Consider the following 124,447-nt stretch of genomic DNA (forward strand, 5'->3'; position numbering starts at 1 on the left):
CATGGGAGAACAAGAGTAACACGTCTTTCGCACTCAGTATTTGGCTGTCAACCGCTAGCAAAAGATACTGTGCCGATAAAATCGATAAAGTAGCATTTTCTAGCTTTCATATGCAAGGCCCATTAGCCATTTTATCTTTTTATATGCAGTAAGGAACTTTGCTTTCACTTCACTTCATATGACAACTTTGAAACCCCACCCCCCCCCCCCTCCCCCCTCGTAGCTTATTTTACTATACTTAGTACATGATCGCCCCTTTCTTCATTTTCTCCATAAGTCCGCATGGGCAGTGATACCGAGTAAAAAATCCAAAATAAAATGTTTACAGGTATATTAGAAATTTCGTTTCTACATTTAAATTAAATTATTACAGAACATGTTTATTAATTTATGTTTTATGTTTGTCTGTTTGCCATCGTGCACGCGTTGTTTTTGTATACTATTTCCACTTGCTTGCACTTGTATTCTATTGTTTCAATTTGTCTTAAATTTTTACGAGTGATCGATCAGGATAAATTAAACAAGATTTAAAAGAAGACTTCTTCATTCAATAAAAAATACAACGAAAATCGAAAATACTTGCAGCTGTTCGCAGTATGTGAATATACCTTTTCATTGAAATATCTTGACCTGGTTGACTTTACGAATGGGTGTGTGTGTGTAAACGTGTATTTTTTTTTTATTAAATTCATTCAATGATTTTTTTTCAATACGGTTTAAGTGTTTGCTTTTACTTTTAACTCATTCGACTTCAGCTTTGACTCTTATAAGGCTTGAGCTCAATTGAACCGGCAGCTGATTGTCGCGTTTGCCGCCACTAGGTCACTATCGCTCCAATTGTGCTAAGGTCTTCAAGTAGATCTTTTTTCGCTTATTTTCCTGAAATACTCCATCTTCTCTTTTCCTCTCTCTGTTTCGAAATCCAATCCCTCAACTCACCGAGAGCATTCCCCACGTACGGATTCTTCTTGCATCTCTGTCTCCTTATTGGGCAGCCTTGAAAAAACGTCTTCCAAACGTCTATGTATGTGTGTGTGTGATAGATCTATATGAATGAATGTTCGAATGTACCTGCTATTGTTTTTATTCTGCGTCCGGATTTTTGTTTTTAGCTTACTACAAATCGCTTCAATTACATTACACGAGCTTTATAGTATTATGTTTAAATGTAGACATGTATTTTAGTTCTGCCCAGTCCAATAAGTAGACGGTGAATAGCCTTGCTTAGTTGCAGTCTTGCCCTGGCTGTTCGATTGTGGTCTTTGACCACTGCTGTTGGAATCCTGAAATGTTGTAAAAAATATCTCAGTACATGGTAACATTTTCGCATGCAATAAAAGCAAAAGCTATCATAGAAATAAAATAATCAAGCATCCATAAACTGGCTACATACAGCGACCGATGTCAGAGAAATTAGTGCTAAATCTTTACGAGCTAAATGTGTAGGTAACTACTTACCCTCATCACACCACTACCACTATTATAAGTTCTATTGTCCATCTTCATCATGCGGGTGCCGACCGAAGAAAAACAAAGTTCCAGCACCAGCGCCAGTCATCGCGCGTTTCGATCGTTTGCACGCATTTTACACGACAATAGGGGGCGTATCGTGCGGCGTATGTGTGTGTGTGTGTTAGGTGGCGTTGATGAGCGAGTAGTTTTATATGCATTTCAGTCAAATCAAGGCAAGTATTTGTTTTTTTATTTGTGTTTATATGGTTTGTATTTGAATAAAAAAAGAAAGAAAAAGAAAAATAAACCGAATAGAAAAATAGAAAAACAAAAGGCACTGAACAACATGCAAACATAATCTACAGCAATAATATACAGTATCCGTTCGATTTTGGCAACTCAACGTCTTTAACATGGTTGTGATCTGCAGCTTAAAATCTATGTTTAATTTATTTTTTCTTAGATTGCCAGTATAATTGTGAAGCTTCGGACGTCATCAGATAAAAAGATTAGCATTTTAAAAATTGCGTGTTGCCAAAATCGAACGGGAACTGTAACTGTACACGAATAATGGGGATAAGGGGATTTAATATAAGTTTAACATATGTAGCAAATACTATACAATCAGATTCAATGTGCCTCACGGGACGGAAGACGCCGTTTGGCATAAAATAACTTGGCATACTGGTCGTTTGGCATAACTAGTTAAATCTCTTCCAGATACAAAAATACATGAATATACTAAGCACACCATTCCACTACAGCATTTTTTAAATAGCTACCCCGGCACTTCCACCCAACTACCGCTCTCGTCTCACTGGCACCTACTTTCAATAGAGATTTTCTGTTCTTTCGAACTTTCGAGCTGTTTTTTTCGTGTTTTACTGTCGCAGTAATTAGGTATTAAGACCTTCGCAATGCTCCTTATATACCGCGCAGCCATTGAAACAAAAGTTCATTATTTTTAATTTGATACCTTGCTAAATCAAGACCAACAATTGAAATGGCCTCATTTTGTAAACAAACCTTGTAAGGCCATTTTCTCGCGAACCGAAGTCCGCAAATGCAAACCAACATAATGAACAGGTAGGGGAAATTCTCCGCTACCCGATTGTGGTTTAGGTTTGCGAATGAAGGTTTCGGTTCGCGAGAAAATGGCCTTACAAGGTTTGTTTACAAAATGGAGTTAAGACCATTTCAATTGTTGGCCTTGCAATATCCGATATTTCCTATTTACCATGTTTATAAGCTTGCGATATTATGCGAATTTAAGTTTTATACGTTTCCATTGATTTATGCCAAACGAGGTAGCCCCCCCTCATATTGAAACACGCATATTATCGAACTTGCATAAACCTTGGACAATAGAGGATTAGAAACAATATGCAGTGTTTTTAATATGTTACCCCTTTTTCACCTACAACAAATTGAAAGCCTCAGTTTCAGATTAACGAATTACATCATGTATGCACTAATTTGGACAATTTTAGCGTCAAACTTAAGATACATTCTTTTTTACATAAATCAGTTTACCTCGTGTATGTCCTACGGTTCTGAAATGTGGAAGGAAAATCTCCAGGATGCGCGTGGTCGTTTTCACAGAATGGCAAAAATGAAATCACACCAGAATTAGAATATACGATCAATGGTGATCAAACCAAGTTTCCAGGAGCACATTGACCACATTCGGACATGTTCCGGGTACCTCCAGCGAAATGGCCAGTTTCTGACTTTGGCTAAAACCCATGCGATATATTAAAATAATCCAAAATGAAGTTCATTGTCAGTCACATGGAGTTCCCAGGACGACATTGGCCAATTCTGGACATGTTTCAGGTGCCCCGTGGAAGTGGCCAAAAAGACACATCAAATCACATGATAACTTAAAACTAAGATGATCGTCATTCGGTTCAAATTGCACCAGCAGGCAAAGGCTGACGTTGAGAAAGCGACATTCATCAATCGAGCAGATCCACAAATAGATTTTAAGATCATCAGCACGCGATAGTCGTGAACCTTCGATAACCAAATTCACGTCATTGATGTAAAGTAAGAAGGTCATTGGTCTCAAATGACTTCCTTGAGGTATTCCTAACATTGCTAGAAAAATAAAAGACCGGCAGTCACCAATGGCCACCACCAACTGTCGATCATCAGTGAGATAAGAGCGAAACTATTTCAAGAGGTTACCGCTAACCCCAAGTCTGTGCAACTTGACAATCGCGATGGCATGATTTACCTTATGGAAGGCTGCTGACAAAAGTCGATGTAAATGACGTCTGTTTGAGCCCCTTCAATCATGCTAACCGTGACATACGATGTCCGACACTGCAGATTAGTGGTAGTAGAACGTCCGGAAATGAAACCGCTTAGGTACTGCTTACAATGTCAATTGCAACCAGAGCTAGACCGGAGAGTGGTACATTGCATGATGCTGGGTAACGTGCATAAGAACGTCTATCAATGGTTGTTGGGCTCTGCCCTGATAGACGATTTGCGACCTCTGTGCACCTGAACTCCGACTCTTACCTCCGCGCGGTGCCCGGTGGGATTGCTGGCGGTGATATTTGCCGTCAGTAATGTGAACAAGAACGGGGTATCATCGTCGTCACTAATGCACTATTGTTTATAATTCGCTAGTGGCAGTGATGATGATGACAGGTTATAGCCAACTCTAAGTAGCCCGTTATTATCGCTACCTGCACACTATTTTTATATCGCTGGAAACCAGCAAAATTTTGCTGGATTTTGCCGAGCTGTAAAACCAGCAATTCTTCCAGCAAAATATTTTTGCTGAACGACCAGCAAATTTACCTTACATAAAAGTGACAGCTGTTTACTGGATATCCAGCAAATTAGAGTGGCAATGATATTGCTGAAAGACCAGTTATTTTATACAAAACAATTGAATTGGAATTGGTTTTCAAACTGATATAAAACTCAATTGTATTTGGTAATTTATTACTTGCATGAACATTTCACATTTCAATCACATTGATTATTCACTTTGTGACGTTGAATTACTTTCAAAGTTATTCATAATTTCGTTGGATTTATCGACGGTTTTTAAATTCATTTGATGTTCAATCCGGCAATCTTTGCAGCGAGCTTTGCAGCTACAGATATACAGAGAATCGGTGTAATCCATATAAATGTTGAGTTCTCTATACATTTGCGAATATTCTAATTATATTTTACCGGTAATTCATGATTAGTTGCTCTCTTCAATAGAAAAACAGAATACGCGGGAGAGTAAGCGGTCATGATTTTGACGTTTCATACAAGTTACTGAGCATCCAGCAAAATATCTCAAATTACTGAACATGCAGCAAGATATAGTTTTGCTGGAAGCCATTCAACAATTTGTTTTGCTGGAACTCAATTCCAAAATTTGGTGTGTGGGGATGCTAATCGGCTTGGTGCTGGTTGCGATTAGGCCGTCTTGAATGAACTATATCCACCTCTTTAAGGTTGTTTGTTTAAAGAGACGTTAATAGATGCAGGGCTGTTACAACAGGCGTGGATTTCGCGATTTGTCGCGGATTTGAATTTTCAGTCGCGAAAATCGCGGAAACATTAAATAATGTCTCGAAAATCGCGAAGGGACTGATGTGCTGTCCCAAAAATTGTGGAATTCATTATAACCTTTCCGTCCCGGATTATTTTGCTGTCATCAATTTTGTTGCTCATTTGGCTCTCAATTTTTTACCGGTTCAAACCAAACACCGTATAAATAAAGGGTGTCCACGATGAAATTGCCACACTATGAAATTGCTCTAACTTTTTAACCGTTGGGTAGAATTTAATGAAAATTTGGGTGGATTTAGTTCATAGTGCATTATTTACATCCTGTGATCAAAACTCGCGGAAATGGAGTCGAAAGAACAGCTCGTGCGTGATAAAATCTTGCGCATTCATTACAAGAACAAGGATCTCTCGCATCGTTCCATCGCTAAAACGTTGGGAATCGCGAATTCCACGGTGTCGCGAGTGATTAAGCGGTTCGAGGAACGGTTGACCACCGATCGGAAGCCCAGAAGTGAAGGAAAAAGTATTCCGTACAACACCAAAAATCACAACCACGTAGTTGGGGCCTTCAACCGAAATCCGAACGCCTCCGTTAGGGATGTAACTAAGAAGCTGCACCTAAGCCGAAGTTTTGTCCAGAAGGCCAAAACTAAGGCTGGGCTTCGAACGTTCAAGGTACAAAGGGCCCCTAATCGCGACGAGAAGCAGAACAAGTTCGCCAAAACCCGTGCCAGGAAGTTGTACCTCAACATGCTGACGAAAGTTGAATGCTGTATCATGGACGACGAAACATATGTGAAGGCCGACTTCAAACAGATCCCCGGCAACCTGTTTTTCACGGCCAAGGATAAGTTCAGCGTTCCGGAGCATGCCCGCACTCAGAAGATGTCCAAATTTGCGAAGAAATTCCTGGTTTGGCAAGCCATCTGCACGTGCGGGAAGCGGAGTGCACCTTTCGTGACCCAGGACACGATGAACGGACAGGTGTACATAAAAGAGTGCCTCCAGAAGCGGCTGCTTCCTCTCCTGAAGGCCCACAACGTCCCAACAATCTTCTGGCCGGATTTGGCCTCATGCCACTACTCCAAGGACGTGCTGAAGTGGTATGCGGACAATAAGGTCAATTTCGTGCCGAAAATGTTCAACCCTCCCAACACTCCGGAGCTCCGCCCCATCGAGAAGTACTGGGCGATTATGAAGCAGCACCTTCTTAAACGACCTAAGGTAGTGAAGACAGTCGAGGAACTGAAGAAAGTATGGGTTTACATGCAAAAAACGGTTGATTCACAGGTTGTGCAGAATCTTATGGCCGGGGTTAGGGCCAAGGTGCGGGCATTTGCGTATGGACTGTAAATAAAATACGAGTAAAATGGTAAAATGAAGTTTAATAGTTATTTCTCAATCCCTGGAAATTTGATGGCAATCGGATGAAAACTCGAATTTTGCGAATCAATTTTGTGTGTGGCAATTTCATCGTGGACACCCTTTAATAGAGAAATGATCTCAATTCAATAGGTCACACCTGATTTACACGGAAATACCCTGAGGTCTGTCCAATGTAAGTCATTTTCCTTTTTTTTTTCAATGTGAACATAGCGTTTTTCGTTGTCAAATCATAAACGAATCGTATATATGCGAGTAAATGCCATGATATTCTAAGTTCTCCAAATCGTCCTGGAGTTCAGTTGATTTTTTCTACTATATAAACCAAGACTCCAATAATGTCTGTAGTATCGAAATATGTCCAAACAGATTCAAAGTGTCAATCTGGATTGTACCCGACCTATTGCTACGTATACAAGATGTTATAGGTTCTGAAATCAATCTGGAGATCAGATTATTTTTCTACTACATCACCCAAGACTAATTCAAGATCTGTAGTATCGAAATATGCCCACACAAAATTGCAGTGTCTATGTGGATCATGCCAACCTATTTCCGTGTATGCCAAATGTTCTAGGATTTCCAAATCGGTATTTCGATATTACAGATATTATCCTAGTCTTTGTTGACCTAGTAAAACAAATCATCTGAACTGCAGGACGATTTGGAGAACCTAGATCATCTGGTATTCGTGGAAATAATTAAACATTATCCATATAGACACTATGAATCTAAGTAGAATAAATCATCTGAACTCCAGAACGATTTGGAGAACTTAAAACATATGGTATACATGGCAATAGTTCATGCATGATCCACATAGACTTTGTGCATCTATCTGGAAATATTTCGATTCTAAAGACATTGTCCCAATCTCGGTTGATGTAGTAGATCAAATTATCTGAACTCCAGGATGATTTGAAGAACCTTGAACATCTGGATTACTCGGAAATAGATCGTGCACCTTATTGGACATTTTCCGATACTACAGACATAATTGCAGTCTTGTTTGATCTAGTAGAGCAAATCAACTGATGTCCTGGACGATTTGAAAAACCTATAATTTTCGGTTTACATACTAATAAGTCGTGCATGATCCACAATGTCACATATATACGCTTCGGTTATGATTTGACAGCGAAAAGTGCTAGGTTAATATTAGAAAAATAAAAAAAAAATAATGAAAATGTCTCACCATTGGAAAGAACCCAAGGAATATCCGTGTAAATACACAACCGCGACGTGACCAACAAGTGTGACTTATGAAGCTCTGGTAATTTCTCGATTATGTGCAGGGTGTTTGGTTTGAATCGGTAAAACATTGAGAAAACTAGAGCCAAATTAACTACAACATTTAGGACAGCAAAATACGTCAAGAAAATTTCCATTTCAAATGAAAATGCATTTTTTTAAATAATGTTTCATCATAACTGGGCCGGTATTATTCAATAGAATTTCATAATGTAAGGGTGTTTTATTATGTTCACTAATTACTCAGAATTTATACTATACATAAATAACTGAAGATGATACAATGTAATTTAAAAAAAATAAAGGTTACAAACGATACTCCTTTAGCTCAGTCGGTAAAGGCGCAGCTACAAAGCAAGTCTGGAGGCAAGTGCTGGAGGCGACTGAGTTCAATTCACGTCCGGTCTTTTAGTTTTTCGGCTTGGAAAATTCCTCTATTTTCTTGGGCATAGAAAGCTCTCAATTAAAATGTGAAAGTACTTCAAAGAACACTAAGTTGAGAGCAGGCAAAAATCTAATATGCTAATAAGCTTGAAATGCCATGTAGTAGTATACAAATGCTATTTTTAGGCAATGAAAATTTTTTTTTTGGCGCTGTTTAGTATTTGAAATTGCGGATTTCTTTTCAAAAATCGCGGATCAAATTTAGAAAATCTTGTAACAGCCCTGTAGATGGAAGCTCGTAAATATGTTAGAGAACAAGCGGCAGACCTCCTGAGGGAAGCGACTTCGCCGTACAACATTATTGATATTATCGGACCTACCGACTCTCTGCTCATTTACGTACTTCCAGAAAAACTTCGATTGCGACTTGAATTTGCTCTGAATCCCTCGTTGATAACGCAAGTAGCAACGACGACGAATAAGTCAGTCGCTTGAACTATATCCCGCGTATTTTTACTGAAAAGTACCAACACGTCAATTGCGTGAAAATATATTTTACAGACGGGTCCCGTCTCAATGGATCCACTGGCTTCGATGTCTTCAATGATAACTCTAGCGCCCTTCAGAAACCTTGTTCCGTTTTTGTTGCTGAGCTGGCAGCAATCAACTTCGCATTGGGGTTGATTTCCAACCAGCCCGCAGACCATTACTTCATCTTCTCAGATAGTCTCAGTTTGATTGATGGTATTCGGTCGATGATACCAGGTAGGCACTCATCTTATTTCCTATCAAAGGTAAGGGAGCAGATGAGTGTGCTGGTCGAAATCCCAGTCACAGGAAGGCGAATTTTATGACAGGCAAATTTCACACGATGAATTTTATCATTTAGTGCGTCAGAGTACCCTTTCGAGTTGGGAATTGGGACGATAGAAATCTTGGACGGTGGTTACATTCAATTATTCCTAATGTTTCTTCGAGAGCGTGGTTTAAAGGCTTGGGCTTAAGTCGTGACTTCATTCATCGCTAGATGCGCATCTCAATAGAATAAGCCTCGTGGACAGCATCATCTGTCGGTGTGGAAACGGTTACGATGACATCGATCACGCAGTTTGGCAATGTACGGATGCTGACGCCGCCAGAAAGCGACTTTTGAATTCCCTCGAGGACCAAGGAAGACAACCCTATATCCCTATCAGAGACGTGTTGGAAACCCGCGATCTCTGCAATATGCAGTCGATTGGTGTGTTTCTGCAAATGTCTAGTATAAGAATTTAATTCCTTTGTCTTTTGTCTCTCTTGTCCTCGATTAGTCTCATCGTCGTCGCCCACTGGTCACCATAGCCGGTCGAACTCTAGACGAATCTAGAACCGCACTACCGTTCATACTGGCGACAACGCTCTGATGAGACAATTAAACCCCACCCAAGCTCCTCCTCTGATCCTATCTTTCGACAATGTACCCTTCTAACCTAGGGTAAGCCACTAGTATTCGGCGCAACTCCTACTAAACTTAGAAATAAGTGAATTCTGTTAAAATCATTGAACAAGAATTATCGGCTCCGTAAAGCTAACGCAATTGAGCCTTCCAAATAAACGAACTAGATAAAAAAGACGCTCAGTTGAGCCTAACGTACACTGAGGCAAAGGAACGTTAGTATTCCATAAGAAGCACTCGGCTTTCCGTAACAACATGCTTGCTTTTGAATTTATATTTTTTGTATTCAATGTTACTCGGTTCCGTTGCATTGTTTTTACGACATTTGAGCAAATAAGCGGATTGAAAAAATAATGCCGAAATATTAAAAAAAGCGTAATTTCCAATCATGAAATATTTTCCAACCTTCTGCATCCTGTTTCTTATTCTATTGCCCAACTTTCGACGAATAAAAATCCGATGTTCATGCAAGTTCGATGAGATTCACGTTTCAACTTTCAATACCCCGAGCGTATAATCTTTCTTTATAAATAGTGGGGTTGTGTCATTTTAGTAATCCGCATTAAAAAGGAATCAAAATTAAAAAAAATCATATTTTAACTTTTTTCAACAAGTACGATTACATCTTTAACAAATCTCCCACTAAGCACCACTCAGGCGTTCGTTTTGTAAGAGGCGAACAGTTTTCGGTAGATGTAATTTCCAAACATTCTTTTGGAGCATAGATTGTTTGCTACATATGCTACATATATTTGACGTTTTTAGTGTAGTACTATCACTCTACTTGAAACTACAACTAGTAAACACAATTTGACTGCCGCACTTCTAAAGCAAGACTAACAATCCTACAACAACGTTTCTCATACATTCAGCGTGTGTGAGCGCGAAAACAAGAATAATGCTCTCATACCTGATGCATCGCTTGATGCATATTGATGTTGTGGTGCGTCGGAATCTGCGGAATATAGAGATGCTGTCCGTAGGGCTGACCGGACGTCGCACCAGCAGTCTGTGTTCCGGCTATGTTGTAAGGTGGCGGAGTGCCAGAGTGAAACGATTGTTTCTCGTACGACTACAAAAAAGAAAATAAACAGAGGGCAAACCAAAACAGTATAGCAAGTGTGCAACGAATGGTGGAAAATACAATCTATTACGTGAATGGGTGGAATCTAAAACCTTACATTGACTTTATTTAGCGCGACATGGCTTTTGCCATACATTGAAGGCGCAATGTCCGAACCGCTTCCTCCTGCCGACTGTTGGTTCGACACAGTCTGTCCCTTGGACTGCTGTCCAACGCCGGACGATGGGTACGGATTCTTGTTGTAATCCTGCCCCGTCTGACTCAGCGCATCGTAGCCACTAGTTCCATAACCACTGTTGTATGCCGGCTTTTGGAACTGCCCTCCAGACGTCGCATTCGTCGCCATTGGTTGCTATAGAGGTTGTTGAAGATTTTGTGTTGTTATTGTGGCATTGATGATTGTGGTTTTTGAGGTTTGAGTGAGAAGAAGTACATGCAAAAAAGACAACAAGTCAAAAATCTACGATCGAATACTAAATAATCAAACTAACTACTAACAGGAGGATAAACTGCTGGGGTGCCATATTGGAAGCCGCCGGGCATCACATTGCCGCCGTAAAAATAAGCGTATGGCAGGTTCAACATAGGACCACCAGACCCTGTTTGTTGTGACATGGTACTTGGAACATTACTAACAGGAGACGAGTTGTTGTCGGTACGTGTGAACCGACCATCGGACATGGTTGAGTACGCGACGGAACCGAGGTTAGCGTCGCGCACACCGGCCGCACCGAGACTCGTCGGCGTCTGGTAGTTCATATCGTAGTATCCAGGCACATGTGACATACGCTGTTGAAGCATTTGCAGGTCCTCGTACGAGTAAAGTGGCTGCTGGTAGTACGGCACTCCGGGCTGGATGAACGGGCTGACCATCGGTATGTTGGGCACCACGCCGGTTCCGCTGCTACTGCTGCTTTTAGCTGTGGAATTGGTCTCTTTAGTATTCGTTAAACCAAGCGATGGTGAACTCATACTTGTCGTGGATACCACGGAGCTATTGGGCAGCGAGGACGATGAACTCGACACACTGTTGTTGTTCGCACTGTTGTTGTTGGCCACCGTACTGGACGAAACACTGGAATGAAAACTTTCATCAATGAGGTTCACACGGGACAGTCGATCGGGGATATTGGAGGAAACGAAAAAAAAAGCTAATATTTTGGTAAACATAAAGCTAACAAATCAATCGCAAATCAAACTATTGCTCACCTGTCGAACTGCGTAGAAACGGGAGTGTCCTTTAGCTTGGAACTGCTAAAGTTACTATACTGTCCGGAGGAGGTGCTGGTGCTGCCAGAATACCTGATTACGTTCCAATTGGGTCCGAGAAGCATCGAGGACGCAGACACACAATACATAGGATTTTTTTTTGGTTTGTAAGCAGGATTATATGGTGATTTGATCAATGATAGATTGTGTTGGTAAGGCATTTGGTTCGATCACATACAAGGTTAGCGAAAAACAAACATGAAATGTAGAGAGAAAATAACACATTGTTAGATTTTATTCCGTTCAGTAGGCACTCAAATCATGTAGTAGATAAATATTGAAAACTGAAAAAATAAGAAAACATAACATGCAAAATGTACCTTTAACGTCGGAGGAAGCTCTTTTCCAATAACAGTTTCAAATAAACTGTTCAAAATTCCAAACCAATTACAAGATACTATGGTATACGCGTCCTTCCTTCATGGCAGAATCAAAAATATCTATTCTGCATTCTGCTCTACTCAGCTCAGTAGATTTAATTACATCAACAGGCTTAATCAAATCCTGATCATTCTCCCAAAAATGTGAGCTCACATTTAGATGGCCCTTTGAAGTTTATATGCAAATTACTACGGGAAAAGTGAACTTTTTTTTCTCGTCGTCCTAACCTTTTGCCATAATGATTTGCGGGTAAACTTGCTATCTGTAGGTAGGGGAAATGTTGGCTTCGGCAATACCTTTACCTATTATCGACCTTAAGAGCTCAATTTTGGTATGTGGATACATTGTGTCTCAGAACATCTATTGGCCAAATTTGAGTGCTCTAGGACTTTGTTTACCCCCCTGACGATAATAGGTTAAGGTATTGCCGAAGCCAACATTTCCCCTACTTAAGTGAGCTTTTGTCAGCTACAGCTTTGCTGACGACCACATTTTAATTGAACGTCAATAAATATTAATTATTAATCGAAGACACCATATCTTGAGAGAAATGCTGTAGCGTTGAACTTGACCAAAGATGCACTGCCTATAATCCCATATCAGTCCCATATGGAAAAAGTAGGCATTGAGAAAATTGCAGTCGAAGTTACGAAGTGCAATTTCGATGCAAATATTTGATAAATAATAGTAAATTAATTGATAATTTCTTCAAGTTAAAATCTGTTGCAATGAAGCTTGCATGTTTTGTTATATCAGCGAAAAATATGGCAATTCAAAAAGCAGATCGTTAACTTGAACTTTGGGCGATTGAATTTCAGGATAGGATTGATATGCGATTATTTTGCTTGATGGGACAAACTGACCTGATTTTTCATGATCAAAGTCCATAGTTTTATCACATAATATGAAAGCAGATGCCAATTGATAGTGGATAGCGTTGTTATCTCAAAATTGACGAAAATCCATATGGGACTGATATGCGATTATAGGCAGTGCAAGCAGTATATAGGAAAACATATTAAACCCCTCTTCTCAGGTTGGAATCTATGCTATCTAATAAGATCCAGAGCCTTTACCTTTGAGAGGTAGATGACGCCTTTGCGTCTGTCTCGTAGTGGTCATATGAGAAAACGGAAGAGTTGCCAGTCTTCTTGAACGAAATTTGGTTGCGGTCTGGATGTGTAGGAGACAAATTTGTATGGGAAAGTGCATGGTAAACGAAAAGAAAATATTCATTTGCTTGTCAAAAACCCACGCATTACTCAATATTGGCCATGGCTGAGGCAAAAATTTGACAAACTATGCATTGTGAGATTTTGGTTTTGCAAACTATATCTTGTGTAAAAAGATACTAACTATTCAGCACTCAGCGTTTAGCAAAGTCGGTTAACAAAATGAAAGCTAATCGATATTAAAGTTTGATGTTGCTATCATAATGAACTCATTGTTCCGTACCGGAAGAAGTCGTGCGAGGTTTGAACATGTGTTTGTGTATTCCTTTGCCTGGCTACCTGCACACCATATACTGCCTTAATGTGATTTAGCTCCACCCTTTTAGTGCGCATAAATCATGTAAATAATAAATCGAAACTGCCAGCTATGCGCCACTGCGTGAAAGTAAACAGGATATGCCAACTTACAGTCCGCAAAAAGGACATAATAAAATCAGATTCCGATGCGATCGGAGGAAAAGTTATCGTTCCAAATAAATTAGTTGTTGAGTGATTAAATTCCGCCTTATTCTAAAGTATCGCAGTCCCAAATATTACGAAGTGTTAAGAAACGTCTAGCAAAACTCGTAACGTGTCTCGGATTCAAGAAGACGAAGTGTCCACAGAAGACAAAGCACCCAGCGACAGCGAGGGATCCTTACCCTCTAGCTTTGGCTTTCTCCCATCGAAGTGTTACAGTCCACTTAGCTCGTTCCCGCGGATGGAACACTCATTTTGATTTTAAATGTTGCAACATAAGTCTGATATGTAATCTTTCATTATGAAGTCAAGCGTTTTTTAATAGAAGCAACTTAGCTTCGTTAATGTCTTGTTTACAACGATTATTGTTTATTTGTATGGTTTAACACATAATTTAAGGTCATTCGTGACTTGTCCGGGGACTCTATCTGCAGTCAATCTGCGTTGATTTCAATGAAAGCAGAATTAGTTTTCCGTTTGATTCAACATTGTACAATTTTGCTCTCGTTTTTTCTGTGTTAACCGTTAATCCATACAAAACAAGGGGGCGACCCCGGCGTAGTGCTTAAAATCTATATCTCTCACGGCAAAGTCACGAGTTCTTACAGCCCGGAGAAGTCACGGAATCGCCCATCGCGCAGAAATCCACTTTGGTCTACTTTAGGATGAGAAAGTTTTGCAACTTTCACTTACTTTAAACTTACTTTAGGGAATCAGTTCAATTCATGATTAACAGTGATGTGTGAAGGAAACTGCAACCACCGACAAACCGACATGAAACTTAAACTTAACTTTCGCTCGAAAATCTATAACGGCCGATTCAAATGTGCAGCGATCCCATCTGTCAAAATCATAGAAACTTTTCATCTAGATACAAATAACTTGTAGAATAGATCACACGTGTTTGTGGCTTAGATAAATGTTTTCCGCGGACACGGAGACCGATGTCGGTAGTGTGCTTTGAGCAGAAATTTCATGGTAATTGCTATGGTCATTCATGTCGGTTTGTCGGTGCTGCAACCATCTCGATATCAATTTACAAACAAGACTTCCTCAATCGCTTAAAGTTTGCAGCAAATTTGAGCTTGAGCTTGATTGACCGCCCACGGTTGCTACTCTGTTACTGCCAGATCAGCTGTAATTACACAGAGAACCAATAGACGATGCTTGGGACTAGCAATCATCCTCAATGTGTAAAAACTGGTGATCTTAAATTAGGCAATACCAGCGCCGGCCGCGCCCGAACACAGGTCAAGAAAGGAATGGGAAGGATTGTGTTGACATGACACTCGCTTTGATGGAAGCCGAGAACACCTCTGCACTTCCACGAGGAATCACTGGGATGTTGGATAAGAGGGTTGGGTTTGCAGCAGGGTTCGTTTTGGTAAACGATAAGCTGAATTGATGTCCTAACGATCATATAACGCGAAGGAGCTTGGGACTAAACCCACGGTCTTCTGCTCAGTAAGCAAAAACGTTTGCCACTAGGCAGACGAGCACCTTTTTAATCACCGAGTTGCTGTTATTACCATGTAGTCATATTAACAAATAAAACGATTGACGAATCTTGAATGGGGATGGGCCTGAGATTAGACTCATGATGTTCTGCTCAGTAAGCAAAAACGGTTGCTCTAAGGCCACCGAGCCCCTCATATCACATAATACAGTTGCTCTAATTTTTGTATCCATTCAAACCCGGAACCAACGACAACAACGAGTTTCGCAAAATACACGATACACAAGCGATTTTACCATAAATCTCTTTGATATGTAAGGACTTGGGAACGCGTTTTTCTGCTCAGTAAGCAGGCCACTGTAACCGACGATCTTTCAAATCCGAAAACTAAAAACTACGAAAAAGTACTTAGGCCTTCCACTTTCACGCGACGTTCAATGACAGGGTCCTATCCAGGATTACATCTGAAAAATCCAAATCTGGCCAACGCCCACCCTAAACCTAAACCTGTTCTAATCCACCTGAAATGACTAACGAATGGAAGACTTTGACTACCCAGCCATGTAATAGTCTCATTCCGTGCCTTATGGCAACTTGATGATTCTATTGCGCTCATCTTCTGGCACCACCCAGGGGAGACTTGGTCCTGTACCCAATGCTTAACTTATCTCCATTCCACTCAGCTACTCGCAATTTCTTGTGATATAGTGGGCGGAATATTATTATATGAGACAATTCAATGCAGACGTCTTTCCAAATTTGGCAGATCGACAGGTAATCGGTGAGTTACCACGATAGTTGCTATTCAACAACTCGACAACGTCCCATCGTCAACGCCTGCTATGAGAATTTCCCATTGCAGACGCCAACGAAACGACGTCATCGAGCTATCGATCAACTACCCTGGTTATCGCCTGGTACCTTATAGCACGATGCTAGGAGGCGAACCGGAAGAATCGATGAGCTACCTCTCCCCCACTTAAAGTTTGCAGCAAATTTGCTCGATTAACTTCATGAAATGAGAAGAGGTTTTTGGCATGGCTCACCCTTAGAAGCAGTTCTCCTACATCTTTCATATGAAACACTTGTCTTTAATCCCTTTATAATTTTTCCCCTTGAGTACAATTTGAGACCCAGCTCCACAAAAAAATATTCCGGATAGTACGCTTAACAAAACACTACTTCAGGGCCAGATTCCTAGGGTGAGAAATCGTAAAAACAACGCTTTGACCTCCAAAATTCAGTAGCTTAATTTCATCGCAATTGCAATACTAAAACTTCATTGAGAAGATAATTTTCCAAGCTAACCAGATTTACAATGAAGAACTAGAATACTGAATATCGCCACTCTATGCTGTCGAGGCAATGTTAGTCTACGTTTCTTGAACCATTATTCAATCATAAAAGTGCTATTCCAAGGCCATTATCGTAAATACTCATTAAGTTTATTCTCTGAGCTAGTCAGAATGTTAAGAACACAATAAGGAACAAGAACTACAAGTGATCAGAAAAAAATCATTTTCTTCTCTCTTAACTCTTTACCAGTCTTGAATTTGTTATAAAGCGCTCCAATGCGCCCAAAGGATCTACGTCAGACGCAATTAAGTGTAACATCTATTAAGAGACGCACATACCCATTTGCAGGTTATATTTTGCAACAAATAACAACGGCTAGTGTCTACGGATATTTTTTTTATCAACCCTCACGATCTCAGTTTAACGCAGGAATGTGTCAACATCATTAATATACCGTTTTATTTTAGTAATTCTTGCTCAACTTGCAATGCCACATTGAGCAATCACAAATTCGCAACTCTATTTACAATTTTAAATCATCCTCAAACTACACCGAATAATTAAGTTGTTTGAAACTAGCGAAGTTTGTCATACTTCTGTGATTAAGAAATATTTCCCGGAATTTCAAGTAAATTCCCTGATTTCCCAGGTCCAAAAATGAATTCCCTGATTTTCCAGGTTTTTACAGGTAGACGACACCCTGAAAGTAGCTCCAGGGAGGTTACGATAAATTTGAAATAAAATCCGCGCGAACTTTAAATCAAAATCGCGCCAAATCCGCCAAAAGTTTATAAAAAAATCGACTGAAATTTGAGCTGAGGCCAATATTATCTTTTTGAAGCAAGAGAGCTTACAGGAATGATTTTTCTGGATGTTTGGATGTCATTGTTCTGATTTATTTTTCCATCAAATTAAATCACCCTGGCACCCCTAATTTGAGCTGCGTTGAGAACCATGCTAGTTCCATTGGTGCTGTATTGTCCCGATTACATCACAACGATCTAGCTCTGCTATTCTGTACCAAACAGAAACTCTCGGCTGTTTATTCTTGTGCTGGCGAACGGAGCCGCTGCACTAGAGTACAGTGTCGCCGAGGCATCCGAGCCTCTGATACATCTAGACGCCGATCATCCAGCGTTGGAAGCATTCATCAATCGATCAGTACCTGTTCTCTATGAAGACACAGTTGATGTACAAAGCCTGGACTTTCGTAGAACTGACTACGTTGCATTGAATCACTCACTGGCCCAGGGGAGGGAGAGGTAGCTCATCGATTCTTCCGGTTCGCCTCCTAGCATCGTGCTATAAGGTACCAGGCGATAACCAGGGTAGTTGATCGATAGCTCGATGACGTCATTTCGTTGGCGTCTGCAATGGGAAATTCTCATAGCAGGCGTTGACGATGGGACGTTGTCGAGTTGTTGAATATCAACTATCGTGGCAACTCACCGATTACCTGTCGATCTGCCAAATTTGGAAAGACGTCTGCATTGAATTGTCTCATATAATAATATTCCGCCCACTATATCACAAGAAATTGCGAGTAGCTGAGTGGAATGGAGATAAGTTAAGCATTGGGTACAGGACCAAGTCTCCCCTGGGTGGTGCCAGAAGATGAGCGCAATAGAATCATCAAGTTGCCATAAGGCACGGAATGAGACTATTGCATGGCTGGGTAGTCAAAGTCTTCCATTCGTTAGTCATTTCAGGTGGATTAGAACAGGTTTAGGTTTAGGGTGGACGTTGGCCAGATTTCGATTTTTCAGATGTAATCCTGGATAGGATCTGTCATTGAACGTCGCGTGAAAGTGGAACTAAATGAAGGCCTAAGTACTTTTTCATAGTTTTTAGTTTTCGGATTTGAAAGATCGTCGGTTACAGTGGCCTGCTTACTGAGCAGAAAAACGCGGTCCCAGGTCCTTACATATCAAAGAGATTTCGCTTGTGTATCGTGTATTTTGCGAAATTCGTTGTTGTTGGTTCCGGGTTTGAATGGATACAAAAATTTGAGCAACGGTATTAGGGTCAGGTGGGGCAAGTGTGCCACGTTAAGAAAATCTTTCAATAAACATAGGTTAATCTAACTTCTTTTTTAAACAAATGATGTACATAGAATCTTAAATATCCTCTACTTAAACCTGTTGTATCTGAAACTGAATATGTAAACGTTAAATATTTTTTTTTAATTGTTTTCATATGCCTTATCAACAAAGGCTAAAAAACAGTGTGGGGCAAAAGTGCCACCCCCATGGGGCAAGACGGCCATATAACTCAATAACAAGAAAATCATCAAAATTTCGCAATCAAACGGTTCATATTCTTCTTAAACTACTTTTTAATTAGTCAACAAGGTGAAAGATTTAACCAACAGTGTCAAGTACTCCTTTAAACATGTATTAAAAAAAAAATAAGCCTTAAAAAAAGCATTGTGCAATTTTATTGTTCGTTGTAATAAAAATTACAGTTCATTTATAAAAATAGGGTATACAATCAATATAAATCAAATACAAGTTGGGCAAGCAAGGTTAACACACTTGTGGAACCATGAAGCACAACGACCACATTTCGTCCATCCTTCTCCGTTGTTGGATAATTTGAAACATGAACCACATGCATCGCATAGTGGACTGCGCATATCGTGGCAGCTTATTCTGTACAGCCGACTTTCCAGTTTGATAACATGCTCAACTAATTCCTGTTCCTGTTGCACAGAAAAAACTTGCTCGAAGCGCCCCAAATGTTGCGATCCAGGTTCCAACGCCAGCAGCACATATTTCGATAGCGTTTTGCGAGGGACACCGTGTTCCACTGCTGCTCTTCGCACAGAAATCCCATATTTAGTCACGGATCGTATGGTCGCGACCATATTCTGTTCCGACCACGATTTACGCAACGATTTTCGCTTGTAGACACGCACCATCACTTCGAAACTTCACTCTGAGGCGACAACTTTTTGAGGTTATATGTCTTGTTTACTATGGCGCTCTTGCCCCCGCCGAGAAGACGAATTTCAAATACGTTTTTTGAGGATCTACATGCAACAATAAGTATTTATATATTGAGGGTCGCAAAATGTATTACCGTACAATAAAATCTACTTCGTGTTATTAAATTTTCTTAGAAAAATGATGAGAAAAAGCTTATTTTATGTCATCGATTTCTTATAACATTTTGAAGTTTTCGACAACGTATAAGTTTTTTAGATTTTTTGATAATATTTACATCATAATGTATAACCAAATTTGATGCAGTATATCTGAAGGGCTTTTTATAGCATCCCATTAATAAGAAATATCAAAAATGTATTTCAGGCTTCGATACAAGCAGGTGGCACTTTTGCCCCATATGACACTCTTGCCCCACCTGACCCTATGTGATATGAGGAGCAGGGTGGCCTTAGAGCAACCGTTTTTGCTTACTGAGCAGAACATCATGAGTCTAATCTCAGGCCCTTCCACATTCAAGATTCGTCAATCGTTTTATTTGTTAATATGATAATAACAGCAACTCGGTGATTAAAAAGGTGCTCATCAGCCTAGTGGCAAACGTTTTTGCTTACTGAGCAGAAGACCGTGGGTTTAGTTCCAAGCTCTTTCGCGTTATATGATCGGTAGGACATCAATTCAGCTTATCGTTTACCAAAACGAACCCTGCTGCAAACCCAACCCTCTTATCCAACATCCCAGTGATTCCTCGTGGAAGTGCAGAGGTGTTCTCGGCTTCCATCAAAGCGAGTGTCATGTCAACACAATCCTTCCCATTCCTTTCTTGACCTGTGTTCGGGTGCGGCCGGCGCTGGTATTGCCTAATTTAAGATCACCAGTTTTTACACATTGAGGATGACTGCTAGTCCCAAGCATCGTCTATTGGTTCTCTGTGTAATTACAGCTGATCTGGCAGTAACAGAGTAGCAACCGTGGGCGGTCAATCAAGCTCAAGCTCAAGCTTCACTCACTGGCCTAGGTAGATTGGCAGTCTCTTGACTTGTGTTCGTTCATTGATGAGGCCGTTAACTACTTCGACGAAGTTATGTGCCTCTGAGGAGACTTGCTCCAAAACCTGCATGGTCTAATGCTTAATTGCGACACTTCAAGCGTATGAGATCGAAGGCTCTCACAAATACAGCCAGTCCCGTAATCCATTCACCAAGCGGTTATTTTCGTTAGCAAGTAATGACTATCGAATGTACAACCGTTTTCTACACTAGAAGTACTCAAGGAGTATGCAGACCAATCTCCGGCGTAATCGTAACATATTCTAAACGTTTGTGAAGACAAAAAGGAAAGAGGGTGGGCTACCGGTTGAGTTTCATCTAAGCGATAAAAAAGCCAACACTTCTTTTAAAAAAAATTAACCTCCTGGCAGAGGTGCCGTTGAGTCATCGTTACGCCAAGTTTCTGAAGTAATCACAGATACTCCCCAGAGACGCGTTGAGCTTTGATATTTCCACGGTTACATTGGACCTCGTCGACTCTGCCATTCAGGAGCTGAAATTCTCGAACGGTGTTGGGCCTGACGGCATTCCATCATGCATACTCAAAATAAGCTCAACAGAGTTTTACTCTTCGCTTTCAAAGCTCAAGATTTTATTACAAATAGGTGTATTTTCTTCTCCTTAGAAATCTTCGTTCATGTTCCTGATTTTCAAGAAAAGAGACAAGTGAAATGTGGAGAATTACCAAGCAATTACATCACTTTATGCCTGCTCGGATGTATTCGAGATAATAATCAACGACGCTTTATTTGCCAGCTGTAGAAACTACATTTCTCCTGACCAACATGGTTTCCACCCCAAACGTTCGGTCTCAACAAACCTCGCTCCTTTCATTTCCCTATGCATACGGAATATGGAGGCAGGAGCACAGGTGGACGTCGTATACACGGATCTCAAGGTTGCTTTCGACCGGGTTGATCATGGCATTCTACGGTATCTCTCAAGAACTAACTCGTTGGTTTGAATCGTAGCTTACCAATCGAGAGCTTTGTGTGAGAATCGGCTTTGATCAATCGGAATATTTTTCAAACAACTTAGGCGTGCCTCAAAGCAACAATTTGGACCGGTGCTATTCTCGATATTTATTAACGAAATAGGTTTGATACTTCCAACTGGCTGCCGGTCATTCTATGCAGACGAAGTCAAGATGTACGTGGTTGTGCGATGCTTCACCGATTGCTTGCGGTTTGCGGTTACCTGCTGATCAATAGTTTCGAAGAGGGGTGCTCTGTAGGAATTTTCTCACGTTGAATGTTCAACAATGCAATATCATCACTTTCCATCGCAAGCTAAAACCTATTGCATTCAATTATACGATCGATAACCAACCTCTGCAGCGTGTGAACAACGTTCGTGATCTAGGAATTACACTTGATTCTGCTTCGACATTCAAGATACAGGCAACTCGGGTTCATCTTTAAGATCTCTGATGGATTTCGGAATCCCATCTACCTGACAGTTCTATACTGTTCTCTAATAGTGCAATCGATCTTGGATTTTGGTGTAGTAGTTATGGTGCCCGAATGAAACAGTTTGGATAGCAAGGATCGAGTCTATTCAGAGGAAATTCGTTCGTTACGCTCTCGCCACCTTACTTGGAATGGATCCAACTAACCTTCCACCCGCTAAGATTTGCTGATATGTGGCCACCATCAGTGTAGCGCGTCATGAAGGCCAACGCCTTTGCCAAACGCCACTCCAGTACAGCAAGCCTCAGACGGACGAGAATAATGAACACAAGCTCAAATAAGTACCGTCAAGTAGCCAGTCACCGTGGGTCTCCATTCATCGTGTTTTTTTTTTAAGTAAGTTCTACAACTCTTACGAAATAGTGTGAAATACTACATTTAGAGAACTCTTTTGTTTCTGTCCGGTATATAGGGTAAATTATGGCTTCGGCACCCATTGACTATTTTCGGCAACCGAAATTGAAACGTTAATTTCACTGTATTTTCCCATCAAAACTCTTCGCTGAATGTATTAAGCCGATTCCTTACCTTTTCAGCTTCAATCTGATTACATTTTTACGACTGTGCAATCCTGTTATGCCATATTTTTCTTTAAATTAAATATACACAGTACAAAATACGGCTGATTTTGAGTTGCCGATAATAGAACAGCTGGTTAACACGCAGTTCAAATGGAAAGGGTGCCAAAGAAAAAGAGACTGCCGACAATAGTCACACTCACCTGAGAAGTTTGGAGCGATGTAAAAACATGTTCATCCCGTTTTGATCAATTCTGTCGATTGGAATTGGTAGAACAGCAAGCAGCAGATAAATGTCAACAAACAAACCTGTCATGTATGTGTGTGACACTGAGAAATCGCTAATAGAAGTTCGGACGCTGCTTAGATTGACGAGAATACGTAAATTCCCCTATGTAGTATTTTTGCAATATCTCGAAAGAGCAATAGAATTTACTTCAAAAACACGGTGAATGGAGCACTCTGACTGGCTACTTGACGGTATTGACTATTTAATGGCAGATTGACAAACATGAGACGGACCGAAATATTGTAGATCACCTGTTACAGTACTACCATGAGAGGGAGAGGGTTGATAGCATTGAACTATCTGTTTTGCGATGGGTTAACTGAAAATAAAAAGTAATGAAAAAGCCCTAAAAGAGCGATCCATCACTGTCCAAACTTATAGAACGCATTTCTTCCGCAAAGAATACCAGAGTACGATTATGTCAACAAATGACATTTTAAGTAGTTCGATCTTTTGTTACATGTCACGCCAAATGACCTAGGGTAGCTCCCATTTGCCACAAAACATTATTTCCGCTCATCCTCTGCCTCTGAGCATGTCTAGGTCCAAGCTACTGGAGACGCTAGTGCAGATGGCAAAAAAAAAAAACATCGGAGAAGAAAGCGTTGAACAAAATCCTTCTCTTGTTACTCTAATTCAGTGTTGGTTCTATGGGAATACCTACACATTACACAACCATCGGTGTCATTGCAGAGTGAATTCATCAGTCATGTTGTATGTACAAACAACGCAAGTCAACGGTATCGCAGGGCAGTCAGCTTACCGGTGAGGTTGATAAGTCTGCTACTCCCGGGTGACTAGACCATGGTGGTTGTGGATGCTGTCTCGAGAAAACAACACAAACACAATCAATGTGGTGAAAACTTACCCAGTGTTGCTGTTCAGTCCGGTGTTTCCGTACACATTCTGCGAGCTGTTCTGGTAGCTCTGCTGCGAGGGGAAGGCCGATGACGTCTGGCTGACCGGGTACTGGCTGGACAGATAACCAGAGTTGGTGTTTGAACTGTTGCGGATAAGTGTTCGGTTTGGGTTTTGGAGGGCCATACAATCGGGAAACGGTACACACAAATCGGTTGCACAGGGATTAACAGTTTTATGTACATGGAAGAATACAAGGAAACAGAACAGAAGTAGGTTTAGCAACAAAGATAGCAAGTTTTTCATCAACTCGTTCGGTTTTACCTGTTATTGCTAACATTGTTGTTCACAGGCAGGTTCGGGTTGGATTGGTTAACCGTAGAAACGCCAACCGAGCTGGTAGAGTTGTTTGGTACCACACTGCTCGAGACGTTGCTGCTGGGCTGTTGGTACGAATTGACACCACTCTGGTTGTACGAACTATAGTTGTTTGTCGACGCAGGGTACGTGTTGGTTGACACCTATTGAGAGAAAAAAAAATGAGTTCAGAACCGCATCCGATCAATCATAAATGACATCCCAACAATGTGGAATAAGGGACGGTGAAGGTCAGGGATCTTTCATGTGCCTAGGTTCAACACTGATTGGGAAAAATCAAAGGTACCTGTGTGCTAGAGTAGCTTGAGTTGTTGTATCCTTGCGGCGCAGCCGACGATGGATACGAAGAAGTTTTATTCGCCTGCGACGTTGAGTACGAAACGTTTTGATATCCTCCGGAGCCAGCATTCGTCCCGGTGGACTGACTATAGGGATCAGTCTTGGTCAGTTGTTCCAGTGCTGTAAATAGATGTTTATCATAAGATAGGTTATTTTTGGTCGAAATAGAATCTTAGACATTTTCTCCACTTACTCGACGTGGTACTGTTGATGGAATTCACATTAACGCCGGAACTAACCGAGGAAGGAACAACGGTGGAGCTATTACGCTGTGAGTAGCTATTAGCCAGACTGTCGTTCTGAGTGGCCGTGAGTGAATCACTCTGCCCGGGGATAATCTGCGTGCTTTGCAAGCTACTTGTGAGATTGGACTTCTGCTGCAGGTTGCTAACGACACTAGGTTTACTCTGGTAGTCGCTAACCTCCGACTGCGACGACTGAACCGCAGATGGAAGCTGCACTGTCGAAGGCGTGTTCTGTTCCAGGCTGTTCGCGTTGAACTTGTCCGTCACCGAAACGTTATCGAAAGTCTCATCAGTGCCAAAATCGAGACCACCGAATTGCACATCAAGATAGCCAATATTGTTTAAGCTATCGCCAGGCATTTCGACAGCACTGGATGGAATTTTTGACGGTGGCGGAACTCGTGCCCGCTGCCGCCGAGCTGCCGGTGCCTGCTGAGACGACGTCACCTGATCGCTATAGGTTCCACTTGCACCGTACGTAGTCGGATATTGCACAGAGCTCGGCTGGAACGAGTTGACAACACTCGATTGGAGATTGGAATTCTGAGAAGATAGTGTGCTGAAATACTGTGTTTGTTCCGCGGAGAGCGACGCTGAATTGATCGGCGGAATCTCGAGAGCTTGACGCAGTTGCTGTGCGGCAGTTGGCGCCGAATGGAGATCTGGATACTGAACTGTATTACTTGCAGCGGCTGCTGCGGTGGCCGTGCTCGACACGACGGTGGTGCTATACTGCTGCACCAGATCAGTCTCTTTCGGCTGCGGGGGGTTCAGAATTTGCTGTTCCAAACCTGGAGGGGCGGACAGTTCCGTGGGATCTACAAGAGTTGAAAATGTAGTTTAACAAAAATCGTCTCAAAGATCAAAAAAAAAAAAAACTTACTCGTCACCGATGATGAAATCGTTGCAGGCTGAGCCGCCGTTGGTTGCGACTGCGGTGGCTGCGGCTGCGACGACGGTTGAGATTGCGCTGACGAAGCCGAAGGCTGCTGCTGTTGCGTTTGCGACGTTGTTGCAGTTACTTGCGTACTCGGCGTGAAAACTTTGGTATCCGACAGCGATCCAGTGTACTCCTCGTTGTCCCAGTCTCCCCAAGTGTCAGCGAATGCAGACGATTCCTCCGGTTTGCTGAGATCGTTGGTGGTACTGGTCGTCGATACTGGATCCCATGCGTCGATCTCCTGATGGTCGGTCAGACGAGGTCCTCGGTTTAAATCTCGCGTTCCTGGACCGCGAGTTCCAACCCGTGGACCTCCACCGCGTCCACCACGAGATCCTCCTCCATAACTGCCACGGCCTGGACCACTGTCACGGCCATCCCGACCGCGCGGTCCACGAGCTCCACGGTCAAAACCATTACGATCACCTCGATCACTCCGGTCACCGCCACGATCTCCATCGCGGAAGCTGCCACGACCTCCACGACCTATACCAGGACCGCCGCCGGAACGCTGATTGTTACCAGATCGATTGCCGCGACGATCTTTCGAGTCTGCACTCAAGCCACCGCCTCCGCCTCCGCCCAAACCAGTAGTACCACAGTTGTCCCAATCGCCGTCAGAAACAGCAGTGTCAATCTGCTCCTTGTTCTGCGATTTGTTCTTCTTCTTTTTGGAGGTCGTGGCGAATGCTCCGACCGGAAGGGTTTCAAGAAGGAAAATCACAGCACGGTCCAGATCATTGTCACACTCCTGAAGAGCGCAGCAGACCTCCTCCTCCGAACGTTGCGTTGTCTCCATCAGTTTCTGGATCTTCTCCTGTATCTTAGGATCGTCCATTCCACTTTTGATGTCTGTGATTTGAGCAATGCGAATCTGTTCGGCTGTCGGTTGCTTCGTCTTGATTGTATGTGTGGTCGTCTGTTGGTGCTGCTTGTCCTTGGAGTCACCGCCCTTGGAACCGCTGTTGTCTGAGCCCTTCTTCTGTTTCTCGCCGCCGCTGGAGTTGTTTGTGGCGTTGGCCTTCTGCTGCTGCAACTGTTGCTGCTGCGGCTGCTCGTCCGTGCCAGCATTCTCTTTGTTCTCCTTGTTGGCTTTGGACTTGTTGCGGCCACCGCCACCACCTCCGGAACGGGTTTGTGTGCTCATCTCCGCTATATATACAATTGTATTTACAAAGTAGCTGAACGAATGCAAGTGAAAATTAGGTCAGTGCTGATGGTTGCGGTTGGTATGACATGGGATTTTAAAAGTTAAATTCCATTCATGTTTTATCATTTGCTGCTTTGCCGTTGTTTGGAGGTATTAGGAGTTATTGTTCAAAAGAATAGTAGTAGATTTATAGCTATTTTCAAAACCTCAACATTAATACCAACCGGTTGGATTGATTGATTTATCTTTATTTAGGAGGCTTTCAGCCTGAGGCTGGTTCGCCTCCAAAAAATACCAACCGGTGGAAACTAACGATTTTAAATTTATTGGCTAACGTGAACTGCGAATTGATCGATGTCCATGTTCAACTTTTTGTATTCGCTTTCTTTGGCTTAAACATCGACCACCAGATCGGGTGTGAGTTGAATCGGTTGGTTGATTTTCTTTATTTGAGACTTTCAGCCATAGGCTGATCATCTGTGCTATGAATCGATACACTCGCGCCGTTTACCTAAACATAGCCTTTAGTATTCTGAACACTAGATTTGTCCCTTGAATTATGGTAGCGTTAGCAGTCTTCTTGATAACGACTCAAGCATAAATGCGAACCATTACTGGGTCTTATCAAAAATGGTTAAAAATTGTTTATAATCCCTGCTAAACTTTAAATGAAATGGTTATGAAACATTACATGAACGTTTGTGTGATAAAGTTTTAACCTTGTGTATTAAGGTTTTTTGGAGGTGAACCTTATAAAGAACAGGTTTGGTTGTTAAGAACCATTACCACTATTTCTTGATATCTTCATACATTTTCGGAAAAGGAATTGTATTAGAACCTTTTTATATATAATTTTATAACTTTAATGGTCAACGGTGCCGGTGGTGTAGTGGTAAGCGTGACTACCTCTCACCCCAGCAGGCCTGGGTGCAATCCCAGTCGGCGCCGCCGGGATGTTCTGAGGCATAACATCTCTGATCACGCCTTCGGAAGTAAATCCGTTGGTCCCCGGTTCATGAGTTGATGGGTCGATAGGTAGGGTCCAGGTGTGGGAGCTGCCTTCCTGGCGCGTCGGTAGCATTGGTGCTCAGCACGGAAAACAAGATCGACGGAAAAAACAAACCAAAGGAAAAAAAATAACTTTAATGGTAACGGTTATGGTTGTCAGTAAGGTCCATTGATGGTTTTGTAACATCGATCAACTTTATGTTGAATATATCGCGAATAGGTTACCTGTAAATTAATGATTACCAATTCGCGATATAGTGGTTTTGGTAATGGTTCTTAACAACCCATTATTTGTAAGGTCCACTTACAAAAAACACAATACAAAAGGTTAAAACTTTATCACACAAACGTTTATATAAAGCCCCATACCATTTCAGTTAAAGTGTATCAGGGGTTGTAAGCATTTTTCAACCATTTTCGGTAAGGTCAAGTTATGGTTCGCGTTTATACGGGTTGTTCAAGTTATAAAACGGACACACACTTTCAGTCTCAAATTTTTTATTTGACTACTTAAGCTTAATTATTTCCAGGGCAAGTTTTAAGCTCTACTATTAAGCAACATAGATAAAATTATAAACAATATATTTGAAGCAGCATATAATTTATACGAAATTTTAAATCAAATGTGTATATTTTTTTTTAATTCTTTATTAAAGAGATTTTTAGCCTTACCCCCTTATTCTGCGAGTCACGTGACTCTCTCTCACCGGTGAGGTGACAATTGTCACCTCGTGTGAGGTGACTCTCCATGCAAATCAAATGGAGAGTCACCTCACACGAGGTGACTATTGTCACCTCACCGGTGAGAGAGAGTCACGTGACTCGCAGAATAGAGGGGTTAGGCTAGTTCATCTCTAAAATGTGTAAATCTTCCAATAACATGAAGGCCCCATGTTTCGATAACATCTTGAATCTAGAGCTCAAACATATGAGTTTTAGATTCTATGATTACCTGGCACTGATTTTCAATCAGTGCCTTAGGCTTCGCTACTTGCCCTCGTGCTGGAAGTTAGCTAAAGTTATACCCATCCGGAATCCTCCTTCCAGCTACAGACCTATCAGCCTTCTCTCAGGGTTATCAAAGCTTCTTGAAAAAGCGATTTACCGGCATCTTCTAACATCATCTGCCGACGAACTTGAGGAGCAGTTTGGCTTTCGACAAGGTCGGTCGACCAACTGACTCGAGTAAGCAATATTCTCAGATGGAACAAGTCTGTATTTGAAACATCTGCTATGGCATTGTTGGACATTGAAAAACCGTTCGACAATGTCTGGTATGATGAGCTAGTGTACAAACTACAACGATACGGTCTTCCAATCTTCCTTGTGAAGATCATCCAAAATTACCTTTCAGACAGGACATTCCAAGTTTCTCTCAATGGCATCACTTCTGACGACTTCAGCATTCCGCAAGGAAGTATCCTTGGGCCCATCCTCTTCAACTTGTTTACCTCCGACATTCTGGCTCGCCGAGATGGTCGAAAATTGTCGCTGTTTGCAGATGACACATCCATCGTCTACAAGAGAAGGGTCATCGGAGCTCGTACTGCCAAACTTCAGAGAGGCTTGGTTGTCCTGTCTGAGTATTTCAACAATTGGAAGATCCGTATCAACGCGGCAAAGACCCAGGTCATCCATATTCCCAATCATCAAGACTAGTTACGTCTGAAAATAATAAGATCCGCTTGAACGGGTCAGTGGAGGAATGGTCTAAATAGGTTGTGTACCTCGGACTAACACTAGGCAGTAAGCTTCTTTTCAGGGAGCACATTGATAAAACTAACACCAACTGCAACATCTTGATAAGATCACTGTGTCCGCTTATCAACAGGAAGTCCACCTTATCCCTGAAAAATAAGCTTGCTGTCTATAGACAATTAATCCTACCTGTTACTGAGTATGGTATGCCAATCTGGGAGAGTTGTTCCAAATGCCATCATCTGTAAACTGCAACTGCTAAGGATCCAGAACAAGCTCCTTAGGATGATCCTAAGCAGTCCCCCGCGGACTTGAAACTCTGAAAGCCACCTCCTGGTTGGAATTCAGACATTAGGAGAGTATTCATCCTGGAAAGGTTCAGAGACACCTGTCTGAGATCAGATCAACAGATCATACGTGATCTAGCACGTTAGGTTAAGTTATACTCGTAGATAGGTAGGTTATCACATTTTTTCAATTTAAACAAAACACACCCCCAACAAAGGGGTATTCTGTAAACTAGTTGAAAAACGTAAATATTAAATTAGAATATTCAATGAAAGAACGATGAAGAGCCAGATAGCGAAGACATCATATCAAGAAGACTGGCAACTCTTCCATTTTATCATACGAACACTATGAGACAGGTACAATCGCGTCATCTGCCGCTCAAAGGTAAATGCTTCGAACGAATTTGATAGCAAAGATTGCATATCCTAGGAAGAAAGGTTTGTGTATTTGCTCATTTTTCTATGCGTTGCTTTCACCTTCACTCAAGCGCAGCGCTATTGTATCTGTCGCTTGGATTCTGGCAAAGTTGCCAGTCTTCTTGATTTGTTGTCTTCGCAGATAGGCTAATCAATTGAAATGTTAAATCAATGTTCAATCATAATCAACAGAAATAAACGTAATTTTAATATTTTTCCTACTAAATAACATGTGCTCTAAAATGCAATTTTTAAACTCATGTCAATATAGGTACCTTGAATACCAGGATAAATTTTGCAATTGTGTCAAACCAGATATTTTTTTTATTTCAGCTCTTCGAGAAGATGATACACACCAACTAAATAAATATGAATTTCCTAAAACAAAGCGTTTGTACAATTTTGAATAATTTTCGATGTAATTTTTCGTCCCAAATTTACAACTTTGGAAAATTGACAATAGTATCTAAACAGTTTTGATACTTCCTAATACCGTTATACCTAATACCACAGACAAACAGACATAACACAAGCAAGATGTTCATCGAACAAGCATTTATGGGTCAATTTAAAAGTATCTTAGTTGGTAGTACCGCCACCTGTGGCGCGCATAGTCAATTCCCTTCCGTTTGACGTTTTCACACTACCGCTATCTGTTCAGCGTACTACCCACCACAGTGTACTCAGCAGATGGCGGATATGTTTTAGCGACGATGTTTTACAGTGAGACATATTCAATGTTTTATGTCTGTTTGTCTGTGCTAATACCATAAGTCTTCATTTAATTTGAGTTGAATTTACACATTTGAAACAAATAAAATAAATTTCGTTCTGACTATTAACTATGTCATCACACTTTTTCACATTTTTTTCTAATGAAATGATCTGAAACCTTGTTTATGTGCGAACAAAAAGATAATAGTATTGATGTATCTTATTGTTTTCCGGAGAGAAGTGCTTTTCCCGGTCATTTCAAATTCCCGGCTTTTTCCCTGTTTTCCCGAATAACTGGTCACCATGCTCAACGTGATTTAAAAATAATCCAAATAAATGTTGGGGATAATTTAAAGGGAATTCCGAGAGGATTCTTTGAGGAAAAAAAATCAGATGAACTCAGCAGAGATGAACTCCAAGGAAATTCTTATGAATATTTCACGGATTATTTTCCAAAGTTACTTTTAAGAGTATTATGGAGATCATTTTGAAGGAATTATCGGGAGAATACAATACCAAGATAATTGTAGAGTGAATTCCCTAGAAGAGGTTCCTAAAGAGGTATGCAGAGAATTGCTAAGGCAGTTATGGACAAAAATGTCAAGGGAATGCCAGTTATAATCGTATTAATTTTGGGATGATTCTAGGGAAATTCTTGAGAAAATTCCATAGATATTCTCTGAAGAGATCTATTTTCTAAAAATCTAGAAATTGTCTAGGTAATTCAGACATTGAACATTTTTGAAGAACACAGAAAATCAGGATTAGGTAAATATTTTAAGTTGTTCGAAAAATATAAATCAGTTTGCTTACACAGCAATAGGGGAAACAAGTACAAATAGTTAACAAGTTAACAGGATTCGATCAAAATATATAAAAACATCTTTTGAGATGGCAATCAATTCTCGGTTATTTCCCGGTTGGTTTCGATTCCCAGTTAATTCCGTTGTTCCGGTTGAGTGGCCACTGGTCACCCTGTGAGTAAAACCTAGAAGCCTTGCGGGTCTCTGGGCACGATACAGGATAAGTCCCCAGGCCATGTTTAGAGATCTTATGGGTTGACCACTAAGGATGGACGCCTTTAAGTTGCCTTTTGAGTCTAATTCGAGGGTGAATCAACTAAGGATCCCTTACGTGTAAATTTCGAACTGATTGTATCAGCTCCTCTTGGTGATTATACTTATTATTGAACAGCATAGAAGAATATTTTAAAATATGATCCATATATACTGGCAGTACAGTACTGCTGTTCCGAGTTCGGAGCAGACTAAATCAAGTTACGTTGTTTACAAGTAGGCATATTTTATCCATACACAACTAATTCTGAATTATAAACGTTTCGCAGAATCCAGTGTGTTGATGTTGGGGGTCATTTAATTTAGTGTAAGAGCCATGTATGCTAACCACAAGTAGGGAGGTAATCATTTCGAAAATTCTACATACAATTTTTGAATATCTGCTTTAGTCGATCTTTGAACTTATGATTGTATGCATCAACATTGAAAAATCAACCGCTCTGGAAGAAAAGCGAAATAAATTAATCGGTTTTAATCGACGAAAGCAGATAGGACCTATTCAAAGAGCAATCACGAATTTTAATGAGAAAATTGGTAACGAAACGGAAATTGCTTTAAGATCGACTCAACTCTAACAGGTTGCAGAAGGTATAATGGGCAAAACTTACTAACCGAAAAAAAAGCTTCATCGTTTCGATTGAACAACATTAAACAAAAGTTTAACTATTATTATATACAATCTACATATTTGTACATCTTCTCAGTAGATGCCCTACCTATATTGTAGATCAGTTTACCGTAATCCGAGCATTGAACTATAACTGAAAACGAACTCATCCACGGAGTGAGTTTGCCTAATCGGTTGCAGTAAATCTACTACGCAAAAAGATTAATACCTCACCTACCTCCGGAACGGCAGCAACTTTCATTTCAAAATGATAAAACATGAATATTTGGTGTTGAACTGAATACAGTGGATGAAAACTATAACAGCAGCGCAGTAGCAAACTCCAGCTATGTACGGTTAATTAATTTCTTATTTCTGCTGCACCTTGTCCTCTCCCTCACTCACGATACAGTGGTGTTTTTCCCGAAATTAATTTCACCGTGTCTATTGCTGTGCTTCTTCGTTTGCCTATTGTCCGGTCTCCGGCCTTCCGGGATTCACTGAGTACTACTAACAACACGATTAGATACCTGCCTCTGGCCGCGAATGAACGATGGGTGAAAAATACACCCAAGTCGTTCGTCTCTCACTCTCACACATCAAAGAAGGGGCCGGACAGAAGAAGTGAGTGGCAGAGGGGGTGTGAAACCCACCCATTTCGCTTGACGGATGGACGCAACAAAAACACATTGTAAAAATGGAAAAACTTCCTCGGAAAGCCGGAACGTCATCCGGAACAATTGCGCTGCAACGACGTCGATGGTCTCACAGGAAGGAATATCTCCATCGACTTTTGATTTCTGGGCCGTTTCCCTAGCAACCGAATGGCCCATAATTGCGTGTTTCGAGAGCGCATTTCAGAAAACCATGGAAAGAATCAAGTGAATGATAAAATTGCGAGACGCGAGCGAATACAGGGAAAAAAAAGATGAACGACGTCGTCGCAAACGTTGGACAAAGACCGGAACAGACTAGCAGCAGCAAGCGAAGATTTTCACTGTTGAAATCGATTTTCATCCATTGTGGCCACCATTTACCAATAGTAGGAAGTGCTCGTGGGCTATTGGTGAACATGAAACGCTATCTTTTCCGGTCGGAACTATTCACTACACTTGAGGAAATTCCACACTCGCGAACTACGGAGAAAAATGGACCATGTGCCAAATTTTACTTTCTGCTGGCTGCCAGTCGTATTTGTCTTCTTCTTCTTCTTCCTTCTCCTCCTACTGCTTTTGCTCAATGAGGGAAGGTGTATGGCAGAGAATAGTCGCCGTTTCGTAGTAGTGGAGCGAACGAGGAGAGTAGATTCTTCTCTTCGCCCAAACGCGAAGATTTCTCTCACAACAACCGTGGACGCCATTACTATTAAAATGTAATAGCAAATTTTGGCCAGGAACTCGCTCAACGAGACACGGAGAATGAGTAATCAGAGAGAATTAGCGGCTTGTTTTGCCAAAGGGGAGAACCGAAGAAGAACCGTAAGGTGTGTCAGTGTTGCCAGTATAATGCCCAGAGCAGGAAGTACACTCAATGTATCATTAAAAATTAATCAGAAGGATTTTTGTTTTATTCAACGCAAACCCTAATCGAAAACCATAACAAGTGCTTAAGGACGTGTTCGGGGTATCATCATTTATGGAATGGTTCTACTATTTCAGTTATCGTTCGTTTATGGCATTTGTTTATTAGGGATGCAGAGTCGTTACATGAACACGAAAGAAAATCAAACTGTTTTCAAAATAACGTTTAACTATGTCGTTCCATATTTTTTTATGTTATGGCTAAGACATTGTTGATCCATCTCACCTTGTTTTCATTTTTGCAGCATAGCGCGCTAATTATCAACAATTCAGCATTTGTTTATAAACATATCTGCAGTCGATGTTCAAAGTTTGAACACATTTTATGTACATCGGGTGTAAGCAGTGTACCAGTGTACGAAAATACAAAAACGACATTGAATTAACGCATACGTGCACTACTATATCTGTCCCATGTTCCAAAAGTTGCATAAGAGAAAAAAACGATTAACATGAGGGTAGGGGAATTTACATATTCTTGTCAATCTAAGCAACGTCAGCGCTTCTATTAGAATATTCTCAGCGTCACGCACACAAGACTTGTTTGTTTGTTTACATTTATTTGATGCTTGCTTCTCTATCCATTCCAAGAAACAGAAATGTCCAAAACTGATTGAAAACGTTTTTACAACGCTCCAACCATCTCAGGTGAGTGTGACTATTGTCGGCAGCCTTTCCATTTGAACTGTGTTAACTAGCTGTTCGATTATTCTATTATCACTTTGGGAACAATGTGGACTGCTTTCTTTCGGAGTTGAGTGTTCAGTGTATACTCATCTAAATGCGTTCGCGTCCATATATGTTGTGAACATTTGAGCGACTAAATTTACAAAAGTACGTTACGACGTCAGATATTGCACAGAAAAAAAAAGTTGTTGAATATTACATTCAAACTGCTTCAAACAGGTCAATCCATCGATTGTGTAATATAACGTTGAACGATGTACATCGATTTTGCGAACAAAATTACATCCATTGATGTAATATTGTATCTACTTTTTGCTATTACATCATGATTTCATACATCAGCTTGAATTACATTGATCGATATTACATTTTTTTTTTTGCTGTGTGTGACTCTGCAAATAGTAATAGGTTCGCAACTTATTTTTGATTTATAAAAATCAGAACAGAAGAATTTCCTCAACCCGATGTTGTTGCTGGATTGCACAACCTTTGATTCTCACAAAATTCATAGGCTCTTTTCAAATGTTACGAGAGAATACATACCTCTAAAAAGTTATGCAAATTACTTTAATTTTGACGAAAAAATTAACAAAAAACACTTGAATTTTCACACATATCTACGAAAACAATTGCCTATGAGAATCTTAGACTTGACGGTGATTGCAAGTTCACAACGCCACCTAGTGGTGGAAGTGTGAAGACATGGTGTTTCTCCATACATTTTGCGGATTTTTGCCATACAAACTTCAACCCCCGGGTAAATATTAACTGATTTCGCTCAAATTTGGACCAGAGCCTCAGTTATACCCGTTCACATTACAGCGTATATCACGTGATATACGCTGCCTTGCAATGAGCTCCCATACATCTAGTTTTCACTGGAAATCCTATGTATGAGTGCTCATTGCAAGACAGCCTATATTACGTGATATAGGCTGTAATGTGAACGGGGTATTATAGGCCTAGGTAACAAGTAGCTCCGTGACGCGGAGGATTGTCGAAAAAAGCTCAAAATTCTGGGCACCCTAATATAAATCTATACATTTTCTATCTCAAACTTTCGTTTTTGTTCTTATATTGCGCATTACGCGTAATATTTATGCAACTGATTGTGCGCAAACACTTTTAGAAATACGATTTTAAGTGAATTTTTGTTGGTGCCTTCTGCGCACTTTCTTATGAGCACATAAGTGCATGGGACACCAAAAATAAATAACTTTAAACAGTAGTTTTATAAGCGAATAGTGTGCGCGATGGGCAAAACATCCTTCCTTATTTACATTTTTGCAAATTCCTTTTTTTCTGAACGTGACCTTTTTTTTTACAGTTAAGAGATTATTTTGACAACCGTAGGTGCTAAGATGCCTAAGATCCCACTTTTTTAATTTAAATTTTTGCATAATTTCATTGTGTATTTGCAGTTATGTTCAAGTTCCACTTTTCTGAGTGTCAACAACAAAAAATAGTCACCCCTATTCTGTATTTCGTTTCGAACGAAATTCTCATACAAAAAAATATTTTTTTGTATGAGAATTTCGTTCGAAACGAAATACAGAATAGGGGTGAGTATGTTTTACATGTACTAGATATATTTACGTACATTCTGAAAACTCGAAACAGGATCTCCTTTTAGAAAGCTCTAGCACTTTTGATTTGATCGATCTTAAATTTCGCACTTACTGCTTCCACCTTGGAACATAACTTTTGATTTAATTTACTCTTTTCATCTAATAGGACTCTTTTGTTCACGCGCTTTTAAAAACAAACCAGTTTATACAGCTCACGTTGCTGGTAAATAAATACGCATTTTCGCGTGAAATTACGAACAATACGGACAATTTGTTTGACCCAATGAAAATACTAATGACAAATGATAAGATATCATTGATAGCCGAAGGTCAATCTAAAAATAATTAAATGCGTAATAATTTGTTGATAAGTCAAAACAAGAATACCTATACACGAAACGATCAATGGGCATCTCTGACAACACTGACTCTGACCGAAGGGATGAGTCAAACCTGAAGGGTGAGAACCTCTCTCCGGGTACCGTTCCTCTCTCCCACACCGGCTTCCTCTTACCGCAGCACACACGACTACTAATCGGCCTGTTTGTGTAAGTATAGGTTTCATACTCACGGCAGAAGCAGTCACAGGCAAACCGGAGCGCACCGCCGCACACACAAGAGCAAGAGATGGGGAAAAATCCTTACAAAAGATGATCCACAGAGTGGAAAAGAAAAAATGGGAAAGTCTAGTCAAGACGCGGACGCAAATTTCACTTCTATCTTCGATCGGCCACTGTCGCAAATAGGCACAAAGCACAGATCTCCCTTTCCGTCACGTTTTAGTAGTAAATTTAATACCTAATTTCCACTTTTTCAACACCAAAAAAGCAAATGAAAAACTGTTGACTAATAATGATGTCTGAACGATAGGTACCTGCAAATGCGCTTTAATACGCACGTCGAACGTTTGCACTACTGTACAGCTCTCTCTCGCACTCTCTCGTGGGGCGAAAACTAACGGGGAGAGCAGACCACTCAGACCTACCGAAACATTGCACTACTTTTGCATGGTCGACATAACGAGGGGTATATAAATTCCTCTAGTTGAATTATGGACGACTGTCACCAATGAGGTCCCTAATAAACAAATACCATAAACGAACTGTATCCCGGGGGTTGGTGTGATACCCCGAACACGTCGTTAAGCTCTGTTTTATGGTTATTTTTATTAGGGGTGGATTACCGAGTTGAAGCAATCGCTTAAGTTGTTGAGTAAAACCCGTGTAGCCCCGTAACGTGGGTAGATCACCTTTTCGTGGTACGTTACGGGATATAAGATCTACCACCGATTCCTAGTCCCGACTACTTCAAACTAGGGGAAAAGGATTTTTCAGTAATCCAAGGAACACATCTTAGTCCTTGTTACTTTTTATGCCTTGTTGATAGTGACAAGACTCGGCTTTGTCTACCAAGGATGATCTTGAAACAAGGCAAAAAATGAGTTAGTTGTCTTCATCTATGTGATTCCTAATCTTCTCTTCGTTGTTCCCTAGTTTGAAGTGGTTAAGACTAGGGTTCTGATGCATGGTCATTATCGGTGTCATACCTTAATTTTGTTGCTAAGGAATCCAATTTTGACTGACAAAGGGGCGTGCCTTTGGAGGGTGTTTCAACACTCCGAAGGGTATAAATAGCGGGACCTTTCAATTAGACTCGGATCCTTGCGATAAATGCAAGAGTGGCAACTGTAAAAAAAATCGAATGCTTCATCATTTCTCAATAGTGATGGAGTAATACGACATGCACTAAACTAAGGACACGGGATATACTACAATAGATCAATTTACTGGTCGCAGTAGTGTTAGGTCCCGAACAGAGGAAAAAAAAAACCCGTGTTCGATACAAGCAATTAGTGACGTCACTAATTGCGTTTACGTTGAATTTTTGGTTTGCTAATACAACAATATTTTACGATCTGCATTGGACTGTCACCAAAAAATGGAAAAAAAGCTGTTCCAATCAAGGTGACTACATTTAGGTGTTCTAATGTGTCAAATTCATGATTCAGCCATGTTGGATTTTTGTATGGGACAGCGACTGAGTTTGTTTACAATTTGCTCTAAAACCGCACTTTATACGCCACCCCCACCTCCCCGTGACCTCCTCGCCTATACACAGCAAAAAAAGTTGTTGAATATTACATCGAAACTGCTGCAACCAGGTCAATCTATCGGTTGTGCAATATCACATTGTACGATGTACATTGATGTAATATTGTATCTGCTTTTTGCTATTACATCATTATTTCATACATCAGCTTGAATTACGTTGATCGATATTACATTTTTTTTTGCTGTGTATAGTGACAAAGCTGTACCACCATTTATATACCCACCATGGTTCCAATCGAGCAAAGCGGTGCATTTTGTTGGCCTATGGATCTAAGATTGGGCCCGTCGCTAAAAATCTGTTATGAAATTTAATCTAGATGAACGCGTCATTGGGACGGTACTAATGGATATTTTTGGTTGCTATCGAAAATTTAGTCGATTGCTGAATTTACACACCAAATTTAAATCGCTGGACATCAGCAAAATTTTGCTGATTTTAGACTTCCAACAGCAAACGTTCCAGCAAAATAATGCTGCAGAATTTTTCAGCAATTCTAACTTCATTTTGACAGATAACCTTTTACTGAAAATCAGCAATTTTTCTTTACTGATCTTTCAGCAACTAAAAGTTTTGACATTTGGCAGCATTTTGCTGATTAAACAATTAAATTCAGTAAATCGAATTTGTTTTCACTATATGAGCTTCCAGCTTCTGTAAATATACGAATAATAAAGATAAAACCGCCAGACTCCTTTCCAAGTATCGTTTATTAAATATAACCAGTGTCCGAGCCAGTGTCCCTACCTACATAATTTTATCTATTTTGTAGTTTTTTTAGCTCTTCCTCCTCCTGCGGTTTGAATGGTGGTGTACGAATGCAAAAATACTTGCGACTGTGATGCTAACAGTTTGACAGCTCTTTTACTGGGTGTTAGCAACAATCAATACGAAAGTAACGATTTTAAATTGGCTCACTACTTGACTAGCCTATTGGTCCCAAGCAAACGATTAACGTTCCCCATTCTAGTCGAAATTCTATTACTACGCAATGTTTGTTTTGATTCGCTATGAAAATTTGACAGATAAAATGAGGGGTTATTGGTTTTTCCTATGTTTCGAGGGGTGAATCGATTAGCTTGGGACCGAAGAGAGTACCAGAGCTGAACCAAAAAGTTGAGCACGTCATTTCGGGACCTTCTAGTCTTAGAGTTACCTCTATGGTGTTAGTTAATGTTAGCTGATGTTTTCAGTAAAAATATCGTTTGCTGTTTTTCAGTAAAGCATTGGATTGCTGGTCATGATCCAGCAATCCGTTTTACTGATATTGAAAACATAAATTTGGTGTGTATGTACGGGCCCAAATTAGGGACACTTAGGCTGACATTACAAACATTTCCCCAATATGTGTCGGACAAATAGTTCTTTATGCACGGATAGAAATCTCCTTATACCTTTTGGCAAATTTCTATTGCTGATTATTCATAAAATGTATACGTCAACTAATAAGCAGACGCCTTGCAAAAAGTTAATGAAGATCATGTGTCAAATAAAATGTATAAATGATCACACATACCGTTTATGCATTCTTATAGGACGTATTTGGTTTGTCTTATGGAATGTATAAGGCTGATGTTTTGGCAAAAAATTATAAGTGAATATGATTATCATGTAAGTCGAAGTGATTTTCTTGGTGTTTTATTTTGTTCACCAAGAGATTTGACCTCCAGTTTTTATTCATTTTGTTTATTCGATTACGTGAAATTGTTGAATGCTACGAAGAACACAAGTAAGTAAATGCAGTGATGGTGTTTTATGTTTGTTTAAAATCATGAAATACTTGCTTAAAATTTTCGAATAGCTTGTGTGTGAATGTATGTGTATACTAATGATGATAATTGAAGAATATTTAAAAAAAACAAGAAGAATCCTAATTGACTGACTGTGTTTTGAGCCTTAAGGAAGTCGAGAAGTGATCTTTCCCTGTCTGAGTCATTGGATAGTGCGTCTCTGACGCTGAGACCGATACCGTATTGGTCTCGGAGGCTTTGATGTGCAGGGAAATTTATTATGAGATGCTCAACTGACATTTTGGTTGAGCACCCCATACATTGCTTGTGGAATCCATCACGGGAATCGGGATCGTGTGAGAATCTGGTGTAGCCGCAGCGTAATTTAGACAGTACTCTCTGGTCCTTCCAGTTTTTGGAAATGAAAATTACTTTGACCCGCTTCACCTATTTTTGGGTTCCTGCACTATAGTACCGAGATGAGTGAAAAGAACTTATTTTTGGGTACTTTTTTCTTACCGTGTAAGGTGCTCGGTAATCAAAAATTACCACAAATTATTAAAATAATTAGTGAATTGTGAATTACTCAGTAATTTCAATGTAATACAAATAATTGTGGGTAATTTCAGTAATTCCTACCATAGAGGTAACTCTAAGACCAGACGGTCCCGAAGAAATGAGCTCAACTTTAGCGAATCAAAACAAAAATAGTGTAGTACTGGAATTTATACTAGCATGTGGACCAATAGGCTAGTCTAGTAGTGAGCCAATTTAAAATCGTTAGTTTCGTATTGATTGTTGTTCCTACTGCTTGGAAATTAATTTGGTAATTTTAAAAATAAAAAAAAATAAAAAACAGTAATTCGAGTAATTCAATAAATATTTGTATGCTGGAATTATCATATGCTTTATTATTCTATGTAAATTCAACGATTTAACGAATATAGATATTAAAAATGAAGATCTGAAAAAAATTAGGGGCCACATTATGCAACCCTCGATGCAACCAAATAAAAGCGACTTTTTCATATTAGGGCTTTGTTCCATTTGGTGATTTTTCAATTAAATTTGACACTTCGAAAATAAATTAAGATGTTCGAAAATCCCTCCGTTGTTGATCTTCCTATTTTCGAGAAGGTGTTTGTCAAAACTGAATCCTGGTCTGTCAGAAATAAGTCTGGTACAATAGCAGGTTTATTTTAAAATTTTCCATCTGTCAAATTTAAGTGAAAATTCACCAAATGGAATACAGCCTAGGGGCGATCCATTTATTGTGTCACGCTAAATTGAAGAAAAATTAACCCCCCTCCCCCTCTTTCGTTACGTTTTTCCTATACCTAATGCATTGCTTGTTAAAAAAATCATTATACCCAATAATGAGTTAAACCACTTTACTTCAAATTAGGTCAAACTTTACGCATTCATGAGAACTTTCAAGCTTGCGTGTAGCATAAATCATATATGCAGTGTTCATTCCCCCGTTAAATTTAGTCGACATTCGCAAATCGAAGAGCGAACTGTCAAAATTTTCTGTTCCGAACCCGAACACTGCTCATCGTGCTCACGTCGCGAGAACCAGAGTGGAACAAACGGAGCTTAAACCAAAACACACCAAAATCAACTCGGCTTCAAGTTTAATCGATTTTTTTTCAATATCGTAACCGTGTTACCGGTTTTAAACCTTCTTCGGAAATGCCTCTAATCCCTGCGAGTGGAACCGGACGCTTTTGGGCTCATTCGGCGAAGATAATTCGCTTTGCACGGCACGGATGCACCAACAGACCCTTCTTTCATATTGTCGTTATGGAGGTAAATTTGACTTGCACAATATTATTTTTTCAATGCTAGATGATTCGAGAAATTGCCGATAATTTCAGCGACGGAAAAATCAACATCAGCCCGTTATCGAACAAATCGGAACCTACGACCCAATGCCGAATGAGCATAACGAAAAGCTGGTTTCCTTTAACTTCGAGCGCGTGCGCCACTGGTTGGGGAGTGGAGCTCATGTTTCGGCACCCGTGGCCGAGTTGTTAGGTAACAGATTTTTGGTTTATTTACTGAGAAAATAACACCAACAGAGGATGGTTTTTTTATAGGTATTGCTGGTCTGCTACCGGTCAATCCGCATACTTACATGAGTGCATGGAGGAACCGGCAAATCGCTGAAAAAACTGCAGAACTTGCCGCGGCTAAGCAACATGCCGAGGGAACTGCCGAAGCTAGCAGTTGAAAAAAATGTATGATAACGTTAGTTGTAGTCATTTGTTTATAAATATACCAAAACTGTTTCAACCTTGATGGATTATTATTTGGAACATTTGGACAGGAATTGGAATGAGAGCTAGGTGACATTTTTCTGTCATCAGTTTGGTACGTATATTAAAAATAAACCATTAATCCACGATGATCCATGATATAGGTTATTTTTTCAGTCATCCCACGGTTATTAACAATTTCTTAATTCAATCTCTCACTCTTTACAATTCGGTCTAATGACACATTCAGCTCAATAGTGTTCAGCCTAGTGATCATACACATATTTCACGACTAGTTCCTCAGTAAGTTCTGGGGCTTTGTAAACATAAGAGGTTTCAAGCTGAGAATATTTTCAGGATAATATTCAAGTAAATTTCAAGCAACGGAAAGAGTAGGCTGTCTTTTATGAATTTAATGAGAATCCCATAATTATTTTGAGTTAGAATACCAAGGTAATTGCAAGGAAAAAATGTTGATTTTAAATAGATTAATATTAAATCGTTAAATTAAAGAATATGAGAGAGAGCGAGTGTGATTTTATCTAAATTCATATTTTTCTCAGACACAAGTGAATACTACCTACCTGCAGGTTTGCTTCCACTCACTGCTATAAAAAATGTTTTTCGGAATTATGAAATCATTAGATGTTATAATGATAGTTAGTAATTTTAAGTAGAGCTGCACAGAATAGTGCTATTCGGCCTAGTATTCGGTTTTAACATGGAAAATTTTGCTGATATTCGGCCATTTTCTTACAAATGAGTGGTCGACAACACGTTTGATCGAGTTACTAGTTCTCCATTGACACTACTCACATGCAAAAAAATAATGCACATGCAAAATCATAAAATCGCTGAATATAATGCTCTGAATGCGAAATTGGAAGGTTTTGTGTGTCAAGCACATACTTTTCAACCTCGTCTTGTAAGTGTACAAAATATCATAAAGGGTATGGTATTCACAAAGCGCATAGTCAACGTATACACCCTCGTAACTGCGTAAACTCCAATGGACCCTGGTATTTTTACGATAGTGTATATGTTTACGATGCACATAGTGAAAACCCCTATTATAATGCCGGGGATACACTTGTATGACAAACTATGAACATGACCATTATTTGTATAATAAACTATGAGCACATCAATGGTCACACTTGTATAGTATTTGTATAGTTGCTGTATAGTGCTCAAGTGCTCATAATTATTATACAAATAATGCTCACGTTCATAGTTTTTCATCCAAGTGTATCCGCGGCAAAACAATTGTTTATAGCAAGTGAGTGGAAGTAACCCTGCCTACGTGTATGTTTAGCTCAATTCACATTATTCACAAGTTTTAATTATTTTTAAATTTTTCAAAAACTGCACGTAGGGTAAACGAAAGAGCGGGTTTGAGCCTGAATAGTCGCTGAAAGGAAAAATTAAATCAGACACATTCTACCCAGTATGTACAATGCTCAAATCAGAAACTGCGCAGTGGTGTAATACCATAGGGTGTCTACAAGCTTCAGAAATCTAGAAAACCGGGAATCTTCAGGAAACTTTTTGATTCCTTAAAATTCCTGGTAGCCTCAAGAATTTCCAAATTTTGAACTTTATATTTTCACAGTGGATTAATATTCAGTAACAAATAAATTTAAAAAAATACAGAGGCTTGAAATGTTTTTTGTTTTGTTTTGGAACATGCCTATTTCCTAAAAAAAAAATATTTGAACTAGTTGTGGACTTTAAAGCTATAATACCTCGAGAATTTTTCAAGAATCTGGAGTCAAATTCCATGCACAGTTTTAAAGACTCGAGGAATTTTATTATAATTTTTAAGGACCTCATTCCAAGGGAGCTCTGGAAAAAAAAAACCATTCAGAAAAACATTAAATGCAATCTGCTTTCAATGTTAGTTTTGAGCAGAATTTCAAGAAACCCTGAAATTTTAATTAAAAATCTTAGGAATTTATGAGGAGCACAACTCTTGTGGACTACATCGGAAATTCCAAGGGCATTCTGAGGATAATTTCATAAAGTTTGTGGGAAACAAACAATCCGGAGCACAAGTCCATGGATTTTTTTTTTTGAAAATATTAAAAGGAGGATTACAATTGAATCTGAGAATAACTCCAGGACATCTCAAAGAAATCAGGAAAATAAATTCAGGAGAGTTTGCCGCCGACCAAATTATGAGAAGAAATCTAAGGAATTTGTGAGGAGAAATGCCCATGTTAGGAAACTTTCAATGTGAGTAGAATTCCAAGGGAAGGAGTGAGATTCAAAAGGAAATCTGAAATGAATTCAATCAATAGTCGGAGAATCTTTCCAAAGGGTTTCTAATTATTAAGAACTTCAAGTTAATTCCGAGGAAAACTTAAAGAAAATTTAATCTGAGGATAGCTTCATCGAGATTTTGAGGAATATTTCAATGGAAAACTCCATTGAATATGGAATGGACTACCACTTGAAAGTTCTCAAATTTTTCCTGACGTTAATGAAACTGTCTTCAAGTTCTTTGTAGTTTGAGAAACTAGCCTGCTGCTCACAATACTTCTCATCCAATTCTGAACTTTATAGGACATCCTAAAGTTTCATCAATTTTTTTAACAATTATGGATCTCCTTTAAATGATTCAAAATTCACTGAAGTTCTCTAAACTTCTTTAAAATTTATGTGATTTCTCTGACGGAACTGCTCTGAGTTCTCAAAACTTCTCTAACGTTTTTGCAGTTCTCATGAAGTTTGTTGTACTGCGCTGAATTTAATTGAATCGTCCTAACAATGTTTAAGCTTCAGTGAACTTCTGAACTTATGTGAAGACCTAAAAAAACGTTTAAACGTCTCTGAAGTTATCTGAAAATCTGGGAACTACTTTACTTTCCCCATTAATTTTCTGAAACTAATTGAACTGACCGCCCCCTGAAATTCCTACAACTTTCGAAGCTTACTAAACTTCTTTTAAATGCTCTAGCATTTTACTAACGTTCTTAAAATTTCCTGAAGTTCGCGGATCTCATCTTAAGCTCCATAGATTTCTATGAAGTAATGTTTCTGAAGACCATTGTCCTTCTGTGAGGTTTCGGAAGTTTTTCTAAATTTCTGGAACTTTTGTGCTTCCGCAATTTTCATGGAATTAGATTGAAATAATTAATATAGTTCTATAATTTTTACTGAAGTTTTCAAGATTTTTCTGAAGTTCATAAAACTTTCCTTAAATTATCGACACTAATTTAAAACTTCTTCAATAGTCTAGACTTTCCTGGTGTTATCAAAACTGCCTAAACGATTACTGTATTTCTTTAAAGTTCTCTAGACTGCCCTGAATTTATCAGTATTTTTTTTTAAGAACCCACAACTTTACTGAAATTAATTAATTTGCCTTGAAGTTTCGACAATTTTCCTTAAGTATTATAACCATTATAAACACTCACTAATTTTCCCTGAACTTATCTATGCTTACCTAAAGTTCTCTAAATTTGTTTAATAATCCAGCAAATTTTCTGATATATATTCATAATTCCCTGACGCTTCTGACGTATTCGAATTGATAGAATTCTTGGAATACCGTATTATTCCACGGAACTCCCAGTTAGTCGCTGCAAATTTGCTTAAGCTAATGGGATTATTCTGAAGCTATCTGGTCGTCCTCGAAGTACTCGGAACTTCGCTGAATATCGAAACTATCTAAAAATATCTAAATTTAGTTCTCTGCTTGTTAAAAGTTCTCGCATTTTTTTTATTAATGGAACTTCGTTGATGTTCTCTAATCAACTTAGCTAAATTTTGGCATTTTTTTTAAGTTCTTGAAATCTCCATCTCTCCAACACACCCTTAAAATACTCTCACGTTTTTCGGATGTTCATATAATTTGTATCACTGTCTTGATGTTCTCGAAACTTCCCAAAAGCTCATATTTCTTGAAGATTTCGGTTCTGCTCGGAAATAAAAAGAATTCCCGTAAACATCTTTAAATTTCCCTGAAATTCTCTGGACTTCTGTGAAGTTTCTGATATATTTCTGAAGGTCTCTATACTTTCCTGAAATTCTTAAGGGTTCTTGATTTTTTTTCAGCACATCATGGAATTATCCTGGATTTATCTAAATTTACGATTAAAGATCTTTAAATTGCTCGAAAAGTCTGGACTAAAGTTACGGGAACTGCTCTTAAGATCTGAAATTCCCCAATGATCTCTAGATCTAGCTTTTGAGGTGCTTAGAACTTCTTAAAAATTTACACAATAACCCTCAAGTTTTCTATATTTCTCAAGTTCGCTTGACACCTGTGAAGTTCTCTGAAATTCATTCATAACTCATAAAAGTTCCTGAAAAGTCTCGGATGCTAAAAGAACTGCTTTGAGGTTCTTAAAGCTTCATTAAGTTCCCCATATTTTCAGCGTGTTAACTTCCCTTATGTTCATGCAGTTTGTTTATGGATCTTCACTGAAATTCTCAGCATTTCCTTTTATTCCTCAGAACTTCTCCAAAGTTCCTACAATTGTTGTGAAGTTAATGGTACTGCATTGAAAATCTGTAATCTTTCATTAAATTAATTACGAACTTGAAATAAATCATTTATTTGTTTACTTAGGTAACTGTGGCACTTTGAAAATTTTCAATATCTTGAACTTGTACATGGAATACGAAACTTCAAGACATTGAATATTTTTAGATCTTGGACTTGGACTTGGAAACTCAGGTAATTTTATTTAGAAAAATAAGTATACAGGATTATAGAGAAAGACGATCAAACGTCAAAAAAAAATCAATCTTGAAATAAATTCACACTTAAAAAGTTGAAAATAGTGACTTATTACAAGAAAAAGTGACTTTAGTGACTTGGCCTTAAAAAGGAGAATTTTTATTAGTGGCTGACTTGAAAAAAAGTGACCAAGTCACTAAAAAGTGACTCGCTACCAGCCCTGGTATCAAGAAAAAGAAAAAAATCAGGCAGTAATCGATAAAAAAAACAAGGGACCAGGCGTACTTTGACAACTCTTACACCAGCAACTGAGGGAAGCAGTGAATTTCGACAAAAACATTTCCAAACCATTAAGTTCGAAGTTTAGAAGTTCTGGCCTAGATTTAGTATTCAGCAGCAGCTGAAGTCACTGTTAGTCCGTCTTAGGAAAAGCCGGTGTCTCCAAAATCTCTTGTCCAGATTGTAATAGGGTAGAGAACTACTTCGGCCTAATCGCCCATTTTGGGCCTATCGAGCAGAAAACTTCGAAAAAATCCATGATTTCAGAGTTAACAAGTCAATTATGCGTTTGGTACGATACTTTAGTTAATAAGCTACCGAACGAAGTCAATGAGAACACGTGATATGAAGGTTTGCACCCATTATTCCCAAAAACACAAGAAGCTCTCCGACCGAATCAATTTTTATCTTCATCCGATAGGCCGAAGTGAATTCAATTGCGTTTCTAAGCCGTTTCAATGCGTTAGGCCGAGTTTGGCGTCATGAAGCAGTGTTAGACTTTTGACAATATCTCAACGATTGGTTTCTCTTTTGGTACGTACGGAAAGGTAAATAAATTTGGAAGCCATCAGTAATAATGACGTTCCGTTTGGTACTAAACTGCGCTAGATTAAGAAAGACTAAGTGCGGGTTGTGCTTAATACGTCGGAAATGGGGTAGTTAACCCTAATACCTACATTGGTCAGACGAAAATGAACACATCGCAGAGGTAAAAATGGCTAAAAAAGAAATGGATAAAGGACTTCATTATGGTTGGATAACATATCTTTCCAAAGGGGCACAATTTTACAAAGGATTGTGATAAGTGCATATGCCTTGGAAACTAGAAGTAGCAGAAAGTTTAGAAATATTTAAACATAGTCCATCCACATTGCTTAATAGAGATCAAGGAAACAGATACTCGTAGAACACATCGTAGCACGTATTCTACCTGTTTTAGACTTAATTTAGGAACCCACCAAACTGGTTAGTTAAATTTGACATGGCAGTGGGGCGCCTGCTGATTTCGAGGCTGATTTATAGTACCTAAGACTACCTATACTGGTCTCAAATCCAAATTCATCTATGCAGCATCACAACAAATTGTTAAAAAAAATCGCGGAGCTCTAAATTCTTTTCTACAAATTGACTAGTTGTCGCTTCGCCGCGGTCCCTGGTCCCAGATTCAAACTCATTCATATATTATCATTGCAAATGATTGTTAACCATTTTCAAAAGGCCTGGATACAGATCGAAGCAAAGTGGAATTTCCATATAAAATACTCGGTTTTTCACCAGTGTGAAAAATGTATTTAACAAAAATTTCACTTCGCTTGGAACTGTAAACAGATGCGATCCAGTGAAAGCGAATTTTATGGATCGCATCATACTGAGAAACAAAGACGTTTTCAAAATGCGTCCTTAGACCAAATTGTAAACAGTGATTGGATTAAGAAATTGTTTTAGAAAACTTGAATTTAGTTACAAATGAAATCTAGGGAAAATTCTTGGAGACCTCGAAGAAGAAAATATGCTAACACTCCGCAGTCTGTACTATTAGAAATTTTAAGCATTTTGGAATTTAACGGGGCATCAAAATATACATTTTCAACTGTAAACAAAATAAATATGAAGACATTTGGTAACAAAATTGCTGAAATATTCTTATTTGAAGTTAGTGGTTAGCCGGCGCCGGTGGTGTAGTGGTAAGCATGACTGTTTTCTCACCCCAATGGGTCTGGGTTCAATCCCAGCCGAGGTCGGTTACACTGACTGTCTCCCGGGATGAGTCCTACGCTGTCGATGATCAATCGCGCCTAACATGGAGAAACAGACACGCTCAGGTTGGCGAAGCATTTGCACAATCTCTATCCACTTCAATATTTCTTTAATCGTTAGGAATGGAAATTTCTTTCAAATAAAAGCACAGAACGAGTCGTTTTTTGGTGGTATGTCTTTCATATCCTGTCTAATTCAATACGAAATTTTCAGTTAAAAATATTTGAACATACTATTCGTGTGTCTTTTCATTCAACCACATCCCTTGTAATGTAAAGCATAATAATCTTAAGTGCTGCTTCATGCTATGTTCTCATAGTTTCGATTTAATTTTTGCATTGTTTGACCATCAATCAATCAGTTTGAATTGCATGCTGTGTGTGTGTTCAACAAATAATGACATGATGATATGTCACTTTCAATAAATAGGTTCCATGACAGTGTTCGAACCATGTACTAGTAGACGGTTAAGGCAAGTGTGCACTGATGCTTCTGCTGGATAGCTGTTACTTCAAAGATTGTTGTTGCTGCTAACCAGTAAACTAATATTCCTACCATCCCTTTTAGTATTTGTCACGTTCTATTTTTTTCCGGTACCAATCTTATAATTCCCTAACGAATATATAAACATATTGTACAATCAATGCGCAATGATGCAAGTATTTTGCTGACTTGGGCAACAAGGGGAAAATGCCTAATTTGGATTGAATAGTAAGCAGCTAGCTAAGCTGCGCATGTGATGTCCCTATAATTCGGCCCGACAGTAGAAATGAATGAAATTTCGAACAGAAGAAGAAAATTGGCAGGTAGTCTCTATACTATAGGGAAAAATCTTAAATTTATAAGAATCATGCTACGAAAAACCTATTGAGAGCAGATCGGAGTGGATTGTTTTAAGACAGCTTCTTGGAGATCACATCGCCGGCCACCTGCTTGATCTTGTCGGTGGCTTGTCCGATCAGATTGTCCGCGCCTTTCGGAAAATACATTTAAATTAATTATTTTGCTATTATTGCTGGTTTATTTCTTTGCGATTCTTAATCAGTCGGTAACTTTTAAAATGCCCCGATAAACTGATTATTTTTTAGGATTATTAAATCTACGAGTTCAACTGATGAAGAATCGTTATCTTTTTTATTACGTGCATATTAACGGAATACAATTGCCTTGCAGGAAGAAACTTACCAGAGCGTTGCATTTGTGTATGCTTGTTTGCTTGCTTGGAAGGTTCTCTTTGCGTGTGTTACTTACTTTTTTCGTATTTCTTGAAGTATGGCAGGATGACCTTATGGTACATGATGGTCGATCCGTTGTTCTCGATTGGAACCATGCACCAGACGAAGAAGACGCACTGTAATGATGCAAATACATTCGTCAGTAGGACAGTTTTTAAAACATAAATCAAAAGCAATTCACCTTCAACAGCCAGTAGAAGGGGATGATCTGCACCAGGAAGAAGGAGACATGCTCAAACACGGACAGAACACCGTAGATGACCCAGTACGTGAGCCATCTGGTGTCGTCCTCCTTTGTGCGGGTTTCGATCGCCTTCATCGAGATATAGGCCGGATACGCAACGCCGATGGCATTGCACAGGATCTGTGCAGCATATCCGAATGCCAGATAGAGAACCACAATGGCTACACCACCTGTAAGGATAAGAAAGATGTAAGGAATTAGAGCTCAATGTTGCTATTTGACGGTAACTTCATGAAATGGTATGTAAAATTTGATTAAATTCTCCTTCGAATTTCCATGCAATTCACCTTTAACGTGTTGAAATTCTGCTTAGAATTATCTTGATTTATAATTTGTTTATTTTTCAAGGATAATTTGCCGTAGCTTTGCGGAACCGATATTCATTGTTTAGATTACAAAATTACTTAAAACTAACGTTAGTAAAGCGGGGGCCGATTACTCGCGGCTATCTCGAGGTTAGGGGTAACAAATTGTAACAAATGGATGGCATGGTAGCGATTGAGAACACTAGGCGACATACTGATGGAAAAGACAGACATGGGGGTACACCGATGGGCAGCTTGGGGGAGTATAACATGACACTAACTACTAAAATTTAAAATACTCAGATCTATCCGTTTTAAAAACATATAAATTAAATTCCAATAGTCGAGATCGCATAGGTTGTTTTCCAAGGGCCCTGCCTGAGGGATCTTGAAAGTTCTGCATTCTTCTGAAAATTGCTTTGGAATTCTCCTTAGGATGCTTATGGACTTATCCTCAGAATCCCTTAAACATCTCTAAGGGAACATCCATTAATTACGTAGCATATTTTAGACAATTTTAGAACCCTCGCACCTCGCAGCATATTTAGCTATATTCAATACAAGGCCGGTCACAATTTCTGAAACTCCCCCCTCAAATGCTACGTCATTTGTGGATGGTCCCTAAGAATTCCTTTGTAATGGATAACATCATTCGAGCAGCTTACAATGACGTTTCCTACCACTCGACCAGCTTGAAAAATCTGGAGTTTATTGCTTCATTTTAAATATTTAAATCACATTTTCTTTAAATGGTAGCAGGTCGTCCCAAAACTGCTCGTCAATATGATTAGTTGCAACCTTTGGTATAATTCGCAGAATTCCCGGGTAAGTTTTTTTTAGAATTAACTTAAAATTGTCTTTCGAATTTCCTAAACTAATTTATCTGGAGCTCTTCTCACTTGAAATATTTCTCACAATTGTCTTGAACTTTTTGTCAGTACTCCCTTGGAATTTGTGTCAGTAATATCTTGATGTTTTCCCTAGAATTCCTTTCTATGCTATTTTTAATTAAATACCAAACATCATTTGAGCAGTTTAAATGACGTTTTATATCACTCAAACTTTGCCGTGGAATAATATTTTGAATGTTTTCTTATATAAAGTCGGGAAAATAGGATCTTATTTATGCTAAGCTAGAAAAATCTGGAATTTATTGGCTCATTTTCTAAAATCGCTGGTAGTCCAAACTGCTCAACAGGATGATTAATTAAGTGTGAATTTTATAGATAGCAAAGAAGAACAAATCATTTTTTGCTAAAACACGGTAGGGCACTGTACTTCTACTAAATTTACATAATTTTCTCCTCAAAGTGAGGGAATCCAGTACAGTCCAAGAGTCTTTCAAATTGTCATCGAAATCGAAATTCATGGGCCTTTTCCATTTTTCCACGGTAATTTAAAATTCCCGACTCTTTCCCAGGTACAGGGCTGTTACAAGATTTTCTAAAATCGATCCGCGAAATCCGCGATTCCTCAAAATAATTCCGCGACTTCAAATACTAATCCGCGACAAAAAAAAACTGTTTTCATTGCCTAAAAATACCATTTGTATAATACTACATGGTATTTCAAGCTTATAGCATATTAGATTTTTGCCTTATCTCAACTTAGTGTTCTAGTACTTAGTACTTCAACTTTCACATTGAGAGCTTTCTATGCCTGTACTATCCTATCCTCAATTTTCCAACCCCAAAAATTAATAGACCGGACGGGAATCGAACTCAGTCGCCTCCAGCATGGACTTGCTTTGTAGCTGCGTCTTAACCGACTAAGCTAAAGGAGTATCGTTTGTAAACTTAAAAAAAATATTTATGTATAGATTCTATTGAATAATACCGGCCTAGATTTGATGAAACATTATTTAAAAATTTATGTATTTTCATTTGAAATGCAAATTTTCTTGAACGTTGACCTTTGCGTCTCTGACGTATTTTGGTGTCCTAAATGTTGTAGTTAATTTGGCTCTAGTTTTCTCAATTTTTGACCGATTCAAACCAAACACCCTGCACATAATCGAGAAATTGCCAGAGTTTCATAAGTCACACTTATTGGTCACGTCGTGGTTCAGTATCTACACGGATATTCATTGGGGTATGCCGAATCGTATTCATGTGACTGTGTGGAACGACTTATTACTATGTATACCGGAAATTATAGGTTTTCCAAATCGTCCAGGACATCAGTTGATTTGTTCTACTAAATCAACCAAGACTACAATAATGTCTGTAGTATCAAAAAAATGTCCAATCAGATTCAAAGTGTCTATGTGGATCATGCATGATCTATTTTCGAGTAATCTAGATGTTGTAGGTTCTTCAAATCGTCCTGGAGTTCAGATAATTTGATCTACTAGATCAATCGAGATTGGGACAATGTCTTTAGTATCGAAATATTTCCAGACAAATGCACAGTGTCTATGTGGATCATGCATGAACTATTGCCATGTATACCAGATGTTTTAAGTTCTCCAAATTGTTCTGGAGTTCAGATGATTTATTCTACTAGATCAACCATGACTGGGATAAAGTCTGTAGTATCGAAATATTGTTTGGATTCATAGTCTCTATATGGATAATGTTTAATTATTTTCACGTATACCAGATGACTAGGTTCTCCAAATCGTCCTGCACTTCAGATGATTTGTTTTACTAGATAAAAAAAACTAGGATAATATCTGTAGTATCAAAATATCGATTTGGAAATCCTAGAACATTTGGCATACACGGAAATAGGTTGGCATGATCCACATAGACACTGCAATTTTGTTTGGGCATATTTCGATACTACAGATATTGAATTAGTCTTGGGTGATCTAGTAGAAAAATAATCTGCTCTCCAGAATGATTTCAGAACCTATAACATCTTGTATACGTAGCAATAGGTTGGGTACAATCCACATAGATACTTTGAATCTGTTTGGACATATTTCGATACTACAGACATTATTGCAGTCTTGGTTGATATAGTAGAACAAATCAACTGAACTCCAGGACGGTTTGGAGAACCTAGAATATCCGGTATACATGGCAATTACTCGCATATATACGATTCGTTTATGATTTGACAACGAAAAATGCTATGTTCATATTGGAAATAAAAAAAAAACATGATAATGTCTCACATTGGACAGATCTCCGGTGTGACTTATGGAATTAAGATCATTTCTAGATTATTTGCAGGGTGTTTAGTTTGAACCGGTAAAAAATTGAAAGCCAAATGAACAACAGAATTGATGACAGCTAAATAATACGGGACAGAAAGGTTACAATGAATTCCACAATTTGTGTGACAGTACATCATTCAATTCGCTATTTTCGCGACATCATTTAATGTTTCCGCGATTTTCGCGACTGAAACTTCAAATCCGCGACAAATCCGCGAAAATCGCGAAATCCGCGAAAATCGCGAAATCCGCGAAATTTGCTATATCCGCGCCTGTTGTAACAGCCCTGCAGTTATCCCGGTTCACTTATCACCCTTCCAATGTGGATGATTTTTCAATGATTATGTGTTTCATGCTGAGCCGTTTTCGTGTGCATTCTTTTGCAACAGACGAGTGAGCGGTTGGCAGAGAGAATCACTTATTTGCTTCCTATAGCTTCAAATATAACTTCACATATGACGTTGAGCATGAGCATGATTGACCGCCCACGGTTGCTACTCTGTTATTGCCAGATCAGCTGTAATTACACAGAGAACCAATAGACGATGCTAGACTAGAATTCATCCTCAATGTGTAAAAACTGGTGATCTCAAACTAGGCAATACCAGCGCCGGTCGCGCCCGAACGCAGGTCAAGAAAGGAATGGGTAGGAATGTGTTGACGTGACACTTGCTTTGATAGAAGCCGAGGAGTCCAATGCACTTCCACGAGGAATCACTGGGATGTTAGGTAAGAGGGTTGAGTTTGCAGCAGGGTTCGTTTTGGTAAATGATAAGCTGCATTGATGTCCGATCATATAACACGAAGGAGCTTGGGATTGAACTCACAGTCTTCTGCTCAGTAAGTAAAAACGTTTGCCACCAGGCGAACGAGCTCGTTTCTAATAATCGAGTTGCTGTTATTACCATGTAGTCATATTAACAAATAAAATCTTGAATGTGGATGGGCCTGAGATTAGACTCATGATGTTCTGCTCAAAGAGCAAAAACGGTCGCTCTAAGGACACCGAGCCCTTATATGACATCATACCGTTACGCGAGTTGTTGTAACCATTCAAACCCGGCACAGCCAAACCGACGATCTTTCAAATTCGAAAACTAAAAGTTACGAAAAAGCACTTAGACCTTCATTAAGGGGGTAATCCCAATCTTTTGCCTTTTTTCGGCCTGTTTTTCAATTAATTTTTTTTCAAGGAAAATGAATAGTAATGCGCCTAACTCTTTGGGATTCTTGTTTATTGAACATTAAAGTTTACAAATAAATTTTTTTCGACATAAAAAAAAAGACATTATTGACGTCACAAAATGGCGGCAAACAGACCCCTGTTCGCCGCAAACGCCTGGACGGGCGAAGACTTTTCTCTGGAACGACTTCATCTGAAACAAATTTCGTGATGAAATTAATAATCTGCATAAGATTCTCTGGAGCTTCTCCCGTTGGCAGCAAAAAATCTTGCAAATTAACAAAATGGCGGCCATATAAAAAAACAGGCGATTTTTAGCCCGCTTTTTTGCAGCTTTAAGGTGCTTCAAACAATGTTAAATGTTAATATTTTTGGCTGAAAGTGGGAGAAGCTCCAAAGAATTTAATAAGGAACAAAATGCGCAAAGATTCAAGTCAATATCTCTTATAGTTTCTGAGAAAAATCGCCCGATAAAAAAAAATGTGGTTTCGAGAAAAACGCGTTTAAAGTTTTGACTTTAGTTAAAACCATTTTGGGGGTTCTTACCATTAGTCAGCTATGCCTGGACACCGAATTCGCTGATCGGAAAACGGCTGGGGGGATGAAAGTATATAGTCTAAAGTACAAAAAAAACGTAAAAAAAAAGATTTGATTTTTTGAAAAAAAAAAGATTGGAAATACCCCCTTAAGTTCCATTTTCACGCGACGTTCAATGTTTCGATTTGCTCTTTACGTATTGTTCAGGCTATCGTGCCTATTTACATTATAGCAAACTATGACCGACGTGACTATTGTTTAAGCTCTGGTTAAACAAGCTATTCAAATGAAATTACGTTCTCGAAACCAGCCAATAACATATCATAAACTGGATCAAGCGTGCGTCATTTCTAAACATTCCGCCCAAGATCTATAGTAGTAGCCTGGGGTGTTTAAGCCTCAGAAAATTCCAACGGCGCCGACTGTTATTGAATCCAGGCTCTTTGGAGTGTGAAGAGACTATGATGGGGATTATGAGTATTTTTAGTGGAATTCTAGGGAACTCTAAAACAAATCTGAAAGAAGAAATCTGAAAGAAGGAACTCAGAGGCTCGCTGTGACACTAACACTTTGACAGCTCTTCACTGATTTCCAGCAGATCACTCATGTTTGCTGTAGTTTTCAGTAAAAAAAAAAAACAATTATCGATGAACATTTCAAAAGGTCCTATCTGCTTTGATCGATTTTCTCTTTCTACAATTCCTCAGCTGCAATAGCACGACATCTATTTGTCTAGCAGTGGTATCAATAGAGAAAATCGATGAAGAGAATCGATCAAAGCAGATAGGACCTTTTGAAATTTTCATCTAGAATTGTTAGCTGATTTTCGGCAAAACTCATGATTTGCTAATCTTGTTCCAGTAATCCGTTTTGCCGAGGTGGGCGACACATCTAAATCTCAATTTTAGATGCTCAAAAAATCTCACACTAGCGAATCAGTCTTCGAAACATCTTCTTGCATTTCTCGCATCTACTTGCATCGCACATCATCTTTTTGCAGGAAATTTTCAGAATCGTCATCAATCTTCTTTCTATCTACTCAGCGTGCGAGCAGCTAGCCACAGCACAACACAATCTTTCCTGCAGCGTAGATAGAGTCCACCCCCCCCCCCCCTCGCGTTTAGATGGTTTCCAAATCTAAAATTTGGTGTGTGTATACTAAGGAAAAGCAATATATTCAAGATTAAAAAAATATATTCGACATATCGGACTTGGAATATTTATTAACAGAATTCTATTAATATAGGGGAAATGGATGTAATGTCGGCCTAAATGCCCCTAATTTGGGCCCATAAATAACTTCAACAATCGACTAAATTTTCAATAGCGACCAAAAATATCCATTAGTACCGTGTCCCAATGCAATGGCGCGTTCATCTAGATAAAATTGATTAACAGCAGATTTTTAGCGATTAATTCCCAATTTTACCGGTTCAGTGGGCACTAGACTGATGCAAAATTTCTCATTTAGTAAGAAATTTAAACTCATTTAGCAAGAAACTGACTTGGCACAAACCATTTGAAGTTTATACTAATTACTAATTACAAATTACTAAGAAAAAAAATCACTACATCGCTTTACTTTAAAACAATATATCTGTACTTGTAGCAAATTTGATCAGATACAACTTTTTTGAAGACCTTTTTTCGATTAATTGTAAGGAACAAAAGCTATTTACATTAACTAATTATGTTTGTATTACTCCATGCGTGAAGTTATCGAGTTGTTAGTTGGAGTAAGTTGGAGATGCTTAACAACAAATACCAGACTTAAAGTGTTCATTTGATACGAGATACCCCTCACCATCCCTCCCCAACAGAGGAGTTTGATAAAGGAAATGATCAACCCGATTCGTGCCTTCCTCAAAATTGACCTTTGCTCGCTTTCTACTCTCTGAAAATTGAATATTCACAGTGCCGTGCTCTAATCTCCTAATCTATCATATAAAATGAACAGTTTAAGTCTGATATTTGTCGTTAAGTTTCTTCAACTATGTAAAAATTATTTGTTTATTTGGTAATACTATCAACAGATCGCACAGGGCCCCAATGATAAAAATAATTTAGCCTAAGTTACACAAGTATTTAACTCTACTCTATTAAAAACTCACAGAAGGCCATGAATTCCACAGTTTGTACTATAGTTGGTACGACGAAAAGGCAATCTTATTAATGAGTTATTTCTCAAACTACTCTTGCCTGTATAGGTAGATTTGCCAGGGACAGTCAATACTAGAGAGGGTCATGAAGTAGTTCGCCTCCTCGTGGTGTGCCGTGGAAACGTTAATTATCGAACCCAAGGGAGAGATATTGCGGCTAAACGAACTACAGCAGAGTAAGGACGCTGGAGCCCCATCCAGCTCGTCCCAGGAGGTCGATAGTCCTGCACAAACCCTCGTTGTGCAAAGACAGGAGTGACACCGGGTTTTTAGAGTGCTAAGCACACGCAGCTGGTAAGCGGTCACATCTGTCCTGTGTTGCCGTGGACAGTTGGCTGGCTATCACGTCTGCTCGAGAACTCAGGCGAACAATTAACAGCGAACAATAAGAGGAAGGCCCTGCACAGCTGCTCACTGTGCAGTAGCGAGTGTCACGTCCGTGACACACCACCAGTGTATGTGCCATAGCGCAACCGGCCCCCTTCCATGATGCAATGCTTTCGGGCGGTTCCGGGGAGGGCACGGGCCAAGAGCACAGGGTAAGGTTTAGTGGGTCGGGAGCGCTACTTCTCCCATCCCCACATCCTGAGCTATCTTCTCAGGTGTCTTGGAGCAGATTCCCCCCTGTACAAAAAAAAGGTCTAGTATAAGAGAGGAGCTGACTGACTGGTTTTGAGCCAAACAAACTGTCAAAGCCAGAGTCAATCGAGCAGCGCCTATCTTGATTGCATTGGCAGTGTTGCTAGAAACCACCCAGACATAGGTTGCCAAGGCAGTTTGTTTTGAATCCGCTCCTCTCTTATATAATGGAGGCGAACCAGCATCAGGCTGAAAGCCTCCTTAATAAAGATAAACCAATCAATCAATCCTCTCTTATACTACACCCTCTCTAGTCAATACGCGCACAGAGCACATCAGAAACACAGAGAGCACTGGATGTATTTCTTCTGACGCTGAGAGTGTCCAGCCCTATGAGCTGACATCGATTTTCATAAGGTGACAGTTCAAAGCGATTGCGCCATGGAAGATGACGCAGGGCCCAGCTAATAAACCCGCGTTGAACGCTTTATATCCTATCGGATCCATTTTGGTAGAAAGGATTCCAAACTGCTGATCCATATTTCAATACCGATCGAACAAATGCACAGTATAGTGATTTCAAACAGGAAGGAGGGGCATAGTGAGCTTCCTGTGCTTTAAGCTTGGATTTATTATGTTTCAAGACAAATGAATTGGTCATGAATCATTGCAATGGTGATTGTTTTTTGATCTAATTTCCGTTTTTGATCTAATTTCCGTCCTACTAAGCACAACTCGCGCTTTACCTCTATTTTCTGAACGAGTTTAAACAAAAAATGGAATATTTCTGTCAAAGATGACTTCTAAATTTATTCACCTTTCCATACGTACCGTTGGATTTGATAAAGAGTTACAAATTGCTGAGATATTATTGTTTAAAATCTAATACTGCTTCTTGATTCTAAATTCGTTCTACGAGTTTCAATTCCGTCCTAACGCATTGAAATGCCACTAGATTTTCTTCGTCCTACGGATAAACGTAGAAAAAGGGGATTCGCTAGAAGCGCTTCTTTTGTTTTGAGAACAATGAGCGTAAATATTCATACAATGCGCTCTAACAGGATTTATGTTGTAGCTAATGAACTAACGTATCGGAACAAACCTATTATTGATTTGTGCACGGTGAAATCATTGATATAATTGATCTTTTCTAATCGATAGAACGGAAATGGGCGATTACGACGAAGTAGCGCTCTACCCTATTGAACCTACTACCAATTAATTTGTTTCGAACAATTAGAAGTTTATGACTAGAGGGCGGGATGCTCATTATGCCCCACCTGTTCACTATGCCCATCTTACCCGTACACGTCTTTTAAATCTTTGGCTACGTGGAAAATCAGTCCATTATATAAGAGACGTGTCTACTGAATGTAATTTTGGAATCCAAGATCACCCCAAGATCTGTCTCTACTAATACGAACACCCGACAAAGAATAGGTGTGGATATGCGGACGCTGGCTTCTTGTGAATGACATTACAGCGCACTTATTCGGGTTTAGCAGCATCCAAGTCAAGGCGAATATATATAGCTAAGAAATTCGCATCGTGTGGTTTCTATTTTCCAACATATTTTGAAATCGTCTGCATATGATAAACGAGGTCCTTTTAGTAAAATGTTCATGTCATTCAGGTACAATAGGCAAATTAACGGACCCAGATGGCTACCTTGAGGAACTCTAGAAGAGGCAGAGAAAGCGGTAGAGAGGCAGTATCCAACCTTGACGTTAAGACGCCGACCGGTCAAGTACGATTGGAACCAATCAAGAAAACAGCCGGTTAAACCAAACCTGGCGAGTTTGGCAACAGCGATTTCGTGGTTGATTTTGTCGAAAGCGGATGACAAATCTGTGTAGATAGCGTCGGTCTGCAGTCCTTCAGACATTCCGTCAACAACACGTAGGTAGTGAAGTTGAGGAGATTTGTAGTAGTTGATTTTTTCGGCATGCTGATCTTCGGAGATGAACTGCTTGCATTGGAAAAATAGGTTCCAGCACCAGTAGTTCGAATACCCCGGTAATTGTCAACGTTAGTTTTGTCACCCTTTTGTGGATAGGGAACATAAACGCTGTCTTCTATAGCGATGGAAAGGTGTCGGTACGTAGTGAGAGTTGAAAGCTGTGACGTAGAAGTGTAAGTTAATTATCGATACACTTCGTCACCAGAATATCAGGAATTCCATCGGGTCCAAGTGAAGTTGAAGATTTCAATTTAGAGGCAGCTTCGAGAATAATGGAGTCATCAACATCTATCATTATTAGTGAGTCAAGTCACCGATGTCCTATGATTATGCTCAATCAACTGTTCAGCAGGCAACATGTCACACTGCAAAATACAGGGTTGCCAACAAAACAGCTGCTTCAACGTGCCATAAGATTATCAATCTCTCAAACAATTAATAAATATTTAAATTGACGTTTGGCTGAAAAACAATCTTCTGCAAAGTTTTAGCTGAGAAAATTACTTAGGGTTTTTGATCTAATTTCCGTCCTACTAAGCACAACCCGCGCTTTACCTCTCTTTTCTGAACGAGTTTAAACAAAAAATGGAATATTTCTGTCAAAGATGACTTTCAAATTTATTCACCTTTCCATACGTACCGTTGGATTTGATAAAGAGTCACAAATTGTTGAGATATTGTCTAAAATCTAACACTGCTTCTTGATTTTAAATTCGTTCTACGAGTTTCAATTCCGTCCTAACGCATTGAAACGCCATTAGATTTTCTTCGTCCTACGGATAAACGTAGAAAAAGGGGATTCGCTAGGAGCGCCTCTTTTGTTTTGAGAACAATGAGCGTAAATATTCATACAATGCGCTCTAACAGGATTTATGTTGTAGCTAATGAACTAACGCATCGGAACAAACCTATAATTAATTGGTGCACGTAGAAATCATTGATATTATTGATCTTTTCTGATCGATAGAACGGAAATGGGCGATTACGACGAAGTAGCGCTCTACCCTATAAGAATAGCTATAGAACTGTTTAACATTGTATTAAAGAAAAACTTCAAAAGGTTTGTGCCAAGTCAGTTTCTTACCAAATGAATTCAAATTTTGATAGGCTAATCAGAACCCGGTTTGGAACCATTTGAGCACTGTAGCACCCTGGTAATAAATAACTTTTGGGGCGTCTTGCAACTGATAGAGAAGGTAAAATTGTAATCTGAACTCAAACCTTCATTAGAAACCCTATTGAATCGGATGTCCGGATCGCATTCGGTGTGCCCATGACCCATAAAGTGACTAAAAATCCCGTTGTAAAGTTACAACTACCTCAATTGTAGCATATTTCCGCCGTACCTTATTGTACAGCTGTACACTAATGTCCTCAAATTATAATATACAGACACGTGATCTGGCATAGACAAACATCAGTATTGAGTATACCTAATAGCTGCAGTCTGGGGCTACGTTCTATTGAAGTCATATGCAGAGAATTTGGTTCAGATTGAAAAGTCGTTTCAAGCGGCATGGCACCGCATTCCTTGCTTCGATTTTACATCATTAAAACCAAAAATATACGTATAATTGAAGTAAGTATGTACTAACAGACTGGCGGGTAAAGCACACATATTGTTGAATTTCACCTTGCCTCCTTCTTCGCATATCACTTGACATTGAAAGTACATACACACAACAGGTGGCTTGTTAACCTAAAAAATTAACGGTTATATTTAGAATGATCTTTATACCAATTCCATTGTTGCTTCTCTGCTTTCAGACCGGGGTTATTTTAACACGATTTATAATTATGACAACTATATGATTAATTACCGATCACATAGCACCAGGTTTTCATATCCTTCTTCGGTTCTCCATCGACGGCATCCTGTGCGTTATCCCCGTCCTGCATGTTTCTGTCGTGTGAATTTTTTTTCAGCAGGCACTGTCGCGCTTCCAAAACTATAAATACACCAGCTAACCGGTTGAAGATTTTGGCTACCGGTCCAGTATAGCCAAAACAAAACCCGGAACACCACACGCACACGTCACGAAAACCACACGGACAATCCACGGACACGGACGGACGATGATCTACGTTCTGGCACGAAGCACTTGCACTATACAATGGGTCAAAATTTTCTCCTTAAATCACAGTGAGCCCATCTGCTTATTGGTAGGTGGTGGAAGAAAAAAAAAAGTTCCCCGGGATCATTAAATTTGTGCCGTACGACACACCACGAGCAGGAATTCCTCATGTTTTCGGCCAGGTCGCTAGGCAAACGCATGGCTCGGCCCAACTCAAGTTCTATACCACGACGGCGGGTTTCTAATAATAACCGTTTCTATAGAGTGTCCCAACTCTTCGGCCATATCATGGCCCGATGAGAGAGATGCCAAATGGTCATTTATTTTCCCACCGGCTTTATCTATACCTACAGTGGTTAGTTAGTACGGTGTCTGTTGGCCATACACTCGGCGACGTCGTCGTCGTCATCGTTATTATAATTCTTTTCTTCGGACAGGCAGGATTGGCTTTGTTTCGCACACGTCCAACGGTTCATGGTGGGAAACTTATGCCAACAGCTGATTGATTTTGGCAGTTGGATTAGGAATGCGTTAAAAATGGTTTTGCTCTTCTAGGGCCCGTAGTCGCTAACAACAGCACATGGACTTTTTTTATGGAAGTGATTCGAGAAATGATTGGCTACATATATGTACCTAATAAAATGATTCCAATGCATATCACAACATTAGCGATTTTATGGTTAAACCCAACTTCTTTATACTCGATAAGAATATAAACCGAAGTTGGTTACAGGGGTGATATTATATTACTCAATCATCCGAAAAATGCAAACGTATCTTACAGTTTTCTATTTGAGCATAAGCATGACTGGTACACTTCGTAATTGCTACTCAGCGATTGATCAGATCAAGCGAAATTAGAACAAAAAAATGGGGCTTGGTTGAGATCGATAGCGGCGCTAGCCACGTGTTTACAGTTACCGGGAAGGGGGAACCATTGTTAGTTCGATATTCGTTATTACCAGAGACCGAGTAAACCTCTGCATTTCCATGGCTGTCATGGGATTCAGTTTAGAAATTGATAGGATCAACTTAGTAATGTAAAGGTGCTTGGGATTGAACTCACGAATTTCTGCTCAGCGGACAAAAATGGTCGCCTTTAGGCCACCAAGCCCTGTACATCACAGAACCAGTGAGACCGGTGATCGTCTAAGCCCGACGACATAAAGCTATTCAAATGAAATGACGTCCCCGGAAGAAGTGAACTAGGATTTTGCTGGAAAAACCCCTTTTTCCTCACAGTTTCTTCCGAGTTCTATAAGAATTGCTTTTTTACGTTCCTTTACAAAAAAAAACTTTAGCACTCGGAAGAAGTCTGGGAATTATCCACAAACGCAAAAATGGTCGCTACTAGGCCACCGAATTCTTTATATCAAAACTAACCACTAAGCCCGGCAGCATTAATCTATTCGAATGGAATCAGTCGTATAAATTGCATGGTTATTTTTTTCCAATTTTGAATAGGGTATATGTACCTAACCTCGGTCTAATATGAAGGCTTCAATTACATTTTATGCCGTATCTTATGTAATGATTGAGCTGCAGTCGATATTTCTCTGTGAACATGTAAGAACAGACAAACAGACATAACACTCACAATCACATTCTCAGGGCTGGTAGCGATCAATGCTGTCAACAATAGTGATTTTAGTTACCATCTTGAAGAAATTGACCAAATAGTGACTTATAGTTGTATAAAAGTGACTTAAGGGAAGACAATTAGTCGTTCTGATGGCATACCAAATAAATATTTGATGTTTTAGACTTTTTCAATTAGATTCTCATACACACTTAAATATGTACGATAGGAACCTTTAAAGCAAAAGGTTCAATAGAAAGTTTATGAATTAACCTCCAAACTTCTACTACCTGGGAAAACCTAAAAAACCGGGAATTCTCATGGAATTTTATTAGTCCTGAATATACCTGGAAGTCTCATGCATTTTAAATTAAAAAACATTTAATATTCCTAGTTATTTTCATTTATACATTAAACTTTCTAACGGCGCCGGTGGTGTGGTGGTAAGCGTGATTACCTCTCACCCCAGCAGGCCTGGGTTCAATCCCAGTCGGCGCCGCCGGGATGTTCTGAGGCATAACATCTCTGATCACGCCTTCCTTCGGATGGGAAGTAAAGCCGTTGGTCCCCGGTTCATGAGTTGATAGGTCGATAGGTAGGGTCCAGGTGTGGGAGCTGCCTTCCTGGCACGTCGGTAGCATTGGTGCTCAGCACGGAAAATAAGATCGACGGAAAAAACAAACCAAAGGAAAAAAAAAAAACTTTCTAGATCCAGAATGGATTAATCTTCAGTAACAAATACATTTTTAAAATTCAGAGGCTTCAAATGATTGTTTTTGGTTTCCCACAAATTTTACAAATTCTGAACTAAAAAGAAAGAAATGTTCAAGAATCAGGAGTCAAATTCCTTGCACAGTTTTAAGGTTCATGGAATTATATTATAATTTCTAAGCACCTCATTCCATGGGACTTCTAGGAAAAAAATCTATGAGAAAAAAATCAACTGCAATCTGCTTTCATGGTAGTTAGTTCTGAGGAATTTTAGACTTCATGTTAAGCCTAAGTCTAAGATAGTCAACTCCAAGCGAATTTTCATGAGAAATCTCTGTTGAATATGGAATGGACTATTCTGAGGTCTTCAGAACTACTTGAAAGTTCCTAAATTATTCCAAAAGTTAATGAAAGTGTCTTGTAGTTCTTTTGTAGTTTGAGAAACTAGCCTGATGCTCGCAATACTTCTCATCATTTTTTTTTTAACTTTTCTAAACTTTTTCGAACTTACTAAAGTTTCCACAATTTTCCTATCGATCATGAATCTTCTCTAAAGTGTTAACAATTCACTGAATTTCTCGAAACTTTTTAAAAATTTATGGAATTTTCCTGCTCTGGAATATCTCTGCTCTGAGGATATCTGTTCTTTCTTGAAGTTTTTTTTTTTATTTAGAGCTTTATTATCGAGATCGATATCTTTCTCGAAGTTCTCGAAACTTCTCTAAAGTGTTTGCAGTTCTCATGAAGCTTGTTGTACTACCATGAATTTAATTGAACTGTTCTAAAAATGTTTAAGCTTGCGTGAACTCCTGGACTTCTGTTAAAACCTCAATAATTTTTTTAACATCTCTAAAGTTCTCTGAAAATCTGGGAACTTCTTGAATTTTCCCGCTAATTTAGTGAAACTAATGGAACTTGAAATTGCCTTTGTTTTTGGAGCTTAACTAAACTTATTTGAGGGGGGGGGGGTCGAAATGTCCATAAAAGTTTCTGAAGTTCTCGGATCTTCCCTTAAACTCCATAAACTTTTATGAAGTTCTCGAAATGTTTCTGAAAATCTCTGTAGTTCTGTGAAGTTTTCGAAGTTATTCTGAAATTTTAGGAACTTCTTTAAGCTTCCGTAGCGAAATAATTAATATAGCTATATGATTATCACTGAAGTTCTCAAGATTTGTCTGAAGTTCAAATTATCGAAACTAATTCATAACTTCTTCAATAGTCTAGAGTTTACTGATTTTTTCAAAACTGCCCAAAATATTTCTCAAGTTTCTTAAAATTCTCTAGATTGTCCTGAATATCTTAGTATTTTATTAAAAGAACCCACCATTTTACTGGAATTGATTGAATTGCCCTTTAGTTTTACAATTTTCCTTAAGTTTTATAAAGTTTATAAACGCTCACGAAACTTTGCCTTAAAACACTAATTTTCCCTGGAAAGCCTAGGATCAATCACAGAATTATCGGATTATCCAATAATTCTGAGGAACTCCTTGTAAGTCGCTGTAAATTTCCTTTAGTTAATGTGATTTTTCGGATGTTATCTGATCGTTCTCGAAGTATGAATATAATGAAACAATCTAAAAAAATATCTAAATTTCTACTTCTACTCTGAAATTTCTTGAAAATATCGGTGTTTGCTAAAAGTTCTCGCCTTTTTTATTTATGGAACTTCTTTAATGTTCTCTAATCAACTTCCATAACGTAACTGTCATTATTGACTTCAATCGATAATGTCTCACAAATAACAATTCAAACATTACTAATAGATGGGGGATTGTCTCATCCGTCCGATGGTGTTATTACTTTGCTTGATTGAATAACCGTTTGCGAGAAATCAACGATCGAAGTAAGAAGTGACAGTTATTCAGAAAATATGAACTTGATACAAATGAGAATTAGAAAAAACTGTTAGGGATATAGGATAAAGAAAATATGTATCCACTCCGTTGTCTATACTAACATCAATATTAACCTTTCAGAACTGGCGCTTATGTAAAAAGTTAAACACGAACAAAATTATGTAAAACCTACTGACGTTGGAACTCGCTCAACGTGAAACTAAACATGGTTCCCACCCACGTCCAACAGACCAATACTTGAAGAATATTACTGAAAGGTTATTAACTGAAAGGAATTTACAGAAAGGATAAACAATGTGATTTAAGAAGATTCTCAAGATTCTGGGACTTTGAAGTTTGTGTAGAGTTTGGAACTAGAACTTTTCTTCAAAATTTGTGATTAAGAACAATTTTTGCAAGATTTGGAAAAAACATAATTCAAATGTGAGCTTTTGAAAAATTTTCAAGATCACAAATTTGAAAAAAAAATCATACTTATGAATCGTGGAGTCATAATTGTCAAGGCTCTGAGACTTGGAAGCATTTTAGGGGTCATAACAATTACAGAACAATCTAGAATCCTGCGGACAAAACCTGGAATTTTTTGTAAAATTTTAAAGTATTCAAAGTGTTGATTTCAAACAAATATTGAGGAGGATTCCCACATAATTTTCGAAGGAGAAATTCCAGAATTATTCTGACTTGAAGTCCTTAGAAATTCTTGGATGAATTTTGAGGGATTTCTGTGGAGGTATTAGATGATTTCAAAAGGAGTTGTGAAAAAAGAAGCTTTAAGGAAAATTCCTAGGTGATTTTTATGGGGATCGCGAGGAAAATGGAAGAGAATTATGATGAGAATTCAACAAGAAACAGACTGTTAAGCGTGTTCTGGGTTTCCAAATAAAATTTCGAAATATTTCTGCTGTTTTGAATAGAGTTAAAAGTAAATTTTGAAAATAATTTCAAAGGAATCACAGTCTCCGAATAGGTTCAAAAATAATTCAACGGTAATTATTACGCGGAGTGTTTTCTGGCTAATTTCAGAAGCATTCTATGATAATTCAGAGCAGAATTCCAAGTTAATTCTGGAATTCATATCATGATAATTTTTAATAAAATGGCATGGTTATTTTGATTTCGATTTGAAAATGAAAAATTAAAACCCATGAAAAGAATAGTTCAGATTCGGTTTTACAAATATTTGTTTCCAAAGTCCAGCATCTTCAATATTTTCTTTTAAGGCCCATGCACTTGAATTTGAAACGACAAAAATCAATTTGAAATATTACTGAGTGATTGAATGTCTTCGATTTTATACTAATTGAACTTAAAAAAAAAACATAATTTGATTTGTTTAATAAAAAAATAAATCAATTTAGGGGGCGACCCCGGCGTAGTGGTTAGCATCCATACCTATCACGCCAAAGTCACGAGTTCAAATCTCACCCCCGGACAAGTCACAAATGACCCAAGAGCGCTAAAGTGACTAAAAAAAAAAAAAAAAAAAAAAAAAAAAAAAAAAAAAATAAATCAATTTACACGCATTCTTATTTGACCAAACTTTGATCGTAACACCCTTTACATACACCTAAATTACTAAACCAGTCAATCGACACATCATGCCATTCTTTCATAAGGACCAATGTCGCAAACATAAAAAAATAACTTCTTCCGCAATTTTTTTCGAGAGTGAAAACTTACCTAAGTAAACCATCACTACAGTGGGGGAAATTCGTTTAAACGCAATGTCATTTTTGCGTTTATTTTCAACACAAAAGATCGAGACAAAAAATCAAATATAGTTTGTCATAGCCCATCAGAAGTCTCGTATTTGAGAACACAATTTGATTGGAAGTTCATAATGACTTTTGAAAAAATCCCAAAAAAGGTGATTTTGGGGGGGAAATTCGTTTAAACGCACACTAACGTAAAGCCGCATTGAGCGTACCTATGCTCCTGTTATCTTGCGCATCTGTCATATTTACACTGTATAGCCCTCGTTCGCCATTAACACGAGTTTAAATTTGCGTTGCGCGGTAGTTGTTGCTTGTTTTCGGCAAAATGGGTAAAGGAAAGTATTTAAGCCAGTCGGAGCAAATACTGGTTCGAGAACTCAAAAGTCGCGGTGAGAGCAATCGCAAAATTGCACGTGTGATCCACAGATCGGAAGCAGCAATCAGGAACCTGCTGAAAAAAGGCAAGACGTATGGCGTAAAAAAGAAAACAAAGGGAAATTCGAAGATCACCAACCGTGTCCGAAACCAAATCATACAAATGGGAGACTCTGGAAACTTCTCTGCTGCGCAAATCAAGCAAGAAATGGGGCTTTCCATTTCTAAGAGGCGTGTACGGCAGATTCTACATGGAAGTGGCCACTTAAAGTACACCAAAAAAGCAAAAAAACCCAATCTTCAACCGGCCCACATTAGCGCCAGATTGAATTTCGCTAAAAAATACATGTCTTGGACTACGGAATGGGACAATGTTATTTTTTCTGACGAGAAGAAATTCAATTTGGACGGCCCAGACTGCACCGCATATTATTGGCACGATTTGAGGAAATCTCCGCAGGTTAAGTTGAGCAGGAACTTTGGAGGTGGTACTCTAATGTGTTGGGCCGCTTTTTCGATCCATGGAAAGACCCCTATTGCCACCATTTCAACCAGGATGAATTCGGGAAAGTACTTGGAGCTTCTGGAAGATGTTTTGATCCCGTTTACTGAAGACGTTATGCCGGAAAATTTCGTATTTCAACAGGATAATGCAGCAATTCATGTCAGCAAGCAATCTTTGAAATGGTTTTCTGAACGAGACATCAGTCTTTTGGATTGGCCAGCTCGTAGTCCGGATCTAAATCCTATCGAGAACTTGTGGGGCATCCTGGCACGACAGGTTTACAAAGGCGGAAGGCAGTTTAAAACAGTTCGTGAACTTGAGTCAGCCGTAAGAGAAGCCTGGAGCTTGATACCTGATACAACTCTGCAGAAGCTGGTGAAATCAATGCCGAACAGAATTTTCGAAACTATTCAGAAAAACGGAAAGCAAACGAAGTATTAACTATTGTTTATTGTTGATTTTTGAACTGTGAACTCGATTTGATTAATAAAACTAAAAGTGCGTTTAAACGAATTTCCCCCCCAAAATCACCTTTTTTGGGATTTTTTCAAAAGTCATTATGAACTTCCAATCAAATTGTGTTCTCAAATACGAGACTTCTGATGGGCTATGACAAACTATATTTGATTTTTTGTCTCGATCTTTTGTGTTGAAAATAAACGCAAAAATGACATTGCGTTTAAACGAATTTCCCCCACTGTATGTCTGTATATAGGAAGAGTCCCTGTATCCGATATCATTGGTGACTTACATGGATAGACTTTGAATTACTTACTTGATAAATTACGAAAGAAGCTAATGTTTACGTTTCCGACATTGGCCGTTATGAATGATCAGTGCCGAAATATTTTTTGCTAGCAATAAAATATCTTTGAGTTCCCTCTCAGCTGTTACCGAATCCGGCAGCAGCTAGCAGTACTTCTCGATGTGCATCACGGGATTGTCTGTTGCAATTGTCATTCAATTATGTTTTTTTTTTCAAATTTCATGTGATATATATATATTTTTCAGTACTCTAAAAATAATAGCATTGATCTGGAAAAGATTAAAATGATCAGTACCGATCGAACAAAAATGTCAAAATATAACACTACAAACGTGATGTAAAGCTTTTATGTCTTCCGCAACTTTTCATAAAATTTTACGTTCTAAAACTTTGCCGAAGACCGCTATCTTGTCAAATAAAAAAGTTTGTATCGCTGCGCCATCTTTGCGGCCAAAACTTCAACTATTTTTATCCACTAAATTGTATTCCCAACTAATCAAATTCACTGAAGGCGTCAACTCAGTTGGATGCAATCCCAGAGCGTTATTTTATTTTCCTGCTAGATTTAATTCCTGACCCACTGTGCATTGGAAGGGAATCCCGTTCTGGTGGAAGAAACTTATTGTATAGCGGTAGCGGAGGATGCAGTGCTTTTCGTGTTGAACTTCTTAACTATAGCTTTACGATGTATTGTAATATATTATAATAAACAAGCAAAATGTAACGTTCATTCGGTTGAGCCTGATCCAGCACCACTATCGGATAGGAGAGAATTTCCTCTACCAGATGGTGTTGTTGGTTTCGCAAGGCGAGGTTTGATTCGCGAAAAACGAGCATTACAATATTTGTTTACAAAAGTGGATCCACCCTTGTATAGTGTATAATAGTCAGGCACTCGACTGGTTGGATTACCGATCTTCATTTTGATCATCAATAAATTCAGCCAAGTAACAACTGCCTGATAAAGTAGCTCTCCAGCTCTAATCTCACTCTCAATGTACAGCCATTAGCTGTTGCACAATTGCCTCAAATTTTCACTTTCATTTCGATACACCTCAACTGTTTCGCTTTAGTACACATCATGTAGCAGAAAATTTGCCCTACATATAATTCCGTACGCTCACTGAACGTTACACATCTTTAAACTAGTATAATAAACAGACTATTAGCAACTAACAACATCGAAAGCTTATTCTCAAATGCCCGACGCGTAGAAAGCCGGAAAAACTAGCTCAATTGGCCGTGAAAATGAAAATCAAGCAGATCAGTAGACAACCACCGTGCGTCCGTTAAGTGAAAGCGAAAGTACCTATACTTGAAAATAGGTAGGAACCACCGAAAAAAAAAGACTCGCACTAACGCAAAGCCCGAATTGATTAGTGCGAGTACCGATGCCAACTGAGCAATAGATCTTTGAACATTTGGCATCAAACAGCCCACAAAGCACATGTGCACACTCACCGTCTCTGCGTTCGTGGCTTATTCGCGTTCGTAGTTCTTTCAAGGGTATATAACAAACGTGGACAGTTTGAGACACGGTATGGCGTACAGTAACACAGTAGCGAGATAAAAACTGTTTCGCAATTCCCGGAATCATTTGTAGTAGGGTGAGATAAGTCTTCATCAGTAAATCACATCTCAGAGCTTGTCTGGATTTGATAAATTATCTTGATGAAAACCTTGAGCTTGGAAAAGGGTCTGATGCAGACGTAATTTGCCCTACCACTGCTGTGCAGTAATTACCACTGTGAGAAACCGGTATCAATAATGTGCCTTTAAATGGTACAATTTTGCCGGTATTCAGTCGAAACAGCCACTCGGGCAGTGTGCGATCATGGAGGTGGAAATAGCATTTCATTATTGCTGAATTTGAAAGTATTATGAAATAGGCGCCACGGTTGGGCTTGTAGCCGAACGCGAAAAGGAACTCCCAGACCGGGGGAAAAGATTAACTATCGGGCGCCTCTCTTACACGTCACCGTTGACTTGATAGGTTCCCACTAAATAAAATCTACTGATAGCACGCCTTTCGTTGGCAAAACCCGTGGTGGCGATTAACTTTCTTACTTTTGCTCTTTCTTGCGTAATACACAGTGCAGTGGCATTTGGGAGCGTGTCGTCTTGGTCTGATAACAGAATCAAGTGCAACCCAAAGACCTTGAGCGTGAATACGGTCTACTGATTGTAAACTAGAAGGGAAATAGGAACCCAGCACAGAAATGTAAATTGATCCTACCAACGTGGAATAGTTCAAAGAGATATCGGTATGTTGTCAACAACAATTTCGTGTGCTTTGGCGCAAGGTGCAAAGCAAAATTGATAAGCACATACGTACACTGATCAGGCACCGAACGAGATAAAGAATAATTGGTTTTGTTTTTTAATTAATGGTTGTCATTAAAATCTAATTCAATTATAAAAGGCAATCCACATTATCATCGTTAAAAATCTGCTATTTATCAATTTTATCTAGATGAACGCGTTATTGGGACGTTACTAATGGATATTTTTGGTTGCTATTGAAAATTTAGTCGATTGCTGAATTTATGTATGGGCCCAAATTAGGGACACTTAGGCCGACATTACCTGCATTTCCCCTACGTTTGCGTTGCGTTCACGTTAATTTGACGCTAATTGAACAAATGTGGGAGGCCCTTAAGGGAACTTGCATAAATAACAAAATATTTGAGGGGGAGGGGGGTTTCAGAAGTTGTGACCGGCCATGTGTATAGCAAAATACGGGGGTCTAAAATTGGTCAAAAATAGGTTTGTCATTTATGGATCGTTAGCCGGTGGTGGTGGTAAGCGTGATTACCTCTCAGGCCTGGGTTCAATCCCAGTCGGCGCCGCCGGGATGTTCTGAGGCATAACATCTCTGATCACGGGGATGAAAGGAAATAAATCCGTTGGTCCCCGGTTCATGAGTTAGTGGGTCGATAGGTAAGGTCCAGGTGTGGGAGCTGGCTCTCTGACGTCGGTGGATTGGTGCTCAGCACGGAAAATCTAGGAAAAAAATTATGGATGGAGTTTTTATCGTTTTACGATTCCGCAAACTGTGTGTAGTTGGATTAATCTATAAATGAAATTTAAATGATGAGATTTTTAAGCCATATTCTTTATTCTCAACATACACACTTAGATTTTTTGACGAGATTGACACCACCACGCTCGGCATTTTATTTTGCTTGATCTCAGTGAAAAACTTGCCGAGATTCAGCTAACAAGCGGGAATTTTGCCGAGATCTCAGCTAACAAAAGCAGAAATTTTGGTGCGAACTCAGTAAAAATAAATGCCGAGCTGCTCGATGGTTTCAATATCGGCAAAATTTAAGTGTGTAGGTCGTCAAAAAGTGATTGTTTAGTGACTGACAACGGAATAGTGACCTAGCCAGAGCACCTAAATTTACATGATTTCTTCTAAGTGTGCAGGGTAAATTGACACATGAATATGTGCAAGACCAGTGCGCAAAACAGTCAGGTTCATTGAGTCATTTTGATAAGAATATGAACTGCCATCTGCCTCATCATTCACTGCCTCGTGAGAGTCTGAATGATTCAGAGGTAAACGAGTCACTGACAGCCGAGCACTCAGTCAGTAGCTCATTCAGCACGTTTATTCTTCCGTGATGGTACCCAATACTTGTTTTGAGTGACTGAGCGTACATTTTCTATGGAAAAATGACTTAATTACATGCTGTGTGAACGAAGGCAAGCGGTGTGCGTCGCCTGCTCGTGAGTTACTGAATGTTTTGTTTTTGGTACAAACGGTCTGCACAGAGTAATGGATTGAATAGTGCAGTGCTTTCACACTCAGCTTAGGCAGTCAATAATTTTAAGCTCTGGACCTAGCCACTAAACAGTGACCTCCCGCGCAAAGTCGGTTAACAAAATGAAAGCAAATCGATATTAAAGTTTGCAGTTCCTATCATAATGAAAACTCATTTTGATTTCAATTGTCGAGACAGAAATCTGATATCATATTGTGCTTTCATTATGCAGTCAAGACTTTTTAAATTAAAGCAACTTAACTTGAAGTTCTGCTGTTAATATCTTGTTTAAAATTTGATTTAAGTTCATCTGTCGTTAAACTAACGATTATTGTTCATTTGTTTTGTTTAACACATTTTAGGTCATTCGTGACAAGCCCGAGGTGACATTTGAGCTCAAATCTTTCAGTGTGATAAGCATGGATGCTAACCATTTACGACAGGCCCGTATTCAGTCAAACATTATGAATGCAAAATCAGTAATCAAATTGATTTCATTGAAAGCAGAATTAGCTTTCCATTTGATGCAACAGTGTAAAATGTTGATCTCATTTTTGCTGTGTTAACCGTTAAGTCAACCAAAATGAGATCAAATGGAGTATTCAAAATAAGTTACATCATAACAGCAAATTCTGATTTCAATTTGATCTCTAACTTTGCTCAGGCTGCTATCCTTCCTCACCCTGATATCAACCCTCCAGCGCCTATTGTCACCTAGAGGTGACACCTGTTTTGATTTGGGTGTAAAAATCGTATTTTGTAGTAGGAGAGGCATACTGAACAGGTGGGATATTCACACTTAGAAATGATTACTCGATTATTAACCAAGGCTGATAGTGTTTTGAAATTATAATTTATGAAACAGCTATTGAAATGAGGTTCAAAGTTTTACCGAACCTTCAGCTATTCGTAATAATTTCGAAGTGTGTAGTGAGCATCCTGTATTTTAGTCCTAAATTTATAATTGTTTCAAAACAAATTAATTGGTAGTAGGTTCAATAGCAATATATCATTCACCTAATTTTTGAAAACACGTATTAGTCCCAAATAGCAAGGTTAAGGTTCTGAACTATTTGGTGGATTTTTTTTAAACTTTTGGTTAAAATTTGACAGATAGAAAGTTATTGATTAACCCTGCTACCCGAGCGTGGTTATTTATGTTCGACAAGAAGTTAAATTTTGACAATCGTGGTTGAGTTCTTCTCGAAAATTGGTCGATCGGCAGCACAGGGATTTTCGAACATAGAGAATAACTTTCGAAATGTCACTTTTAACCACGACATAAATTTAACTCTGCAAATGGTTCGCACCCTAAATAGAAATGAGTTTACTTTCACGGTTCCCGTATGGACGCTGAAGGGTTAAGGTGATTCCTTGTAGAGTCCATAAATTGCCGCCATGTTGGCTATACATGCACTTCCACTTCGAATTTTCAATTACACAAATCTCGGAAATTAAATTAATGCCTCATATTTCATCTTAAATTGCTACTTAACAGTTTCAATGTGTTACGTTTCGAGGAAGCTGATATATGTACACTTAGTTTGTTTGTAGTTAGTTAGTGGTTACGAGAATAAGGATCTCACAGCGAAACACCTTAAACACAAAACCTCGAGTCGGTGTATAATGAGTCACGCCAAGAGTGAAGCCAAGTCTACCTATTGAACTGTCAAACCGGCTACCTATCGTGCAAAGTAAACAAACATTACGATGCTATGAAAGGTCCGCGAAAGGTATTACAATAAAATATAAAATATAATCGAAGAAATGATCATAATCACGCACTGCGCATTAAATTGTCATGGGATACGTTTGGTAATGATCAGTAATGAGAATTTCTACTATTTTTTGATAAGATAATTTTTTAACCAAATCACTGATATAATGATTTACTACAGCCGCTATTTTTTTCTCGCTAGAAGTCATTTGAAGTTGATGTATAAATCCTCTGTTGCCAAGTTAAAAGAAAGGGAATCTTTCGAAATCCGTGATGCGAGTTCAACTGTTTTTCTCTTGGCGTGACTCATTATACACCGACTCTAACAAAACCTAGTAGACTTTGATGGGGTTATTTAATAATAAGGTAATTAGGGGCGGGGGTCTCAGAAATATATCGACAGTGAGCATGCATAAGGGCGTATACTGCCTCTATTCGCGTAACAGTCCTATGTAGATAGGAAATCCATAGGAAATGGGACTGTTATGCGAATAGCGGCAGTATACGCGATGATCGATTCTCTTCATCGATTTTCTCTTTGCATTGCTACAGCTAAGCGAAACATTTCTCTAGAATTTGTTCATTGGAAAGTTGTAACAGGTTGTATTGGCTATCAAAAGCAACAGCAAACGCACCGAGAAACGTTAATTCTAGCGAGTTATTAACAAAAGAGAAAATCGACGAAGAGAATCGATCATCCCGTTTACGCCCTTATGCATGCTTAGGGTATGGCCAGGGTAGACGCGATTCGCGACCAATTCAAAAGAATTTTATTATTTATTATTATTCCTTGCGTGAGTCGCATCGCGTCGTGTCGCGTGCCACGTCTACCCTGGCCGCGGCTTTACCGTCGATATTACGCAAGCATGAACAAGTCATATACAAACTATACAAATATTCAATGTAAGAGATCTTACAAATGGTGGGAAGGGGAGTTTTGTTAAATATTACCAAGTTTTACAATTATGGGGGGTTTTAAAATCCCAAAAAAGTGTTTACGTACGCGGGTGATACGTCCCGCGTAAATTCCGGAATCCGCGTGAAAAAAAAAAAACCGCGTAAATTCCGAAATCCGCGTAAAAAAGACCGTGTAAAAAAAACCGCGTAAAAAGCGACTCCAGTGTACCATAAACGAACTGTATACCAGATGGGTAAACTATCCCACAAATGATTTCGATGATACCCCGAATACGTCGTTAAGCTATCTTTTACGGTTATTTTTATCAGGATACGCATCTCATAAACCACTACCGTAAACAATTAGTATAACATACAGTATTTATCCTTTGAATCGAAAAAAAAAAATCAGAAAAATTACCATGTGCTTATAGGAATTTTTAGCACTGTACAACATGTATAGAACAAATAAATTTGTGTGGCTTCTGCCAGAGGCGTTGAATAAAGACACGCTTAGAGTGAAGCAAGAAGAACCCAACGAACCGTCAAAGGCTGAACCAAACGTGCAAAGTAAATAAACATTACTGTTCGCTCAATTCACCAGAAAGGAGTATTGTTCTCAATGATTAAGTGTTTAATAATTCACTTCATTCGAGCAGTTAAAATCAGTGCTAACATTTGAAAACGGCACAAAAGCCATTTGTAAACAAATGGTTTGTGGGCCCTTTACTCACTACTTGAAGTACACTCACGCGACACAACAGCAACATCGGGTAGGGGAAATTTTCCCCTTCCTGACGATGCTGTTGGTTTGCGTGGGCGTTCTTCGGGTAGAGAGTAAAGGGCCCACAAACCATTTGTTTACAAATGGCTTTTGCGCCGTTTTCAAATGTTAGCACTGAAATGACGTTTACTACCACTCAAACTTTGAAATAAAACATTATTTTGAGATTTTTCTTCTAGGATCACGAGAAAAGTAGCCAACATTTGTGCGTTTCATAAAAAAAAATAAAAATTAGTTGGTCCAGTTTTGTGAAATCCCTGGTAGTGGTAGAAAGTCACGCCAAAACTGCTTGACAAAGTGGTCAATTATTTTCACGAAATATTTGATATCTGTTATTTATTTATTTATTTAAAAACAATTTCGAATCGGAACGTTTTATTTGGTTTTATGGTAATAAAAATGATTGCACTACATTTTTATTCAGTTCCGTTTGAGCGTTTAAATTTTCTCACCAGTATTGCGGCACTGTATGAGAAAGTCATTTGAAGCCACTCGAAGAAACATGGTTGTCAGTGACATTGCTAAAAGATCCATCAAAACCGTGCTGCTGTTTTGACAGAAATTTTCTTTGCGCGTCTCTATCAACGTCTCTGACTTCTGCCAGTTTATAGTTCCGAAGGAAACTACTAAACGCGACAACCGACAATAATGCAATTCACCTGATTCTGATTCATGGTGGTGGTGGTAGTAGTAGTAGTAGTAATAAATAGCAATAGCTATAATAGTTTATATGTGCGTCGCATTCAGCCAGCCACCGGTACCGGATTAAAGGTCGCCTTTCCACTTGCGACGTCAATCAATTTACCTAGCGTAATGATGCAACTAGAAGCAATTTTCCGCACACCTATACAATGCATTTCCAAGCTGTTTCAGTAAGATAGATGTGTGGTGATATGGCAGCATATTATATAGCTATTCCGGGCTGCATGGGAACACCTTGATCAATCACAGTGTGCAATATATGAAAATGCAGGAAAAAAGTTCACTGCCATTGTTACACCATTAAATAATATCTAATGCTTTAACCTCAAAGCAGACGGGATAAAATTTATTTATATCAATTACCCATCCCGTTCCCATCTATGCTTCATGCTTCTCCTGTCCACTTATGATCATCTACTAATAGACTATAGAGACTTACCCAGGAAAATGTATAGCCTTGGGACGCCGGTTTTCTCCTCGGCCAGCTTGAAGGCCTTCGTCCACGGCTTGGTATCATCCTTCAGCGAATTATCAATGCACGTTCGTACTTCTTCGACTTTGTTGGCCATTTTTTTCAGGTAATGTAGGAATCACACACTCGCGCGATTAGGGCTACAAACGAAGGGACGAGAAGGACCAATGTAAGAAAAATGCACAAGGGAATAATTCGCAAATTATTATTGATCGGTCGGCTACACTACAGGCGGTGACTGCGACTGAAGTTGAAATAGTGACTAACACCACTGGCGGACGGCTTTCCAAGGAAAAGTGGCTCAGTTGTCGAGATCGGGAGATCTTCTCGAACACCGAGAGAGCTCAAGCCAACGTTTTCGGCACTTGAAAATGATTATTTTTAGGACGAATTTCAAACGACAGGGAAAGTGCGAATGAAATGGAAGCGACGCACGCAGAAACTCTCGGCATTTAGCAAGTGAATCCAATAACGCTCTTCCTAACCCCCACAGGAGCAAAAAACCCTGATTTATAGAAGAAAAGTACACAACCGCACACACTACCTTCTATTTTCTTTGCACTTGCGAACGCGAGATACTAACGACAAGCGAATTGTTACTATGCTGGTGAGTCACTAAAAACGTTTCTTCAATCCGACGATGATAACGAAAATTCGTGGAACAGACGCAGGCAGACCATGCAGACGGACAGACGCAGATGCAGCAAAGCGTTTTTGCGATTTTCCAACAAAAAGCCGCCAGCTGTCGGAAAAACTGAAACTGCATGACAGTTGCGAAAACTTCAAAAATTATCACTATAGTTCGTATATTCGAAAATAGGTTGTCCGGTATACCTTCTTCCCTCACGAAAAAAAAATTCAAGTTAATCCGAGGGGCATGTAAATGCCAGAGACGTTGATAGATACGCGCAAAGAAAATTTCCGCCAAAACAGCAGCACGGTTTTTGAGCGAGGGGGACGACTCTATCTACGATGCAGGAAATATTGTGTTTTGCTGTGGCTAGCTGTGCGTACGCTGAGTAGATAGAAAGAAGATTTATCACGATTTTGAAGATTTCCTGCAAAAAGATGATGCGCGATGCAAGTAGATGCCAGAAATGAAAGAAGATTTTTCAAAGATTTATTCGCTAGTGTGAGATTTATTGAGCATCTAAAATGGAGATTTAGATGTGTCGCCCCCCTCGTTTATCACCATAGTAATGTACTCGTGCAATTTTTGTGCATCTAAAATTGCCCATAAAGACGATAATGAATAAAAACTGAAAATTTCCTTGCATTTCCAAATGGTTTCCTACCATTCCCATACATTCGAAGGGACTGGCCCTCTGGATGTGGATGATGTGAAAAACAACAAAACATGATTAATTAACTGCACTTTACATTTTCTATGGAAGATATTGTATGAGCACACACTATCCCACTCTAAACTTTGTATTTTTCCTAATATACATATAAAAATCTCAGTGATATCTAAGATACCCAAAAATACTTAAAAATACTTAAGAAATATCTAGCGTTAGTTTATTTTCTTGGTTGCTATGTCAATTTGATTTGCTTGTTTATCCAATGTCAGGCGTTTCGTGTGGATATTGGTTAATTTGTTAAACAATTCGCATTAATTTGATTAGGAGCGTGAACAGCTATAGGTGTCCATTTTCGGTGTAATCTGTTCACCATGTACCAGAAAGAATTAATTCCTTGTAACCTTTTGTTGTTGCTCGTTCGAGTTCCATCATTTGTATAACCAATCTAATAGTGAATTTTGTGTTATTCTTTTTCCGCTCTGTTCTTAGCTATGTGACTATGACAATGCCTGATAAGAACATAATTGGATGTATGAAACCATGTGACCATACTATCACTAGACACAGTATAAGTAACATAGTCAGAATTATTTAAATGAACGGATTTAGTTTTCTTTATTTTCCTAAGTATAATTTAATCAAGTAAAACATTGTGTTCAATGAGATATAATAATTGCATTTATTTTTCAAAATAAACATTATAATAGTCTATTCAAAAGAAGAGTCAAAAGGGCTAAAAGCTTCTGGTCAGAAACGAATCACAATCATTCCCATTTAACACCCGGTAGATTGACAAACTTTTCTTCCTGCATTTGCTCAGGCCTGCAACACGTTTTCACGGCTTCAGATCCTCGATACTGCAAAAACAAAATCGTAGTCAGATGATTCGCTGCTAGGTAGTTCAACGGTAATTAACATGTTTAGAAATAAGGTGAATTCCGTCCTGAGCGATGTTTCACGCGCAAGGCGAGATTTTGTGAAGATACGCGAGGGAGAGAGAGAGAGAGAGAGAGAAAAGTACTAGTTGTCTCTCCCATGTCATCGCAAATTTTGCTCCGCACGCTCATATCTGAATATAACAATACTCATCATCGCAGGATCTTAGTGCATCGAGAGGGTATATGTGAGCCAATACACATTTTGAGTTCAGTCGATCGGTAAACACCGTTAAACTTGTACTGAAAACATCATTCTTTGTAACCAGCCCTTGAAGCATTTTTATAAGCTGAATCGCTGAAAAATATAAATTAAATAATACTAACTTATACTCATAATAAAAATACTTAACACTCCTATTTGTATAATACAAGACGATCGACAACAACAAGTCAACAACAAACACATGCACTAGCAACCGGTCATCAAAAAATAAGTGTTACTTCGATGGAAATGTATAGCCATGGTTTAAAATACTTAAAAATACTTAAGAATACTTACGCGGGATTTACAAATATTTTATTGATATTAGGTATGAAGTTTAGAGTGGGATGCCCCTAGAGCACACACCTTCCCAGAGGTTGCAACTTGGATTTTAGGATGATCAGTGTCACATTACCGAAGTCGGTCAAAACCAGAGCTGGTACACACAAACAACGAAAATTGTATTTATAAAAATAGTGCATTTTCAAATTAAAAGTTTCCCAAAATTTGTAGATTCAACAGCAAAAATATTCAAAATAAAAGTTAGTTTTTTTAATTGAAAGTTTTTCTTTTACTTTTGATTCGTGGTTTTAAAAGTACATATTTTTAAAACAAAAGTTGTAAAACTGTCAAAAGTACCCCTCAGCGATGTTTTTACTGGCTGCACTGACATATCATATGCCGCCTTTTCTGCTAGTCTGGCCGCTGTGAACATGAAATCCAGCTCTGAAGTTACAACAAGAGTCAGGATTCTTCTGTAGGATACCAGACACTGAAGTTTTCTTTGTTGGATATTCCGACATTATTTGCTGCTATGTAAAGACCCACGTGAAATTGGCATTCCAAATGGTAAGTACACTATTTTCATTGTTATTGTTATTGGATTTTTAGATTATTTTTTTTATCAGGCTATGGAATCTACCAGGACGAAGTTGACACAGTTTTCGGTATAGACCTTATCAAATTCCTGTTGGAGAAGGATCAAGCCCTACTGAATAATAACGAAAAAGGAAAATTAAACTTTGATCGGGAGAAGGACGAGAACCAGCTGCCCGTAAAACCCGTCACCTGTTGGTACTTTATGAAGCTGCGGCATAAGATTTACAGATTGCGAAATGGAAAACAATATCAAGCTTGCCTTGCCAGTGTCCAGATTTTGTGTTCCTCGTATCGGCCGTCACTTGACGGGATGTGAATATGTGTCTCTCCGTGAATCTTATTGCATAACGCTTAATTATTTGTAAAGGAAATGGATAATAAATGTATTTTGATCTTTTTTTCTAATATCTAAAAACCTTAAATTAAATATTATTTAGAATTTAAAATGAATAAAGATGTTATTACGGTAAAAATGTGTGTTTTTTATTTCAAAATGTTACTTATCGTTTTAACTATATCACATTTTCAAACCAAAACTTCGTCTTGAATTGAAATGAACCTGATTTTAATTCCATCACTGCCGTGCTTTTAATTTGACAGTATCACAATTTATTTTGAAAGTTTTAACTTTTAAAAGTATAGAGCGAACAATTTTTGATTTAACAGTTGGCTGACTTTTGTTTTGAAAGTCAACCGCTTTCTACCAAAAAGAACCAATGCGAACTTTTAATTCTATTAATGTTTTTTTTTTTAAATTTTAGCAATGATTTTTCTTTGTGTGTAAATATCATGGCTATCATGTGACAAAGAGAAAACAGGTCCTCTCACTATCACGAGACCAAACGACCGATCATTCCAATGATCAAGCACTCATGAGAATAATTCTTATGCAGCTTTGACATCAACATTTCTAACTGATTTAGATGAATTTAAGCAATTTATTTATGTAATCGGTACACAGCAAAAAAAAATGTAATATCGATCAACGTAATTCAAGCTGATGTATGAAATAATGATGTAATAGCAAATAGCAGATACAATATTACATCAATGGATGTAATTTTGTTCGCAAAATCGATGTACATCGTACAATGTGATATTACACAACCGATGGATTGACCTAGTTGCAGCAGTTTCGATGTAATATTCAACAACTTTTTTTGACGTAGGACTACGTCTGTGATTTCTATATGGGGGTACACTTTGTGAAAAACAAAAATGGAACATGTAACAAAATTATGAAAGATTTTGAACGTTAATAACTCAGCTGCCTCTGGACCAATTTCAATAATTTTATCAGCAATCGATCAGAAATATTTCGACGCATCTGTTGAATTTAAGACTTTATCGTTTTTCTAAATGTCAGTATTGAAAATTGCACGAATGAAAATTATTACCGATTGCCTGCGAAAAGCGACTTCCCTTACACAGATTTCAAAGTTGAATTCCATCCGGTCTCACCAAATGGTGTTTATTCAATCACCTCGTGGTGAGTGGTGGTGTTCTTCGGTATACAACGAATGGCTCGCCGTGAGCAGCTAGCTATCAAGGCTGGCCGTTCCAACCGTGTGTGGTGGTGTCCGGTCGTCGGCATCAGCAGCAGCAGCAGCAGTGCTTTCGGCGCGTGGCGTTGAACATTGTTTTCCAGTACACAACGAAAGGTTGTCTGCAAGCAGCGAGCTGCAGCCCATATGAGCATCCATAGAAGGAGGAAGAAGCCGCACCGCTATCGATCGGAATCATTAGCTCTTCGTGAGTCGCTGTGGGCCATCTATGTCGGCATCATACAGCTTACCAGCCTCAACTGTGTTTAACACCGTAATAGTTCAGCATTACTCAACCATCTCGACAAAACGGACCACCATAAATAAAGAGTATTTTCTGGACATCTGTCAAGGTCATCAATCGGATGTCAGTTCCCATAGCAAGATAGAGCTGGAATTAGGGCATAACAGCTTTTGTAAACAATGACTTCTATCGATGATGTCTTGAAAGTCAAGGCTCGCCCACGCAAATCAACATCACCATCAGGTAGGGTAAGACTTTCCCTACCCGACAGTAATGTTGGTTTGCGTAGGCATGCCTTGAATTCCTAAAAATCGTAGAAAGAAGCCATTGTTTACAAAAACTGTTATGCCTAATTCCAGCTTTATCTAGATATGTTTAAATCTAATATACCATGTACTTCAAGGTTACAGTAGGGGTGCAATTTAAAAAAAAACAAAGTCGGTCGTGGTCTGATTTTGATCCAGAGATGATTGATTTTAATTCTTAATTCGCCAATCGATAGGAATTTTTTCTACCAATTTGTTAAAATTAAGACTTTGTCAGTTTTTCAAATTGTCACTATTGAAAGTTGCACGAATTTGCAACTGTTGCTATGAGAATTAAAATTATCACCAATTGCCTGCGAAAAGCGATTTCCCTAACACAGATTTCAAAATTGAATTCCATCCGGTCTCACCAAACGGTGTTTATTCAATCACCGTGTGGTGTGGTGAGTTGTGGTGATCTCCAGTACACAACGAAAGGCTGCCTGCAAGCAGCGAGCTGAAGCCGTCATGAGCATCCATAGAAGGAGGAAGAAGCCACACCACTATTGATCGGAATCAGTCGCTGTGGGGCATCTATGTCAAGCGCGTCATACTAAAGAGTATAAACAGAGAGAACCCCGCTCAAATTCCTATTCCTACACAAAACACAAGCTCCTGCTGCAGTTAACAAATAAGATGTATTATATAAGCCCACGTAGTCCTACGTAACCATTGCGTACAACCCCATAGGACTGTCCCTTGTAGTTTTTTGCTGTGTAGAGTGAATATATGTTTACGAATTCCTTGGTACAAGTAACTTTAATAGCAATATATAAGCTAGTAATCACGATGATCACAGCACTGTCACGTTCTGTCATGCCAAAAAATTCGATGAGATTTTGAAGAAAATCTCTGTCATCGTTTTCTCATCCAATGATAGTGACAGAAGTATCTCTGTAAATATCGCGTGAGATCTTTAATTGAAAATGACATTTGCCAGCCCTGGTCAAAACAACTTTTTTGGTACAAGATTGGCACAAGTAGTGCATTCTAAATTCGCGAATTTCATTTTAATTCCACCCTTCTGTATACTTACGGATTAGTGAAATGGGCTTCAATCTTCATTCGGAGTTTTTCCTTGTGGCCATCAAATTCGTCGTCTTGTTCCTCTGTGGACCCAAGATGCATTCGCGCTCTGATTCGCACCTTTTTATGTGCTTTTAAAACGGTTTGATACCATTTTTTCGCACAACCCAACAAACAATTTGAGCTGAATAAGCTATTTTTTTAGCTGAAGAAGCATATTTTTGCCTGAATAGGCTGTTACTCAGCTTGCAATGTTTGTTGGGAATATCCGCAAGATCCAGAATGTACAGAATCTCCCCCTCCATATGAAACTAAACTCATGTGGTCGATCCGCGTACCTCTCATACAAGCTTTTGAGAGATAGTCCACCAATCTCGCCAAAAATGGCTGCATTCTCTGCCATCTCAGGGAGATCAACTTCATAAATCAGCTGAATTTTAAATACACACTTCGGAAAATACCCAGAAAAAATACCTCGAAAATTTGTACGCGAAAAATACGTTCAATAATGAATTGAATACACTTTAATACTGAAATACACGAAACTTAATACAAAAAAAAAAAAAAATACAAGATACATCTTTTCAAGCCGGGTACATGAATCGAAAATACTCAAGTTGACAGCCCCTCGGTGTAGGGTAAATATAAAGCGGTTGTTCGAATGTGTTTTACACATGAAACCAAAAACAAAAGCAAAACAATAAATTATGACAAAATTTATACTGCCATGGAGTGAATCCCTAATAAAAATAACCATAGAAGAGAGCTTAACGACGTGTTCGGGGTATCATCCAAACCATTTGTGGAATAGTTTACCCATCCGGGATACAGTTCGTTTATGGTATTTATTCATTAGGGCTGTCATCTCTCGTCTTCGCTTTATTTTTGCAAAATGTTGCCGCGCACTTCATTTTTATTCAGTTCCGGTTGACGTTCAAATTTTCTCAACAGCATTGCGGCACTGTATAAAAGTCATTTGAAGCCGAGTTGGAGACACCCGAAGAAACATGGTTGCCAGTGACATTGCCAAAAGATCCCTCAAAAACAGGGCTAAATCATCGGCTAAATAAACAATATCTTCGTTAAATAAACAATATCTTCGTTAAATAAACTATCACGGGTCGGTGGTTCAATTACGCAAATTATTTTATCTAAAAAATTACTTACGATTTATTATTATCCAATTTCAAGCAACCGAACTTATGTGCCTTGATGCCCTTGATCCACTTCTTGCCGTTAGTTTTTTTTTAATTAATTTTGTTATGGAGATCTTTTGCACTTGGCTGTTCATCTCATATTCTTGTCGTTAGTGGAGCGCCTGAAGTTTTCGCCCATTTTGTGCGTTTTTTTGCTCACGCTAACCTAAAACTAAACAGAAATGGGTAGAAATCAATACAAGAAAAAGAAATGTCCTCTCCAGGCGGGTTCGTATTGGTGCGATTTGCGTGTGTTAGTGAGATAATTTTTTTGTTAGCTGTGAGAATTTTTTTGTTTGCTGTAAGAACTGTCATTCTAAAGTAAAAATAAACAACAAAACGAAAACAAACCCTACTCTTGCACGGTAACAGTCAAGTACCCTTTTGTGAGTAAAAGTTAACCCATTTTTGATAAAGGTGGCTTTACTCATTAACTTTTGACTTAAAAACAACCTTGTTGTATCAAATATTTTCGTAGTTAGAATAACGAATTTTTTGATACTTTTAAATTGAATTGTTAATATTTTTACTGATACAGTTTTTGTTTTTTGTGTGTACATTCTTAAAATGTGTATTTATTTTACACATTTTAAAATCTCCAAATTTACATATTTTTTGACAGCTGCATTAGAAATACTAGAAGGAGAGATGAGCGGAGATAATGTTTTGAGCCAAATTAACTGTCAAAATCTGAGCCAAAAGAACATTCCTATTAGACTTTTTTTTCGAGGATTTCTTATTCTTACTAGAATAAATTTGAGAGTATTGCAAACGAACAGAAATTCAATCACCTCTATGTTTTGTGTGCTTCTCAAATTCAACAAGTTTTTGTAATCAAAAACAATATTCTAACTCTATTGATTAATTGATCTTCGTTGGTTAATGAATGGTACCAAGAGATGTGCGAAATATTGCGATGCAATCAATTATTATTTTGCACGTAAATCGAATCAAAAATACAAGTCATTTGAAATGCTAGCTTCTAGCAAGGGTTGCAAGATAATTTAAGTACACCGAAAAAAGTTTTCATATAGTTTCCATTGGGAACGCACATGATATTTTTCCAATAACAAAATTAATGATTTTTATCTGAAATTCACATAACATTCATATGATCACATGAATTCTATGTGATAAATCACATAAATTTCATTGGAAACATAAGGTTCATGTGATTTTGTAGTGCGATTCCCAATTATGAGATTACATGAAAGTTATGTGAAATTCTAATGGATATTTTCCATTGGAAATGTGATTTATTTTTTGAGTGTACAAATCCCTGCTGCCGAATTGTATTTTGTTTTCTCCGCCTATCTCTCCCTCTGAGTATTTCTAACCCGACCAACCGTTCGTGAAACTTCTTCATCTTTATACAGAAATAAAGATTTATGTCGGCAATTCTTTACTTTAAATTTTCTATGATTACGATGTACACATTTAAAAATCTTTATTGATCGATACTTACATTTAAGATTATTTCTTTATCGGTCATATGATAGTAATCTATAAAGGTGCCAAACTAAATTTCTTTTAATTTCGATATGTCACATGGACTTTAGTATTCTTTACAAATATTCATCAATAAATATTTAAATACTGATATCATCGTAGCTTTGAACTTTGACAAAGAACAACAAAGATTGCCATCGATGCACATTTATAATCTCTTTGTTATCGATTTGCATCGCTGGTTAAAGAGAGTTCGAGACACACCAGGTGACAGATGGAAATGTTTATATTATTTATCGACATATTCGGCATTTCATCGGAAGAAGCAATCTGCCGGTAAATGAACGAGAAGACCGATGGCCGCGATGCAGCAAATGTTTACCATTGTAGTTCTTCAAGTTTACGTCTATATATTTAATAACCCGTGATAGCATGCGTGATGGGATTCTCGGCATTCGGAACCCAATGAGAAAAATTGATACCTTTTTGATCTCTATTACACCTACATGGCTGACTGGTTGATGGTTATGACAAATAAATATTGAATTCATGTATGAAAAGATTTATAGAAATTTCAATACACCACATACTTGAGTGTGTTTGCCTGTCGTTGATAAGCTCATCAACAGCAGCCGTGGACCCGAGGATTAGCAACCAACAACGAAATCAGTACACCCCAGATGGCATGGGATCGAAACTAGAAATTGTGTAGATAAAAAATCACAAATAAAATCAGCAGTTGTGTATCGATATTTTGATTTCACAACCGAAATCTCGACCGAAATAGATATTTTGATTTGGCAACACAATCGATATTTTAACATTGGTAACGATTGGTAGCAATATATTGAGAAAGATCTTTATAAACGATTCACGATTAGACTTTTAGCATCTTTACAATTATTCATGAAATGGTGACGATCGCTATCGATTTTTCTTATGACTGGCTTTGAAGATCGATGTATAGAAAATTAAAGAAAATTAATGAAATGGTTGGTCGGATAAGCTGCATATAAATATAAAAAATGTGTATTTTTATACTCATTTATGTGTTTAAGCTGGTTACCGTGTATAGACCGTTTTCAATTATTACGCGAGATTTTAAATTTGTTCCATTACCTTCTTTTGACGACTACAACTTTTTGTGTGTTGTTTGCTTTCATTCATCATCTCCATCAGACAGCTGTCACTGACTTTAAGAATCATCACAAAACAATCAGTGGAAAGATCCTCGTTCTGAATTTCCCACCATATTACAAAAATACCAATAGGTGAATCCTTTTCTAGCAGCATTTTATTTTATCATGGCGAAAGTGATGGACATTGACGGCAGTCTGCTGGAAGGGGTAAGCGTATTGGACCCATGTTTAATTCATCAATCTTCAAATTATTAACCTATCGCCTCTGTTGGCAGGGCGGTCAAATCCTTCGAATGGCCCTCTGTTTTAGCGTTCTGTGCAAGAAGCCGATCCGTGTCTTCAACATCCGTGGAGGACGAAAGAAACCCGGCCTGATGGCACAGCATATGAAAGGAATTGAACTGCTGCGGGATATTTGCACTGCCCGGGTTAGTGGCGTAGAACTCGGCTCCATGGAGATTGAGTTTCATCCGGGCGACATTGGACGGGGTAAATTCGTAGCTCATGTTCAGACGGCCGGCAGTGTGAGCTTGCTGATGCAAGCCGCACTACCGGTGTCTATTTTCGGGTCAGGAGCAATTACGTTAGATCTCAAGGGAGGAACCAACGTGGAAATGGCCCCTCAGGTTGACTTTATGACGGAAATTTTCCGACCGAATATGGAGAAGTTTGGAGTTACGTTCGATTTTGATTTGTATCGAAGAGGTTACTTCCCGAAAGGTGGAGGCCACTGTGTGGCTCACATAAAACCGGTACGCTCGCTTCGACCCGTCACCTTGGTGGAGTTTGGTGTAATAAACCGATGCTTCGGGTGGAGTTTTGTGGCCGGAGCTGTTCCGATCAAGGTATGTTGCAAGAGCAATAATCAAAAAAGGAAAACTTGTTCATTGATTCGTTGCAGGTTGCGAAGGATTTAGCCGATGGTGCCAAAAACATGTTGAAACGTATCTATCGCGATGAGATGGAAATTGAAGAGTACAGAGAGAGCGTCGATATGGCTTCCGATAATTGCTCTGGTGTAATGTGAGTATGGTAACAAATTGCACCTGTTTCGTCGATATATCCCTTGAATACTGCATTGGCAAGACTTTCGAAACTTCCGTAATTTGACAGATTCATGTACATTTATTTAAAAACGAAAAATTGTTAATATAATGAGTTCCTTTGAAATAATACGTACAAATGTTGCTCAATTGTGTCATCCCATATAGATTAGGCATCCAAACCACTACTGGCGTTGTTATGGGTGGTGCTGCGTTGGGGAGCCGTAATAAGGACGCCTTCCGAACCGGTGAGGAAGCCGCCAACGTCATCAAGTCGGCCTACAAACTGCGAGCGTGCGTTGATCGTCATGTGCAAGATATGCTGATAGTGCTGATGGCTCTGGCCGACGGTCGTAGTAGGATCAAAACCGAACCGCTCACAATGCATACGCAGACCGCTATCCACGTGGCGGAGATGATGACTAAGGTTTGTAGTTTGTGCCAGCAAGTATTCTCAAACGTCTCATTATTTTTGATTTTCCTAGGCAAAGTTTACTGTTACTGGGCAAGAGAACGAAGGCTTCTTTATAGAATGCGAAGGGATAGGATACCAAAACCACAACCAGTGAAACGGGTTTATACACATTAGAGTAAGTATATTCCAAACTTTGTCGGTTATACTCTCACGGTTATGTACATTCTATTGCGCTTTATTAGTATAATTTTCAATAGTGGTAGGAATTAAATCTCAACCACTCGTTTTTTTAAAGAGATATCACCATCCATACAGTTTTTTTTTATCATTATCAGGAGAAGGAGAATGTCACATCAAAAGAAAATTATCTTTCAGGATCGCAACAGCATTATTTAAGTCTCACAATTTATATATGTAGTTTAAAGCAGGTGAGATACCGGAAAAAAACAACCGAAAGCTGAATTGATCATGATTTAAGAAACACGAAACTAGCCATCTTTTTTAGATATTTGGAAGCTGAGAAAAGTTGGTGGGCGTTGGCCAAATTTGGATTCTTCAGATATCCTTCCACAGATGCCCAAGAAGTAACTCAGCAAAATATAACCGGTATCAGATTGCACTTTTGTTGCTACTAGCTGGAATATGTCCGGGTGCTCGCAGGCCTGTGACCGTGATAGCATAGATAACTGTCTAATGGAACAAATAGTACAAGTGGCTTGTCTCCATGAAACGCATATGGCACCATGCACAGTCCAAACATCAAATTTCGTCTGGTTCATCTTAAACCAACAAACGCAAACAGCAGCAATTATGGGCCGGGGCACGTCAATACTTGTTCATCGTGACTACATTGGAATGAGCAGATTCCACCGCGTTACTGATAACATCTGCATGCTGCGTGTGCCAATTTTCGGCAAAGAACTATTCATATTCTTAATCTATGCAAGATCGGCTGGATTAGAGCGGACCCAGATATAGCAAATCTATCCCAGTACCTTAATGGAATGAACGAGCAGCAAAGAGCGAATGTGCTCATTGTGGGGGATCTAAATGCCCACATTGGCCTCAGAGATATATTACAAGCAAATTTTGAAAATCATCGGAAGACAACTCTACCGCCCCGAGTGTAATGCGAATGGTGAAGGAGTGAAAGAGCTCCTGCGGTTCCATGGATATAAACTACACATCACATTCAGTCGATGCCCACATGGCATCGAGGATATCGTAGTTCGCTATCGACCACATCATCATGCCGGTAACCGCCAGGTTTCGACTATCAAACACACGGTGCATCGACGTGCATCGTATCACATGCTTCTTTTACTAAGTGTAACGCGTTGCCAACACGAAGAAAATCTAAGCTCATCGCACCCCCCCCCCCCCCCCCCCCCTACATATACGGTTGGTATATCTGTAGAATCTGTTAATGTTACTTAGGATCTAATGGAATGTTCAACTTGCTATATGATGTAATTTTTTTAAAAATCATTCACTACCAAGGGAACCGTAACATCGCGCGTTGACCAGCGAGCTGGACGCGAGGCTGGACGTAATTTCAGATAGCACAGAAAGAACCAAAGACTTGTTTAGATGAATTTAAGGTGATTCCTTGTAGAGTCAACAAATGGGTGATTGAAGTAGGCCGCGCTGCGAAAATGACGTGTTTTTGTTTTGCTGCGTCGTTTTTGTTCTTGTGAAAATGTTGTAAATTTACAATTTCATTTTTAAAAAGTGTTAATTTGAAAGTACAGAAGTGATGTTGAAAAGTGCATTAAGTGGAAATTTTCAAATTCCTATCCGTTGCATGTGGTGCAGACTGTTCTAACCTACGCGTAGCTACACTGAGCTAAGTTTATTTTCCTTTTCGTTCCTCTGTCCTCGATAGGAAACATCCATCTAATTCAAGACGATTATTTCAAAACTTACTAAATACGCGTCAATCAAGTATTGCACTACTGCTTGATTGAAAGTTTCAGTACATTATCAATGATATTTTTGCATCGATAATGTATTGGAGCGGGGCTTATCATGTGTGAAAATAGCTTCGGAATGCTTGCTTTCTTTTTTATCTAGTTCGTTTATTTGTAAGGCTCAGTCGCGTTAGCTTTAAGGAGCCGATAATTCATTGTTCTTTGTTTGTAACAAAATTCACTTAATTCTATGTCTAGTAGGAGTTGGGCCGAATACTCGCGGCTTACTCGAGGTTAGAGGGGTACATTGTCGAAGGATAGGAAAAGGGGAGGAGCTTGGGGTAGGGTTCGTTGTCTCATCAGAGCGATGTAGCCAGTATGAACGGTAGTGTGGTTCTAGATTCGTCTGGAGTTCGACCGGCTATGGTGACCAGTGGGCGACGATGAGACTCATCGAGACGGGGGACAAAACAAACAAAAACTAATAAAGAGATACAAAAGACAAACGAATTAAATTCTTATACTAGACATTTGCAGAAACACAAATCGACTGCATATAGCAGAGATCGCGGGTACCCAACACGTCTCTGATAGAAATATAGGGTTGTCTGCCTTGAGCCTCGAGGGTATTCAAAAGTCACTCTCTGGCGGCGTCATTATCCGTACATTGCCAAACTGCGTGATCGATGTCGTCGTAACCGTTTCCACACCGACATATGTTACTGTCCACGAGGTTTATTCTATTGAGATGCGCATCTAGCGAGTAGTGGTTGGACATAAGTCTACTCATCACGCGAATGAAGTCACGACTTAAGCCCAAGCCTTTAAACCACGCTCTCGAAGAAACATTAGGAATAATTGAATGTAACCACCGTCCAAGATTTCCATTGTCCCAATCGGTTTGCCAACTCGAAAAGGTACTCTGACGCACTAAATGGTAAAATTCATCGTGTGAAATTTGCCTGTCATAAAATTCGCCTTTGCGAGAGAGTCCGCCTTCTCATTGCCTGGGATTGAGCAATGTGAGGGAACCCATACAAAGGTAATCATATATGATCTTTCGACCAGCACACTCATCTGCTCCCTTACCTTTGAAAGGAAATAAGATGAGTGCCTACTTGGTTTCATCGACCGAATAGCCTCAATCGAACTGAGACTATCCGAGAAGATGATGTAATGGTCTGCGAGCATGTTGGAAATCATCCCCAATGCGAAGTTGATTGCTGCCAGCTCGGCAACATAAACAGAACAAGGTTCCTGAAGTTTGCGGAAGGCGCTAGAGTTTTCATTGAAGACATCGAAGCCAGTGGATCCACTGAGACGAGACCCCTCTGTAAAATATCTGTTCTCGCAATTGACGTGTTGGTACTTTTCAGTAAAAATACGTGGGATAATAATAGTTCGAAGTTGATCTGGAATCCCATGAATCACTTGTTTCATGGACAGATCATATTCAATTGAGGAACTGCGATTGGTGAAGTGAGCACGATCTGGAGTATAACAAGGAAGACACATAACCGAGGATATGTAGTGGTGGTAGATTCTCATAAATCGAGATTGTGTGTTCAGCTCAAAAATTTCTTCAAAATTTGCAATTATAAGTGTGTTCGTCACTCCGCATTTGATTAGTATTCTGAGAGAGAGCTCCCAGAAACGGTTCTGGAGGGGTGTTACTCCTGCCAGAACCTCGAGACTCATGTTATGCGTTGAGTGCATACAGCCAAGAGCAATACGCAGACAACGATATTGAATTCGTTCCAATTTTATTAGGTGAAATTTTCTTGCCGAGAGAAAGCAGAAAGAGCCGTACTCTAGAACAGAGAGAATAGTTGTTTTATAAAGCGTTATGAGGTCTCCCGGATGAGCACCCCACCATGTGCCGCAAATTGAACGGAGAATGTTGATCCTCTGTTGACATTTTTGCTTCAAATACGTAATATGGGTATTCCAAGTGCACTTCGAATCAAACCAGACCCCAAGGTACTTGAAAGACAATGATTGAGTAATGTTTCTGCCCAAAAGATTAAGTTGCATTTGGGCTGGGTACCGCTTTCGAGTAAACACTACCAGTTCAGTTTTCTGCGGCGAGAATTCGATCCCTAGATTCCTAGCCCAATAGGACAAGTTATCTAAGGAACTTTGCAATGGTCCTTGCAAGTCCACGGCATGTGGACCTCTTACGGAAACCACACCGTCATCTGCAAGTTGTCTTAGCGTGCATTGTTCTGCCAAACAGTTGTCGATATCTTTGACATAAAAGTTATAAAGAAGAGGGCTGAGACATGAAGCTTGGGGCAGGCCCATGTAGCTAATCCTGGAAGTTGTCAGTTGTCCAAGGGAAAACATTTGCTTTTCTGACAACAAATTGTACAAGAAATTATTTAAAATTCCAGAAAGTCCACATCTGTGCAGTTTGTCTGACAGAATTTCAATGGAAACTGAATCAAAAGCACCCTTAATGTCCAAGATTACTGAAGCCAATTGCTCCTTGTGTGCAAAAAATTCCTTTTCTCTTGCGGAACCCAAACTGTGTATTTGAAAGCAAGTTATTTGTTTCGACCCACTGATCGAGTCTCCGAAGGATCATTTTCTCCAACAATTTTCTAATGCACGAAAGCATAGCAATCGGACGGTATGAGTTATGGTCAGACGCTGGTTTGCCAGGTTTTCGAATGGATGGTACTTTGACCTGTCTCCATTCAGGCGGTACAATGTTGTTTTCTAGTAAAGAATTGAATAAGTCTAGCTAGCGTCTTTTAGCAATATCTGGGAGATTTTTCAGAAGATTCTAATTTACTCATATCGCTTCCCGGTGAGGAGTTGTTCGATTAAAGAAGAGCCATAGAAAATTCCAGCATTGTGAATGGTCTATCCAGAGAGCCGCCGCTCGGAGACGCTTCTCCAAGAATGTGTTGTGCTGGAACTGAGTCCGGACAGACCTTTTTTTGCGAAATCGAATATCCATCGGTTGGAGTATTCTTCACTCTCATTAGAAGATGAGCAGTTACGCATATTGCGAGCCACCCTCCACAAGGTGTTCATTGGGGTTTCTCGTGAGAGTCCCTTCGACGAAATTTCGCCAATAACCGTGTTTCTTTTCCTTGACTAATTGTTTCAGCTTTGTCTCAAGCTTTGAATATTCCTCGAAATATGTGGAAGTTTTGTGTCTACGAAAAGCTTTGAAAGCATCAGATTTTTCTACATAAAATTTTGTGCATTCTTCGTCCCATCCAGGTGTGGCTGGTCTCCTTTTGAAGGGCGCACTTGGAACTTTTCTTTTTTTGTGCTTCCAGTGAGCTTTTGTATATCAAATCGGCGAGGAATCGATATTCTTCCAATGGTGGAAGCATATCTATTGATTCGGCACCGATTGTCACTGCCGTTGCATATTTCTGCCAATCTATGTTCCTTGTAAGATCAAATGGAACCCGAGATGGTTCTGCAGAGTGAGGGGCACACTTTATTGAAATGATGATTGGCAAATGATCGCTACCATGGGGATCATTGATAACCTTCCACAGACAATCCAATGATAGCGATCTTGAACACAAAAATAAGTCGAGTCGGCTTTCTCGAGCCGGAGGTTTTGCTATACGTGTCTCTTCACCAGTGTTCAAAATAGTCAAGTTAAAATCGTCGCATAAATCTTAAAAAATAGCCGCTCTATTGTCATCATATAGATCACCCCACCCAGTACCATGGGAATTCATATCACCCAGAATTAATACTGGGGATGGAAGAATCGAAACTAGATTCCAGAGTTGACTACGGCTAATGGAGGTTCTTGGTGGAACATAAACTGAAGCTATGCAAAGATCTTTGTTCTTCACATCACAGGAAGGGAAATTGTGTAGAAAGGGTAACACTTTTTGATCCCTAAAAGTACTCCTCCATAAGAATCGTCTCTATCCAGGCGTATAATGTTAAAATCGTGGAAGTTGAGTTCTTTATCGGAAGAAAGCCATGTTTCACAGAGAGCAAATATATCACAATCAGAATTGTGAAGTAAAAACTTGAACGAGTCTAGTTTAGGCACTAGACTACGGAAGTTCCACTGTAGCACAGTGATCATATCTTCAACCTCGTTCGACGAATTATCCATCGAAAGATATGATTGATGCAAGGAGGGGCTATGAAACAGTCAACTGCTTAAGATATGATTCTAGTGTTGGAAGCAAGGCAGACACTAAGCTTCTAAGAGGGTCTTGTATGTTGAACATATATAATATGAATTCCACAATGTCCGAAAAAGCTAGCGAACCTCGTTCGGACTTGGATTTCTTTTGAGAAGTTTGAGGAGCAGCTTTTTGATTTTCTTATCATTGTTAGGTAATGGCGGAAAATCCTTACTGCAGCCAGGAAGTGGAGAAGTAGGAGCCTTCGATTTAATTTTTTCATCCCCATTACCCTGGGAATTTTGCAATCCTCTGGGAGTGACTTTAGTTTTCTTACGGCGCACTTTCGGGGAGGAGCATTTTCGTTTTGAGGATCCGTTCGTTTTCAAAGGTGCGTGTACCACCGTAGAGTCACCCTCATCGGATGAGTCAGAGTCCGATTCTTCAGCTGACAAAATCGAAAATTTATTTTCATTTTGGACGGCTGATGCAGCCTTCACCATTTGTGCATATGACTGCTTGGAGCGTCCAGAGATTGAACGCTGAAGTTTTCTTTTTCAGATGCTGGTATTAGATTATGTGAATGTGTTTAGATTATCGAGAAATTTGCGTTTAAAGCCATTGTTTAAGTTTGGTTGTTCCGCCTATTTCATTTGTTGGTCTAGAATTAATCACAAATTACTATCTAACAGCAACGGATGAAGGTGGGTCTCCTTTTTAACAACAGTTTGGAGCTCGTACCACCTAGGACATTGTGCAACCTGGTTTATGCTATGCTTTGCTATGCTATGCACAGAAAGAACCAACGACTATACTGTTCCAGGAAGCATCAGAAACGCTCAACCGATCCCGCGCAGGTAGACTCATGGAACACCTTCGAAACCTACTGTTGCAACATCCTGACGACTCAAACTTGAAAAAAGGTCTGCAGGGAAGGCATATCAACAGCATCTAGATAAGAAGATATATAAGTTCTTCGAAAATATTAGCACGCGATCACCACTAGAACGGCTCCGTCTGACGTATCCAAGACAGAACCGCCGCCGCCAGAACCAAAGAACGAATAGGTACATTGCAATAAGGGAATGTGGTGAATCCATCCTGCAACAAAGCGCCAGCTTGCACGATACTCCTCCAATACCCGAAGATATTCCACCCCCCAGCTGGATCAGAACCAACACTTAGCTATGTGGAAAGGACTGTCCAGCAATTGAAGAAAAACACAACATCGGGGACAGATAGAGTGCAACCGGCTGCTTTCAATAATGTGGAATCGGAATGAGGTACCGCGTGGTATAATTGAGACCCTTCAAGTACCAATCCGCTGTTGGGTAGAAGAGTGGACTACCTAACCTGCCACTACCTTCCTACTGCTGCTATTGATGCTTCTGCTGCCTGCACACCAAGCCGCCCGAAGCGAAAATGAATTGAGGCTAGACAGCAGCGCTGTTTTATATATTTCCAGGTTAAAGCAGAATGATGTGCAACCAAGTGGTACTCGATTATGACGACTGGGTTTGGGAAGAACGTTTATTTCATGAAAAAAAACAGTGATAAAATTATCACTTTTATTGTACATTGGACAATAGTTTCTTATAGAAAATCAACAGTCGGAAGCATTGCTATTCTGATCGATTGGTGATCAAATTATTGAAATTGGTCCAGGGGCAGCTGAGTTTTTTTTTAATAATGCGTTTATTTTGCCAGGCTCATTTGCTGTAGCTTTGCGGAGCCAATATTTATTGATTAGATTACAAAAACACTTAAAACTAACGTTAGTAAAGCGGGGGCCGATTACTCGCGGCTATCTCGAGGTTAGGGGTGACAAATTGTAACAAATGGATGGCAGGGTAGTGATTGTGAACACAACGTTTGGAGAGCAATGTGCTCTTGATCTCGAACTAAGCGACACTCTGATGAAAAAGACAAACATGGGGGTACACCGATGGGCAGCTAACAACTTGGGAGAACACAAGATGACACTAACTACTAAATCCTCAGATCTATCCGTTTTAAAAACACATAAATTAAATTCAAATAGTCGAGATCTCGGCTCGCCAAGACATCTCTAACGGGTATCGCGGGTTGTTTTCCTCGGCCCCTGAGGGATATGGATAACTCAGATCTGGCAACACGGTGTAAGGTACACGACCAAACAACATGCTCGATATCGTGATAACCACTGCCACACGCACATAAATTGCTGCCTGAGAGCCCAATTCGATAGAAGTGCGAGTCTAACGAGCAGTGATTGGACATAAGCCTTGATATAACGCGTATAAAGTCGCGGCTCATGTCCAACCCTTTGAACCATGGTTTGTTCGACACCTGTGGAAGAATAGAATGTAACCATCTTCCCAATTCACCATCATTCCATTTTTGTTGCCAACTGATGAGGACTTGCTGACGAGCAATGGAGAAAAATTCGTTGAAGGCGATTTGTCGCTCAAAAATATCGCCTTCCATAGCGCCCACCTTAGCCAACGAGTCCGCTTTCTCATTACCCGGAATTGAGCAATGAGATGGGACCCAAGCTAAGGTGATAGTATATGAGCAGTTAGATAAAGCACTCAGTTTAGATCGTATTTCAGGCAGGAAATACGAGGAGTGCTTCATCGGCCTCATTGAACGAATAGCCTCCAATGAGCTAAGACTATCCATAAAAATGAAATAATGGTCAGTAGGTAGTGAGGCAATTCGCTCTACTGCGTAAAATATAGCTGCGAGTTCCGCAACGTATACTGAGCATGGTTTCTGCAGTTTATAAGAGGCGCTATGAAATTGATTAAATACACCAAATCCAGTGGAAGCATTTATGGTTGACCCATCTGTGAAAAATCTTTTATCGTTACTTACATGGTGGTACTTGATTGCAAAAATTGAGGGAACAACCATCGACCGATGGTGATCTGGTATTCCATGGATTTCTTGCATCATGGTCAGATCAAAATTTACAGAGGAACTATAGAAGGCTTGAAAGCAATCACAATTGAAGATTAATGAAGAAGGGCCAACATCCAGCGTCATGTACTCATAGTACAAACTCATGAATCTTGTTTGAGGATTTCGGTCGATCAGCTTCTCAATGTTTTCTATTACCAATGGGTTCATCACTTCACAACGGATAAGAAACCGGAAGGACAGTTCCGCGAAACGATCTGTCAGTGGGAGAACATCCGCGAGTACTTCGAGGCTCATCGTATGCGTCGAGTGCATACAGCCAAGCGCGATTCGGAGGCAACGGTATTGAACCCGTTGCAGCTTCAGGATATGTGTTTTTGCCGCGGACTGAAAGCAGATGCTATTGTACTCTAAAACCGAGAGGATGGTTGTTCGGTACAACCTGATCAGATCTTCCGGGTGGGCTCCCCACCAAGTTCCGGTAATTGTACGAAGAAAATTAATTCTTTGCTGGCATTTTTGTTTCAGATACGCAATATGTTTTCCCCATGTGCATTTGGAATCGAACCAGACACCTAAATACTTGAAAGATATACTTTGAGTGATTGTTAGTTGAAGCTGTAACTGTGCAGGATGATGCTTCCTAGAAAAAACAACCAACTCAGTTTTCTCGGGAGAGAATTCGATATCCAGCTTCATAGCCCAAGTAGACAAATTGTCTAAGGTATCTTGCAATGGTCCTTGCAGGTCCGGTGCACTTGGTCCTATAACGGACACATCGCTGTCATCTGCAAGCTGCCCTAGCGAGCAATTTTCATCAAGACAACCATCAATGTCTTTTACATAAATATTATAAAGGAGGGGGCTTAAACATCAGCTCTGGGGGAGACCCATGTAACTAATTCGTGAAGTTGTCGAGTTTCCATGAGAAAAGCTCATATATTTCTCAGACAACAAGTTGCTCAAATAGTTGTTCATAATTTGTGAAAGCCCACTACCGTGGAGTTTATCCGAAAGGACATCGATACAAACAGAATCAAAAGCCCCCTTAATGTCCAAGAAAACTGAACCCATTTGCTGTTTTTGCGCATAGGCCAGTTGAATTTCAGTTGAAAGCAACGCAAGACAGTCGCTCGTTCCTTTGGCTCTCCGAAATCCAAATTGCGTATCTGAAAGTAAACCATTCGACTCGACCCATTTGTCATTTTCTCCAACAATTTCCGTATACAGCAAGTTGAACTTGATTCTATCCATTCCTGGAGCTGACTTGTTACATGAGAGGAGAGCAAGTGAGAATTCCACCATCGAAAACGGGTCTATTTCGTTACTACCCGACGGACGATCACGAACGTTGGTTTGAACCGACACCGAATCCGGGCAAACTTTCCGCGCGAAGCTGAATATCCAACTGTCCGAGTACTCCTTGTCTTCGTTAACCGGTGATGACGCGTTTCGCATTCTCCTGCCGATATCCCAGAGTGTTCTCATGGAAATCTCTTGCGACAAACCATCGACGAACTGACGCCAGTAACCGCGTTTTTTGGCTTTAATCAAGCCCTTAAAAGTTTTCTCGAGGTCGGTGTACCGCTCGAAATCCTCGACCTTATCGTGTTTGCGGAAGCGTTTAAACGCGGCGGACTTCTCGCTGTTCGCGTCGGTGCAATCCTTATCCCATCACGGAGTGAGAGGTCGTTTGCGAACGAAAACACCCGGAACGCGTTTCGTCTGTGCTTGAAGAGCGCAGTCAACGATAAGTCGCGATAAAAAGGAGTACTCATTCAGCGGAGGGAGTATCTCAACCGAATCAGTACCACCGAGAACCGCGGACGCAAATTTTGCCAGTCGATGTTTTTCGTGAGGTCGTACGCGATGTCAACCGAGCGAGTGCCAGATGAACCATTGGTAATAGAAATTTTGATTGGCAAGTGGTCACTACCGTAGGGATCTTGAATTACTTTCCACGAGCAATCCAACGATAGTGAACTCGAACTGAGGGAGAGGTCTGGGCAGCTGAGTTATTATTGTTCAAAATCTTTCATAATTTTGTTACATTTTCCATTTTCGGTTTTCACAAAATGTCCCCCCATATATTACTGAAAAGTACCAACACGTCAATTGCGTGAACAGATATTTTACAGACGGGTCTCGTCTCAGTGGATCCACTGGCTTCGGTGTCTTCAATGAAAACTCTAGCGCCTTCCGCAAACTCCAGGAACCTTGTTCCGTTTTTTTGCTGAGCTGACAACAATCAACTTCGCATTGGGGATGATTTCCAACATGTCCGCAGACCATTACTTCATCTTCTTGGATAGTCTCAGTTCGATCGAGGCTATTTGGTCGATGAAACAAGGCAGGCACTCATCTTATTTCCTTTCAAAGGTAAGGGAGCAGATGAGTGTGCTGGTCGAAAGATCATATATGATTACCTTTGTATGGGTCCCCTCACATTGCTCAATCCCAGGCAATGAGAAGGCGGACTCTCTCGCAAAGGTGGGCGCGCAGGAAGGCGAATTTTATGACAGGCAAATTTCACACGATGAATTTTACCATTTAGTGCGTCAGAGTACCCTTTCGAGTTGGCAAACCGATTGGGACAATGGAAATCTTGGACGGTGGTTACATTCAATTATTCCTAATGTTTCTTCGAGAGCGTGGTTTAAAGGCTTGGGCTTAAGTCGTGACTTCATTCGCGTGATGAGTAGACTTATGTCCAACCACTACTCGCTAGATGCGCATCTCAATAGAATAAACCTCGTGGACAGTAACATATGTCGGTGTGGAAACGGTTACGACGACATCGATCACGCAGTTTGGCAATGTACGGATAATGACGCCGCCAGAGAGCGACTTTTGAATACCCTTGAGGCCCAAGGAAGACAACCCTATGTTCCTATCAGAGACGTGTTGGAAACTCGCGATATCTGCTATATGCAGTCGGTTTATGTGTTTCTTCAAATGTCCAGTATAAGAATTTAATTCTTTTGTCTTTTGTCTCTCGTTAATTATTTTTGTTTGTCTCATCGTCGCCCACTGGTCACCATAGCCGCTGGTCGAACTCCAGACGAAACTAGAACCACACTACTGTTCATACTGGCGACAACGCTCTGATAAGACAACAAAACCTTACCCCCAATCTCCCTGATCCTTTCCTTCGACAATGTACCTCTCTAACCTTGGGTAAGCCGCGAGTATTCGGCCCAACTCCTACTAGACATAGAATTAAGTGAATTTTGTTACAAACAAAGAACAATAAACTATCGGCTCCGTAAAGCTAACGCGATTAAGCGCAATCCAAATAAACGAACTAGTTTAAAAAAAGTTCAAATAAAACGAATGATCTCATAATTCCGAAAAAAAAAAAGTAGAAGGGTCTGTGCCTAGGGGCACGAACGGAAGCTTGACGTAGGACCGCTAGTGGACGGAACAAATGTGAACATTGAGTTCTTTTAATTGATCAATCATCAATTATCTTAACTCTTTCCGTTTTTTATTTGTAAGTGTATCAAATTTGTAGTATCTATTTCAAAGAGAAAGTTGATGAAGAGAATCCAAGGAACTTTCAACTTGAGTATTTTCGATTCATCTAGCCGACTTGTTGAGTTTTTTGTTATTTATGAATTTTTAAGTTTTGTGCATTTTGGTATTAAAGTGTATTCAATTCACCCCTCACAGGATTTCCTTCCGAATTATATGAATGGGGCGGGGCGGAAAGTATCGTTTGTGCAGAATAGGTAAAAAAGGAGGGACTTCGAGAGATTGAGCTCGTGAGAGCAAATTTTCTCACAAATTTGATTTTATTGGCTTTCTGGGGACTGAATATACACCCAAAGCGAATTATTCCCACTTCTCTCAAATTCTATATGGATTTTTAACACTTCCTACCAGCGTGTTCTGGGAAATGGTCGGACGATGATTAATCTCACCAATACATTCGGGCCTACAATTTCACACCTTCTATAGAGACCAGGTTGAGCCTTGATAGCTAGCTGCTTGCGGGAACTGATGACCTTGACAAATGTCCAAATAGACTCTTCATAAATTTATGGTGATCCTGAAAAGGACCGTTTTGTAGTGATGGTTGAGTAATGCTGAGCGAGCTGAGCTGCTATTGGTCGAAACTTGCCTCTTTTCGTAATGCTGTGCATTTTGGTTTTTTTTAAATTGCGTGGATTCTATAGATCCTGTGGAAGTCTATCTACTATCTAGCCCTGATGTGTGTGTTGGTAGAGGGAAAAATGTTAACTTTGTAGGAGACGACGTCTTAACACTCGAAAGCAATTTTGTGAAATATGAAGTAAAACAAATCCTAGCTAGTTCTGCATGATGATTTTTCTTTGATTTTATTTATTTGTAAAGTCGCCGGGAAATACCAGCTGGCGATTTGTTTTTTATGATAACTACTTACTTGAAAACAGGCAAAAACTCACAAACAGGCTGCTTTTTCATGGTATACAGTGTGATAATTCAATAATCAATAAATTATCTCAACATTTAGTGGCAAACCATTCATAAATTTTGGTAACATACAAAACATTCTATAGTCCACATTAAATTTCATATGTAAGCGCCGATTGAAACACTCTTTTCGACATCACTACAAGGGTGATTGATTAAACGAAAGAAACGAATCGTGCGGAATGAGCCGAGGAAAAACTAATTGCACCAATGTATTCAGGCCTACAATTCCATACCTTCTATAGACAGGTTGAGCCTTGATAGCTAGCTGCTTGCGGGAACTGATGTCCTTGACCAATGTTCGTTGTTACTGGAGAACAATTTTCAACGCCACACGCCGAAAGCACTGCTACTACTGCTACTAATTTCGACGACCGAACACCACCACAGGGAGCGTGTGGTTCTGAGAATGGCGATGAGTGTGCAAAATATTACGCAATTCCATCCTCCCTGTTCGCACGCGCCCGAAGATCGGAGGCGAATACTACTTCGACTTGTTTCGTCTACTTACTACTCTTTGACGACTGTGCTGGGGAAGCAGCATATGTATGTAGGTAATTGGTGGATATGTTAGTTAATTCGACGCTTTTGGACAATGCTGGACATTGCCCAGTTTTTTAATAGTTTCTTGTTAAAAATCAACATTAGGAATCATTGTTATTGATGCGTAGCCATATTTCTGATCGATTGGTGATAAAATTATTGGAATTGGACCAGGGGAAGCTGAGTTATTAACGTTCAAAATCTTTCATAATTTGTTACATGTTCCATTTTCGGTTTTCACAAAGTGTACCCCCATATAGAAATCAAAGACGTAGTCCTACGTCAAAAACATTTTTTTGTAGCAAATGTATAGCATCAACCCTGGATGAGTGTGTAGATTTTTATTATCGAATCACAGTTGAATAAAATTTAATTCCAGCAAAGTTACATAGCTTTTTTGCAATGCAAACTCTTTAAAACTACTATGGGACATCTCCTGTCGGAATTCTATCAGAATCTTATTTTATGTCGATTACTGAAAATTTGATATGTAAAACCTAAAATTCCAACACATCATTAATTTCTTGCCGGGTTGAACAATGTCCCCCCTTTTAACGGTACTTACTTTATTAATAACGAAATCGAATCACGCACCTATTCCGATGGCAAGGTTTTGTTTTCCATTGTTGTATGTATTTTTATAATTTCTCTTTATTTTCCATAATCGATGAACCTTTGGCTGGGTGCGTGCTAACATTCCGTACCATGATGGGTTGCTCTGTGCCCAAAAGATAGATGATTGAAAGCTTGACTAATTAATTTCATGGCAAAAGTTCAACCCTAAACTGAACAAGTAGCTGTGACCACTGTATGAAATATAATGCTAATAAAATGTTTCTAAATCAGCCAACGGCCATCAAAAATTCGCGTGGGTATCGACCGTCATTAGAAACCGCCAAGATTGTCTAACAACGGCAACAACAACAACAATACATACATGGCTTCCAGGGTGTATAGTGTCACAAACCTAGCTCGTGAAACGAAAACAGACGTGTGCGCACGTTGGCTCGCTCGTTTTGCGTGGTCAGGTGACTCTTTAATCCATTCCTTATTTTTTATATCCATCCACCTATTCCCCTCTCGTTGTTTGTGTCTTTCCTTCCACGTAAACTGTCCGCTTGAATGTATGTAATTTGATGGTCTCGAAATCTCGCAGCAAAACTTAATCCAAAACAACTGTTATATTTCTGATGAATGGCGCGCGATGACACCCTTCCTCGTCCCGTCGTCGTCAGCATCGTGGTTCTCGAAGGAAGATTCGACATGTGGCAACGTCGAAGAGGATGTGCGGACGTGCTTAACCCAGGTCCACGTCGTCTATCTGCTCGTCGTCTTAGCTGAACTGGGTTCTCAAATACGTTCATGTGCTGCCGCCAATGCTGCGTTTCTTCTCGAAGCTGAAATCGATGTTATGGTGATATTCTGTATTTCGTTTTTTTTTTTACATTCCCTCTTTCTCTTTCCGCTCGGATGTAGGTGTATAGTAAAAGCATTTTCATTCAAATTCTAAAAATAACAACAGTTCATTGATACAAAAACCGCCCGTCAATCATTGCGGCGTGGGCGTGCTAACTTGTTTGTACACAACACATGGATCCGAACGCGCTGCTGTGGCCGAATCGACGGACGGACGACGAGGATGAGGACGAGGACGATGGTCGTGGGTCGACAGCGAATGGCGTGAAGCTTGGTGGGGGCAAGAGGATCGACACGACGAGAGCGCATTTTCGTTCATAAGGGTTGCGCTTATACGCCGAGTGGCCAATACGTGGGTTGTTCGAAGTAGAAAAGTGACCCAAAATGATCGAAGATTAGCATACATGGTTTGGGGCAGTGAAATGAAAATTTTTAGAGGTACAATTTTAAAGCAGCAAAGTACACCCATCCGGGAAAAATATGACTCAGTTACAGATTTTTATAAAAAAAACTACAGAATTTGAAATGTTTCGCCTCGTGAACAGGTTTTGCAATGTGGTTGTCGGAAGGTTTTTTTTTAAATAATATTGTAATGTATATGTTTGGTAAATTTTCGAACAATTTTAGTTTCTTTTCCAATGCACTGAAACTAGAAAATCATCTCGTGAAGGTTTTATACAATAGTAAATATTCTGGAAATACGTTATGTGTGATTCGACCCGGTCCCTTTAAAATTGTCTCATTATTTATGAACGTCCCTTATATTTGACATTAGCGGTGGATGTCAAAATGACGTTTCACATTCATCCGATTTTTATTCGAATAATCGATTAACGATCCGGAAAAGTCGAGGTGATATAACTGTAATCATATTTTTTTCTTGAAGTCTGAAAACCACAAACATAAACATATATAATCAATAAAGTTCTAAGCAATTCAGGGAAGTCTTTAGAACTTTATTGATGTTCAGACTTTTAAAGATCTTGAAGAATTAGTCATAATATGATTCTTTGATCCATCCAGAAGTTCCAGGAAAGAGTGAATGACAGATGAAACCTGGCGGAAGATTGAGGAGCGTAGAGAAGCAAAAGCCGCGATAGAGCGGGCGAGAACCAGAGGAGCCAAGAACGAAGCCCGTCAACGGTACTCGGCTCTAGAGAAGGAAGTCAAGCGCTCTTGCAGACGGGACAAGCGAGCGTGGGTGAACTCCCTGGCCGACGAAGGGGAGAAAGCCGCAAACACTGGCGATATACGCCTCCTCTACGATATCTCATGACGCCTGAGTGGAGCAAGGATGAACCCGAGGATGCCAGTGAAGGACACGACTGGAAAATTGCTGAAACGCTGGTTTGAGCACTTCGAACAACTTCTTCAAGTTTCGACGGCCAACCAGCCATCAACATCTCGGCATGATCCGCCTAGGGTGCGGCGCATCACTCGCGTCAATTCCGAGGCCCCATCACTGCAGGAGATTGAAATCCAACAAGGCTCCAGGAGTCGATCGCATATCAGCAGAGATGCTCAAAGCTGACCCCATGCTATCCGCACAAATGTTGCATCAACTATTCTGTAATATCTGGGACACCGCGACTTTTCCGGCGGACTGGATGCAGGGCATCTTAGTGAAGGTCCCAAAGAAGGGGGATCTGACTGTGTGCGACAATTGGCGAGGCATCATGTTACTGTGTATTGTTCTCAAAGTTCTGTGCAAAGTTATCCTGAATCGGATACAGGAGAAGATCGACGCGACTCTCCGACGGCAGCAGGCAGGATTCCGGGCCGGAAGATATTGTGTGGACCATATTGTCACGCTCCGCATCATCCTGGAGCAGGTCAATGAATTCCAAGAGTCCCTTTATTTGGTATTCATTGACTACGAAAAAGCTTTCGACCGTCTCAATCACGAGAATCTGTGGGGCGTCCTGAGACGCAAGGGAGTCCCGGATAAAATCGTCAACCTCATCGAAGCGCAGTATGAGGCTTTCACGTGCAGAGTTCTGCATAACGGAGCCTTGTCCGACCCTATCCGGGTAGTCGCTGGTGTGAGACAAGGATGTATACTATCACCGCTACTGTTTCTCATCGTAACCGACGAGATCATGGTAGGTGCAATTGACCGTGTACCGAACCGTGGGCTGCTTTGGCAGCCTATCACCATGGAGCATCTCAACGACTTCGATTTGGCTGATGATGTTGCTCTACTAGCACAACGGCGCTCTGATATGCAGAGTAAGCTCAATGACCTAGCCGAACGCTCCTCTGCGGCAGGTCTGACCATCAACCTTGGATATCAACACGGGCAACCCTTCCAACTTTACGGTAGCGGGGCAAGCAGTGGAGAAGGTCGAAAGTTTCCAATATCTTGGCAGCCAAATAGCGTCGGATGGCGGGACCAAGAGCGACATAGCTGCACGAATCAAGAAGGCTAGGGCTGCCTTTGCGAGTTTACGAAACGTATGGAGATCCAACCAGATAAGTCAACGCACCAAAATCCGAATTTTCAACTCGAACGTGAAATCTGTGTTGTTATACGCCAGCGAGACGTGGTGTGTATCAGCGGAAAACACTCAAAAGCTGCAGGTCTTCATCAACCGATGCCTGCGGTATATAATTCGTGCCTGGTGGCCTCACAACTGGATCTCGAATGAGGAGCTCCATCGTCGATGTCATCAGAAGCCGATAGCAACAGAAATTCGAGAGCGAAAGTGGAGGTGGGTCGGCCACACACTTCGACGGGGCGGAAACGAAATCTGCAAACGAGCGCTGGATTGGAATCCGGCAGGATATCGCAGCAGAGGCAGACCCAGGGGCTCATGGCGGCGGAGCCTCAATAAGGAAATTAAGCAAGTCGATAGGAATCTAACCTGGGCCCAGGTCAAGGCAAAAGCGAGCAGCCGCCCAGGATGGAAGTCTTTTACGTTGGTCCTTTGCACCGCTGGTGGTGCACAGGACCCTTAAGTAAGTAAGTAAGAAGTTCCTGTAATTTTCGATTTTTTTTTTCGAAACTTCCTTAAAGCTCATGGAACATCCCTTAAAATTTTAAAACTTCTCTGGACTTGCCCAAAATTTTCGTTCCTCCATAATAATGTTCCATTAATTTTAATGAAGTTCTCGGAACTTTTCTTATGTTTAAAAAATTTACCGTAACTTCCCGTAAGACCCCGCATCATTACTGACAGTTTTGGAACATTACTGAATTTTTTGGAATTTTTCATAATTCCTCGGAATTTCTTGAAAGTTCCTGCAATTCATCAATGGAGCTGCCTTCAAATACTCGGAACATCCCTAAAAATTCTCTTGACTTCCCTGAAAATCTCAGTACTTTGCTAAGGTTTTAGAAAATTTCCTGATTTTCTAGTTAAGTTAATTGATCTGTATTCAGGTTCTCTGATCTTCTCTGATGTTTTAGAAGGACTTCTGTAAACTTCTGTAAAGTTTCCGAAATATAGTTGAAGATGCTTATTTCAAATAACAGACTAAAGAGGTAGTTTTTATACGATAGACGAGGAGATGAAAGTATAAAATTGATAGTTCCGTTAGAGTACGGCAGTGTGAAAATTGCATATAGAGAGTAGAAAGCGAGCTAGGACAGCTTTAGGAAGGTACAAATCGGTTTTATCATCTCTCTTTACCAAACTCCCCCTTTGGAGAGGAATGGTGAGGATAATCCCCCCCGCCACCACTGGCAAAAAGAGATGATCACCGACACGCTCAAGTACCAACGATGTGTTTGAGACAGTTCTACCGATTTTTACCGCACTCCAGTTGTTATCTGAAGGAAGGCATCTAGCCGTAGGTTTGGAAATTGCAGCTATTGTTACCTCTACCACGGTATCAATTCTATACTTTCATCTCCTCATCTATGGTGTAAAAATGACCACTTTAGTCTGTTATTTGAAATTAGCATCTTCAACTATGTAAGTCGTAGACTTGACGCAGAAGTTATACTAAACATACAGTCCCAAAATATGTTTGAAGTTTTCTTTAATCTATCTGGACAAAATTAAAATATTACTAAAATGTTCCACATCAGCGGCGTTGCTCTAATCTCAATATACCTGATCACCAACTCTAAAATCATTTATAAATCGTAAAATCAACCCGTCAGCATTCGTGTTTTTTTTTCAGTTAGCGTGAGGACGTAATTTGTGATTAGCCCTGCTCCCTTTAAAATTGTCTCATTATTTATTGAACGGCCCTTGGTTCTGTGGACTTTCCTGAATATTCCATAATTTCTTAAATTTTCTCGAAATTTTCCTGGAATTCATTAAGCTTTCCTGGATTCATCGAACCTGCTCTAAAGACTTATTTGGAGTATTCGGTAAGCGTGTGATAGTTTGCATTCGGCGATATGCTTGATTGCCGCAACCAACATCTCTTAGAATTTCTCTTGAAATGGCTGGTTGGTTGAGAATCATTCAAACGATCACACGGTTACCTAATACGTCAATAAAGCCCTATGGGTATGGCATGCAATGATGTTGATGAGCACTGTAGCAAGACAACTGTCAGTAGACTGTGGATTGTCCACGATGTTCAACTTGATCAAGTTTAACAGCCTCTAATCAGCCATTATATAAAGGGTCGAAAACGGGTTTGGTAGACCCTCCCGTATCCAGTAGTTAATGGTTCATATAATAATAGAAGGAAAGTTAAGAGAAAAATAAACGAAAGATCTCATCCGATATGTTGAAAAGAAATCCATGATATCACGATGATTTCGAAGAGCTCCCATAGTTGAGACCATAGGACACGCAATATCCGTTAACTCTGCGCAGGTAACGGCTGTAATTAAATGAATTGCATTAACTGCTGCTTTCATTAAATTAACTACACAGTGCAGAAAATTAACTACTTTTTAAGTCCATTACTAATTACATGTCCAGTTTAATCAGATTAATTACATTAAGTACGGATAATCAGGGCATTCTTCAGATGTTCATCTAGATCATTGATCAGTATATCAGTAGATTTCAGTAAACTCCTCCAAGACTTCTTAAAATGCTCCTGATAAACCAGCCATATTGGGAGATTATCTGAGAGATGTCATTTGGATTTTTGAACAGTTAGATATATTCAGTTCTTTATCTTCATAATCCTGTTTAAAATTTTTTTACAGAACTGTATTTAAATCTTCGGTCATTTTTTCTTTTGAATAATTCCTGACCAAGCAACCATCTTGGGAGAATATCTGAGAGACATCATTTGTTGTCTTGAACAGTTGGAGATCTTCGAAACTTCCTCTTGATTAGCCTGAAATCCTGAAAGTACCCAGAGGAGGTTATTCAAATTTTCGGACAGCTGGAGTTCATTCGTATCCAGCTTTCCATGCTCGGTAATGGCGGCCTGTTCCTGGGAGAGGGAAAGGGAGGGGTCAAAATCCGAACCTCCAGATAGTATCAAACAGCACAGTGAAGGATACATTTATACATACAAACAGGCCACCATTACCGAGCATGGAAAGCTGGATAGTAGAGTGATGCAAAATTTGAAATTTTCTCTCCACAATACTTAAACGATTCCAAATCGGATCTTGACTAACCTCTCAAAATTTGAACCCATTTGGTGAGAAACTGAGATGGCACAAACCATTTGAAGTTTGTATGGGAATTACTATGGTAAAACCAAGATTTTTGTTCATGTCTATCTAATAATTCACCATATCGGTCTTCCTCAAAAACTTTCACTTGTACTTATAGAAAATTTTCCCAGCTACAACTTTGCTGAAGATCACTTTTTGATTAAATGCAAGAATCGAAAGTTATCAATGGTTCAATGCGCTGATGTCTTATGATCATGCTCAATCAACTGCTCAGCAGGCAACATTGGTGTTTCTTTGGCGTTGAATAGGACACAAAAATCATGGCTACTATGTCACACTGCAAAATACAGTGTTGCTTACAGAGCAGCTGCTTGATCATGTCATAAGTTTACCAATCTCTTAAATAATTAATAACTTTTTCCTGTCTCGTTTTACATAGATACGATCTTGAGCAAAGTTGTAGTTGAGAAAATTTTCTATAAGAATGGTTGTCGAACTGTTTCACAGCTCAATACGGAAAAACACTAGAAGACAATGAACAAAAAGTTGAGATTTCCCATAGTAATTTACATGTACTCTTCAAATGGCTTGTGCGAAGTCTGTTTCTAACCAAATGAGTTGTAATTTTGGGAGGCTAATCAGGACCCGATTTGAAACCATTTAAGCACTGTGGAGCGAAAAAGTCAAATTTTGCATCAGTCTACTGGATAGTTCCTGATCAAACTACCATCTTGGGAGAATATACTAGGTGCACGGGAAAAAATCCGATCTCCGAAATGAGAAAAATTACTCATGATTTTATGAACACAGCGTATTTTCATGTTATGAAAATACACCATGAATAATATTCATGATATCATGAGCAACTTTTGCGTAACGCAGCAAACATTCCCAAAATCATGAATCATCCGAGTGGAAATCATTAGCTGAATTCATGGGTTTAACTTTTAACCATAAAATGTAAAAAGAATAAAATAAAGCATCAGACTGGATTCGAACCAAGAACCTTGAGATCATTAAACCCATACTTTGACCACTAGACTATCAGTGCATGTATTGTCGCGCCACCACTAAACTGACGTTCGCAAGTCCGACTCGCGACGCGAAGTTCACTTCCGACTTATCTGTCAGTGGACTCAACCGAGCTCGATGGCTGTATAGTTTTGTTTATTTACTTTGTTTTGGTATTGTATGAAGATGCTTACAAGTGAGTATTTGAATAAAATTATTTATTAATTGGATGATGTAAATTCTAATATATTATAATTAAGATGGCAAACGTTATTGTACAAAGTGTCCGCCGACAACACGCTAGTGTAAATACAGTTTACCATGCACTGAATTTCAAAATCACGACTTGCCACTATTTATGGAAAATCGCTCGCCACTATCTGCTCTCTTTTTTTTTTTTTTTTTTGGGTTTGATACGTGACAGCTTAATTTTCAAGACTTGACCCATTTGAATAAATTTTGCTTCTATCTTTGACAATACAGCAGAAGGACTAGCCTATGTTGGCCGCTTGAACACTGGATTCCGTATGTATTGGTTCAAAATAGTTATAGAAAAATGCTGTGACGTGTGCGCGTAGATACATCCGCGTAGTAAACCGATTGAATAAGTAAATCCGTTTCGAACGAAATATCTAAATTATGTAAGTTACGAAAACCGCGCGAATTCCGAAAGCCGTGCGAGACAGCCGAAGCGAGAAAAAAAGGTTTATTATCATTTAAAGAGTGCCACCAAAATAAATGTGATAGCCTATGTTGGCAAGTTGATTAATTTTGGTTTCCTCCCTAAATATTCTACTTATTTTACTGCTGAGATTTGTTTCAATTTAGTTATTTTACCGCACGTATCAATCGTTTCAAGATTTCGCGACCGTACCGAACAAATTCTATACTACAGAAGCTCAAAAGCGTTTGACAAGCTCTACCGAATTGCGTATCACTTCTGCGTAAGCTCCGCAGACGTAGGCGCGTTCAATCCGACGGTCGGCAAAGGTTTAACCTGTATCAACACCGCTTAAGGAACGACCTCGAGTCAGTAAAACCGTTTAGAGCTAAACATCTAAATTACGTAAGATACGAAAATCGCGCAAATTGTGAACGCCACCCGAGACAACCGTAGAGAAAAAACAGCTTATTATCACTTAAAGAGTGCCACCAAAATAAATGTGATAGCCTATGTTGGCAAATTGATTCATTTTGGTTTCCTCCCTAAATATTCTACTTATTTTACTGTTGAGCTTTGTTTCAATTTATACTACAGAAGCTCAAAAAAATTTTGGTGAGCTCTACCGCATTGCGAATCATTTCTGCATAAGCTCCGTAGACGTAGACGCGTTTATTCCGACAGCCGCGAAAAGTTAAACATGCATCAATACCACATAAGGAAAGATCGATTTTACGTATGGTTTAGTTCATAGATTAACATTGACTGCTGTTTACAAATGTAAGTACTTGAACACTAAGAAATAAGTTAACTCAAATGCTTTAACCGCATATATAAGAGATTTCGCGTATTGAGAGAATTATATAGTAATCGAGTACAACAAACTCAGGGGAATACAATACCTCCAAAAGTTTAAAATCTATTAATTGTCACATACCTCTCCTAAACTATTCCTCTCCTTGTTAATCTGCTTAATGCTATTGGTCTGCTTGCGTTTTCATATTAAAGTTCAAGACTAAATAAGAAGATTTATTCTACAACTTTAAAGGTTAGTTGCCTCTCTAAGCGGACCCCCCGCATCCTAATTCTTTTGTTAATCTACTTAATGTCATTAGACTTTCTGAAGTTTTTTATTTAAGTTCATTTAATGATTATGATATCTCATTAGTCTAATTTAATAAATTATTAAAAGCTCTAATTCACCTAATCAAGCATAACCCATGCTTCATTAAGTACCTGCACTTGTGCTTATAATCTAAAATTAAACGTGTTTCAAGTACTTTTGATTTTGACCTATACCTATTTATTATATCTTAGTTCGACCCAGGTAACACCTTCATGTGACTAAAATGCTTCATTTTAAAGTTAGTTTCCTAGCTGATTTTTAAATTATATAGGGTATATGCTCCAATTACGCTCTCACGTTTCCATTATGTCGCACCACAAAAATACGTATGGGTATGTCACAATAGAAGCACGCCACAGTGGAAATCCCGAGCCATAGTTCAAACACTTATCCCAAATCAAAATAAAGCACATATAAGATTACTTACAATACCATGTACAAAAATGATGTTTAACATTGTTTCCTGAGTAATACTTCAATGAAAACAACAATGAAAGCTTGTCACGCAAATAGAAGGAGCACCGTTGGGCACTTTCTGAAATATTTCAATAGTATAATTCCCTTGCAAACCCAAATAAATCTATCTCCGTAAAAATAAATAAAATAAGAGTGATTTGCGGCAAAACCCGCCAGTATCACACCCAACGTCAGTGCCTATACGTAAGCGTACTACGACGCGGCTCTCAATTAAAGAAGTAACAAGTGTGATACTATCACTGCTAGACTAGATCTTTGGTTCTCTCATGCAGTGGTTTATCAGAGAGGGGAAGCTTAGTAATCCCCATTGCCTACCCATGACGCCATTATATCGCGGCATGAGCCAGTAACGCCGGCCATAAACCTACCGTCTCTAACACTCCACTATAAAGCATGAAATTAAGCCCGCCCACCAACAGCAAGGTGCAAAAACTAGCCAAGGGGAGGGTGCTCACCACTATCTGCTCTTGGATCAAAAACTACGACCAGAATGGGCTCTTCCGCCGTAAACAACGTGAGCAGGTGTACAAAAAGTTCAGAGTCGGTATGCGCAGTTGGTTGGCTCAACTTTACATGAGAGAACCTATGTTGTTTCTGGATGAGGCTAAGGAATGGTTCCAGAAGCGATTCCATATTACCATTAGAGTGTCGTCGATTTGCGCTATTTTGCACGAGTGTGGTCTCTCACGAAAAACAATTGAACGCAGGGCCATTCAAATAAGAGATACGGAAATTGTAAGATTCGTTACAGAACTGATGGCTATCCAGTGGGATATCTACAACCTAGTTTTTCTAGACGAAGTTAGCTTCGACAATCGCGACATGCTACGCCAGAAAGGATATTGGGTAATAGGACAAAAAGTTACCTATCGTGGTGAATTTTGTCGCAAGCCTCGTGTATCTTTACTTTGCTTCCTGGGCATGAATGGGATGCTGGATAGTTTTTCAACACAGGGTACATTTACAAGAAACAAATTCTTTGCATGTTGCAGAAATTTTGCTTTACATAATAAATATGTACAAAACTATCCAGGATTTCATTCGGTTTGGATGATGGATGGGGCAAGGATCCATTGTGATCCAAATATTATTAGATACCTGAGATCGATCGGCATAATCCCAGTTTTCCTCCCAGCATATTGTCGTTTTTTCAATCCCATCGAAACAATTTTTGAATTAGTGAAAAAAGATCTTATTAGGAACAGAGTAGAGCACTCATCAGTCATCCATGACGTTTGCGCATCGATTAACCGTTTCAAAATTTATTCTTCGGCAAACATTTTTGAGCACTGTGGGTATTATGCGGGAGGAAATTTTTTCCCAGAAAAAGGTTTGAATCAAGACATTAGACAAATGGACTTTTTTTTATTGAACAACGTTAATTGATCGTGTTGACTTTGCAAGCATTTTATCATGGATTTCTCCTAATTTTCTTTCATTAGTTTGATTCATTCAGACTTAAAGCAATACAATCATTATTTCATTGATCATAAGGAAATATAACGAAATGAACTGGTGATATATAATAAAACAGAACATTACATGTTAAAATGTGTCTTACTCTAAGAATGATCTAAGTCAGCACAATCTACGACTCTTTCTGCTAGAGTGTGACTAAGCTCGCATTCTTCGGGTTGTGTCGCTGATGTCATCGCCGTCAAAAGCTCCAAATCCGTGTTCGCTCGGGATTCCATCACATTCAATTTGTTCACCATTCCTTGCAGAATAGACAGCGCAAGATCAGCATCCTTTCTTACCTCGGCGATTTCTTTGGACCAGCTTTGGTTTACAGTTTGTGCTACGCTACGACAACTCCTCTGTTTAGTTAATGCAGTCTTGCTGCCTCCGAGACAGACGTCCAACGGAAAAAGTAGAAGGGTCTGTGCCTAGGGGCACGAACGGAAGCTTGACGTAGGACCGCTAGTGGACGGAATAAATGTGAAGAGCATTTAGTTCTTTTAATTGATCAATTATCTACTATCTCAACTCTTTCTGTTTTTGAATTTGTAGTATTTTTTTCAAATGGAAAGTTGATTAAGAGAATCAAACAAAATCACTTGCACCCCTGCTTCCAAGTTTGGTTACAAGATTACAACTCTGGAGAGCATTTTGTGTGGTCGTTGGGGGCTTGTGGTTCTGAATATGGACAAACAAGCACAGATAAATTCTATTTCAACTCTTTACTGATGTAAGCTTGATGGCCCTGAAAATGGCCGTTTTATTGAAGAGATCCATGGCAAGACCCACGCCACTTACGCTTGGCGTGTTTAGTGTAGGTGACAGCACCACGAACCTCATTTTCCAGGAACATCTTCAGCACACCTAGTAGATCAGACCGGAGATACGTTTGACACCACCACGGCGAGCCAGACGACCGATGGCGGTTATCTCGAAGAACTTTACCAGACCTTTTCCTCCTTTGCCACGGCCAGTCAATTGTTGCTTGTTAGGTGTGAAGGAGTGGACTAGCCACCACTTTCCTACTGCTGCTGCTGTTCACCACGCTGTCCGAAGCGAAAATGAGCTAATGCCATACAGCAGCGCTCTTTTATATCTTTTCAGGTTAAAGCAGAATGATGTGCAACCAAGTGGTATAAAAGCTACAAAGACTCCTCCCATTATGTGTAGTTTGCTATCAAGTAGCGACACTGGCTCTTTTCCTTTTGCGTACACGGCGAGTGTGCAAAATATTACGCAATTCCATCCTCCCTATTCGCACGGGCCGGGGATCGAAGGCGAATGCCACTTCGACTTGTTTCGTCTACTTACTACTCTCTGACGACTGTGCTGGGGAAGCAGCATGTGCATGTAGGTAATTGGTGGATTTATTAGTTAATTCGACGCTATTGGACAATGCTCGACATTTATCAATTTTTCAATAGTTTCTTGTTGAAAATCAACATTTGAAAGCATTGTCATCGATACGTAGCCATATTTCTGATCGATTGGTGATAATATTATTTAAATTGAACTAGGGGCAGCTGAGTTATTAACGTTCAAAATCTTTCTTAATTTGTTACATGTTCCATTTTCGGTTTTCACAAAGTGTACCCCCATATAGAAATCAAAGACGTAGTCCTACGTCAAAACTTCGCCAAGTTTAGCGGAGGTGCTCGGGCCTGTTTCAGTCGATCGCGTTCATGTGCCGGTGATGAGTTGATAAAATTCGCCCACAGTAACCAAGAACTATGGTGTCCCTCTATATCAGGATGTCCATCGCGAAGCTCATTCGCCAAAGTATACTCATCCAGGGTACAATTAGCGCCAGATCGGTCCGGATTTTGCGAAGCGATCAACTTTCGATGCACTTGCTGATACTGGGTGTTGTTTTCAACGTTAGTTGAATAAACATGCACAAAAATTTTGATGGTTTTTCCTCGCCAATTTCGCAGCACCCTTGGTGTGACTGCAGGAACGATGTAAAGTTTCTTCTTCTCGGTGTCCTGTAAGGTCACAAAACTTTCCATATCTTCTTGTTTGGGGTCATCATCAGCCCAGCGAGGAACTTCGTTCTCGTAAATAACCGCTCGATGAATTTCTTTCTTCGCCACTCCCCAGATTAAATCCAGTACATCTGGCACACTATTTCCGCTCACATTTTGTTTTCCACACTCCTTTGGGCGCAGTTGACTGCGATAAAGCTTACGACAGAAAATGCCAATGAACGCAAAAACATGTTCACTGACGGCAACTGTTTCCAGAAACCCGCTCTCGTTCCTTAATTCATCGTGATCCGCTACAATGTTCACTTCTTCCAATGGATCCCACATTTTCTCTGGGTGCGAGCGCTCCTGATCATGGGGCATCTCTTCTTCCACACTACTTTTATCATTTTCCATGCCATTTCCCCTTTCCATTACACTTTCTTGTCCGATTTCTGCATCTTCGCACATTCGCACCTCAGCCGTATCCTTTTCATCCTCCAAATACTCCTCCGCCTCGAATGATCTGCCAATAAATACTAGTTAGTAAGATTCTCAGCAAACAAAATTATGGTAATATCGAACTTACTCATCCATTTTTCGATAAATAAATCAAACAGTTTAGAATAAATATTTTTATTTTCACCAGAGTCACAGCATGACGAATGTTTTGTTTTCGCTAATCTCGACGCTGTAACTACTGGTGACGTGATGGCAGGGCTGCCAGATTTTATTTTTTGAACGAAAAAAACTCGTCGCAATTGTGCAGTGTTGCCAAATGAATGGCGCATGAATTACATATTTTATCTGCATGCACAATATAAGATGGAAGACAAAAGGCGTATAAAAGATACCTCTGTAGTGCGGTTTATGATCACGGTTTGCCAAGTACGTGTAACGCTTGTAGCGGTCTTGATTCCACTGCATTATGAAATTATGAATTTCCATGACGAAATCATGAATCATTGTTACGATTTCGTGGGATGGCAAGTTTTTTCATTTCATGATTTTTTATTCATGAAAATGGAATCGGATTTGTTTCCGTGTGGGGTGAAAAGTTCTTGACCGTCAAAATGCGCTTCTACTGCAAAAAAGGTTATGGTGCCTTGTAGTCCGTTCATATTTAGGCAGACATGCCAAATTTCTGTGCGATACTGTCTTTTAGTTTTGTTTTGACAGCTGATCATGTTGAGTATTGATTAAAACGATTTTCGTTCTCTCATAAAATATTATGCCGGCTCCGGTGGTGTAGTGGTAAGCGTGACTGCTTTCTCACCCCAATGGGTTTGGGTTCAATCCCAGCCGAGGTCGATGGGATTTTTCTAAGGCATAAAAATCTCCGGTCACGTCTTCCTTCGGAAGGGAAGTAAAGTCGTTGGTCCCGGCGCATGTGTGTTGAATGGGTGCGATATCCTACGCAGGTGTGGAAGCTGCCTTCCTGCACATTCGATTGCCGTCAATGGATGGCAATCGATGTCCGTCGGTGATTGCGAGGGGGGCGACACATCTAAATCTCAAGTTAAGATGCTCAACAAATCTCATACTAGCGAATCAGTCTTCGAAAAATCTTCTTTCATTTGTCGCATCTACTTGCATCGAGCATCATCTTTTTGCAGGAAATCTTCAGAATCGTCATCAATCTTCTTTCTATCAACTCAGCGTGCGCGCAACTAGCCACAGCAAAACACAATCTTTTCTGCATCGTAGATAGAGTCGTCCCCCTCGGGTGATTAGCACTAGATTGCGGAACAGAGACCGACGTTAAATAAAGGAGGAGAAGAAGAAGAAGAAGAAGAAGAAGAAGAAGAAGAAGAAGAAGAAGAAGAAGAAGAAGAAGAAGAAGAAGAAGAAGAAGAAGAAGAAGAAGAAGAAGAAGAAGAAGAAAAAAACATTATTTTTTGAGAGACAAAACGGCGAAGGAAACAAAAAAAAAAAGTTGGATAAATATTATGAGGCTTATGCTCCGTCAGATTACACCGTCAAATATTAGTTTCGAGAGTTTCTCGGTGGCCGCAACTCCACTACCGATCAAGTCCGCAGCGGCAGGCTCTCCGATGCGGTTACAGAGGACAATGTCAAAAAAAATACATGAAATGGTGTTGGCTGACCGGAAAGTGAAGCTAGCAGATACCGTAAAGGTTAGTACTGAGCACACACGCCATATTTTGGGCGAGATTCTGCCGCGCAAGCTCACTCCTGACCAAAAACACGAACGCGAGAGCACTGCAAAAGAGTGTTTGGACTTGCTGTTGCGGAATCGAGTGGACTTTTGGAGTCGATTGGTAACTGTTGATGAAACCTGGATCCACTATTACACCCCAGAGAACAGAATGAGTGCTCGGTAATGGACTGAAGCCGGCACGAGTGCTCCGAAGCGGCCAAGGGAGGCTCGATGGGTTGGAAAGGTTATGGCGTCGGTTTTCTGTGATTGTCATAACATACTCTTCGTGGACTATCTCGAAAAAGGAAAAACCATCAACAGCGAGTATTACTGTGCATTATCGGAGCGAAATCGGTGCAAAACGGCCTCACATGAGACGAAAAAAAAATGGTTTTTGCAAGACAATGCGCCGGCGCACAAGAGCATCGCAACCACGACTAAAACCAATGACTTACGGCTCCAATTGCTTCCACATCCAACGTATTCGCCGTATTTGATACCCTCAGACTTATTATCTCTTCCCAAACCTCAAAAGAGGGAAGGAAATCGTGAGGAAATCATCGACGCCGCGGAGGAGTATTTTGCAGATCTTCCGGAAAATTACTTTTCTGACGGGATCATGAAAATCGCTGGAATACGTGTATCGAGCTAAAACGGGACTATTGAACTATTGAACTATTGATAAAAAATCATTCCCAAGGAGGTTACTTTTCACCCCACCTAGTAAATCGGAGACGGTCGCATCAGATCGATTCGTCATTTAGCGTGAAACTGCTCTACTGGAAGCATTCTCATATTTTGACAAGTTGGTTAAAAATGGTCAAAGGCCATGAAACCAATCGAATGAAACCTTTTAGCTTTTGCCCAGGTTTTGTTGTGCACCCCGTCACAAAAGTCTAGCGACTACGGTGGGCTGTGCACGTCGTAAGAATGTCGAACGACAACCCAGTGAAAATAGGTCTCGAAAACGATCCGACTGGAATTAGATCAAATTCCAGTCGAGTCATCAAGAGGTGCGCAGTAAGCAAGGTAGATCGACCAGGTGGAAGGCAGCCTACTGAGGCTCCGCAGACAGCATTGTAGATCGAATGGAATTAACACTAATTCTATGTACACCAAAGGACAACCTGTCCTTAGACTGAGTAATATTCAAAACTGTTAACTGTGCAGGAATATTTTATAAATAGTAACTTTTAAATAAAAAAACTACGTTGATGAAACATATGTACGAGCAACTCTACTTCCGGTAGTGACATAAACAGTATTTTGCTTCATTAATTCCATATGTTTTGAATTTTTCAGAAAAAAAAATGTGCCTTATTATGAAGTAGTCTATTTCTACACACAGAGGTTAACAACTTTGTGTAAATTGGAGCATGAATGTTGAAGTTATTAGTCCGTTCTTTCAATTTGTTCACAAAATAACATAATTCAATTCGTCTTTCATTACAAGCTAATGGAAACGGTTCCATTAACTTCCACAAATAAACTACCTACACTTCAAACAAATCGCCTCAACCAGTTCCTGTCAACGTCGTCGTCGTGTGCTTACCTACCTACAGTATATCCACATGCAGCATTTTTGATTGCACTAAATTTGTTTTTCTACGTGTTTGCCGCAAAATATGTAGGCTTGGTTTGCGATTTCAGCTCGGCTCTCCTCTCCATGCCTTCCCTCGTAACCGAAAGAGCAAAAAAAAAAGCGTACACAACACACGCTCATCTCGCCGTCGCCGCCGTCCACCGCCACCACGCCGTGGCCGCTTCTTTTCGCTTTTCGGTTGCGCGCCACTTCTTGAAGTATTAAAGCCGGAAAGTACATCCGGTCATGCGCGCATTAATGGCGTATACTACTTAGAGAGAGACAGAGAACGAGCAACCATACACTCAGACATGTTGTACAACTCCCGGTAGGAGAAACAGGAAGAGGCGGGCGATTTGGTTGCCCAAGGAAAGGTGCCGGTGGTGTCGGCAGGAAGACGAGACGAGGAAAAGGAGGATATGGAGGGAACACACACGCACGCATCTACATAAGATTTTGTATTTTGCATAAAGTTGTTTTCTTCCTTTGAAATTTTTGTCGCTTTCTTTTATACCTACGATGTATGTTGTTTTTTTTTCGTTTTTGGCCGGTCTCTTCCTACATGTGCTCTTTGAAAACTAAATTTAAAAGGAACACAGAGAGAAATCAGAACCGAGCCGAAACCCACAGCACGTAAGGCGTGCGTGTGGCTGTTGATGGCGCGCGAGGTGTGCGTGTGTGTTGGGTTGGTTGACGGGCGCGAATGACTCAACTCGTTCATTCATAATAGGGGACGACAGGGTAAAACGGTCACCCTAAGCTAAAAGTAAAATTTAACCAATAGGGCTTAGATCTCATTTTGGGGCTACTAAGCACAACCCGCCCTTTGCCTCTATTTTTCGAGAGGATTTTTTTTCCACAAAATGGAATGTTTTCACTGCAGATGACTTTTAAATTTAGTTACCTTTCCGTAAGATTTGCTAGAGAGAAATAAATTTTTGAGATATTGTTAAAAATCTACCATTGTTTCTTGACCTTAAACTCGGCCTACGGATTCTAAATTAGACCTAATGCATTGAAACTCCATTCAAACGCCATTGAATTCACTTCGGCCTATTGGATGAAGATAACAATTCAGGCATAACATTTGATAACGGCACAAAAGCATTTGTAAACAAATTTTCTAAGGCCCTTAACACGCGAACCAAAGTACGCCCACGCAAACCAATACCACATTCGGAAAGGTGATAGTTGCTCTATCTGATGATGTTGTTGGTTTGCGTGGGCGTACTTTGGTTTGCGTGTGAAGGGCCTTAGAAAGTTTGTTTACAAATGCTTTTGTGCCCTTATCAAATGTTATGCCTGAATTGATTCGGTCGGAGCGCTTCTTTTGTGTTTGAGAAAAATGGGTGCAAACTAGCATTGGGCGATCTTGAAGTAAGAATCGATCTTAGTGAATTGATTCATTTTTTGAAAATAAACGATTCACCGATTTAATCAATAATTTTGAATCGATCTTTTTTAATCGATCTTTTGAATCGATTCATTTTTCAAAATGGCGCAAAAATATTTCAAATATTTATTTATTTATTTATTTATTTCGTCAAGCAAAGTAGACTACATACAATGGTTACAATGTTTTACTTACATACTATGCATTATTTCTATAGACTAACGATATGGTCATTTTGGAGTTACGACCTTTTCAAATGATAGTCTAGATTTATATTATGTTTTAGTTGGGTTTCAATTTCTTCTTTTGACATAGGGAAATTGATTCTGGTTGAACCTATCCAAAAACTGATGATGGTTGGACCTATTTTTTCAATCGCTAGTTTAGTCAATCTTCACTAATTTTTTTATTTAAAAGATCACTTTAATATCATAAAAAACTCTTATTCTTCAATTTGCATGGGTGTCTTATTGAAAAAAACTTCAAAACAATTGAGTTTCAATGTGTTTTCAAAACAGTTCACTTTCCACGCATTAGCTCGTCGTCATGCCTTACTTTCAAACATGCAAAAAAGGAATATTTTTTACATTTATTTTTATTTTCATACAGTAAAATACTGCTTTAAGGTGTAAACAACACGTTAGTACGCCATTTATCCATTGGTTTCACTAAAATGTTTGAATAATTGACGAAATTTGAATAGATAAATATGATCATGGTTAGACCTACGCATGATGATGGTTGGACCTATGTGTTTCCTAAGACGGCCGCTAGGTGCGCTTCGGTTTGTCGACATCCTTCATGCGCAGCTGATTTGAATTCGATTTCGTTTTGGCCGAGTGATCAGTTTCTTCGATTGCAAAAAATTGCTAAAGATAAGAGTTATACTATCGAAAATCATCAAGAGACTAATCAATAATAAATCACTTATCGGGTATCAGGCACAGAAAAGGTACAATATTCCGAAAACGACACTTCACGCAAAAATTAAGGGAAGCCACGGCAATAAATATGGAAGGGAAATAGTGTTGAGTGTTGATATGGAGAACCAGCTAGGGGATTGGGTTTGTATGTGCACTGCTTCTGGCAGTCTCAAGACGACCAAAAAGGTCTTGGAAGCTGCTAAAGACCTTGCGTCACTATTTGGGCGTAAATTTTAAGGAGGAATTCCATCGTCAGGTTGGCTGAAAGGGTAACCACCGAATTCCGAACTACCACGAAAGCGCCGAAAGAATCTGTTACTATGAATTTACATTAAGCACTTCTCATACACCTTCTGTGTGTGAATTTACTTGAAATAAAATGTTAACAAACTAAAAATTGCTAACTGAAACTTATTTCCGAAAAAAAAAACTCCTTGGAGAAAAAGAACTATAAAACCGGAATTAAGTTCTGATATTCTGTCATTTTAAGCCCCTAAATTCCCCGGGGGCACCCATAACATGCCCGGAAGTGGCCAATGTGGTCCAAGGCACTCAATTTTGTTATTTATCTTGTTATCGA

The 124,447-nt window shown here is 39.5% G+C and overlaps 4 protein-coding genes and 2 pseudogenes across 15 annotated transcripts; 3 read left to right on the top strand and 3 right to left on the bottom strand.

The window, feature by feature from the left end:
- Nucleotides 1–314: 314 nt before the first annotated feature.
- On the bottom strand, nt 315–33,799 carry lig (lingerer). 11 transcript variants are annotated; one of them, XM_065219530.1, is made up of 13 exons: nt 33,638–33,798; nt 25,584–26,821; nt 24,649–25,518; nt 24,403–24,575; nt 24,063–24,259; nt 23,749–23,883; nt 11,727–11,819; nt 11,492–11,604; nt 11,016–11,437; nt 10,615–10,869; nt 10,344–10,505; nt 1,459–1,500; nt 315–1,283 (listed from the first exon to the last, which is right to left on the bottom strand). In XM_065219530.1, exons 2-13 carry the CDS (start codon nt 26,785–26,787, stop codon nt 1,182–1,184), a joined length of 3,768 nt encoding a protein of 1,255 aa, XP_065075602.1. In that variant the 5' UTR covers nt 26,788–26,821; nt 33,638–33,798; the 3' UTR covers nt 315–1,181. The 11 variants fall into 11 exon arrangements, with proteins under 11 accessions (XP_065075602.1, XP_065075603.1, XP_065075606.1 ...); XM_065219531.1 differs by having other exon boundaries at nt 11,492–11,592; nt 33,638–33,797; XM_065219534.1 differs by having other exon boundaries at nt 1,459–1,489; nt 11,016–11,604; nt 33,638–33,799.
- An 8,044-nt stretch (nt 33,800–41,843) lies between these two features.
- mRpS16 (mitochondrial ribosomal protein S16) lies at nt 41,844–42,575 on the top strand. Its single transcript, XM_065219467.1, has 3 exons — nt 41,844–42,083; nt 42,152–42,311; nt 42,374–42,575. The coding sequence occupies exons 1-3, from the start codon at nt 41,967–41,969 to the stop codon at nt 42,505–42,507; spliced, it is 411 nt and encodes a 136-aa protein (XP_065075539.1). The 5' UTR covers nt 41,844–41,966; the 3' UTR covers nt 42,508–42,575.
- A 7,103-nt stretch (nt 42,576–49,678) lies between these two features.
- On the bottom strand, nt 49,679–79,223 carry ReepB (Receptor expression enhancing protein B). Of its 2 annotated transcripts, XM_065219574.1 has the most exons (5): nt 79,090–79,223; nt 78,513–78,685; nt 50,673–50,905; nt 50,508–50,607; nt 49,679–50,229 (listed from the first exon to the last, which is right to left on the bottom strand). In XM_065219574.1, exons 2-5 carry the CDS (start codon nt 78,640–78,642, stop codon nt 50,150–50,152), a joined length of 543 nt encoding a protein of 180 aa, XP_065075646.1. In that variant the 5' UTR covers nt 78,643–78,685; nt 79,090–79,223; the 3' UTR covers nt 49,679–50,149. The 2 variants fall into 2 exon arrangements, with proteins under 2 accessions (XP_065075646.1, XP_065075647.1); XM_065219575.1 differs by lacking the exons at nt 78,513–78,685; nt 79,090–79,223 and adding an exon at nt 62,442–62,739.
- A 9,646-nt stretch (nt 79,224–88,869) lies between these two features.
- On the top strand, nt 88,870–90,500 carry Rtca (RNA 3'-terminal phosphate cyclase). The gene is made up of 5 exons (XM_065219468.1): nt 88,870–88,978; nt 89,047–89,616; nt 89,673–89,794; nt 89,983–90,241; nt 90,300–90,500. Exons 1-5 carry the CDS (start codon nt 88,937–88,939, stop codon nt 90,381–90,383), a joined length of 1,077 nt encoding a protein of 358 aa, XP_065075540.1. The 5' UTR covers nt 88,870–88,936; the 3' UTR covers nt 90,384–90,500.
- A 21,882-nt stretch (nt 90,501–112,382) lies between these two features.
- Nucleotides 112,383–115,772, top strand: LOC135699248 (uncharacterized; annotated as a pseudogene).
- A 176-nt stretch (nt 115,773–115,948) lies between these two features.
- On the bottom strand, nt 115,949–118,280 carry LOC135699269 (uncharacterized; annotated as a pseudogene).
- Between the last annotated feature and the right edge of the window lie 6,167 nt (nt 118,281–124,447).

This window comes from Ochlerotatus camptorhynchus, unplaced genomic scaffold (assembly GCF_037179485.1).
Source record: "Ochlerotatus camptorhynchus isolate MF236.1 unplaced genomic scaffold, CSIRO-AGI_Acam_v1.1 ptg000105l, whole genome shotgun sequence".
Taxonomy (NCBI): Eukaryota; Metazoa; Arthropoda; class Insecta; order Diptera; family Culicidae; genus Ochlerotatus; species Ochlerotatus camptorhynchus.

Bases quoted from the DNA above. Each gene is read 5' to 3' on its own strand.
- lig (XM_065219526.1), bottom strand. From the start codon at position 26,787: ATGAGCACACAAACCCGTTCCGGAGGTGGTGGCGGTGGCCGCAACAAG. The intron at 11,820-23,748 runs GTAAGTTTTCAC...GAACGTAATCAG, and splicing joins GGACTGAACAGCAACACTGG to GTATTCTGGCAGCACCAGCA. The intron at 10,870-11,015 runs GTTAGTAGTTAG...CAACCTCTATAG, and splicing joins CCCCAGCAGTTTATCCTCCT to CAACCAATGGCGACGAATGC.
- mRpS16 (XM_065219467.1), top strand. From the start codon at position 41,967: ATGCCTCTAATCCCTGCGAGTGGAACCGGACGCTTTTGGGCTCATTCG. The intron at 42,084-42,151 runs GTAAATTTGACT...CGATAATTTCAG, and splicing joins TTCATATTGTCGTTATGGAG to CGACGGAAAAATCAACATCA. The intron at 42,312-42,373 runs GTAACAGATTTT...GTTTTTTTATAG, and splicing joins ACCCGTGGCCGAGTTGTTAG to GTATTGCTGGTCTGCTACCG.
- ReepB (XM_065219574.1), bottom strand. From the start codon at position 78,642: ATGGCCAACAAAGTCGAAGAAGTACGAACGTGCATTGATAATTCGCTG. The intron at 50,906-78,512 runs GTAAGTCTCTAT...TTATCCTTACAG, and splicing joins AAGGCTATACATTTTCCTGG to GTGGTGTAGCCATTGTGGTT. The intron at 50,608-50,672 runs GTGAATTGCTTT...GCATCATTACAG, and splicing joins CCTTCTACTGGCTGTTGAAG to TGCGTCTTCTTCGTCTGGTG.
- Rtca (XM_065219468.1), top strand. From the start codon at position 88,937: ATGGCGAAAGTGATGGACATTGACGGCAGTCTGCTGGAAGGG. The intron at 89,617-89,672 runs GTATGTTGCAAG...GATTCGTTGCAG, and splicing joins CCGGAGCTGTTCCGATCAAG to GTTGCGAAGGATTTAGCCGA. The intron at 90,242-90,299 runs GTTTGTAGTTTG...TGATTTTCCTAG, and splicing joins TGGCGGAGATGATGACTAAG to GCAAAGTTTACTGTTACTGG.